At 45.0% G+C, this 142,600-nt stretch overlaps 5 protein-coding genes and 2 long non-coding RNA genes across 29 annotated transcripts in view; 4 read left to right on the top strand and 3 right to left on the bottom strand.

Annotated features, from left to right (window-relative positions):
- Window positions 1–29, top strand: part of LOC310669175 — a 1,005-nt gene extending 976 nt beyond the window's left edge. Inside the window, exon 2 of the long non-coding RNA XR_014507061.1 lies at window positions 1–29. This exon is cut by the window's left edge and continues 73 nt beyond it. This is a non-coding gene — a long non-coding RNA (uncharacterized lncRNA).
- Window positions 30–29,828: 29,799 nt separating this feature from the next.
- GAPVD1 (GTPase activating protein and VPS9 domains 1) lies at window positions 29,829–81,620 on the bottom strand. 22 transcript variants are annotated; one of them, XM_083423379.1, is made up of 28 exons: window positions 81,340–81,486; window positions 68,085–68,304; window positions 66,806–67,649; window positions 63,088–63,174; window positions 62,134–62,268; window positions 61,841–62,030; window positions 59,725–59,805; window positions 56,987–57,147; window positions 55,929–56,058; window positions 55,510–55,638; window positions 54,017–54,190; window positions 52,546–52,686; window positions 51,702–51,731; window positions 49,539–49,673; window positions 48,252–48,371; window positions 44,897–44,974; window positions 44,367–44,728; window positions 42,530–42,617; window positions 41,210–41,290; window positions 39,868–39,990; window positions 39,613–39,742; window positions 38,378–38,487; window positions 36,935–37,094; window positions 36,465–36,652; window positions 35,647–35,860; window positions 34,544–34,616; window positions 32,991–33,188; window positions 29,829–30,874 (listed from the first exon to the last, which is right to left on the bottom strand). In XM_083423379.1, the coding sequence occupies exons 2-28, from the start codon at window positions 68,267–68,269 to the stop codon at window positions 30,734–30,736; spliced, it is 4,488 nt and encodes a 1,495-aa protein (XP_083279505.1). In that variant the 5' UTR covers window positions 68,270–68,304; window positions 81,340–81,486; the 3' UTR covers window positions 29,829–30,733. The 22 variants fall into 22 exon arrangements, 16 of the variants coding, with proteins under 16 accessions (XP_083279505.1, XP_083279501.1, XP_083279500.1 ...); XM_083423375.1 differs by lacking the exon at window positions 51,702–51,731 and having other exon boundaries at window positions 44,367–44,725; window positions 81,340–81,487; XM_083423374.1 differs by lacking the exon at window positions 51,702–51,731 and having other exon boundaries at window positions 81,340–81,487.
- Window positions 81,621–99,607: 17,987 nt separating this feature from the next.
- Window positions 99,608–101,666, bottom strand: LOC310669699. Its single transcript, XR_014507275.1, has 2 exons — window positions 101,539–101,666; window positions 99,608–100,464 (listed from the first exon to the last, which is right to left on the bottom strand). It is a non-coding gene; the product is annotated as an uncharacterized lncRNA (long non-coding RNA).
- Window positions 100,456–106,046, top strand: HSPA5 (heat shock protein family A (Hsp70) member 5). Its single transcript, XM_083423647.1, has 8 exons — window positions 100,456–101,702; window positions 101,965–102,196; window positions 102,547–102,684; window positions 103,250–103,362; window positions 103,456–103,846; window positions 104,301–104,538; window positions 104,729–104,896; window positions 105,171–106,046. Exons 1-8 carry the CDS (start codon window positions 101,473–101,475, stop codon window positions 105,734–105,736), a joined length of 2,076 nt encoding a protein of 691 aa, XP_083279773.1. The 5' UTR covers window positions 100,456–101,472; the 3' UTR covers window positions 105,737–106,046.
- Window positions 106,047–107,183: 1,137 nt separating this feature from the next.
- Window positions 107,184–116,741, bottom strand: RABEPK (Rab9 effector protein with kelch motifs). Of its 2 annotated transcripts, none has more exons than XM_083423925.1 (7): window positions 116,440–116,741; window positions 113,619–113,779; window positions 112,017–112,169; window positions 110,595–110,756; window positions 109,786–109,935; window positions 108,957–109,106; window positions 107,184–107,462 (listed from the first exon to the last, which is right to left on the bottom strand). In XM_083423925.1, exons 1-7 carry the CDS (start codon window positions 116,511–116,513, stop codon window positions 107,215–107,217), a joined length of 1,098 nt encoding a protein of 365 aa, XP_083280051.1. In that variant the 5' UTR covers window positions 116,514–116,741; the 3' UTR covers window positions 107,184–107,214. The 2 variants fall into 2 exon arrangements, with proteins under 2 accessions (XP_083280051.1, XP_083280052.1); XM_083423926.1 differs by lacking the exon at window positions 116,440–116,741 and adding an exon at window positions 113,889–114,006.
- A 2,042-nt stretch (window positions 116,742–118,783) lies between these two features.
- PPP6C (protein phosphatase 6 catalytic subunit) lies at window positions 118,784–131,813 on the top strand. The gene is made up of 7 exons (XM_083423828.1): window positions 118,784–119,301; window positions 122,913–123,008; window positions 124,709–124,774; window positions 127,663–127,804; window positions 129,114–129,193; window positions 129,339–129,548; window positions 130,857–131,813. The coding sequence occupies exons 1-7, from the start codon at window positions 119,227–119,229 to the stop codon at window positions 131,103–131,105; spliced, it is 918 nt and encodes a 305-aa protein (XP_083279954.1). The 5' UTR covers window positions 118,784–119,226; the 3' UTR covers window positions 131,106–131,813.
- Window positions 131,814–139,265: 7,452 nt separating this feature from the next.
- The window catches only part of ARPC5L (actin related protein 2/3 complex subunit 5 like), a 9,501-nt gene continuing 6,166 nt past the window's right edge, over window positions 139,266–142,600 (top strand). Inside the window, exon 1 of the mRNA XM_083424138.1 lies at window positions 139,266–139,518. Within this exon, the coding sequence (XP_083280264.1) occupies window positions 139,355–139,518 (164 nt within the window). The 5' untranslated portion in view covers window positions 139,266–139,354. The remainder of the gene's footprint in view (window positions 139,519–142,600) is intronic.

Raw genomic sequence — 142,600 nt, forward strand, 5'->3', positions numbered from 1 at the left:
GCCGGATTGAAGCATTTTGCAAGACAACATCTGTTGTTGTTTAGTCGTGTCCGACTCTTTGTGACCCCATGGACCAGAGCACACCAGGCCCTCCTATCTTCCACTTCCTCCCACAGTTTGGTCAAACTCATGCTGGTAGCTTCTGAAAGACCTCAAGGAGCAGAATTGTGTGTGTGTGAACCTGTGAAGTTCACTTTTTGTACCAAAGGCTACTTTATACAGATACTGACACACCCATCTCCATCCGGACAAACAAGAGGCATTATCAGAGCTCAAGGACACATTCCAGCCAGGTAAACACACTGAAGGAAGGTGCAAAGCAGGCCTAGTGAGGGGCGTAGCCTAGGGAGAGGGTGTGTGGCCTGAAGACAGTTCTGAGGGCCAGACAGGGAGACCTGGAGGGCCACATTTGGCCCCTGTGCCTGAAGCTCCCTCTCCCTGCCTTAACGTATTTCCATTTAGGCTGCCTGGCCCTCTGCTATTGACTTCAAGATTACATCTTAGCTCTGACTGTTCCACATGGCAGCAGCAAAATATATCAGTTCATGGCCGGAGCCCATCTCTGAAAAGGAGACAGCAATTAAGCACCCAGAGTGTCAGCGAGCCTTCCCTATCCTGGTGCCCTCTTGCTGGCTTGGACTACAACTCCCATCAACCCTGGCCAGCAGCTGATAGGAGTTGTAGTCCAAATAAGCTGGAGGGCAGCAAGTTGGGAAAAGTTTATGAAATCCTAGCAAATAAGACAGGGTATGACATTAATTTTTGTGGTCCTTCCCCAAGCCCAGGAGTAAAGTAATGGCACTTCACAGCCTCTGGAGGGTTAGAGTGTGGTACAGTGGTTAGAGTGTTGGACTAAGTGAAATAGAGTCGAGAGTGGATTTCATTCTCTTTATTCAGCTCATGGTGGTGAGGAGGAATGAAAGTTCCCCCAGAATGTCTGCTTTATATACATTATTTACACAATGGACCCCATGTGATTGGCTAATCCTGTAGGCCAATCATGTTGCGGATTCACTTCCACCTGGAGCTGGATTGGGTGGCTCCTGTGGACCAATCAGACTGCCGCATTCTGAATCCTATTGTTCTAGGACCAATCAGACTGCTGCACTCTGAATCCTATTGTTCTAGGACCAATCAGACTGCTGCCTTTTGGATCCTATTCAACTCAGTACATAACACTAAGTAAGACCTGGGAGACAAGAGTTCAAATCCCAACTCAGCCATGAAGCTTACTGGGTAACCTCAAGCTAGTCACTCACTCTCACCTTAGCCTACTTCACAGGGTTATTGTGAGGATAAATCTGGGGAGAAAGAGAAAACATTGTACACCACCTGGAGCTCCTTAGAGGAAAGCTGGAGTATTAATGTAAAAATATATAAAATAAACAATGAAAGACCTCTGACCTACCCCACAACACACTCACCTTTGCCAGATCTGTGTCTTTTCCCAGCACATGCAGACTAATCTGCTGATCTATAGCAAGCGTTTAAGGGAAGTGCTTGACGTTTTAATGCCTATTTAAAAGGGAACATTAGATTCTAAACCCAGATTTACATGGAAATATGTAAATACATGCACACACACACACACACGCACATGCACACACACGCTTCAGAACTCAAGGGACCTACTTTTCCTAGAGAATGTATACAGACACTATTCTAGCATTTTCAAACAGAATTAGAGTTGAAATACTTCTTGTATATTCATGTCGAGCTAATGCATAAAGATGTAAAAACAGCCCCAGGCGTTTATGTAGATGATGTGGGAATTGCATCCGCCAAATTGTGCATCTCTTAGAAAGGGAAATTTGGGAGTTTGCAAAAGAACATACCCTCCAACATTCTTCGGCTGAAAATGAGGACGCGTGTCTTTAGGTGTGCGCTGCCATGTAAGTCAGCTGGCTGCCTCCCCTGCTGCCCCAGCCCAGCAGCTACTCTCTCCCTTACCTCCTCCCCTCACTGCCTCCACCTGTGCTGCACCTCATGCTGCCATCACAGCAGCAGCGGCTTTGGCGGCAGCAGAGAGGGGCTGGCAAGAGCGTTGTGTGCATCTGCCACCTCTGCTCCAGGGGGAACTGCCTCCCCTGCGCACAAGGGTCCTGCTTCATGAGGGTTCCACTCTAAGTGCAAGCACTGGCTGTAACTCTGGCTGCAAACACCAGCTCCTCCCCTCCTCCCTGTGCTTGGCAGCAGCAGCGCTAGAACACTGAAACAGGACATTCTGGGGTCAAATCAGAAGCCTGGATGGACTCTGTCATTTCAGGATGTGCTGGGAAAATTGTGTGTGTGTGTGTGTGTGTGTGTGTGTGTGTAAGATAGAGAAATAATTTTGATGTGACAGTGACATTGTGAAACTTTACAGTGAGTCAGCAAGTCTGGCACACCCAAAGTACCATAGCTTGGTGGTGCTTAGCATGCAGAGTGTCCCAGGTCCAGCCCTGGCATCTGGAAGCAGGCCCTGTGAAGGCCACTCTCTCAAACTGCTTAGGTAAAGGGACCCCTGACCATTAGGTCCAGTCGTGGCCGACTCTGGGATTGCGGCGCCCATTTCGCTTTATTAGCCAAGGGAGCCGGCGTACAGCTTCCGGGTCATGTGGCCAGCATGACTAAGCCGCTTCTGGCGAACCAGAGCAGTGCATGGAAACACCGTTTAACTTCCCGCCGGAGCAGTACCTATTTATCTACTTGCACTTTGAGCAGGGACCAAGCAATGGGAGCTCACCCCGTCACGGGGATTTGAACCGCCAACCTTCTGATCGGCAAGCCCTGTGGTTTAGACCACAGCGCCACTCGCATAGCATTCACTTAAAGAACATTTAAATCACTCCTTTCCCCACCCCACCTCCAAAGAATCTTGGGCACTGCAATTTACCCCGATCTGAGCTGCAGTTCTCAGCATCCTTAACCCGCTCCAGTACCCAGGGTTATTTGAGAGAGATAAACCTGAATGCTGGATTAGGTTTAGCAAGGTTCAGCAAGAGGCAGAGGTGGCCACCAACCTAAAGGTCCAGTCGTGGCCGACTCTGGTGTTGCAGCGCTCATCTCGCTTTACTGGCCGAAGGAGCCGGCGTACAGCTTCCGGGTCATGTGGCCGGCATGACTAAGCCGATTCTGGCGAACCAGAGCAGCGCACGGAAACGGCGTTTACCTTCCCACTGGAGCGGTACCTATTTATCTACTTGCACTTTGACATGCTTTTGAACTGCTAGGTTGGTGAACCACCAACCTTCTGATCGGCAAGTCCTAGGCTCTGTGGTTTAACCCACAGTGCCACCCATGTCCCTGGCCACCAACCTAGATGGCTTTGAAAGAGGATTAGACACATTTATGGAGGAGAGGGCTATAGATGGGGGCAATCCATGACTCTGCCTCCACAGCTGGAGGCAGGAATGCTTCCCGTTGATGGAAACCACAGGAGGGGAGAGCGCTCTTGTGCTCAGGTCCTGCTTGTGGGTTTCCTACAGGCATCTGGTTGGTCACAGTGAGAACGGGGTGCTGGACTAGATGGGACATTGGCCTGATCCAACAGTGCTCTTCTTATGTTCACATGTGGTTAAATTTTATTTTATTTTATGTAGTTTCCATGCTTTGGGATGAGACTAGTAAAAGAGCCCTGGATCTGAAAAAGTGGGAGCCTTGAGCGTTTGCATAATGCGTAACTTACAAACAGCCTGAGTATGGCTCATAATGTGGGACTGGTGAGCACAACATCACCTGTGAGCATGGCTGAAAAATCTGCTTAACACCCTGGAGAGCTGCTACCAGTCAGTGTAAACAATACAGAACTAGCCGGACCAATGGACTGATTTAGTAGAAGGCTGTTCCCTGTGTTCCTACCCTCTTATGTTCTGTGGCCCAATGAAGCTGAAGTCTGTGCTCTGCAGTTTTTGTCAAATAGGGAACAAGAAACCACAGTCATCCAGGGCTTTTTGGTGGAACTTTATTTCATATGCACAAAATAAATTAATATATTTTGCATGTGCAGTCCTACATGTCAGAAACAGCTAAGAATATCTGGGTGTCGTAAGGCTTGTCTTTATCTTTGTTTCATTGCGGGCCGACTTTCTCTTTTAGGAGCCTAGGAAGCTGCCTTATGCAGAGTCAGCCCGTGAGTCCATCTAGCTCAGCCCTGTCTACACTGAATCCAGGGATTCTGGCAAGGTTCTCTCCCACCTCTCCCTGGGGATGCCCTTGGTAAGATCTCGACCTCACGCCATTCCATCTTGGGGTTAAAATTTGTACTCTTTGCTCCATCAGTTGTATATATCGCTTTTCTCATTATTGCATGATTTGAAGTATAATTATTATTATTATTATTATTATTATTATTATTATTTCACTGTCAACGTCTTCCCCTCACCTCCAGCCCTGCCTCTTCCCCCCAGCCAGCTCAGGATGCAAATTTCCAATGCCATTACGAGGCCAAGAGTTTAAGAGGCAAGTGCTCTCTAGATGGGTCCAGGCCATTGCTGAGAACCGACAGCCGGTGTTATGGCTTGTACGGTACCATTTACAGGGCAGCTAAGCAGCTTGGTGATTGCCTTGGAGCCGGGGACACGAGCAGGTTGAACAAGCCGGCACGGCTGGGTTTTTATGGCGATGTGTCTGCCGGGGACGGCGCTTTGTGCGAGAAACAGACAGTGGCTTCATTAGAGTCCGTTTTCGGCTGGCTCAGGCTGCTGGCCTGGAAGCGATGGACGGGAGCCAAGGGTAGTTATGCAAGAGAGGGCTGGCAGCATCCTGATGCCTGCAGATAGGTCCTTTGGTCGTTGCATGCGTGCCTCTTGCAGGATGCAAGAGCATAGGAACCTAGAGCATAGGAGCGCTGTCACTGAGCTATGGTGTTCCTTGTTTAGAACAAAGTAAGATTCCAGTCCTCATGCTTCTAAAACACTGCCTTATACCAAGCCAGACCATTGGTCCATCTAGTTCAGCACCGTCTAACCTGATTGGCTCTCCAGGGTTTCAGGAAGGAGACATTCAGAGCCCTACGTGGGGATGCTGGGTGTTGAATCTGGGGGCTTCCTCATGAAGAGCATGTGCTGAGCCTGTCAGCAATGGCCGTTCCCCTAGAGATAAAGTAAGATTTTAGTCCTCACTGCCCTGAATAAAGAGCTGGTTTTAAATAGGAATCTGGGAAGCTTATCCAGAGTCACACCCTTGCTCCATCTGCTTCAGTGTTGTCCACACAGGCTGGCAGCAGCTCTCTAGGGTTTCAGGCAGGGAGCCTTGCCCAACCCTACCTGGAGATGCCAGGGACTGAGGCTGGGACCTTCTACATGCAACACAGGTGCTCCTCTGCTGAGCTATGGCATTTCCCACAAAAACAAAGTAAGTTTCCAGTCCTCATGATTCTAAATAAAGGGTTGATTCAAAATAAGAACATAAGAAATGCCAGGGATTGATCCTGGGCCCTTCTATGTTCACAGCAGGTGTTTGACCACTGAGTTGTGGCATTTCCTGTAAAAACAAAGTAAGGCTGTAGTCCTCATGTTTCTAAATCAAGGGCTGGCTGAAATAGTGACATAGGAAGCTGCCTCTCAATGAGACACAGACTGGCAGTGGTTCTCCAGGGTTCCAGACAAGGAGTCTTATCCCAGCCAGGGATTGCCAGGGTAGAGCCAGGAGGCTCTCCTGTCTGAAATGCTGGAGAGCTGCTGCCAGTCAGCGCAAACAATACTGAGCTAAATAGACCAATGAACTGACAGTATAAGGCAGCTTTCTATGTTCCTAGCTTGCAAGTTTTGCAGCATGTCCAAGCAATACATGACGTCCAGGGATTCACGGAAAGGGGGAGGTAGGACCCACACGTCAGTAACATCCTCTCTCTCTCTCTCTCTCTCTCTCTCTCTCTCACCATCCCCTTCTCCTGCAGACGCCTGGCCTCAGGTGGGTGCTCCTCTCTCCTTCCCAAGTGCTCCGACTGGCCCATGAACTGGAGACAGCTGGTTACCATATCGGCCTGTGATATGCTGTCATGTCCTATTTGCCGGCTTGCTCCCTTTCGCTGCCACCGTTGCTGGAGTCAGGCTGGTCTTTTCCAGGTCAAAGAGGATGCGTACAGTACAAAGCTGGGGGCTGGGAGCAGGGAGGAAGGAAGGGATTCAGAGAAACATTGGGTTTTGCTTGCATTTCAATGAGAAACTCTGTGGTTTCTCTCTGGCTGCCAGTTAGCTAATAGGCTAAGTTCAAGGTGCTAGTTCTAGTGGAGAAAACCCTATACAGCTTGGGACCAGCATGCCTGAAAGGTTGTCTCAGCTCCTGCACTTCTTACCAGGAAGTCCATTTGACACAATATTGGATTTTAGTGTTGTGGCGACTGCCCCTTGCAATGCCTTCTCTTTAAATATTAGACTGGCACAGCCTCTGTTGTCTTCTTGGCATCTACTGGAGTAGGATTCCAACTCCCATCAGCCCCAGCCACCAGGGCTAGTGGTCAGGAATGATGGGGCTTGAAGTTCAGCAACAGATCCCCTAGTCCGGCTTTAGGATTTGAGCGATAGCTCTGAGGCTAGGCAACAATGGCCTGTTTTGGGTGCCTCTGTAAACCTGTGTGCAGCCTGTGATCTGCTAGGGCTAATGGGTCACTGCCCCACAAACCTCAGCCTGCCTTCCTCCAGACCCTGACCTGTCTGCCTTCTTTTAGTCATACTTTTATTGATTAATTACATTTAAACCCCACCTTTTTCTCCAAGGAGCTTGAAGCAGCATACATGATTCTCTTCTTCTCGTTTAATGCCCAGAACCACCCTGCGGTCAGGCAGAGAGGCACTGGCTCAGAAATGCCCAGTAAGCTTCATGGCTGAGAGAGAATTTGAACCCTGTCCTCCCAGGTCTTAGACCAACACTCTAACCCAGGAGTCAGCAAACCTCTTCAGCAGGGGGCTGGTCCACTATCCCTCAGACCTTGTGGGGGGGGCAGACTATATTTGGGGGGGGGGGTGAACAAATTCCTATGCCCCACAAATAAACGAGAGATGCATTTTAAATAAAAGCACACATTCTACTCATGTAAAGACACCAGGCAGGCTCCACAAATAAACCAGAGGTGCATTTTAAATAAAAGGGCACATTCTACTCATGTAAAAACACACTGATTCCTGGATCATCCACAGGCCGGATTTAGAAGGCGATTTGGCCGGATTTGGCCCCCGGACCTTAGTTTGCCTACCGATGCTCTAACCACTATGCTGCACTGACTCAGCAGTGTGGCTTACCTACACCCAGCTCCACCTGTTATTGGCTCCCACTATTGTGGCGGTCCATGTTTTCTGCCTTACAAGTTCCACTGGGCACCTGCCACCAGCTTCTCCTTACAGGTGCTCCCCAAAACCCTGCCCAGTTGGCACTTGTCCCAAACAGAAGCCCAGCCTCAGGCAGCGCAGGGAGCAAGCATGACTCTGTTTACCCCTGTTAGCTATGGGAATCCCTTCAACCTCTCCTTGCATAATTCAGGCACTGTTTTTTTGATGCTCTACATTTTATTAAACATTTTTTTCCACATTATATTTTATAGCCCTCTCAGGAAGATCGTAACACTACAGAGAAATTTTTACATAGGCAGTAAGGAATCAATCCAGCTTACAATCACAATATGCAGAACATCGTGGTGAGGCAGTCTTCCCTGAATAACTGCACAATGAAGTTAGCAAATATGAGGATGGAAAAGAAGAACGGGGGGGGGGGAGGGAGGGAGGAGGCTTGAGGAAGCACACACAAATTAAAGGAAAATTGTAATTCTGCCAATTTTTATGGCCTGAGCGTTTCATCCCTTGATTTCTCCCGTAGAAAAAAGTTGAAATATGTTGACACAGTTTGCATGACGGCTGTGCAGGGGGGAAGTAAATTCCACACTAAGGATCGTTAGGAGCAGGATCAAAAATATAAATGCCAATATTGAAACACCTCTTAGTAAATCTGATGAGCAACCACACTTGGAATACTGCATGCAGGTCTGGTCACCCTCATCTTTTGAAAAAAGATATTGTAGAATTGGGAGTCAGTGTGTTGTAGTGGTTAGAGTACTGTGCTGTGATTTGGGAGACCAGGGTTCAAATGCTCACCCCACCATGAAACTATGCTGGGTGTGACTCTATGCCAGTTACTGTCTCTCAGTCTAACCAACCTCACATTGATCGCTCCAGTGGAAATCAGGCAGTCTGCCATGATTAACATAGCCCTGCTGCACTCGCGAACTCATCATACATTTAAAGCACATTATCACACCCCCCAAAAAATACTGGGAACTGTAGTTTTCCAGCACCCTTAAAAACTACAGTTCCCAGGAATCTTGGGAAGTGGAGCCTGTGTTTTAAATGTACGGTGTATGTGTGCAGTCTGTAACACACTACTAACATTCCTGGCCATCAAACTAAAGTAGAAGACGCAGCGTCATAGGCCCAGTGTGTAGTTCCGATGGACGAGGAGCAAAAATATGTTACTTTCTCGAGGCTCCGCAAACAGCTGGTCTGTGTTGCCTTCACTCTCCTTGCTGACAGGCTGGCAGTGCAGGTGGTTTTCTGCCTGGCTTGTGATCATCAGGACTTCTAATGAACCCAACGGCTGCTCTGCCCGGTGTCAGCCAATGGGAAGGGGCCGCGCTGAGCAGACTGGCGCAGGAATTATTAATATTCCAAAGAACGGACAGCAGGCTGGGTGGGTTAGCCTGAGGGAGGCAGCAAGTTGAAGGTATGGTTACCATGAGCAGTGATGAAAAATTGAAAAGCTGGTTAACGTCTTTGAAGCTGTCCTCAGCTTGGCCCAGCACATAGATGGGGGTGGGAGGCATTTGAGGGTGGAGCGAGAGTGAGGGAGAGAGGGAGACCAGGAGGGGATCAACTGCAGTGAGCTTAAGTCCACAGTCACTCCATACATTTAAAGCACTACAGTGCCGCTTTAAACAGTCATGGCTTCCGCCAAAGGATTCTGGGAGCTGCTGTTTGTTAAAGCACTGAGTGTTGATTGGAGGCACCTGTTCACCTCACTCAGATCCCATTCCCAGAGTGGTTTAACAATTGATCCCTCTTCCCAGGGAACTCTGCGGATTACTTTTAGCCCTGGGGCAGGAATCAGGATCTCCTAACAGCTCACTGCCCTTAATGAACGACTCTCCAAGAATTCTCCATGACTGTTCGAAGTGCTATCATAGGTGCTTTAAGTGTGGCTGTGGCCCAAAGCATCCCACTGCAATATGGGACATGGTAGGCCACACATGAGGTTGTAGGGAGAACCATGGCTGGTTTGTATTCTCCATACATGGTGCATGGGACAAGGAAATGACTTATGGAACCTTGCCCAGTGATAAGGATTCCCAAGGAGGCCACAATTTGAAATGCCTCACCAGCCTTCACCAACCTAGCACCTTCTAGAAATTTTGGACTACAAATCCCATCAACCCCAGCCAGCACTGGCTGAACTCAAGGCTCTTTTATACTCTCCCCCTTTATACCACTTTAAATAGTCATTGCTTCCCCCAGAATATCCTGGGAACTGTAGTTTGTTAAGGATGCTGAGCGGTGTCAGGCAACCATCATTTCCGCACACAGAGCTACAATTCTCAGAGTTCTCTGAGAAGAGGGATTTATAGTTAAAGTACCCTGGGATGCGGTTGGCGCTGTGGGTAAAACCTCAGCGCCTAGGACTTGCCGATCACGTGGTCGGCGGTTCGAATCCCCGCGGCGGGGTGCGCTCCCGTCGTTCGGTCCCAGCGCCTGCCAACCTAGCAGTTCGAAAGCACCCCCGGGTGCAAGTAGATAAATAGGGACTGCTTACCAGCGGGAAGGTAAATGGCGTTCCGTGTGCTGCGCTGGCTCGCCAGATGCAGCTTGTCACGCTGGCCACGTGACACGGAAGTGTCTGCGGACAGTGCTGGCTCCGGGCCTATAGAGTGAGATGAGCGCACAACCCTAGAGTCTGGCAAGACTGGCCCGTACGGGCAGGGGTACCTTTACCTTTACCTTTTACCCTGGGAACTGTAGATCTGGGAGGGGACTAAAGGTCTCCTAACAATATCTGGAACCCGTAACCAACTACAGTTCTGTCCGATCTAATTGGGAACATATTCTTAGTCAATTAAAGGGTTTGTTTTTGCTTTGTTTTGTTTTTAAATCATGAATCTAATCAACAAATTGATTAAAAGTCACAGTGCTACACATGGTCATTTTATTTATAATTTATCTCGCTTGCAGAGGGCACAGCTCTCCCCCCTTCGTCCCAAGTGTTGTCATCTAAGCCACATTTTTTTTAAAATTCCCAATTGTGAGCTCTTTCAATTAGGCAGCACAAACACTCAGGCGGCTTGATGTGTTCATTAGCGAGACACAGCCCCGTCACCGAGTGACAGGCCAGATGACAAACTGTCTAGAGGTTCTTCCAGGGGATGAGGAGAACCTCTCACACATCAATATGGAGACAATATGGGCAAAACGCAGGACTCAAGAGGACGTGCTTGAGGTGTAAATTTGTGAGCCAGTGCTGTTCACTAGAGCTTTGCACCTGAACCTGCTCAGACGGTCAAGGCACCCATCCAAATAATAAGCCTCACCTACTTGTGCAAAGTTTATTTTCTGCACCACTTATGAATGCATGTATCGTGTATGTGTGCATGTATGTATGTATTACTAGCTGCCTCATACCTGTTATTGCTCCAGAATTCAAAGAAACCCCCAAAATTAATGCAATCAGTTAATCAAGCTGGAGTTTTGAAATCTGCAATTAAAACCTGTGAAATTTTGAAAGCTTAGGTCTGCCATTTTGATTCAAAACCGTGTCCAAACATGGTAGAAAAACTGCTCGATCAGGAACCTTCATGCAAAATTTGGTAACGATATTGTAAGAAGTATCCAAACACACGGTGAACAAACAACTTATCCAAAATATATTGTTATGGGTTGTGGGGGGCAGTCTAGATTATACCTGTGGGTCCAGGTCCAGTGAGGTTTAGATGAATCTAGTAGAAAAGGCTGCTGAACTGGTTAGCCCAGTTTATAATGGTCTTGGCTGGCTAGTTAAGTACCACAATTTACAGGCACAAAGAGGTGGTCAAAGACGCAGATCGGTGGATCTTCTCCTTCCCCATCTGGCTAGATGCCACAGTCATCCTACAGCAGAGAACATGAGAGCAACTCAGGTACTTGTTCTTTCATAGATAGATAGATAGATAGATAGATAGATAGATAGATAGATAGATGATCATGGGTTGTCTCCAGCTAAGTTAAAGTAGACCCTTTGAAATGAATGTATCTAAGTTAGCCATGTTCAGTGTTTCCAATGGGTCTGCTCGGAATAGCTCTAGCACCGGATGCCATGCCTCATCCTTCATATTTTGTTGATGGTGGCAGTGCTTTTTTTCTGGGGGGACACAGGGGGACGCATACCCCTAAACATTTTGTGAATCTTTGTACTTTTGTCCATTTTCTGTATTTATTTTTCCCTATTTGAACAACAAAATGGTGATTTTCTTGAGTCAAAATAGAGTACCCCTAAACATTTTTAAAAGGAAAAAAAGCACTGGATGGTGGTATTTTTGAGTTTTAGCCAGTGCTGGTCCTACTCAGAGTAGGCCCACCAGAAATAACAGACATGGCTGCTTTGTATGCAGAGGCCCTAAGTTCAATACCAAATGGCATCTTCTGGTAGGGTTGTGACTGAGTGACTCCTGCCTGAGGCCCTGGAAAGCTGCTGCCAGTCAGTGACAACAATACTGAGCTAAATGGACCAATAGTCTGGCTCCATATAAGGCAGCTGCCTATGTTCCTACCGTAGATGCCATCCCCCCCCCCCCAACTTTTGCATTGTTTCAGTTTTATGAGAGAGAGAAAAGTGTGTCTCAGCGTTCAGGAAGTTTGGGGAACGATCCCCCTGGGGAGCAGGCCAGCCTTCCATCGCTGGACTCAGCACATTAGTCAAGAGGAGACACACGCTTGCGAAATGTATTCGGTGGAGTCTCCGGAGGCCGGCGCAAATGCTGAGCTTTTGAAATTCAACCTAGGCAGATGGCTGGCCGGCCACTTCGAGCCATCGGCTCTGGGAAGTGGAAGGACGCACACACTACTGCCAGAGACAGAGAGGGTGGGAGGCATTGTACACACAGTACATTTAAAGCACATATCCCTGCACCCCAAAAGAATCCTGTGAACTGCAGTTCACTCCTCGTAGAACTACAGTTCCCAGCACCCATTAATAAACTTTAGAGGTGTGTGTGTGCTTTATTTGTATGGTGTACAGTCATACCTCGTGTTGCATTTGCTTCAGGATGCACATTTTCAGGTTGCGTCCTCTGGCAACCCGGAAGTAATGGAAAGGGTTACTTCTGGCTTTCGCCGCTCACACATGCGCAGAAGCGCTAAATTGCGGTATGCGCACAAGCGCCAAATCGCGCCACGCACCTGCGCAGATACAGCACTTCAGGTTGTGGGCTTTTCATGTTGCAAACGGGTCTCCGGAATGGATCCCGTTCACAACAGAGGTACCACCGTATATGCAGTCTCTAGAGAGTGCAAGCAGCCTTGCATGTTTGTGCCTTAACTCATTGGCATCATCCTTAACTTACAGAATTATGGAATTGTAGAGATGGAAGTGTCCCAGAGGGCTGTCTAGTCCAACCTCCTCCAAAGCAGGCATAAATACTTACTTTCATGACTTAAAGTGACTTAAAATATTCTTACCCCACTTTGCAACTAAAAAGGCTCTCAGAAAGGTGCGCAAATAAAGGGGGAAAGCAATAAAGCCACAAATACATAACCACATTGTGATGCACACACAATAACAATAGCCTTCAGCATCTTTGAGTGCAGCGGCATTTGCTTGACACAAGTGCTCAATGCTACAGAATGCAGTGTTCTTGAGAATCTCAAGACTAGTGCTTTGTTTTGTTCCTTAGCTCAGATGTTCAGCCCTCAAGGCTGTGTGAGTAAGGTTCTAGTCCATATGGTCCTGAATACAGAGCTAGTTTTAAATAGGAGTATAGAAAGTTGCCTCATATGAGTCAGGACATTGCTTCACCAAGCTCAGTATTGTCCACACTGACTGGCAGCAGCACTCCAGGGTTTCAGAAAGCAGGTCTTCCCCAGGCCTAGCTGGAGATGCCAGAGATTGAACCTATGACCTTTGGCATGCAAAGCAGGTGCAGCCACTTCTGACACTACAAGGATCCTGATGGTTGCTTTCACTCAGTTTGCAGAAAGGAGCCTACCAGGAACAAACTGCCCATTTGTGGTAGACCAATAACTCTTGCTGCAGTGTGCAAGCCCAACCTAGATTAGAACTAAGTCTCGTGATTCACGTACATTGTCCCAGTAAGTTTCAGTGAGCCAGACATTTTTGGAATCTCACGCTTTTTGCTGCTCACGTGTTTCTCACCTCTTGCTGGCTAGCACAGTGCTAGAACAGGCATACACTTCTCCCAGGTCAGCAAATGTACGTCCGGTAACCCATGTCAGAAGTCTAGATTTTGGCCAATATATATATAAAAAAGCTCAACAACTTTTTCACTTCTGGGTTTTCACTTTTTGAAATATAGCAACCCTAAATTGCTTTATTTTCCTATGGTTGGTGCCCTGCAGAAGACTCCCCCTTTCCAAATCATCGTCTTCAAGTAGGATTAAAAATAGCTCGCTCGTGCCATCTAGAGGCCACAGAGTGCTAGCGGGCACAAGAAGGTATCCTCCTCACATAAGCACATAGTTAAACCATGGAATCCGCTCACAAAAGAGGCAGTGATGGCCAGCAAACATTTAAAGCACATTCAAAGCACGTTACTTCATGCAAAGAATCCTGGAACCTGTAGTTTACCCAGCACAGAGCTGAATTCCTAGCACCCTCAACAAACTACACAGGATTCTTTGCATGGAGTAATGTGCTTTAAAATATGCAGGGGACTCAGCCTTGGATTGCTTTAATAGCAGAACAGACAAATTCATGGGTTCTAAATACCAGTTGCTGGGAACCACAAGCAGAGAGAGCGCTCTTACGCTCAGGCCCTGCTTTTGAGCAGAGGCATCTAGTGGACCACTGTGAAAGCAGGCTTCTGGGCTAGACCTAGACTTTGGGGCATGACCTAGTTTCAGGGCTCTTTTAATGGTATTTTGAGTCAACTTACGTTGGGGAAAACATGGAGACCACCAGACGGTAAGCCCTCCACCCTAAACCAGAGGGGGCTTCTGCAATGTATTGCATTGCATTGTATAAAGCTAAAGCCGAAAAAGTTTCCAAGAGTGTCTTGCAAATATCAGTGATAGGATCACGCTGTCCTCAGGCTTGCAATAAAAATTAATGACACAAAAGGAAAAGGGGGGGTGAAGAAGGAGTGGGGGAAGGAGCTCAGTCGCTAAAAACTTTGAGTTTTTGTAACAGTCAGATGGTGTGGAATGGGTTCGAGGAGACAAAAGAGGCTGATCTGTTGGCTGTGGAGACCCCATGGTTTTGTCTCTCACTCTGCTTTAGCCTGATGGAATAGTTCAAAGGAATTTTCAAAGGAATTTCATTCATTCTTGTCTCCAGTACGGTATGCATTATATTTGTGTGTTACAGACTCCCATGTCTGCCTATGTGTACTGCTTCACTTGTGAATAGTCTTAAGAGACCTGTCATGCAAGTCCCTCTTCAGGTTTACATAAAACCATCCAGCTGCAACATCCGGGAAGAGTGGATACCAGGTTGTATAGTGGGACAACAATTTTAGTTAAAATTATAGCCCCAGAGGAAGGGATTGTTATAATAATTTTAACGTGCGCACACATAGCAGGCCACATTCCACAGAAAACCAATCCTCCACTCTTCAAAATTAGGAAATATTCCCTGAAAAAAATACATTTTGTTTTAGTACAGAGGGCAATTCCGAAGCCATCTTGACTCTCTTAATGACCCCAAATATTTCCTCTGCAGTAGAAGAAAGTATATTGGAAAAACCTTTCCCAATAATTCTTCTTTTCACTTGCAAAATCCTTCAAGGTCCTGTGCTCACAGGTCTGGGACAATGGCTTCAAGAACCAGAGTATTTCCCATTTTGAAAGACTGGCCAGGATAAGGCAATTAGCAAGCATTATCATGTATAGGCAAACAAGAGACAAGCCACACTCTCAAATTTTTGGGTGGTCTTTGGCTATGGGGTTGGGCAATTTTTAGAGCCTTTAAAAGCTATCACACAACTTTGTCCTCACTTCCTTGCAAGTGGTGGGTGGGGGGACGCTGTTACAACAGAAAATAAAGATCTTCCTTGTTTTTCTTCTACAGGTTCCTGCTTCCACCCAATTCTTCTCTGAACAATAATGGACTTAGGGGATACATTGTCCCTTCGAGGAGTTGGGCTGTAAAGGCCAACCCCAAATTTTCATATAACAGCCTCTTTCCTGCTCCAGGGGTAAACTAGGCCTCATATCAAGTCTACTTTCTTCAAAACTCCCTGAAGCATCTCAGAGCAGGTATAGTATTTTCACTAAGATAAGCATTATGATGCCTCCGCTCCCCTCACACACATTTCTTGTAAGTGTGATTTGGATGAAAATCTTCACTGCAAAATTAATAAATGTGTGGATTTTAAGCAAGAGGTATGTTTCGGGGACGCGGGTGGCACGGTGGTCTAAACCACTGAGCCTCTTGGGCTTGCTGATCAGAAAGTTGGCAGTTCGAATCCCCATGACGGGGTGAGCTCCTGTTGCTCGGTCCCAGCTCCTGCCAACCTAGCAGTTTGAAAGCACACCAAAAAAGTGCAAGTAGATAAATAGGTACCGCTCTGGCAGGAAGGTAAACGGCGTTTCCGTGAGCTGCTCTGGTTCGCCAGAAGCGGCTTAGTCATGCTGGCCACATGACCCAGAAGCTGTACGCTGGCTCCCTCGGCCAATAAAGCGAGATAAGTGCCGCAACACCAGAGTCGGTCACGATTGGACCTAATGGTCAGGGGTCCCTTTACCTTTACCTTTATGTAATGAATGGAAAAATTCCTAACTGTTATGAGAGATGTAGCTTTGCATGCAGAAGGTCCCATATTCAATCCCAGGCCACTGTGGATAGGACTGGGAATGTCCTATCCATCTGAAACTCTGGAGAGCCTGAAAAATATTGAACTGGAAGCACCAACAGCCTCACTCTGTTTAAAGCAGAATCCTATTTAAATCCACTCTTTTTTCAAAACAATGAGGACTAGAATCTTTCTTATTTATAGCAGACGGGACCATAGCTCAGTAGCAGAGCATCTCTGGGGGAGTGGGAAAAGTCTCACTGAGCTAGCAGGAGCCATTGCAATGTCTTCCACTAGCAAAAAAAAGGTAAAAGGACCCCTGGACGGTTAAGTCCAGTTGAATCTGACTATGGGATGCAGTGCTTGTCTCTGTTTTCAGGCCGAGGGAGCCAGCGTTTGTCCACAGACAGCTTTCCGGGGTCATGTGGCCAGCATGACTATACCACTTCTGGCGCAACAGGACACTGTGACGGAAGTCAGAGCACATGCTGGGCTGGTTGAGCCCAGCCTGTAGTCTTTGAAGATCACCGCCCTGACTGCTGGATTTCAGATACAGTGTCCGGAATGCTGCACACAGTTCTCTTCACCTCACATTGGAGAGGATATTGTAAAGTTGGAAGATGTTCAATAAAAGGCAACCCAAATGTTCAACCCAAATGAGCAGCTCCCCTGCGATGAAAGGTCACAGCATTTGGGACTTTTTAACTCGTGGAAAAGGCAAGTAAGAGGGGCACAAGTTTCTAAGACAATGCACTAGAACTTGGGGACATCCAATGATGGTATTGGAAGACTCAGAGTTGGGGGGGGGGAATTCTTCACAAAGTACTTACCGTAGTTAAGCTATGGAACTCCCTCCCACAATGTTCATCAATTTGGATGGCCTTTAAAGAGGATTAAACCAGGGGTCAGCAACCTTTTTCAGCTGTGGGCCAGTCCACCATCCCTCAGACCTTGTGGGGGGCTGGACTATATTTTTTTGTGGGGGGAGGGAATGAACAAATTCCTGTGCCCCACAAATAACCCAGAGATGCATTTTAAATTAAAGCGCACATTCTACTCATGTAAAAACACGCTGATTCCCAGACTGTCCGTGGGCCGGATTGAGAAGGTGATTGGGCCGCATCCAGCCCACAGGCCTTAGGTGGCCAGCCCCTGGATTAAACAAATTCATGGAGGACAAGGCTACCAATGGCTACTAGTCATGGCGACTATACTCTGCCTCCATAGTCAGAGGCAGTACTGTGTCTGAATGCCAGTTGCTGGATATTACAGGTGGGGTGAGAGCTCTTGTGCCCAGTCAATTGTGGGCTGCCCATTGGGACATCTGATTGGCCACTGTGAGAATATGATGCTGGACTAGATGGGCCATTTGGTCTCAGGCTCTTCTTAACATTCTTATGCTCCTTCCCACAACTGCACCCAAACCCAAGGCTGCACCTGTCCAACGCAGGTGTAGCTTGACAGATCCTTCTCGTCTTCCTTCTGCTTCTTCCCTGCCAGCCACGCAGCCACTTAACCAAATCGCATGCAGATTCATTGGGTTGGGGTTAATCAACATTCATTCATGTTTCCAAGTTTAAATGGAGCATTTGTTTAATTATGTGCAAGTAGCAATACATTCTGGCCATTATCTAAATCACTATTTTATTTCCTGGATGTGGTTTCATAATGCCCAGCTTTCACACTCCAGCCTCTGCATCATTAACAGAGAAGAGTTAATGAATATAAAAGCATAAAGGCTAATTACACTTTAATTTACAATCATGATCTCATTTTGGGACTGGAGAAAATCTGTTTTGAAAAACAGCTTCTTCCTTTTTTTTTTCTTTTTTTTAAAAAGAGAACGACCCAGTTTTAAAGACCTGGAGTTGAGGACAGGAAGATGTTTGGATCCCCACCAAATTAGAATGCAGGGAAGAGGCAAGAGCTTAGTGGTAGAGCACCTGCTTGGCATGCAGAAGGTCCCAGGTTTAATCCTCTGCATCTCCAGATAGGACTGGCATAAGATACTCTATCTAAAACCCCAGAGAGTCGCTGCCAGTCAGTGTAGACAATACTGAGCTAGGTGGACTAACATTGGTCCAAGTCAGTGTATGACAGCTTTCTATGTCCTCTACATTTCACAACTATGCAGACTACTATATTACTTTATTTTTAGGGAAAGGGGCTATAGCTCAGTGGTAGAACATCTGCTTTGCATGCAGAAGGTCCCAGGTTCAATCCCCAATGGTATCCCCAGATAGGGATGGGAGAGAACCCTGCCTGAAACCCTGGAGAGCTGCTGCCAGCCAGTGTAGAAAACTTAGCATAATAGAATTGTAGAATTGTTGGGGTGGACGGGACCCTGAGGATCATCTAGTCCAACCCCCTGCAATGCAGGAATATGTACCTTTCCTGGGCTGGCCTTAATATCTAATCACTTGGGTCCTGTTGAAAGGGTCTGGGCATGAGATGAGTGATACAAGGGTGAAAGCAGAGCTTTCCAGACTTTCCATGTTGGGGACACACTTTTTAGAGAGGCAGCCTTTCGCGACACAGTATTTCATTTTTACTAGCAAACCAGAGGTTAAACTAACCCCTTTCCAGGCCCAGGAGGAGGGTGGCAAGTGTTTGGGTGACACACCTACATGCTGCAGCCGACACACTAACGTGTCGCAAGAAACAGTTTGGAATGCTCTGAGGTAAAGTAAAGGTAAAGGTACCCCTGCCCATACGGGCCAGTCTTGACAGACTCTAGGGTTGTGCGCCCATCTCACTCAAGAGGCCGGGGGCCAGCGCTGTCCGGAGACACTTCCGGGTCACGTGGCCAGCGTGACATCGCTGCTCTGGCAAGCCAGAGCCACACACGGAAACGCCGTTTACCTTCCCGCTAGTAAGCGGTCCCTATTTATCTACTTGCACCCGGGAGTGCTTTTGAACTGCTAGGTTGGCAGGCGCTGGGACCGAACAACGGGAGCGCACCCCGCTGTGGGGATTCGAACCGCCAACCTTTTGATTGGCAAGCCCTAGGTGCTGAGGCTTTTACCCACAGCGCCACCCGTGTCCCCTGAGGTAAAGTAAGGTAACATTTATTTTCATGGAGTTTTTTAGTCAAAAGGCTGGTTGATGAAACAATGGGGCAGAAATATGTGCAGTTTCTCATTTTGCTGCACCATCAGAGCTTTTTAAGTCACGCTTCCTGGCCCTCCCGTCTGTTGACACTGGACTCCAGCTCCCATCAACCTCAGCCAGCATGGCCAATGGCCAGGGATGATGGGAGTCGTGGTCCTCATTTTTAACACCAAACTCCCTGAGAGAGCCAGTGTGGTATAGTGATGAGGATACCAGGGTTCAAATCCCTACTCAGCCATGAAGCTCACTGTGTGTGAACTTGGGCCAGTCACTGCCGCTGAAGCTAACCTACTTCACAGGGTTGTTGTTGTTGGGGTTAATTGAGGAGAGGGACAGCCATTCTATGTTTGCCACCTTGAGCTCCTTGGAGGAAAAAATGTGAGCTATAACTGCAATAAATAAATAAATTGTACTTTTTGCAACAATGTGCAAAGTGAAACATAAAAAGGTAAAGGACCCCTGACAGTTAAGTCCAGTTGCGGACAACTCTGGGGTTGCGCGCTCATCTCGCTCTATAGGCCAAGGGAGCCGACGTTTGTCCACAGACGTGCTTTCAAACTGCTAGGTGGGCAAGAGATTCATTACATACAAAGGTTTATATATCAACATCTAAAATAAACTGGGGTTTTTGGTTTTTTGCTTTTGCAATTAAAATAAAATGGGATTTGGACCTGAGCTCCAGCCCTCAGTGTTCTTAAGCTTTTCAAAATGAAAACTTTTTGCCATTCCAAAGAAGCAAAACCCTAGTCTGAAGAAGACCAGAGCCATTCAGCCTGTGATGCCAAGACTTCTGAAAAGTTGGGCCACGCTAAACACTTTGCTCATAGGCTGGTTTGGGATGAGGACTTTGAACATGTCTGTTTCCTCAAAGCCATTTCTACCCTCCTGGTTTTGGCTCTGGGCCCACATTCCTAGCAGCCCGTTGAACCCCAGGGCTCTGGAAGCTGTCCTGGGGTCAAGCTGTCCTGCCCTGAGTTTAGTCATTGGCCCAGCAAGGGCTCCGCCATTGTAGCTGCCTCAGCCATGGGGGGACGAGCCGTTAATGGCAGGTCTCATTATTAGGCCAATGGGGAGCTTTCGGCAGGGTGGCGGTGAATAATGGCCGACCTCGACACCGTTGCTCCCTCCCGCCGGCTCTGGAGCTGTCGCTGTCAATCAGAGCACCTGCCAAAGGCTGCAGGGCAGGGGCGGCGCAGCTTTTGTCAAGGAAGGGGGAACGGTCAGGCTGATCATCCGCCAAGGCCATTTGGCATGTTGTGGCCACATTCGCACCATGCATTCAAAGCACTATGATGCCACTTTAAACAGTCATGGCTTCCCACAAAGAATTAGGGGAAATGGGGTTTGTTAAGGATACTGCGAGTTGTTAGGGGACCCCTGTTCTCCTCACAAAGGTACAACTCCCAGAGTGGTTAACAATCAACCCTTCTTTCCAGGGAGCTCTCCTGGGCCGTTCATGGTGGTGGAACAGACAGGAATTCAACAAGTGAAGCTTTGTCACAATATTTAATAAACAAGGTTCAGGATTTTTATTTTATTTTTAATAATAAATCCCAGGCTGCATCTGTACTGGATTTTAAATGGTTTTTAATGACAAAATTGATTTGTTTTTAAATATGTAATCTGTATCTATAATTGCTGGTGTTTTTAATGTTAGATTGCTCCGAGATGTTTTGTAGGAAGTGATCCATAAATGGAATGAGATGAAATGAACAAATGATGGGGGGGGGGAGTATTTTTAAAGGGGAAAAATTAGGCTGCCATACTGGTCGCTTGCAACATAACGGAAACAAAATCTATAATAAAGTATGTTATGATATGATGATAAGATATGATATGTTCACACACACACACATACGTACAATAATTTACAAATAACCAAATGTCAAAAGCACATCAAGCAGTTACTTGCAATCATGTCACTTCAATGCAAGTAGTGGCTGCACCCGTTGAATACCAGCCTGGTTTGCTGCTTTTGAAGACACAGCAGTGCCATATAAAGCCACCTGTATTTTACTGTGTCCTTGAGAAGCTGGGATTATCCCCCTGCTCCCACATCCGGAGGCGGGGGGGGCTAGTCGAAACGTCTATTTCAGGGAATAGAGATTCTTGTTGAATATTTAACAAATTTGCTTTGTGTTGATTTCGGACCATTGGCGCATCTAGCCCAGCAATGCATTCTCTGACTGGCAGAGGTGCTTTGGGCAGAAAATGACTCTTTTCAAAGGACTCTTAAAATTCTTTTTTTTACCAGAGGTGGCATGTGGGGTGTGTAAGAATATAGAAAACTGCCTCGTACATAGCCAGACCATCAGTATCTTTAGCTTAGCACTGCATGGTAGCAGCTTTCAAGGGTTTCAGGCAGGGAGCCTTCCTAGCCCTACCTGGAGATGCCCTGGATTGAACCCAGAACCTCCTGCATGCAACACATTTGCTTTATCGCAGCCAGCAGATTTCCAAAGAGCTTGGACTCTACCAGTCTTCAAGCCTACCATCTTTTCTGTGCTCCGTTTCTGTGCTTAGTCAATAACACCTTTTTGGGATGGTTGGGTGGGGAGCACCTCTGCCATGATCAGAAAGACAGAATACTTTTAAAAGTAAGCAGCCAAGATTCCCTGCCACGCAGCATCATTTCCAAGCTAGAAAGTAACATAATCAGCCTAAGACCTTGGCAGCAAACTTCAAGGCACAGGAGCAGGACCTGTTTTAAAAAAACAGGTTGTCAACCCTGTGGCCCAGGGTCCTTATGGCAAAGCAACTTGAAGCCTGAACCCCCACTGCTCTCTCTTCTTAGGATCAATGAGAACGAGTGGAATGTCCAGCCTGCAAGAAATACTATGGGCTGCATCCAACATTAGTCCGACTCAGACTAGACCCATTGGAATGAATAGAGATGACTAATGCAAGTCCATTGATTTCAATGGGTCTGAGTACAAGTTAGGTGGATACAAACCTGGTAGGTGGAGCGAAGCAGATGAGAGAAAGCTGGGGTGGGCACAACACAGATAAATCTGGAAGCTTGTCGGCAGAGGCTGACTAAAACTAGAAGGTCTTGTGTGGAGGGAGCATGGCAAAATCTCAAGTGTCGTGGAACCAAACTTCACAACAGACTTATGGACACTTTAGACTGGGGATGTTTTTGCTACATAGTGCGTTTATGGTGGATTCATGTTGGACCATCAATGCATCATTCCACTTTATCAGTAGTTCTGCAGTGCTCTGCCAATGTTACTGTAAGGTAAAAGGTAAAGGACCCCTGGACGGTTAAGTCCAGTCAAAGGCGACTATGGGGTTGCGGTGCTCATCTCGCTTTCAGGCCAAAGGAGCCGGCGTTTGTTCACAGACAGCTTTCCGGGTCATGTGACCAGCATGACTAAACTGCTTCTGACACAACGGAACACCGTGACGGAATCCAGAGCACATGGAAACGCCGTTTACCTTCCCGCCGGAGTAGTACCTATTTATTTACATGCACTGGGGTGCTTTCAAACTGCTAGGCTGACAGGAACTGGGACAGAGCAATGGGAACTCACTCCATCACGAGGATTCAAACTTCAGACCGGCAAGTCCAAGAGCAATTTCAAAAGTGGGATCGTTCTACGAGCACAAATCATCATGAATGCACAATGAAAAGGATGTCTGGAAGGGCTCTTATGACTTTTATTACACTTGAATGTTCAGCAGTCCTCAGCAGAGCTGGTCCCAGACATTGTGCGGCCTGAGGCAAAGGACAATATGGTGCCCACCCTCTCCCTCTCCCATTTTCAGATGGTGACTCTACTGAGAGCTGACTCAAGCTTCATTGCTGGCATCAGGATAGCAATAGCAGAATCCCCCAGCCCACACGAGGGCTGCTGACACAGGGCACTCCAGCTCCTGTCCTCCTACAGAGGGAACAGTCAAGGAGGAGCTGCTGCTGCTGCTACCCCCTCAACTTCTGCCACCTGAGGCAGTTGCCTCCCTATGCCCAATGGACTTGCTGGCCCTGGCCCTCGAATACGTAAACAGAGGTAGTTTACGTATGTAACGGTTCTTAAACCGTTAAGGAATGGATCCCAGAGAATCCACTAGTGCTCTGTGGGAATGCCCCTCTGTGCAGACCCCCACCCACCCAAAACACCTGGAGCAGTGTGTACATATGTGTGTTTGTAGGCCTTCCCAGGGGCCTGTTGGCTCAAGAACACCCCTCCTCCTGTTCACGCTTCCAGGTATATGATTTAATGAAAGGCACAATAAGAAGTGAGACAATTAGAATTTCTGCCTCATTATCATGGTAATCTTATCTGTGGGATAATGAGGTATTAATGGAGATTTAATGTGCCTCTCATAACACAATCCCTTGGAGAAAACACATAAGGAAATTGCTGTAAATCCACTTAATGATGGAAAGGTCCCCAAACGCCATCTTCCAGGGGATGAAAAATGCCGGCAGCGAGCGAATGAGATTCAAGGTCAATCACACGGCAGGGACTTTACGGCAGGAGTGGAGGCAGTGGGGAGAGCTGCCATGGCGGAGGAGATTGGCACGACTCAGGCCCAGCATTTTGCAAAATGCTTTGCCAGGTGCAGTAAGGTCAGCTGCCCGGGATTGGCTGAAATGACAAATCATACACCACACACACACACACACACACAACCCCAGCAGTTTTGAACAACCAAAAATAAGGATGATAGCCATGTTCAAATATATAAAAGGATGTCATATAGAGGAGGGAGAAAGGTTGTTTTCTACTGCTCCAGAGAAGCGGACACGGAGCAATGGATCCAAACTGCAAGAAAGAAGATTCCACCTAAACATTAGGAAGAACTTCCTGACAGTAAGAGCTGTTTGACAGTGGAATTTGCTGCCAAGGAGTGTGGTGGAGTCTCCTTCTTTGGAGGTCTTTAAGCAGAGGCTTGACAACCATATGTCAGGAGTGCTGTGATGGTGTTTCCTGCTTGGCAGGGGGTTGGACTCGATGGCCCTTGTGATCTCTTCCAACTCTATGATTCTATTATTCTAAGGAAAATACTCAGTATGGAGCTCTTTCACAGATCACCAGTGAATGTAGAAACATTGGAGGCTGAACTGGCAAACTGATCAGGAACGAGACCTTAGGATTGTAGTCAATAGCTTGATGAAACTGTTGGCCCAGTGTGCAGCAACTGTGAAAAAGGCAAACTCCATGCTAGACACCGTTAGAAGAGGACTTGAAGATATAGCTCCCAATATCATAATGTTGATATACAGTGGTACCTCGGGTTACAGACGCTTCAGGTTACAGACTCCGCTAACCCATAACCTCGGGTTAAGAACTTTGCTTCAGGATGAGAACAAAAATCGCGTGGTGGTGGCGTAGTGGCAGCAGGAGGCCCCATTAGCTAAAGTGGTACCTCAGGTTAAGAACAGTTTCAGGTTAAGAATGGACCTCCAGAACGAATTAAGTTCTTAACCCAAGGTACCACTGTATACAACTGCAAAACTGCATTTGGAATACTGGGTATTCTGCCTGCCTCACTCCAAAAGCATCTTGCAGAGTTGGGAAAGGTTCAGAAAAGGAAAACCAAAATGATCGGGGGTGGGGGGGTGGAGAGTGGCTCTCCTAGGAGGAAAAGTTGCAGCATTGGGGACTTTTTAGTTTAGCAAAGAAAAGAAAAAAAGGCAAGGAAGAGGGGACATGATAGAAGTTCATACAATGATGCATAACTTGGAGGAAGTGAATAGGAGAAATTTTTATTCCTCCCTCTCATAATGCTAGAACTCAGGAACATCCAATGTTGAAAGATTCAGACTTATTCATAGAATCATAGAGTTGGAAGAGACCATAAGGGCCATCGAGTCCAACCCCCTGCCAAGCAGGAAACACCATCAGAGCACTCCTGACATATTCAAGCAGGGCACAATTAAATTATGAAACTCAGACCCACAGGAGGCAGTGATGTATAAGTAACCAACATCAGCAGGAACAGCCACAAATTTGGAAGGCCTTAAAAGCAGGCTGGACAAATTCATGGAGGATAACACTTTAAATGGCTACTAGCCACAATGGCTATCCTCTGCCTCCACGGTTGGAGGCTCTATGCATCTGAATACTATTTTCAGGAGGGGAGAGTCTCATTTGCTTGGTTCCAGCTTGTGGGCTTCCCATTAGGAACTCTGGCTGGCCCCTGTGAGAACAGGATGCTGGACAGATGGGCCATTGGCCTAATCCAGCAGATTCTATTATGCTCTTAAGCAGCGCCTAAGGTCACAGAGGTCAAGCCATCATACTAAATGGGGGGCCCTAGGGTAGTACAGAAACTTGGCCACTAGATGTCACTCAAGGCATGCACAGGTAATATGCCCAGGTCTTTGCCAAGGTTAAGGCTTTCAGAAAAACACCTCCCTTTTCTCTTGTAGTCCAGTGTAAGTTTCAATACTGCTGGAGCCCTGAGATCATAGAAAGTGTCCCACGGCAGTGTCAGCAGCTGAGGTATGTGTGTTGTAGAGAGGTGTGTGAGAGTGTTCAGGGAACATCATTGATACAACCCTAAGAGAGGGAGGGTGCCTCCAGATTACTGTATATGCTTATCAAGTGTTTGCAGGTAAATTAAATGACATTAGCCATTTAAATTAGCATTTAGTCTGATTGGTCTGTGGAGAGGTTAGATGATGTGGAATCAAAGCAAGGGTCCCACATTTTACTATGCATTTTCCAATCAGGTAGGTAGCCGTGTTGGTTTGACGCAGTTGAAATATATATATATATAAATTGTCCAGTAGCACCTTAGAGACTTAGTTGGTCTCTAAGGTGCTACTGGACAATTTTATTATTAGATTATATATTTTCCAATCACTTCTTCCTTATTGCAGAAAGTCAAATCTTCGCTGAGAAAAAGAAGTGGGTCATGCAAGACTTCTTGCACAATCTGGAGTTTGCAGTACGAGTCTGCAAGTGACTGAAGAAGGGGGAAATCCCCCAAGAGGCAGCTGCTTTCCTAAGCTGATCGGCAGGAATTGAGGAGGGGGAACTGTATGCATTGCAAGCGTGTGGGTGTGAGACTACTCCCACCCACTTCTGGCCAAGGGTGAATCTGGCTCTTGTGCAAAGATGTTAAGCATTGCTCCCTCCCCTTCCAAAGATTAGGGACAGAAATGTGACATTTTATACAGATGTAATATTCTAATAACCAAACGGAGCCACTGAGGAAAAGAAAAGTGAAGTACAGTGGTGCCTCGCAAGACGAAATTAATTCGTTCTGCGAGTTTTTTCGTTCTACGAGTTTTTTCGTCTTGCGAAGCACCACTGTGTATTGACGGTTTCCCATAGGAATGCATTGGTGGTTTTAAAAAAAAGGCGCAAGACGTTTCGTCTTGCGAAGCAAGCCCATAGGGAAATCCGTCTTGCGAAGCAACTCAGAAAACGAAAAACTCTTTCGTCTTGCGAGTTTTTCGTCTTCCGAGGCATTCATCTTGCGAGGTACCACTCTATCTGCAAGGTCTGTAGAAGACAAATAGTTCCTTAAAATAAAAAGGACACCCCCCAAACAAAGCAGCCCAATAAGAACTGAGCATGCTCAGTAGCAATAGAATGTTGAGTGACACCTGGAAAAGAAAAGTAGGAAACAAGAGCCTAGGGAACATGCTGGAAAGAGAGGTGCCTGGCTGAACAGAAACATTTATTGAGGATATGTTGCAACATTTTCTTACCAGTACCATGCAGACAAACACACATTCTGACTCTACTGTAGGATTCCCCTCTGCATGGTACCACTCATTAAGCAGGCAGCTGACAAAGATGATGACTGAAGCAGGCATACAAACTCATCTTCAAATATTTGGTGAGAGCAAGCTCTATTTTTCCATTGTAAGGGCTAGAAACTTGTTTGTTGTTTTTTTTAAAAGGTTTTTGGTATGTCCAGTTCTGTGCCAGACACCAGTGATTTAACTGCACAGCCTCCCTGAGGGCTCTTGTGGAACGCAGCAAACGTTTTGCATTCTGAGCAACAGTTGCAGTCACCATCCCAAAAACGAGGTTGGATCAAATTCAAATGTGCCTATCTTTCTGTCCACGCTCTAATAAAAGAATACAAAGCCCTAATAACCCACCAAAAATATGCCTACAGCAGAAAACGCTGGTCGAACCTAATTAGCGCGGCAAAGGGGAAACATCAGTAACTATTTTGGAAATTGGTTACCTTCGGCTCCCCCAAGGCTGTTTCCCCTCTGTCCACACAAATTCCACCTGACCACTGGGTCTCCTATTTCCAAGCTATGTATGAGGTTGTTGAATATCCCATTCAGGAACATGAAATAGAGCAGCTGGCTAAATGGCCGACAGTCTCAGAAACAGAAGTGAAATGTGCCGATTGAAAAAGACATCAATGCTTTTGCCTTTTAAGCCTTCATCGTCCATGCTTCTGTTTTTAAAGCGGAAATGAAACACTGGCTCTCCAGAAACTAACCCAACATACATTTATCCACAAGAGTTGAAGGACCTGTTAAGAATTTTGTTCCCAGAAAACAAGGTATGGGTGGCAATTGGGCCATCACACACAAAGCAACCCTGCTCTCTGCCTCTGGGTGCAGCAAAGTGGAAAACTCCTGGTCCTCCTACTGTTAGATGCCAACTCCCATCAGTCCCAGTTGGTATGGCTAAGGATCAGGGATGATGGGAGTTGGGAGTCAAACAGCATTGGAAGAGCAGCAGGTTCGTCAACCCTCTCCTATACTGTCCAAAAAGAGAAAGGGGGAGTCAGATAATGACAAAGACCTCTGCTTGAAAGCCTGGACAGGTGCTGCTACTCAGTATACATGAAACTGAGAATCCCTTCGGTCCATCTAGCTCAGTATTGCCTACACTGACTGGAAGCAACCATACTGTTTTGGAGGCAGGAGTCTCTCCAGCCCTACCTGGATGCCATTGGGGTTTGAACCTGGGAGCTCCTGCGTGCAAAATGGATACTCTACCACTGAGAGACAACCCCTTGATTGTACAATCCATCACATTTTAACTTGTAAAACTCAAAAGGAAAACAACACTTTAGCCCTTTCCCCCAACATGCGCAGCAACAAGTTTGATCAAACCCACAGGCAGAAGTGTCGTGGTGAGAGTGCCAAAGGCAGGGTCCGAGCTGAGCTTGCTATGTCAAAGAAAACACAGCTGTAAACTCTGGGGCCTGTTTGCATGTTCGCTTGTGACCCTCCAGCTGTTGCTAGACTCTTGACTCCCATCATCCTTAGTTGACCCATCCTTGGCCATCCTTGCCTGGGGCCAATGGGAGTTGGGAGTCCTAACATCTGGAAAATCACAGGCTCCCCAGGCTTATGAGGAACGGCTAAGGGAGCTGGGCATGTTTAGCCTGGAGAAGAGGAGGTTAAGGGGTGATATGATAGCCATGTTCAAATATATAAAAGGATGTCATATAGACTCTATGATTCTATGAAGCTTACACTGGGGAAGGGTGGGGTTATCATAGTCCATTTATAATTATGTAATGTACAAGCAGGGACGCGGGTGGCGCTGTGGGTAAAAGCCTCAGTGCCTAGGGCTTGCCGATCGAAAGGTCGGCGGTTCGAATCCCCGTGGCGGGGTGCGCTCCCGCTGTTCGGTCCCAGCGCCTGCCAACCTAGCAGTTCGAAAGCACCCCTGGGTGCAAGTAGATAAATAGGGACCGCTTACTAGCGGGAAGGTAAACGGCGTTTCCGTGTGCGGCTCTGGCTCGCCAGAGCAGCGATGTCACGCTGGCCACGTGACCTGGAAGTGTCTTCGGACAGCGCTGGCCCCCGGCCTCTTTGAGTGAGATGGGCGCACAGCCCTAGAGTCTGTCAAGACTGGCCCGTACGGGCAGGGGTACCTTTACCTTTACCTTTACCTTTAATGTACAAGCAAAACACAGAGAGTTACTTATTTTTCTCTCTGATTAGGAACACTTCCTCTCTTATATCCCTTTGTATCTATGTTTAAATTGTAAGCTCCTTGGGACGGGGACACGCCCTGTCATTGTAGAAAGATAGCACTATATAAATAATAAATGGTCTGTGGAGTCCTGTTGTACAGGGAGCCAGCCAGCCAGCCTGGCCTTCATCCTGGATACTCCATTCCACCTCCCCCCAACCCCAATTCCCCATTTTATTCTCTGCTTCCCCCCACCCCACATCTCCAAGATAGCCAGAGACTATGCCTAGTCCTCTACCAACTGCTTTTACACACACACAAAAGCAGCCCCATAATTTGTATAATAAGCCCCTATACAGTGGTGCCTCGCAAGACGAAAAGAATCCGTTCCGCCAGTCTCTTCGTCTTGCGGTTTTTTTCGTCTTGCGAAGCAAGCCCATTAGCGGATTCGCGCTATTAGCGGTTTAGCGGCTATTAGAGGTTTAAGGGATTAGCGGATTAGCTGCTAAAAGGCTATTAGCGGCTTAGATCAGCTGATAAGCGGCTTAGATCATCTGTTAGGCGGCTTAGCCATCAGCTGTCAAGCGGCTTAGCTAACAGCTGTTAAGCAGCTTAGGGGCTGGGGGGAAAGGGGGGGAGGGGAAAAAACCCTGCAGAACTCACAAGACATTTTCGTCTTGCGAAGCAAGCCCATAGCAAATTCGTTTTGCGAAGCACCTCCAAAACAGAAAACCCTTTCATCTAGCGGGTTTTCCGTCTTGCAAGGCATTCGTCTTGTGGGGCACCACTGTATATTTGTTTTTCTTATTGAAAAAAGAGTGTTATCCTAGAGACACCCAGTTTAAAAATACAAACAGCAAAGAGAATGACAAGCCAAAAGACACAAAAGATTTTCACCCAAATGCTTGATGTATGCTTTTAATACGAATAATCAAAATATATATTACAGATTCTGGTTTCATAGGGGGAAAGTTCCATTTCGGGTTTGTACAGTATACACAGTATTTCCGAAGGAAAACAAAAACAAAACAAACGTAAGGTTATTGATGTTTCTTTCTTTCGCTTATATTTTTAAATTCTCTTCAAGCAATCCCGCTTCCCCCTATAAACCCTTAAACATCACCTCTTTTGTGCAACAGATGAATAACTCTAATGCCCTGTCCAAAATTAGGAAGAATGTGCTAATTATGATAAAGGCCATATGAATATCTTCCAGTTTTAGTATACCATTTGGTGAGCATTTACAATTTAATAAATACATTGCTCTTTCATGATTCAAGTTTGACCCCTTCACTTGCTGCAAAAGCTCCTCTGTGACTGGTGCATTCCACCTCAACAAGACAAATGAATTCTTGTAAATAAAAATCATTAGAAAGTGCTTACCTTTATTCTCTCCACTCACCAAGCTTTTAAAAAGTTCTAACTAAACTGTTAAGGAAAAGGTTTTTTTGACATGGAGGTCGTGGCAGCAGAAAAAATGCCTGGAGATTCCAGGATACTTTAACAAGTGGTCCCTTTTATTTTTATTATGATTTGACACAGTGCTAGTTTCTATGGGAAAGAGGATTCAAAAAGAAAAGGAAGCACACACAACCAAAGTAATACCTCAAACCACCCTGCTGGAATTAGTCCAATTAGTAAAGGTTTGTTTGAAAATGCTTGGAACTCCTTTACAGTATTTACACATGGAGGTCTTCTCTCTTTGTTTTCCTGCAGCCTGATGGGCAGAGACCAGGCGTCATACATTCATAAAGGTCCTCCTCTGTGAGCCATTTGGTTCTCAGCAGAGATGCTGGCTGGGCTGGGTTTACTTGCGCTCGTCTATCGTTTTAATGAACTCAACTGCCGCTGTGAACTGCATCCACCAGTAGGATTCTTCTCCAGTTAAACAGTTGGCGTAGAAACTGCTGATGTACTGGACAGTGGACAACAAGCAGGGCGGATTGGCCTGCAGAGAGGAGGAGATGTATGTCACGGTTGGAAGGCCTGTTGTCTCCAGAGGTCATTGGACTCCAACTCCTATCAGCCCTAGCCAGCATAATTTTTTCCCCACCATGGTGCCTATGTTATGGAATGCCCACCCGGCTGAAATATGAGAGGTCCCCATCTGCATGGGCATCCCGTCTGCTTTTGAAGGCACACCTGTTTACACAGGCAATTCCTTTGCTGTCTCAAACTGAGACTCCTGTTTTAATTACTGTGTTGTTCTAATAGTATTGTTTTGTTGCATATTTTAAGTAAGAGTATTTATATTTTAACGCTCGTGCAATGGGTTTTTATTCTTGTAAGCTGCTTAGAAGCCTATTTTGGCATCAAGCAGTTAATCATCATCATATGATGGGAGCTCAAGTCCAACAACATATTGAGGGCACCATGCCAGCCCCCCCCCCCCTTTATAACAGCTTGGAAAGCAGGCAAAAATACCATTTGCAAATACAACAGAACTCTGCAGATACATCTGAAGAAGTAATGGGGAAGGTACCTGCCTTCTGAGGAGGAAGATGGTGGCACTTGGTTCCTTGGCAGCAGCAGCAAAGTGCAGGTGGCCGGAAGGATCGGGGTGGGGTCCCCATGAACAAGGATACCTTAAGGGGCTGAGGCATTTAGCCCCCTTCCAACCACCCTACTACAGGGAGGAGGCAGTAGCTAGGGTACACCCTCCCCCTCAAAATGCAGGAAGATTCCCCACCCCAAATCGCTCCCTCCTCCACCTCCAATTTTATTTTTCTTGCAACCTAGATTATAATCTCATTTCTTCCCCACCACTCAAAAAAATAATATGTAGGGTAGGATATGCTAGGAGGGAGGGAGGAACTGTGTCCCTCTCTCCCAGAAGATAATGTTGGCCAAAGGGGAAAGAAGGGGCACTGAAAGGGCTGATCACCGCCCCCCTGCACCCCTTCTCTCTCCCTCTTAGAAAGAGAAAGAGATATGGTTTGTCGGGGTTTAGCTCAGAGCCAAAGGATGGAGACGGACCACAAACCCGCAGCGCAGGAGGGGCAGAGCCTTCCAGAGAAAGACACTGAACACCCCCTAATTGAACCCTCTCATGAGAAAAGGGTACAGAGGAGTCACACCTCTGGCGTGGAAGAAGTCAAAGGACCGTAAGCCATACACGCCAGTTTGTGGCCCCTGCCAAGGCAGGATTAAGTGAAGCAGCAGGTGGAGGCACTGTGCTTGTTGGAGACTCTTTTCACCAATGACACACACACACCCCTCCCAAGGCCTGGTCCAGCCACTGGATAACAGCTGCCACAGCAGTTGAACCAGCCAGAAGCAGGTAAGGCACAGCATACATGTAAAGCAGGCTCCCCAAACTCGGCCCTCCAGCTGTTTTGGAACTACAGTTCCCATCATCCCTGACCACTGGTCCTGTTAGCTAGGGATGATGGGAGTTGTAGTCCCAAAACAGCTGGACGGCAAAGTTTGGGGGTGCCTGATGTAAAGCATCTTCCACAACCAAGAATAACAGGAACAATAGTTTGCGCTGGGAATTGTAAGGTTTTTTGGGGGGTAGCTTTAAAAGTCGAGATTCCTGCATTGCAGAGGGTTGGACTAGATGACTCTTGAGAGTCCCTTCCAAAAATACAATTCTATTATTATAGCCATCTGGACTGGACTGGAGACTAGCCCAAAACAGTATATCCTGCTCCATACCTGCTAGATATTTTCTTCTAAGGAGCACCCAATAGCTCCCATGACCTGTGTATGGTTCTTGGGTGTGGAAAGCCATCTATCTTGTGCACAGACCTGCACCTTGCAGTTGGGAGAACAAGTGTCCCTTTTTGTCACAGGCTTGAAGCCTAGCCCACAGGAGCATCAAAATGGCAGATGGGAGAGAGGGGCAGGAGAATGGACTGTGTTACTCGCAGCCATGTCTCTTGAATACTCCCAAGTGCAAACAAAGAGCAGAGCAGGCAGGAACCAGGCTGGTTCACTTTTAAAAAATTACGACACCTGCAGAGAATGTTTCATGTAGGGAAATACTAAAAAGCGGTCTGCAGTCTGAGTTGTTTTATGAGCGAGAGAGGCCCAAGGCTCTTGTGTGGGGACATCACCCTTACCTTTATGAGAACAAAGACGAGAACAGGGACAAAGTCGTCTGCCCCAGGAACAGAATCTTCGTTTGCCAGGCTCAGCAGGTTCATGATTGTGGAGCACATCCGCAAGACACACTGCAGCTTGTCCCGGGGGGTCTTGTAGGCGCTGATGGTGCGGATCTCAGACTGTGCTGATGGCCATGGTGCTTCGCGGAGGTAGACCTGCAAGGAAAGGAGAAGACTTGCTTCTAGCCCAATACAGTACAGTGTTTAGAAAAGGGAGGGTGAGAAAATGTCTACATACAAACACGATTAACCCCTTGCATCCAGCAATGTGTACATATACTGCACATGGTAAACATGCAAGCTTATTAAAATACCTGTGATTGGTGTAGCATAATGGTTAAAAGGCCAAGCTATGAATCAGAGTATCCCCAGTTCAAATCTCACCTCGGCTGTGAACTCAGTAGGAGGCTTCAAACAAGGCACACTCGCTCTCCCTTGGAGCCTCGGTCTGCAATTTGGGAAATACTAACACTGACTTATCTTACTGGGTTGCTGGAAATATTACAACTAGAACCTGCGTGTGATGTGCTCTGAATGCTTGAGACCTCTACGCAAATGTTATGCGATATTATAACTAGCACCTAGTACGTATTTTGAAAAATTTCCTGCTTGCTTTGTATTTGGATCGTAAACAAATTCTGCATGATCATTCCTGAGATCCAGGAGCAAGTGTTCACCCACGGTTGGAAACAACCAGAGCCCCATTTTGAATCAAGATGGCAGACTGAAACTTTCAAAAATGCACTGATTCTAACCACTGATCTTTTTGGTTTTTTGGTACAAAACAATGAAGATTTGTAGGGAGCCACCACACAAAAGGCAAGGAAGCTCCCACATGCTACCAAATAAGAATGGGACATATGGACTTGTTGGGACTACTTATCCATTGAGCCTAAAAGGACTGGATGCACTTAGAAAAGCTAGAGCCACAGGATGGTTACTACTACGTCCAGACCTCACTGTGGCGAGGAGAAAAACTTGTACCAGCAAATATTAAGTGATGCAAACCCTGTCTTGTACTTACCAATTCAGTCAGAACTAAGACTGAGTTATTGGGTGCTTTTCAGCCTAATCTGATCCCCAAGCCCAGCATGGCCTCTAGCTTAGTACTGTCTACACTGACTGGCAGCAGTATCTCTCTAGTGCTTCAGACAAGAAGTCTCTCTCAGCCCTTCCTGGAGATGCTAAGCATTGAACCTGGGACCTTCTGAATGCAAAGCAGATGCTCTGCCATTGAGCTACAGCCACATGCCAAACTTTCAACCATACAGGAGAATCACTTCCACACAATCTGAATGTTTAGGGAGAAAAGTTCTTCCTTCTCCCAACTCCAGCATATCCAAACTGGCTGTGTGGGTGGGTGGGTGGGTGGGTGTGCGTGCGTGCAAAATTAAACCCCCCACCCCCATACTACAGTGGCAGTCCACATCATGAACTGCCATCTTCAGTCACAAGTGGTATAGTTCAGACAAAGTCTTACTCTCAGGTGCCAGGCACCACCAAGGACTTACCTCAGGAATCTGGAGTGCTTTATGGTTCGCAGTCACTACTTTAGATAACCTCTGTATGTGATCGTAAAGAAGCCTAGAAACAAAGGGGGGAGGGGGGAGAACCAAACAATTTAAGTAATATAGATGGCACAATCTGGGATTCTGCATAGCGAGCACCGTTAGGTAACAGGGGGCTTCCTTACGCAACCTTCAGTTCCTTGCAGCAGCACCCCTTACAAAAATCTGTCCTACAAAGGAGTCTGGGCTGTCAACCCAATAACTTGTATGGCTTAAGCGACTAATTGTATTTAAATATAATGCCTCAGTGAAAGTAACATTTTCAGGTTACTGAAGAAGGACGCAAGAACTTGCAATTAAAAAACCAATCAGCTAGCTTCAGAGACAGATCAGAATATCCATGTTTATCCTGTCTTATTTTGGCACAGAAGAGACCAAGCATTGGCAAGGCTGCCACTTTTCCAGAATCTCAAGCCCTCATTTTCTCTCTTGTTGCCTCTAAGGACAGGCTATATATACAGGGGGGGGGGGGGAGAGAGGTAGATTGGGCCCAATACAGAAGGGGTGGGGAACCTCAGGCTTGAGGGCCCAGTGCAACCCTTCAGGCCTCTTAATCTGCCCCTTGGAACTCTTCCCAAGCCACACCCCTTCTTCCCAAGCCACACCCTCCACTCACCCCCTGAGTGGTTTTGCCTGACTGAAATGTGTCCTTGAACTCTGATAATGCCTCTAAAATGGGTAACTAAAAAAGGATCTATTGTACAAAGGTAGGATTTACACCTATTGTTCTGCCCACTTGCTCCACCCACCATTTGCATGCAGCCTCGGAAAGGTTTCCCAGACTAAATGTGGCCCTCAGGCTGGCAAATGAAAGCCCTAGCAAAATCCCCGAGTTCAGAACAAATGTAAAAACTGAACACTCATTTCTTGCAAAGGAAGCAATGCACCAGAATGGAACAGAATTAGGGTATTTGAAAAAGCTACAACCAGAAGGAAACTTGGGCCTGCACAGAAGTAGAGGAAGCACACAAGGAAAGGTGGCTGTGGCTTGCCCTCTGCTGCCATTATTGCTCAAGCCTGAAGAAAACCAGCCACATCCCACTCACTGGTCACGCAGGATATCTCCATCCTGGTTAGGGTAGAAGGCCAGTTTGAAGATGCGGTTCATGACGCTGCGCTCAATTGCCAGCTGGGCATCCTGGAGCTGCTCCTCGCTGGCGTTCTGCCAGATGACATCCTGGGCCATTACACCGTAGAGAAACTGGAGGAAGTCCTCAACCTGGGCAGTTTTATCATCCGCTGCAGTCAGCTTCTGGAAGTCTTTGGCAACAAAGCACAAGGGAGGAAATCACAGGACTGGGGAGGGAGAAGCACACCCTCTCTCCTCACACACAATATAGGAATTAGAAGCTGCTCCAAAATTACAATCCCCATGTGTTATCCAGGAAAGCCATAACATGTGCACTACTATTCCCTATGCAAAGAACCTGCACCCGTTGCAAAGGTGAGCTGGCCAAGAGCACTTCCAAGGGAGAAATGTTTAACTGGATCTGATCTGCAGAAGAACCAAGACCAGCAATACATACCACATGGGCCTGCTGCTTCCAATTCCATGACTGGTTCCTGCCTTCTCTGCCTACCTTAGAACGTCAAGTGGCTTGATGTCACAGAGTGGGACTAGAAGCCCCTTCTGTGAGATCACAGCAGCTCAACCAACTGCAGCCAAGGTTTCCCCAATGGCAGACTAAAACTCCAATTATGAGTCTTCCCCTCACCCCTTTTATCTTAATATGTCTTGGGCCATTCACTAGGGTACAGCCAATGGCCCAACGTCACCCAGTAAATCTTTGAACCAAAGTGTGCCTGGCCCTACACTGCATACATCCCACTTCATCTCTTGTGCACAATGCCAGGAGTGGCTTACCTTGAATGAATGCCCTTATCTTTGACTCTTTGCTCTCCAGCAACAGCCGCACACACACTGTGGTGAAGTATCGGTTTGCCACTTCTTTGTCTCGCAGGACTCTCTGCAACAGCCTTTCCAGATGGGCCTGGGTGGTCTGTAGACCCTGGCGGCACTGTGTCAGGTAGGCAATATAGGGAGCCCTTTTCCTGGGATTTGGGGGTGGGTGGGGAGAAAAGAGTTGTACAACTCAATGACATCTGGAAAGTGCAAGTTTGGGGGAGGTGCTCCAAGCTGTTTAGGGTGGCTTCAAAGCACCTGCCCCATGAGAAGTGACAGCCTAATTCTACTCCCAAATTTATATGAGCGAGATGCAGACAAAATGCTGCCCTTGTTGACTTCCTGGGGGCATCTGACTAGCCACTGCTGTATTAGATGGGCCTGATCCAGCAGGGTTCTTCTTGTGTTCTTATGGAAGGTAAGGGATTTACCTGTAATCCTCAGCAATTGAGGCCAGCAGCTTGCGGCAGGTCCTGTTGTCAAAGCGGCCAACACAACGCATGGTCTCCTGGATCTGAGCCATCAGGTTCTTGTCCTGAAGGTTGATGGCTTCGGCTAGCTGGACTTTTAGGAAGCATACAATTTCATTGTCTGTTCAATGGAAAGGGGGAGTGGAAACAGAGTGAGTAAAGGAGAGTTGTGGTAATACCCCCCCCCCCCCGAGTTGTGGCCCTGTGGGATCGCCCCCTGCTGTCCTCCCTACCATCTTCCGGGGCACAAGAGATAGACTATATTTGGCAACACTTTGCTTTCTCTCATACTCTTCCTAGTCTACGTTTCACACTAACACACACAAACACACTATATCAGCCTTCCCCAACCTGTTTCTGGATTAAAACTCCCATTATCCCCAACTGATTACGCTTGCTGGGGCTGATGGCAGTTGTAGTCCAAAATTTCTGAGGGGCACCAGGTTGGAGAAGAATGCTCTGCCTAGTTACCAGCAGGTGACTTGGTCATGGTTGCTGGTGGGACATCTGGTCCAGTAATACCTTAAGGCCCACTATGGAAAACTCATGTTACCAACCCCTGTTCTAAGTGACAAACTGTGTGTCAAAGAAGTAAAATAAGTTTGACTTTGATATGAGTTATACAGTGGTGCCTCGCAAGACGAAATTAATCCGTTCCGCGAGTCTCTTCGTCTTGCCGTTTTTTCGTCTTGCGAAGCAAGCCCATTAGCGGCTTAGCGGCTATTAACGGCTTAGAGGCTATTAATGGCTTAGCGGCTTTAAGAAAAAGGAAACAAACTCGCAAGATGTTTCGTCTTGCGAAGCAAGCCCATAGGGAAATTCGTCTTGCGGAACGACTCAAAAAACAGAAAACTCTTTCGTCTAGCGAGTTTTTCGTCTTGCGAGGCATTCGTCTTGCGGGGCACCACTGTATATCCAATGTTAGTCCTACTCAGAGCAGACACGCTGAAGTCAAAGGATTTATGTTAGTTATGTCCTTACTGCTGGATAAGTGTTTAATAGTTATTGTATCTGTATTCATTTAAGAAGCATTAAAAATTTGTTTTTAAAAAAGTTATGCCCTTTTGTTTCAATGAGTCTACTCCGAGTAGGACTAGCATTAGAGAAGACTGGTTCATTGACCACAGTAAAGAGATTAACACTAAAATATAGCCGTAAGCATTGTATAACTTATGCCCTGAGGCTTTATGATGAAGGGTGGGTAAGGTATCCCATAAACAGAATAAATTCTCAAATTTTCCACTTTTCCTCCGGTGGGGACAGGGACAACACCACCCTGTCCCTGCTTCAAAATTTCCAGCAATTTTACATATTTCTGAGTGGTGTCATGTGTCAAGTGTGCCTCTTGCTTTAAGTGTGGTTGTAGCTATACTAGAAGTCTGAAAGTCAAAAGAGGTCTTTTACCTTCAGGGTCCGTATGATCCGGAAGGCCGTTCCGCGTTGAGTGGGACAACATAGGGAAGGCTACAGAATCTGCTGAACAGAGGGCAAGCCGCAGTTTCTTCTTTGCATCTCTGGGAGGAAGGGGCAGAGGGGGAGAGAGAAAATATTCATTTCTGCCTTGAATTTTCATATAAACACCAAAAGCAATATATTTTATTTCAGTGGCTCCCAAAAAAAGAGAGAGGTGGTGGTGGACTCTAGCACCTCATGTGAAAATGCATATTGTCTAATACGAATCTGCTCTCCTCCCTTTTCCAACAGGAAGGAAGTTTATACAGTGGTACTTCAGGTTACAAACACTTTGGGTTACAGACTCCGCTAACCCGGAAGTAGTACCTCAGGGGTTACAGTCTCCAAAAACCCGGAAGTAGTACCTTGGGTTAAGAACTTTACCTCAGGATGAGAACAGAAATCACATGGCAGCAGCGAGAGGCCCCATTAGCTAAAGTGGTTCCTCAAGTTAAGAACGATTTCAGGTTAAGAACGGACCTCTGGAACGAATTACGTTCGTAACCAGAGGTACCACTGTATTGTGAGCCATTTGTTGGAATCCATTTTTGTAAGGTCTAACCCCAAATCCCCTGGAAGAACACACCAGGAGAGGAGGATAGATGCCACAGGGCCTCTCCCATCCCCCAAAAGAGCAATTCAAGTCACTTGCCTTCATAGTGATGGAAGAGAATAGAAAACCAGTAGGCAGTTTCCACTCTCAAGTTACACACTGGAGAATTTCTAAGCAGAGCTTCCAAAAGCAGGGAATGTTATTCAGCATAGAGCTAAATGCCCGCCGTGTCTGCCTCTATACATCGAACAGCCTTAGTGTTTGGGCTCATTTATTAATATTCCTACATTTATACCTCACCTTTGCTTTGAGTAGAGTACGTGGTTCACCCTCCCATTTTATCCTCCCAACCACCCTGTGGGATATGTATGGGCGAGAGTGTGCCGCTGTTCCCCAAGGCTCGGCCATGGCAGAGTTGGAGGATTCAAACTGGTGTTTCTCTGAGTCCTGGTCCACCATTCTAACCGCCACACTAGAGGCAGAGGATTTCCGCCAAACACAGAATCCTAGGCAGTATTTGGATCTAGCCTTCTTCCCAAAGTCCCTTTGTCTACTGCAGTGAACATCTCTCTCTCTCTCTCTCTCTCTCTCTCTCTCTCTCACACACACACACACACACACAGAGTCAAGCTACCTGTAAGAGAAAGCCGAATCCTGTGGCTGGGCTGCTTGGCTGGCAGAATCCGGAAGATCATCTGCGGATATGTTCTGCAAGTTGTCGTCCCGCACAGAGTCATGGATGCTCTCGCCATCTCCAATGGCATCTAAACCCAGCCCACCAAATGAGCATAGAAAAGTTAGCCTTCTCACATCATCAGCAGGTAGCAGCCACCCTCTTCCCCTCATTGCTTGAAAACCATGACGGCTGGGGGCAAGAACAGACTCTCACCTGCATTGTCATAGGTCACTACAGCCCCCTCATTGGGGCTGGTTCGCTTAATCGCATTCCTGTACTTGTCCAGGATGTCCTCCGCTGCCTGGGCCTGAGCGCTCAGTCTAGGGCCAGAGTCATCTAAAATGTAAAAAAAAAAGGGGGGGGGAGAAGCAGCAAGGAATTAACATAGGGGTGGGTGTTGGTCTCGAGTAGGCAGTCTAAATACCAAAGGCATCCTGTGGTGGGTGAAGTCATGCAGCCACTACAGACATGATTGAATGTGAGAATACAGAGATTTGTCATTGGGGGTTTCTCCCAGCCATTTTGCTTTCCCCATTAAATCAAATGTGTGGGAAAGATGGCTGCAGAAACACAGGTTTTTGTTTTTTTAAAAAAATTATTTTTATTAAAGATTGTCTTGGTTTACAAAAGTATGTGCATTCTCTCTTTTTTCAAGTTGTAAAGTCTTTTCTACAGACCAGTTACATTTGATATGAGACATTGGTGTTGTATACAGTATAAGTTTGAGGAAGACGACAGGGGTGGGATGGTGAAACTTACATGCCAAAACACAGATTTGAGGAAAGAACTTTTTTTTTAACTGGTTCAGAAGGTTTAGACTCCCGCTACAGACATTCAATATGGTTATAGCAATGAAATAACTAAAGTACAACATTTTCTGGTTCAAACACACACTTAAAAACTCTTCATATTATCTGTGGTGTCCTGTTTATTAGTTTCCCCTTGTGTTTATTTTTAGATTATAAGCCTGCAGGTAGGGACTACTGTCTTGTGCTGATTGTATGTTGGCTGCTCTGGAAGCCTTTTTGGTTGAAAAGTGGGGTACATAAACACTAAATAAAAAGAAAGATGTGAGTTGCAGTTCAACGTTATCTGGACAGCCACAGGTTCCACACCCCTGGTTTAATACAAGCCATCTGTGTGCAGAGAAACACAAAAACACACACATATACAGACTGGCCCCAAAATGAGTGTTCTCATGTAGTAAGTACAGTGGTACCTCGCCAGACGAATGCCTCGGAAGATGAAAAACTCGCAAGACAAAAGAGTTTTCCGTTTTCTGAGTTGCTTCGCAAGACGGATTTCCTTATGGGCTTACTTTGCAAGACGGAACGTCTTGCGCCTTTTTTTTAAGCCGCCAATGCATTCCTATGAGAAACCGTCAATACGCAGCGGTGCTTCGCAAGACGAAAAAACTCGCAGAACGAATTAATTTCGTCTTGCGAGGCACCACTGCATAGGTAAATCCTATCTGAATCCCTAGACCAGGATTAAGAGTCCTTGAGATCTTTATTTAAAGTCAACCATGTTATAAAATTCAGCAGCAACTACTAACCTTGAAGAGCGTTGTATCTATCAGGCACAAAATCCTCTTTGTCCTTATCCTGCTTCTCTTTTTTCCTAAATGGGATGGGAGCTGGGGATGTGGGGAAGGCGGAAGGCAGAAGAATTTTAATTTGAAATAGGAACTTCTATGACAGCTCAGTTTGCACAAGATTATCCCCAAAAAACATTTCACCCCATGGTAATGAGAGAAAGGATCTGAAAAGTGAGAGGGAGAGAAATTCTGTGAACTGCCCAGAGACCACCGGGTATAGGACAGTATATAAATTCAATAAATAAAATTAAAATTAAAATACCACAGGTGCAAAAATCCCATTAGAGAGAGCTTCTTCTAGGCATCTTTTGAGTGATATTGCCACAAGTCCAGGTGATAGGTAAACAGGTACATATATATATATATAAAGTAACCCACCAGTCTTCCTGCAACAACACTTGAAGCTGAAACAAGGCATCAGCAGGCAAAGAAGCGAACAAGCTGTTTTCGGGGCAAGACAATCAGGTTTTTTTGTTTTGTTTTGTTTTGTAACTAAAAGGAACTTTCAACAAAAGCCAACTGCCAGTATCTCTACAGCACAATAGAAATTGCTTAAAAAATGACTATATCCATTATGTTATAAAAAACCTTCAGAATTTAGTAGGTGCATAAGAAGTAACACATAATTTACAGGTATCTACGGGGCAGGAAGACTGAGTATGGTGGGATTTTATTTCATATACTTCAGTTTAAGATATACAAGTATCTCTCCCTGTGCCATTTGGAAAAATATGATTGCCATTTAATATATTCAGGTTTTGCATGCCCTTCCTTTAGTTGAATATATCATTGGGTTTTTGGAATTGCTTATTTGCCTCTGTCAACCAGGCAGTAAAAACATTGCTCACATCAATAAGTCAGCACAGTTATTGCAACCCCCTACAACACATGTATGTCGATGGAGAGGACTACCTCACCCAGCTAACTAATCAGGGAACTTACTATGCATGTACCTGTTACTTTTTGTAACCGACAAGCCAATAATATGTACTCCATTTGTTGTTCTTGTTTTTATGATATGCTTATGGTATTACTGCTGAAAATCGTTGGGTTTTTTTATATTTTTTTAAAAAGAAAACTTGCCCAAGTCCAGCTTTTGAACAAATAACCAAACCTGATTTTTTGCTACCTATTTAGGGTGATATGTTAGGACACTGGTCTTCAACCCACAGCTGAGTTGTGGCCACAGGAACTGCACTGCCACTAGAAAAATGCACAGTAGAAGAAATAAGGCATTATACACATAACTTATCTAAGAAGTGAGATATAAAACCACACCTCTGGGCATAGCCGAAACAAAACGTTTCCTCCACCATGGTTTGTTCCGGTCAGATTTCTCATCGTCGCTGTCTTTGCGATCCTCAACCTGTTTGAGGAGAGATGTGTTGGGTCAGGTCTAGACTTAAGTTAGTTGAAATCAATGGAACTTAAGTCACGAGTATCTTTTCCTGTTGATTTTTCAGCAGAAAAGTTGAAATAACTACTAGATCCAACCTGCTGTTTTCATTCTGCCTTATCCGATTCTGTTGAATGTTAATAAATGTTAAACTCTGGTTGGAGGCTTGGAAGAAGCAGGATTTTTTTTTTAAAAAACCATAGGGTTTTAAAACCAAGTAATCAATTCAAACATGAATTGAATATTAGCATATTTAAATTCAATACTTGAAATCGGGGGGGACCTGGGACCCTCTAGATGTCGCTGGACTTCCACCAGCCCCAGCAGCCAGCACAGCCAGTGGCCAGAGAAAATGGGAACTGTAATCCAACCATGCAGGGTCATGTAGCAGTAGCAGCCACCACTGAAACTCTGCCCTCTGCATGAACCACAGTCCAACCCTTTTGAATCATACAAAGAGGCTGTTGACACACGGACCTATATCTGATAAGAAGAACCTGTCTCCTTTGATCAACCAAGAGCACTAGAGCGTTCAGTTCTTTGCTCCGTGTGCAGGAGAGGGAGGGGGCATAGTAGACTCTTCTGCCCCTGCATAGACTAAAAGGGATGTTGGTGACTTTCCCCCCACTTGCTCAACCACAAAAGCTAATGGGTGTGTGGGGGACACTCCTCTGAGGTCAAGGGTGACTGACTGTTTAGCCTCTCACAGCCTCATCAGCTTTCCACAGGAGAAAACTGGCAGATTAAAAGACAGGGCAGTATGGCCTCTATGCTACAAAATCAAAAACACTGAATTCTGTGACTTATGTAAAAATTGCCAACCAGTTTCTGCCTGGTGCATTCTGCTTTGAGCTACTTATGAAAAGTAGAAAGAATCTATACAAGAGACTGAAATCCCATATTAGTCACACACTTTCAAACATATATTCATAAGGGCTAGAAGCTTGCTTCTTAAACCTTTGAAAGGACTAAAAACTTAATTGAAGAAATACATACTACTCTACACTTAATAATAATAATAATAATAATTTATTATTTATACCCCACCCATCTGGCTGGGTTTCCCCAGCCACTTTGGCGGCTTCCAACAAAGTATTAAAAATACAGTGGTCTTGCTTCAACTTGCTTCAAAGGGGGAAAAAACCCTTGGGGTTCTTAGGAATTCTGCTGCCAACACCACATTTTGTGGCTTTTCAGTACTCCCACCAAACTCTAATATGCATGGGGGTTAAGAACAAAGGACTGTAAACTTAAGTCTGTGGGATCAGGCCAAGGCCCAACTAGTTCAGCATCTTGTTCTCACAGTGGCCGAGCAGATGCCTGCGGGAAGCAAGCTGGATAGGAGTGCCACAGCACTTTGCCCACCTGGGATTCCCAGAAACTGGTATTCAGAGAAACCATGCCTCTGACAGTGGAGGCAAAACATAGCCATCATGGCTAGTAACTACTGATATCCTTTGCCCTCCGTGAATTAAGCTAATCCTCTTTTAAAGCCATCCAAATTGGGGGCCATCACTGCCTCCTGTGGAAGCAAGTTTCATAGTTTAACTATGCTCCAGTTCAAGGGAGTTCTAGCTTAAGAAAAAATTGAGGTAGCAACCAAGCTAACACATAATACACACAAAATGCTTTTAGATAGAGGTAAAACTTAATGCATTACTTAGCTATAAAGCCTTGATTCGAGAAAGCCATTGAGAGGCTTCGTTTGTCTTCTCTTACCTCTCCTCTGCAGGAATCTCTGCTAGGAGATGAGGAAGAAGACTGAGAGGCTGTCAGCAAAGGAGTTCCCCCTACACAGCCAAGCACAGAAAGCTCCCTCTCCTCGTTGCCGGCTCGCCTGTTCCAACCAGGGTCACTCATTGGCCTCCGGGCAGATGACACTATATCAGAGCTCCTGCTCCGCACGAGCCTCTCAGGATAGGAATACCGCTGCCTGAACACTTCGGAGTCAATGATTATAGCAGTGTGGGAGCTGAAATTGGGCAGCCTTGCCTCGTTGCCTCCTAGGGTCCCTTCCAGGATCGGGGGGTCTGGCGGGGGGTGTGAAGGTCTTGCATAGTGCACTTTGGGCCTCACCACTGCTGGAAAAAACACCAGCGTCAGACCAAGCAAAGCATTACACCATCGCTGTTCTTTCACATCCCTTTACAGTTACAGGTAACACATGGAAGTTTTGCAGCAATGGAAAGAGGACCAAATGCAGTAACACTACTGTTAACATGCCTGTGGCCCACACGCTGCAGGATTACCTTCGTTGGAAGACAAGGGATCGAACATGGCAAGCAAGGATTCTGCATGAGACAAGGTAGAGGCCCCCTGGCTGGTTCCTAAAAGATGGAGAAGTGCGTTTAAGAAAGTACCAGGAGGATCTTCACTAACAGGCTGCATAGACCCTAAGAAGCCAGAGATATCACCTGAGGTCACCTACTCCAGCATGCCTACAGCACTCTGACATACAAAAGGATTTGCCTTTCACTATGGATACTTTTAAGGGACGCGGGTGGCGCTGTGGTCTAAACCACTGAGCCTAGGTCTTGCCAATCAGAAGGTTGGCAGTTCGAATCCCCGTGAAAGGGTGAGCTCCTGTTGTTTGGTCCCTGCTCCTGCCAACCTAGCAGTTCGAAACATGTCAAAGTGCAAGTAGATAAATAGATCTACCTCCAGTGGGAAGGTGAATAATGTTTCTGTGCACTGCTCTGGTTTCGCCAGAAGCGGCTTAGTCATTCTGGCCATATGACCCGGAAGCTGTACGCCGGCTCTCTCGGCCAGTAAAGCGAGATGAGTGCCGCAACCCCAGACTTGTTTGCGACTGGAGTTAACTGTCAGGGGTCCTTTACCTTTATGGATACTTTAAATCAATGTTACCAGACATTATTCATCTCTCAAGTACTTGGGACAAGTTGCAATCTTTTCCGCATTCCTGGTGGGGATAATCTTGCCAGATTCAATAATCACCTTCATTGGCTCCTGCTCTGAAAGCCCTAATGCAAGGATGGGCTATCAGCAGCCCTTGGCTGGGCTTCAAGAAGTCCTCCCTACAAGTAATCTGCTCAGACCTCTGGGTAAGAGTGACATCCCCCTCCTTTGGCTTCTCCTCCCATGCCCACAACCTGAATGCATATCACCCACCCTCAACAGAGAAATGCCACCATTACTCATCAGGGAATTTTGGGTTTCTACTTCAGCACATGGCCCAAGGGAGAATCCCCCCCCCCTTACAATGAATTTCAGTTTACAGATTTGGGTGCAGGAGGATAACATTCCTGATAGGGATGACTCCCCCTGCTGGGTCTCGTGTCCACTTCAGGTGGAGTCATCCTGTCTCTCCAGACTGAGTGTCAGAGCAGAAGAACACCTCAACCCCCAAGAAGTTAAGGAGAACCCAACAGGTACTCAGCACTAGGAATGAAAACACTCATACAAACCACAAGACGTTAGGCAGAAACTCAAAGGTAACCCCCGCCAAACACCTTCCCATACAGAACTGCAACTGATTGTACCGTATTTTTCGCCCTATAGGACGCACTTTTTCCCCTCCAAAAATGAAGGAGAAATGTGTGTGCGTCCTATGGGGCGAATGCAGGCTTTCGCTGAAGCCTGGAGAGCGAGAGGGGTCGGTGCGCACCGACCCCTCTCGCTCTCCAGGCTTCAGGAGAGCCCCAGCGCCAGCCCCGCAAGCTCCGGGGACAGTGGGGAGGCGCAGCGCGCCTTCCCGCTGTCCCCGGACCTGATCTGAAGGCGGTCGGCGGGGAGAAGAGCGCTTCTCCCCGCCTCCGGCCCCACAAGCGCCTGGGGGGGAAATAATTTTTTTTTCTTTATTTCCCCCCCAAAAAACATGGTGCGTCCAATGGGCCAGTGCGTCCTGTGGGGCGAAAAATACGGTAACCTCTGGGTGTTCCCTCTTTCCATTTTCCACCTCAATCCTCTGGCTCATTTTCTTCATCTTCATCAAACATTGATCTGATCATTTTTAATAGTTCAGTCATCAACTGTTTAACAATACCAACAGTCACTGTTTGAAACAAAACTACCTTTTCCATACTGGAAGCTTTTAATCTTATGGATATTATCAGCTACTCAATCCACCTTAATGTTTTCCCTTTAAAATCACAGTTTTGTGACTATGCCATCTCAAAGCAAATTCCTTTCTCACAGCTAATTATGGCCATTTGACTTTCACCAGTTCTTTAATGGCAAGAAACAAAAAAAGCATTAAATGTTTTTCAAATACGAGTTCCTATCGTCCATTTTAATCTTTCTTGCCCACCATAAATCAAGCCTTTCTGCTTTGCTTTAGACTTTAACAATTAGTTTCCTTTCTGTTTCATTAACAACAGAAGGTGTCTACCCCATCTGTTCTGAAAGGAAGAGGAAGGTTGTGATTTAAGAATTGCAAGGTACCTGAAAAAACTGGGTCAAATCCCCTACTACACACTCCCCTTTATGAGAACAGCAGGTGGGGGGACACACAACGAAAAACTAAAGGTGTGTGTTAGGGCTGGGCGATGTATCGATACATCGTCCAACACTGGTTTGTGGATCACATCATGAGAACCATTACAGAATGATTGAGCTGGCAATGTTTTGCAAAGCACAGCCTTCAAAACTACAAGGGGCAGAATAACTGAGTCCTCTGGTGGCTGGCTGCCTACCTGCCCTTTCGGCTCACTTTCCCCTCCAATGGCAGAACACTCACTCCCAGCCTCGGTGCCCCCCTATAACCATGGTGTCTCTACCCGATGCAGAAATCACAGGTGGGCTGGATAGTTCTGTTGGTTAAAGCGTGATGCTGATAACACGAAGGCTGCAGGTTCAATCCCCATATGGGGCAGCTGCATATTCCTGCATAGCTGCATATTGCTGCATTGCGGGGGGTTGGACTAGATGATCCTCAGGGTCCCTTCCAACTCTACAATTCTCTGATTCTCTGATTCTTCCTTCTCCCTCTGTCTAGGGAGGTGTAGAAAGAGTTCACCCTCCAAACACGAGGGCTCGCCTGCCTCTGGGAGGAGGAATCCGTAGTGCACATAGCACACACCTATTAATCTCCATGACTGCTGCTCTGCCTAATCTCCCCTGCTCCACCCTACATGGTTCCATGTTTCAGACATTGTGATATATCACTAAACTGCAATGTTTAGCTGGTGATATACCGCAATGTTGAAAACCAGATAGTGTGTATAATGGAAAACAAAATGGAAGGTGTGATGGTGCTGGAGGGTGGGGGAGGCAGGCAGGGGGAAACATGCAAGACTCATTCAGAAACAACCAAGGAAGAGCAGAAAGTAAAGAGAGGACTGAGATTGTACACAGAAAGAAAAATCCACAGAAAACAAGTACTCAGGCAAGTGTTTCTCTCCATACATAGGGAGAGACGTGAAGACCCAACCATCCCTAGCAACATGAAGGGTCAGTCTGGAGAGACAGGATGACTCCTCTCCCTTGGATAGGACACAATAATCTGAAGACCTCGACTGCCTCCAGCAGGGGGGTCATCCCTATGAGGAATGTCATCACCCTCCATCTGGTAAGTTCAAATGCTTTCAGGATTGACGTTTAAGCTGCCAGGAAAATCACTGCAGGGTGGCCCATGCTTCCCCTTACCATGAGCTGTTTCATCCATGTCGGGGCTGGTTACTGAATCCTTCCCACCAAAGTCAGAGCTACACTCGGATCGGAGGTCCTCAATTTTGTTTGGGATGTCTTCAGAGGTTGCACTAATGCCTTAGGAGAGAACAAGAGACCTCGCTGAAAGGGAAGCCACCATGTCTGAAGACATTCAGCACAACAGTAACTTACTAGACCATTACAGTGGATATCTGTTCCAGCAATGAATGCATGGGATTTATAGGCCAAGAGCCTCCTCCTACTCTCCACATCTAGAACCCTGTCCAGCAAGACCAAACCCTGTAACCTTGGGGAAGCAATCCAAGCCATGCAATTTCCCCTCCTTTATTTTACAGCTGGATTATGAGCTCCTCCTGCTTCAATTATTCTATGGGAATTTGACTAGTCCAGAAAGCAGAATGAGGACAATGAATGCTTTGGGCTTAACTCTTTAATTCTCATCACCAATTAAATCTCTGAGGAGGAATATATAATTGCGTTTCCCTGCCTTTATGCCATGTTATCAACCTCCACACCCCTTTCTGCCAACTCTCACAACTTAGAGCAGGAGCTCTCCTCCTCTTTTCAGCAAGAAACACACACGAAGACCACCCTCCTGCAGTGCTTACTGACTTTTCCTTTACCCAGGCACTAACCCCGTCAGGAATCTTAGACCAGCTAAAATTCTTCCGAGGCTGGTGAGTGTATGTCTGGCTTTGAAAGGCTGCCATTCGTGGGGAGGCAGCAAAACAACTCTCACAAGAGCCATCTTAGCATGGAGCCAAGAGGAGAGAAACAATTTTAAGCTAGACCACCCACTGAAAATGGACTTGGCCTTCTTATGGATGACAATCCCATATACAAGTTTCACAAAGAGGCCAGAAACACATAAGAGACACACAATTAGGAACACAGGAAAGTGCTTTTCATGCCAGATCAGAATGATCCATCTCTGACTTGCAGTGGCTCTCCAGTCTCACAGGCCAAGAATGCTTCCTTCCTTTTCACCTGCTCCCTGATCCTTTTGTCTAGAGATACTATTGGTTGAACCTGGGATCTTTTCACATGCAAAATGCATGCTCTGCCCATATGAGCTAAGGTCACTTCCCCAGTTCTCAAATCCCTGGCATCTCCAGCAGCAGGGCTAAGGAAGTCGAATGCCTGAGATCTTGGACTGCTGCTGCCATTCAAGGTAGACAATACCAGGTTAGACGGACAAGCAGTCTTATTAGACATAGCACAGCTTCAACTGTTCACATAATGTGTTGTTTTCTGAGGTCTCACCTGATACGACGCTGAGGCCTGGTGTGCTGGGGCGGGAACTGACCTCCCTCACATCTGTGTCGTCAGAGGTGCTCCCCACCCCAGAGCAGCTCTCAAGCTCCTGCAGCCTCTCCTCTTGCTTTAGATCTGGGGCCTCTAAATTGTGGGTGGGGAGAAATACAACACACAGGTCACCTTCTAGATACAGTAGTCTGGTAATTTTACATTCAGTTTTCACAAATTTCCTACCTTCCGTGAACGCTTCCTAAACATTGAAACCCCAGTGCAGATGCCACAGAGTCATGTTCAATTCACATGGTACATTAACCTGGATCCCTTGGCCTTATTGTCACCCCCACATGAACCCCCTAGAACAGGGAAGGTGAATTTGTGGCCCTCCAGGTGTTTTGGGGCATCAGCTCCAAACAGCATAGTCAAGAGTCCAGGGTATCCAACAACATCTGGAGAGCATCAGCTTGGGGAAGGGCTGCCCCAAAATGTACTCATCACCCTTCCTTGCAGATGCATGCTGGAGATCTAAGTATCAGGCAATGCTGGAGATCTAAGTATCAGGCAAGGTGCCTTTCAGAGAAGCTCCCCTGGCGTTAATAATCTCCCCATTGTGGAAAATCTCATTGAAGAACCTCAGAATTCCCCAAAGCAAGGATTCCCAAATTTTGGTATGTGCTTTGCCAGTGGTCCACAAGCTTCATTCAGGTGGTCCATAGCATGTCTACATTAAATATTCATACAGATTTTTAACAGTATGCTTATTGCTACTTTTATTTCTTCTGTATTGGTCTTTTACTGTATGACAATTTGATTCTATGGAATTCAAAATACCTAAGAACAAAAGAAGCAATACAAATGCACTTAAAAATCACGTGGCATCTACCATGTGCATTACCACAGTGCATTACAATCGCTACAACAGGAATAAAAATCAACAAGAAAAATCACTAAGACTCCCAGCAGTTTTCAAGTGGTCCATAAGGAAAATAGTTTGGGATCAATCCACGGCCCCAGAATACAAGGTTTGTGTAGAGAATTAAGGAAACATTTGCATGGGAGAGTAGACAGAATGGAAGACCAGGGGAGGTTAATCTCTCATGGGAGGCTTCTAGGTTGCCTCATTTGAATAGCCCCACTGTCTGGAGTGAGAGTAGCAACCCAACAAAGGATACCTTCCTCCACCATAAAGAAACAGAAAGTGTGTGCATGGGTGAGTTAACTGTTGAGAAAAGGCAACAGTTGTACTAGCTGACTACAGTTGTCCATACATTGGTAACCTCACGGTTGAGGCACTGCAATGTACTCTCTTTGTGGCTACTCCTTGGAGGCTACAGCCAATGCAGAACAAGGAGGCTAGTGTGTTTGTGGGGGCAAACTATCAACAGCATACAGTACCTTGTTTGTGGGATACATACTGGCTGTCTATTTGCTACTAGGCCAAGTTCAGGCGTTGGTACTAACACATCCATCCCTATACAGCTTGAGACCAGGTTACTTAAAACACTGCCTTATCCCTTATACACCCGCAGACCACTGCAGTCCGCAGGAGAATCTCTCCTGCAAGTTACAAAGGTCTCAAAAGCTCACTCCACAGTAACGCAGAGCAGGGCATTTAGTGTGGCTGCCCCATTCCGTGGAATAAAAAGCACCCACATTCTGCCCTTTCTGGAAATAACGGAAGTTATTTTTGTTCTGATGGGCTTCCCCAGGTGAATAAATGATCGTTTACTATGAGTGTCCACTTGTCATGGTTTTAGCCTTGTTTTAAATGTATTTGTTTTTTTGTTTTTTTTTATGTTGTGTGCAAATCACCTTTGGGCAGAGTTTTCGTAGGAGATTAATAAATATACAGCTATTTATTAATATAGCGCCCTCAGCAAAAAGCACATTACAGAATTTCATAGGCAGCAGACAGGTCCCTGGCCTGGAAAGAGCTTACAGATCTAATAGGGGTGGAGGGGGGGGGGGAGAAGATGGATAGAGGCACCTGCAGCTCCATGTGCTTATTGTACTTAACAAAATTTATAATCCTCCTTACTAGAACAATAGACCTCTAAGCAGAGTATATGACAGTCTCAAGTGTTAATTAAAAATTTCAATAAAAGCAAATATCAACAGGCTACATAAATTTTTTAAAAAATACAATAAAAAATCAGTAATTTTGAAGCATACCTACTAAAGTCACGTGTCTGGGCAGGATTGCTGGAACAAAAAAGGTTTTAGCAGGCACCGAAAACAGTACAATGAAGGTATGCCTGCCTAATGTGCATGAAGGTATGCCTGCATAATGTCCAAAGCACAGGTGCCGCCACCCTTGAAGCTTAAGGTTTAAATTAATTAAAGTAGGTTTAAAGGAATGAAGACAAAGAGAAACGGTTCTGTGTCCACCTCTGGGAAAGAGTTCCAGGCACAAAGGAGAGAGCACAGAAATATTTAAGGAAGCAAAAGACCTCCAGCAGCTAAGGGTGGTAAGAGTCAAAAGAACAGAGGCCATGGGCAAGAATGTAATTGGAAAGAAGAGATGGAGAAAATCACGGAGAGCATTTAAAGTTAATGACAAGGGACCATGTCCAACACTATTCCTGCTCAGAGTAGACCCATTGAAACAGCTGGGTGTGACCATCTTAGCTTTGTTAATCTCTATGGGTCTACTCTAAGTAGAACTTAGCTGGACAGAATCCAGAGATTCTGCCAGATATGAAAGGGATTGGAAGGTAGGGAAGGATTATTTATTTTATTTTGTATACTGTTTTGGCACAGTTGTCCCCAAGCAGTGTATAGGAGACCCACAATAAGACTAAAAATGCGTTAAAACTATAATATCAATTTAAAAGCCGGCTGAATTTTTTTTAAGTCTCCAGTAAGAAGTTCAACAGAGAAGGGAAGTTCAATATGGAAATGAAGTTCAAGTTTCCTTAACCAAAGAAACCAGAAGGTAGCATTCCTTCATAATTGCAGCCCTGCTTGTGTGGGACATACAGACAAATCAGTTATCTTTAAAGCTGAGGAGTCCAACCTGAATCACTTGGTAGCACTTCAACGCTCCAAGCTTCACTGGTGGTTTCCGAGATGGTTGAGCCTGTGCAGGGGTCAAAAAGCACCGATCCTGAACCAGGCAAACACAGCAAGCTTCCCAGCATATTCTCAGCTGCAGCACCTGAGGAAGCAACCCACAATTTGTTAACGGCAGGGAGCTACCCAAAGGCAATTACATCTACCCTTTATCCCTCATGTTAGCTCTGAAAGGATCCATTTTCTGGCTGTCCAGTAGCGACTGTGCAAGAGGCAAAAACCTTATCCACCTGGAAAACATTAAGTTGCCCCTATTCTCACTAAACAATATGGGCCACCACCCATGAGAAGCTTACAATCTTTTAAGAATGTAAGAAGTGCCCTGCTGGATCAGGCAAATGGCCCATCTAGCACAGCATTCCGGTCTCACAGTGGCAAGCCAGATGCCTGTCGGAAATTTGCAAGGAGGATCCAAGCACAAGAGCACTCTCTCCTCCTGCTGTTTCCAGCTAACAGGAATTCAGAAGGATTACTGCCTCCAACTGTGGAGGCAGAATATAGCCATCACGGCTAGCAGCCATTTACAGCCCTCTCCTCCATGGATTTGTCTAATCCTCTTTAACGTCATCCAAGTTGGTGGCCTCCACTGCTTCTGTGAGAATTAGTTCCAAAGTTTAACTCTGCAGTGCATGAGGAAATACTTTCTTTTATCCGTCCTGATTCTTCAACATTCAGCTTTACTGGATGTCCACATGAGTTACCCAGATTTCATGTATTACTCGAACTGCATGGCTCCTTCCCACATCATCATCTGTGGGGTGGAAGTGGGCCACTGGCAATGGAAGTAACCATACAATGAGCTCCTGCCTATTACACTTACACCCTGCTCTTCCTATAGAATGCTAAGGGAAATGTCTATGCAGCTCTCTATTGGTTCTTCCATCCAAGCAAATTCTGTCTAAACCTGAGTAGCTGTATCCATGTTACTATATCAGGTACTGTCAAGACCATGCATCATACATTTAGCACTGCGAGGCAAAACAACCTTCTGGGGAACTGTGGTAAAGCACTCCATGCAGAGAATCCTTTATAAATTGCATGAATATGCTTTAAATGGGCTCCTCTGCTCCCTGTTAGCGCTGGGAGGAAAGAAAGTGCAACCCGTAAACTGATGTTATATCTAGACAAGATCATAGTTTTGCATTGCCCCCCAGAAGCCATGATCTGTAGCCAAGATTTGTTCTCAACTTGCTGATCATGATTTGTTAAAAGGTGTTTCCTACCTTTGAACAGTTGCAAGATATTTCCTGACTTCAGTAAATGTATAGTTTCAACCTTAAAGCATGGCAACAATTGTGCAGTGCGCTCTTTTTGGGTACCTGCTTCAAAACACACATCCAAATACAGAGTGCAGGCACCTCACTGCTTTGCAGAAGGACCAGTGTTTTTCTTGCATCAAACAGCAGACCGGTTACCTGCAATTTCCTGCAAGCGGTCCTCGTCAATATTTGGATCGAAGTCGCTCCCTAGAACATCAGTGCTCCAGGTCTCGCTCACAGTCTCAGAGATGTCCCTGTCATCTGTTAACCCCATCATGTCACGGATCTCAAATTTACGGAGCTTATCATCAAGGTTATCCTGAGTGGTTGCTATTGTAAAAAGATCAGAGTTTGGTTAAAACGCTTTGCATCCCTACACAATTATTTCATAGCTTGTGTTTTTAAAGGTGGGGAACTGAGGTAAACATGAGGCAGGATGACCACATAAAAAGAAGACAGAAGGCTTATTGAACCTTTAACAGAAGCAGGAACTTTGGCAGGCATAGCTTATCAAACAGGGATGAGGGTGGAAATCATCTGCCAGAATTCCCCCTTCCACTCAACGGTTACAGATACAAGATCAGTGCCCTTCTTTGTATTTGATCACCCCTGGAAAGAGAAGGACAATGCATAGGTAAAGAAGAAATCCAGAGAAAGTGAGTTGTACCCAGTGCTGCTGTTACTCCAAGTTAAACACACTGAAATTAATGTATACAGCTCACTTAGGAGCATCAATTTCAATGGGTCTAGGTTCAAGTAGAACTTGGTTGGAGACAACCCATTTTAGCATCTAAACCATCTTTCACCACACTTGAGTAGACCACAGTTGAGGCAGCCAACTCTAAGCTTCCATCCATGGCATGCATCAAAACCATTAGCTCGCAAGGTATTAGGAAGGGCACAAGTAGCACACTCTGTTTACAAACATGAAGTAAGCACCCACACGTGGACTGGTCTGCATGTCAGAATATGGTTTACTGCAACCATGCAGTCTTCTGAAGACAAGCTTGCACCTGCTTTACTTCCTGGGCTTTTCAGGTCAGTGCAGGTTGTCCAAATACTGAAACTGTGCTTTAAGTTTTCCTCTTTAATCATGACCTGCAACTTGGGGGGGTGGGGAGGAGGACAAGCCCTAGGCTTCTTATAGAGTAAAAGCGGGAATAGGTTCCATTTTCCTAATGCTTTCCCACCCCCTTTTATTTTGCACTGTGTCTTTTTAGATACAGTGGAACCTCGGTTTTTGAATGTAATCCGTTCCGTTTGACTTCCAAAATGTTCAAAAACCGAGGATCAAAGGGCTGTCAGCAAGTTCAGTGGGGAAAATTGAGAAACGTGCCTTGGAAGCCATTTGACGTCCGAGGCGCGTTCAAAAATGGAAGCATTTACTTCCGGGTTTTCAGAAGCCAAGACGTTCAGCAGCCGAGATGTTTGAAAACCAAGGTTTGACTATAATAAATTTGAGAGCAGGGACTGATCACTGGTATTAGCAAGTCACTTTGTGGCCATTGGCATTTGTAAGACCTTTTGTGTGCATGAAGAGTGGGATTAAAAAAATCTTTTAAACTAACTAAATAGGCATAAACCAAAAAAGGCAGTGAGTTCAGCATCTGCGAGCTACGCCTTGGGCTGTGCTCATTGTCAGCACTAACCTTGCTCATGCTCCAGCAGTTGCAGGGCTTCCACCCCATTGCTCCCTGATGGGCCGCCTGCACCAAGTTCGGACACAGATTCCCCCTCCAAGTCCAACGATGACACAGAATTGGAGCGATTTGAAGGGCCTGTTGGAAAGAGATGGTGCTATTTAGCCTGATCTCCCTGCACCCAGTAAGAGGAAATATACACCCAACTAAATGCAACCAGGAACCAAACAGAAGTCATTAGACAAGGTGATCAAAAAGAAAACTGCACCAAAAAGTTATATATAAAAAAAACACACCAAAACATTTTTGGCCAATGGAATGAGCAGCTATCACAGCATTTGCAACAGTGGCTGAGATACAAAGCACACACCAGCTACAATGAACAGAAGCTCCTATTAAATATTGCCTGACAGACAAGAGGCCATCACCTTCAGATATTCCTTCCAGATTATCACTGCAGAGGGAAAAGCGCAAGGTTTTATCAGGTTTACCGTGGAGTTTGGTTTCATCAACAGGGACATCTCCTTGCCCTCCGTCAGCAAGCTGCATGTTTAAAACCTAGGAAAAGGGGGGTGGGGGTGGTCAGCATTTTGGTCATGGATTGACAGTCAAGAAAAAATTATTCTTTGCCAAATACCTTTAAGCCAGAATTTTTAACTTAGAGTCTCTCTGGCTTCTAGTGCCATCAAACTTTTGGAGTGTAGCGATTTGGTATCAGAACTGCTTCTCCAATTTGTTTGGAGTCATTGGAACATAGCAGAAATCACATACTAAATTAAACTATCTATATTTAAGAAATAATGGATATATATTCACTAAACATGGCAAATATAGAGCTATCATTGTTTTTGCCAAGTGCTTGTGAAGCCCATAATAAATCTAACATTTACATCACAGGATCCATTATATCTTCTTCACCTTCACATTGGGGGTGGGGAGATGAGGTGGTGAATTATCAAGTTGCCATGAGTCTGTCTTAACATTTATTGTCCTGAATACAGAAGTGATAGGCACCTCACCCAGAAAGCCCACATCCAACAACTGTTCAGATGTCACATGAAATCATGGTTTACTGTGACATGAATGAGCCCTATCAAATGACTGAGGGAAAGAGCTCATAAGCTTTTGCTTCTGGTTATCCACAGCTTGTTGTGTTTAACCCAAAACTTATTTTGGGTTCAAATAACAAGTTATTATGAACTTTTTTTAAAAAAAAAAAAGTCAACTTCAAAGTGCAATTTCTGAAACTGGCTTGCTTAAACTAAACATTGTTAATGCTGACCATGGTTTGTGGGTCCAGACAATATATACTAACTGCAGTTAACCAAACCCATATGTGAAGGAAGTACTACTTCATGTTTGCTGAAAGCTGGATCAAGGAGGGACAGATACTTGTTTGCTGTTGGAAAACAACAGTTAATGTTTTCATAGTTCCACAGCACCTACTTCCACCTATACATATCTCAAAGCTTCGCTGGGTCAATACCTCGTTTTCTGACATCATTCCTGGAGTTATTTGGGGCCCAGTCCCGAGAGAAATAACCAATACTTCTTCTGGTTGAACTTCCTGTATCGTCTCCTGGGAGAATCCATCATGGTCTGCATGCTGGTCCACTTGAATATTCGATCGGCTCCGGCTTCGAGTAGCTGGAACATTTTAGGAGAATTGTTTTATAAAGGATTTTTGACTGGCAAAAATGCAAGATCCATACAATAGGGTGATGCTTAATACAAGCATGCTGAACAAAAGGCAAAAATGGCTTTGAAAGACGGGCACGAAGTGGTGCTATATGATGCCACCCTCCAGCTGTTAAGAAAAGTATGTGCAAGCATCAAGCCAGGACACTGAGCCTTCAGGAAGGGTCAAGGAAAACCTTGCATGTACACCTGCCCTCTGGCTACCAGGCATTAACCACAGTAGTTTAAATGTCTCATAGATCTTCCAACAGTCCTGTGGACAGAAGCTTTATACATTAATTGTGCAGAAGATTCTTTACTGGCAGGTGGGTTTTGCCACATCTGAGTGCTGCAGGGAGCAAAAGGAAAAATCCCTGCCGAAATCCCTGCTTCTGTGTAATAACTCAAGGCACAGGGACATCTTGTCCAACCATCCAAAGGGGGAACAAAGCTCTTCTTGCATTGTTTACTACTCCCTTTTGTAAAATCACTAGGGAGGCCTAAGTAGGATTTCAGTTACTCCTACTTCTCTGGTTTTTGTTCATGCTTTATTCTCAGGAAAGTGTCTATCGTTACATCTCCTCTGCCCCAATGCAACACAATCTCTGGTAAAATGTCCAGAGGGCACCAGGTTAGTGGAAAAATAGCTGTCTTGCAGTGGTTAAAGAAGAAATACCCCGCCCCCAGTGTTTGGACTGCTGGTAGGGAGAAAATAGTCAGGATCCCCCATAAAAATGGGAGGGTTAAATATCTTTAATGGCGTTACCTCAATGAGAGATAATTAGTTCCTAGATACAAGTAATGAAATAGCCAGTGTCTCTTCACAACTTGAAGCAAATGTATGAGAAGGGAAAGGGCCTTCCTCTCACAGCAAGGGGGAAAAGTCACGCTGGCAGCACTCAGATCCTGCTATTTAGACAGCTGCTCGAAGAACTCCATGCCAAAAACCACAGTATTACCAAGAATGAGGGCCCCATATCTTGGGTAATATCTAAAGACATAGCACCAGAAAGAGTCCCAAACAGCCAAGCATAAACTGGGGGGGTTGCAGAAAAAATCTTACGTTTCCTCGGCCCCCGTCCAAAAAAAAGAAATCAAGCTCTTTTCAGAAAATAAAATGCATAACATTGGAATAAAGCATAAAATGCTTCAAACAGAAACACAGAAACTTTCAAAACTTTTACTACATCAAGACAGACTTCGACGTACACAACACAGAACAAAATACATGATGGAATTTCAAGTCTACATCCCTGCTGGAGTTCCGTTCCAGACAAGGATGACTCTCTAATTCTTGCAAGATGGCAAGTTTACACAGACCAGCAAAAGTAAGTGGTGTTCTTTTTGCTTTAACGGAACCATTTCAAGCAGCAAGAGAGTTATATGTTTGAAAATTCCCCAGGTTTTTTTTAAGTCTCTATCTGTAGAAAGGTAATACATCTGCAAGGTTAGACTCAACTCTTCCACCTAACATGCCAATTTTCAAGGTACAAGGTGCTTGGGTTTTTTTTTACAAGGTGACATGTAAACATGAAGAAAAAACACCACCCCATTCCATCTGCAACATTAACACTTGAATTTGCCAACTGCATAAACTATCCCAAAGGGTAGCTGGTCATCACAACCGAGAAGTTAAACCATTTTTGTCAAAGCACTCTGCCTTGAGGATGTTTTTGAAAGCTGGGGATAATACATTTTTCAATAATAATAAAATAATAATAATAATAATAATAATAATAATAATAATGGAAAGGCATCTAGAGAATAGATTGCTGTTATTTAGAAAGACTTAAAAGGAAAAAATGCACATGATGATTCAAAACCAGCTAGGCATAAATGGAGTTTACATGAAAGAAGGTTGTCACCAGGAGTGTTGGGTCTTGGAAAATTATGAGGATGATAGACCACAAGAATTCAACAGCCCAGGGAGTGTTTGAACTCTTCTTCGGGTTGTGGACAAAGGTTTACGGTGTGGTGGATTTCTTCAATATACACACAATTGTGATGTTTGAGGCAGCTTCACTTGATCAGCTGCTACTAGGGGACCTACATGCCTAGAAATTAAGCCATGTTTTCAGAGGGAAAGCATGTCTCCATTATCAGAGGTGGATGCCTAATTCAGCGAGAAGAACAGGGTGCCTATTCGCTAGCAAACTATCTGAACACTGCACAAACATTTTTGACACGTTTTTACATCTCTTCACGTGTAGACTATCAAAGCATATAATATAATTACCACCACAAAAGGTCCATGCAGGATTCTGGCCCAATATTCAGAACCAGCGGACTCCTTTCCACCGCCCCCTTGCACAAATCTTAAAAGTCAAGATCCTAAGTCAGAGTTTCATTCATGCACAAAGTCTGACCCAACCTTTCCAACACTTTTTCTAGATATAAAAAGCTTTAAAAATAGAAAGCAAGCTTCTGAACAGAACAATAGGAAGATGCCTTTCTTTTAAAAAAAGCAGCTGGTGTGGACACAGACGTGCAAGGCAACAGCATGGCTTTGCAGAAACACTGAGAAAGAGGAAGGATTCAGTTACCCACCAAATGGGGTTACAAGGTTTATGTGAGCTGTCAGGTTGGTGGCAGACGTATCCCAGGCAGTGATGGCTGCCAACTGTTGTCCTTGAGTGGACAGCATTAAAAAAGAAACACAGGTCAAACCATTGGGAGGAGATAAAACATGATTCAGTTGTAAAATAAGCACATAATACAAATGCCTCATTTGGAGTGAGGTGGAGGAGTCAATAATTATTTGAGACTATGAGGTTATGGCTTTACAACAATTCAAGTGCAGCTTTGTGTAAGGCTGTGTGTCAACTGCAATTTGGCATGGATGCAGAAAATCCAAAGAATGCAATACTGGGAGCAGAAGTCATCGTATTGAGTATATACAGAGATATTTTTAGGGAAAGTTACTATACTTCTTGATTGTGAAGTCATACTTGCAAACATGTCTGAAGAGATCTCAGAAGCCAGAAGAGATGCTAAATGTCTAGCAGACATAACAAGTGGAATCCAGCTCCCCTTTTAGTTATTTGCCCTTCTCCTTGACCATTATTATTTAAAGTTGTAAGTTGCTTTTTGTACAAAAGTAACTCAAACAACTTACAACAATGGAATAAATCATATAAAAGTTGTGCAAGTACACAATTCTGAACTTTACCCCTACCCTCCTGTCAACTGCACAATGTACACAGACCTGAACTTATAGCAGGAACAATAGCAGCCCACCACAAAAAATGCTTAATTTCCTATTTAAAAATGGGTCACTTACTATGACAGGCTGTGCCATCAATGAGCTAAAGAGAGGCATTTTTTAAGTAAGCAAATCAACAGGAATAGAGAGTTGGGATAATGTGCATTTGCTGCTTAGGCCTTTGAACGAAACAGGTACATATACAAGCCTTCCACAACCTGCTTTCCTCCAGATGTTTTAGACTACAACTCCCATCAGCCCCCGACAGTGCAATTCTCTTACACTAAAGAAAGGTATCACCCTGTTTGTCTTGTTGGCATTTATTGAAGGCCTCCCTTTTTCAACAAGTATTTTAGGTGGATCTTTACCCCAGTCTGTATCCCTATTAGATTTGAAAATGGGTATTTTACATATGAAATAGTTCTTTGGTGCCCAGTTAAAACATTGATACTCACCCAGGTATTTGGAGTTTAATTCTCTGCATATATATTTTTAGTGGGGCTGTGCTGGATGTGCTCCTGAATACATATTATTGAATTTTAGGTTGCCTTTTATTCATGTTTTATATCTACTTCTAACATTTGCTTTTGTAGGTTGCTTTGAGCTCAGTTTTTTGAAGAAAGTTGATAATATAATGAATAACAATTTTAATTTTGTCAACATGTGGGTCTTGTGTTATATAAATTTTTTTTCTTAAAATTATTTTTATTGCTGACATCACTTTGAGATATTTTGTGTGAAGGAATTGATAAATGGATTTTGCCCTTTTTGCTTTGGTGGCCAAAAAGATCAGAAAGAAGACCCTGGACAATATAGCAGTGAACTGTAAGAGAGATGAAGAGATCTAAATAGAGATCAATTAAATAGAGATTTATTTGTGGGGCAGCATCCCTTTTGCTTGTATTTATTTCTGATTCAGATTTGTCATGGCCAATGGCAAGTACAATAAAGCTATTTTGATTGGATACACTAAGAAAGGATTGGATAAATGAAGTTTTAAAAAAACTTTAAGAAATAAATCCTATTGGTCAGGGAAGAAGGGTGTTATAGTTCAACACATCAGGAGGGCTCTGGGTTAGAAAAGGTTGGTGTATACAGTGGTACCTCAGGTTACAAACGCTTCAGTTTACAAACATTTTGGGTTGCGAACTCCACTAACCTGGAAGCAGTACCTTGGGTTGAGAACTTGCCCCAGGATGAGAACAGAAATCGCGGCGCAGCGGCAGTGGGAGGCCCCATTAGTGAAAGTGCGCCTCAAGTTAAGAACAGTTTCAGGTTAATAACAGACCTCCGGAACAAATTAAGTTTGTAACTCGAGGTACCACTGTACCTTAAAACCCAAGTGACTGACACTAGTCAAGGGGACTCCACTGTCCTAAAGCAAAAGAGGCAGAGGAAAGCATCCGAAAACAGAGCTGGGAAAAGATATCATGCAAAAGCCTGACCCTTGACCTTCCTCACCTATAGGCAGCCGGTTTTTCTTGTTTGCTGGTGTGGTGGCAGGGGAAAGCTGTGGGGTGTTGTATGGGGTCATCTCCAGGCTGCTGCTTTTCCCTGGCTTGTTCTGGGGCAAGTTTAACAACAGGTTTTCCAGAGCCATGCGGTCCTCCTTCAGCTGGTCGCCTGACATGACGTTCCGCATAAAGCCGACCTAAAAAAAGTGTGCGATGTTAAAAGAAGGCAGCAAAGCAGACCCCCAGCACAGACACTTTGACTTGTCTCCTCCTGCAGCCCAAAAGGAGTTGGATATTTACCAGGCCAGTGAGCTGGCTATGGGTCATGTAAACCACAGTTCTACTCAGCCCTTCCAAAAGGTTCACCGAGGACATGGGGGGAGTCTCTACTGCCCGTCCGCCAATGACAACATCCAAGAAGGCAGCCACACAACCCTGCAAGGAAAAAATTGGAGGGGGGGACAGACAAGTCAGCTGTTTCAATACAAGCACTTCAACAAGAGACCTGTACATACCTACAAAGTGGGTAGACGATATAGAGAAAGATAGAGAAAGAATTTAGGACCTTTTGTTTGTATTTGTTTTAAACTGATTTTAATATTGTATTTTAAATTGCTGTAACCCACACTGGGACCTTTGTTTATTTTATTTTGTTGTTATATTTATTTCATTTATATCCCACCTTTTTCTCCAAGGAACTTAAGGTGGCATACATAGTTCTACATCTCCACATTTAATCCCCAAAGCAACCCAGAGATGTAGGTTGGGCTGAGAAGTAGTGACTGGCCCAAGATCACACCCAGTCAGCTACATGGCTGTGTGGGAATTTAAACCCAAGTTTCCCAGGTCCTAGTCCAACATTCTTGATCCCTACACTACACTGCTTCTTCACTTATGGTGAAAGGCAGGTAAGAAATTGAAATTGTTATATTATTATTTTAAACATGCAGCAAGAATAGAAGCAGGTCTACGTTTTTAATAGTTAAGAAAAAAAACCACCAATATATGCCAAAGCACACTTCTTCATACAGGTTCCTTGAAACTCGTTTACATTTAATAGTGGCTCTTGCACACTACTGATTCTATTGAGGGGAAGTGCCATTTGCTACTTCCTCTTAAGGTTGCAATTTCCTCACTTGAATCTCTTCACAGTCATAACAAAAGTCTATTTGCAGGTGCCTTTTCCAAAATTATACAGAATGAGAAAAACACTGGCATGCACAGAGATACAAGTTCAATAGCTTTGGCTCTTACTTTGTCGAATTTACCCAGGTAACTCTTTGTGCGGGGGTCTCCTTCTTCAGAACTGGTCATGGCCAGCTGCTGCAAAAGTCTCCCAACCTAAGAATGGGAAACAAGTTAAAGACAGGATTGCAATACTACCACAAAGAAAGCCGCCGCCACACTCTATGTTGAAACTGGATGAAAAATAACTATTCATACTCAGCTTGCACAAAGTCTGAGACTTTACAACCATATTTTCTTTCCAAAAATTAAAAACAATTACATGGAAAAGTTCCACAGCAAAATACCTGTACAGAACTTCAATTTCCCTTACAAAAACTTTGGCTACCTCTTATCAGCTTTGCTTCATCTCAGGTGGAACCAACACACATATAAAAACTGTTCTGAAAATGCTTTTTTAAAAGCGTTTTTAAAAATGCATTGAATTTCCCATAAAGCTCACCATCACCATCTAGTGTCACACTGTATATTCCACTTAAAACGTTTTATTTGCAGCTATATAGCTGAGTCCTCAGTGGCAAGAAGTGTTGAAGGAACCTGGAATGTTTGCAAACTAATTTATCTGCTAAGCCACAGTTCCCAGCCTGAATTAAACTTGCTCATTCTATTTCCATCCATACTTAACAGGTGCCAAAAGATGGTTTTCACATAAACACGGAATAATCATCTAGCAATAAATATGACATCCATGAAAACCTCAGCTTTTATCATCTAGAGTTGGGATGAACCGAAAGTCCATCAAAACCAACCAAGCATCTATCCATCAACCTGCACTGAACCCATAAACATGTTTATATAAACACACAAAATCCCAGTTTGTCTTTTGTGTCTTGCTGAACTGCAGGGTGTCAGCTTCTCCTGCAGAGGGCATTCACAGACAGGAAACCTAGTATGACAAGGACCTTGCAGGAGCAGGAAGATAACAGGTCAATATCAAAAAGTGTCAATTTGTGTGCCTACAGGAGGCATTGAATTCTACAGTACAAAGCAGAAGGCTGTAATTGAAGCAGGTGTAAAGATTGTACCACAATTCATTTTTCAACTGCAGCCCTTTTCATGAGTAAAGAAGCAAGAAATTCTTGGTGGAGGGAGAAAACACACACACACAGTTATACCAATGGGCATCCAGCTATTCCAAAAATAAAGGACAGGCCTCTGACAGCTGCAGGGATCAGACTGCTTATCTAGTGAATGCTTAGAAACTAGTGGGCCAGCTACAGCAGGTTGGCATCGCTCTGTACACAAGTCCCTCCTTCTTCCATTCCTGCTCTTCTCTGAATACTAGACAAGACCTGAGCACCAAAATCTGATCTTACGCCTTCATGCATTCTACACTGCAACACCCATGCTAATTCCCTCCCCCACAAAAGCAGGTTGGGTAATGCAAAAGTAACACACGCTTATATGTTGTGTGATGTGTGCTCTGTAGAACCAGGACTACCCTGAATATCCATGAAGTTTCTTAAACAGCACAAGGTGTTGTGTGCTAGGTATAACAAAACAAAAAAGTTCTTACCTCCAGAAACTATCTCAAATATGGCCAGGGTCACAAAACAAATAAGCAAATAGATCACTAACCTAGTTGCCAGCTAAAGGAGAAATGTCTATGTGTCTTTCAATTGTGCCCAGTCTTCACATGCCTAGAACTACCACTCTAAACGTATAACATACACCACCTCTCCCTCTTAACATCATTCAGAACTGTAACAAAGCTTTAGGCACTTGTAACTTTCCCCTTCACAGCTCCGCTCTGTCTCTCATTCCGCTCTGTCTCTCATTTCCACCTTGGGAGCAGAGATCTATGCTGTCCAAGGAACTCTCCACAAAGTGTTGTCTACATTGATGGTGCTGTATGAACACCAGCATTTTATAGCTGGTCAGCATGGCACAAATTAGACTGGCACACTAACTGTCCTTGGAAGGCAAGGAACAACCCAGAAAATGTAAATTTCGCTGAAGGGTAGTCCAAGTAGCAGGGCTATTGGTGGATCTCTTGATTTTGCCCAAAGGGTACGATGAAGTTGTTCTCTCCTAGCTTACAATAACATCAAAACAACAAATGCTTTTCAGTCCTCAGCCGTGTATTTAAAAGTATCCTCCTTGTAAAGTATATTGTCTTTTAAACACAGACCTATCACTTCTACTGTATACACACACTTTCCTTGTAATGGATACTGTAAAACCACATCCCTCTTAAAAATTCAAGCTTTTTACAATAAAGTGGTTATTTGAGCTCAATTGCTCAGGGGTAGGTGGCACTGGGAGAAATAACAGTCAACATCACCTTATCTCAACAAATGAAAAATACTCTGGTAGCACAACTGGAAATAAAATAAAGCAACTTGGATGCTGTCCCAGTTCTTTTAAGCAAAGAAGAAAGACGCACACTATGACAGTTGAGCTATCTGCAATATAAGCAGGGCTGGAAAGGCCACTTCAAGCACCTGGGCCCCTAAAAAAAATTATAATGGCAGCTAGAAATTTTATTTTACTTTTGTCCTAGTCTATATAGGGCTGATGAATAACAACCTAACTGTAGGAATCTGAAAACAGCCTAGGGCATGGGGAGGCAAACTAAGACCGAGGGCCGGATCCAGCCCAATCACCTTCTAAATCCAGCCTGCGGAAGGTCTGGGAATCAGCGGGTTTTTACACAAGTCGAATGTGTCTTTTTATTTAAAATGCATCTCTGGGTTATCTGTGGGGGCATAGGAATTTGTTCGTATTTTTTTTTCTAAAATATAATCCGGCCCACTACAAGGTCTGAGGGACAGTGGACCGGCCCCTGCTGAAAAAGTTTGCTGACCCCTGGCCTAGGGTAAGGGTTTGTAAGCATTCATTCTTGCAACAAATGAGGACAGCCATTCTTCACACTTCTGGCGTGGCTTTAAGCAGTGGGAGTTCCCCTCCAGCCTTGCCATTCGTATGAAAAGTTAGAAACCCATCTGCTTGTACAGTAAAGTACTGCACAAGAAACTTTTTACTTTATTGGAAATATTGCAAGATTTTGGCCTTATGTTTTATTTCTGTATTATATTGTTGTATTTATGTTGTACGTGAATGTGATTGTTAAATAAGGAATTACACTGCAAAATAAAGTTATTTCCTCAAGTTTGTGTAGCATTTGCTTCTCTGGCTCCTAGTCATCTGACATAGCTTTTCCTCTAGACAAAGTCCAGAACAGCTAACAGGTCACAAAATAACATTTGGCCAGAGAAAACTATGAACCACCAGCTAACAGGAAGGCTGAAGAGGCTGCCTGCAAACAACTGGTCTCACCACTAGCAGGCAGAAAAGGGGGACGCAGCACCAAGAATGGAAAAGGATGGATTAAAAAGGTATGCAGGGCAGCTTTCCCCAACCCTGTGCCCTACAGGTGTTCTAAATTACAATTTATATCAGCACAACTGTGCTGAGGGAAGGTATAGTCCAAAAAACCTGCAAAAGCACCAGGTTGGTACAGGGGGGTTTTTTTTGGGGGGGGGGGCAAAGTTTCTGGATTACCCTGGCATTTTTACTGCACTATTCCTCTTGACAACATTCATCCACAAGTCTGCTTTCTGAGCTAAAGAGGATCAAGAATGCCTAACCTGCCCCCCAAAAAAACTTAAAGTACACTTTGTTTCTTAGACACAACACCTTTCTCTATTTTCTTCTTGGTACTACAGGCTAATATAGCAACACTATGAGAGAGAGAGAATATATATTTTTGAAGGCCTGCTTCTACCTGCATTAGGTTGAACCTTGCCACTTCATTGATTGGGGCATCAGAAATAATCCCATACTGCTCTGGGTTGACCACGGCAGGACAAATGAAGCAAGTCAAGAGAAGGTCCGTGCACATGGCTCTCACTTCTCCGACATCAAGCCTGTCCACACACGAGAGCGTTTTGTACATCTGGGATACAATCCACCGTAAGCTGTGTGGGAAGCAGTAGGTGTTTTGCTTGAGGTAGCCAATGAACTTATTCACCAGGGCCACCAGCTTGGCCTCATTGGATTCTACCATCTCCTGAACTTTCTGCCTGAACTTTTCAGTGCCCTTTTCCCCAAAGAGCTTCTCCTGCTGGGTGGGCGAGAAACGGTCAATCAATTTGCTGGGGTCGGTTTCCAGGTGGTCTTCATCTTCAACCAACAGCTGCATAATGGGCTCGTGCAAAGTGGCAGTGAGGAAGAGCTTGGCTGAAAAGAGCCCCTCAGAAAAGAGTTTGAACAGAATGCTGAATGCGCAGGTGCCTCTCCTTAGGAGCCGTCTGGGATTATCACTTTCCTTGAGTTCAAATTCAATCAAGTAGCGCAAGACTTGGAGGAGGTAGCTTTCGTCTTCTGGCATAATGCAGTTGCCATAGATGGAGGTGAAGACGGTGTGAATGACACTCTGTGTGTTGTCCTGGTTGAGCTTCTCTCCAGCAACCAGGCACGATGCAATAAGGCGAGGGTTTTCACGCAGCCTGTTAAGGAATTCTCCATAGGCTGTCTCTTGAAAGCCCAACTGCTTGTACCCATCTACGAACAGTGTATCCTCCAAGACCTTGGCATGCTGGCAGCATTCAGCAGGTGAAGCTTCCGCGCTAGGAAAACATAAATATATATAGAAACCATTTAGATCACCCAAAATCTTAATTTCTCAAAGTCACAAAAAATCAATGGAAAGAGAAACATCCTAATTTTGCTGAGTATATCCCCCCCCCCCCCACACACACACACACACACTTAGAGAGAAACTCCTAAATCTTAAGATCTCAAAGTCCCATCTATGAAGAGACGGCCACCAACGCAAGACACAGGTAAGTCTTCTCAGTGGTTGCAAGAGGGCTATAAAATACACGCCCAATTACATCCCTTTGACTCAGCTCAAAGCTATGTTTTCTTTAGGCTTGCTCAAAGGTTCTGTGCAACTTTAAAGCTTACATTTGCAATGTGTGATTTCTGCAGTGTTTCAGTGCACAAAGCACTGTCCAATTTCAAATATTAGCATTTCTATTTCTGTATGTACCAGCAGTTACCTTGTTATGATTAGCCGGTCCAAGTTAATCCTCTGCTGCTTCGAAATCCATGCCGTGCGATACAGCTTTTCAGCAGTCTTCAGCACCTCAGCATTCAATCTCTGAATCAGCTGCTTTTCGGAGTTCACATAGAGCCGTTCCTGCTTGAGGTGATGGGCCAACGTGTGAATGTCCAGCTTCACCATCTTTGCAAGAGGGCAGCAAGACGTTGGGTGACTTGCTGTGAAGGAGAAACAGAATGAGATCCATGGACAAGGAAGTGTTACACTGTGTTCAGTCAATCCATGGTACACTGATTGAATGAACCTGGAGCCACCACAGTGGCTAGCATGATTTGGCAGAATTAGCTGGGATATGCCAACCCCAAGCACCCTCTTACCCTTTAACTCAGAAGCTAGGGAGCCTGTCAGGTTCAGTTTATCAAATCTAGGCAGCAATAGCAACATAATGATTCAATACCTGGCTTCTCCAGAAATTAAAAAGTGAAGAGAATAAAAAGGTAATTCTGAAGCAGCCCAAGTATCAAGTTGGGTGTGAAAGATATGGAATGAAGCAGCAGTTTTTGCAAGTATAATTGCATCAGGGAACACAGCTGCAAAACTGAACACACCTCAAAAATAATTGTACATGAATTAGGCAGTTCAGCGTTTTCTTCAAGGGAGAGCAGAAAGAAAAAAAATGGGCTCAATGCTGCCATGGCTTGCTGGCTTTCAGGTAATTACATTATCCTCATGGAAGCGTTAACCTTTAAGAAAAGTAAGACACTGTGCACGCTCCACTGTCTCAACCAAGACCACCCCACCCACCCCACCCCACCCCACCCCACCCCCCAAAGAAGTCCAACAAATCAACCAGCCACATAAAACATTTCAAGTTGACCAGGAGGTCAAATGTTTTACCACATTTTTACCACATGTTTTACCGCATCAGATTTTCTATCCAACTAAGTTGTACTAAGAGACGACCCTCTAAAGTTAATGAGTCTAAGATAGTAAAATGTCCATTTTTTTCAATGGGTAGGTAGAGAGTAGTGGGTACAACAGGGGTACAAACATGTGTGATCCTGGGGGGCCCAGCTAGCTCAAAATGCCTGGCTGCTTGAAGCTGAAAATCCAAAATCTGCCTAGCCCCACTCCACCAATTAATATACAGGATAATATACTGGGAAGACCACAGCAGGTTCTCCACTGAAATGGTGTGGGAACTGTGCTAAAGCTCTACTGTGCCACTATTCATTTCAAAGGATACTGTCTTCCTGTTCAAGCCCGCTGAGACTTATGGGAGCAAGGATTTATTTTTCTACCCCAGATGAGTTTGGAGTCTTTCACTCCAAAACCCTTCAAAGTGCTCAAAACTCACCATCTGCCTTGCCTCACTGTAAGGCCACTTCTGGTGGGGCCTCAGCATTTGAAAGACAAAAAAACTGAGCCCTGGCTCCATAAGCTAAGCGTTCTCCCACTCCCCAGCTTTTTTAAAAAAATCCCCATCTCCCATGTTCACCTGTACGTCTGCCCGTTACAGTCCAGAACCACAAGACACCAATCCTGTGTTGCTTTGAAAGTGTTTAAAAGTTGGCTGCGTGAATAAAAGCGATACTTGAATTCAGTGAAATGGGAAGCCCAAGGGGAATTAAAAAAAAAAAAAATACTGTCAAGATGACTGTGTGCCTTGGTCTCACTTTCACTGTTGCCTAAGTAGATATTGAGAGAACAGTCTGCTCTGGAAAATCCTCTCACTAAGTAAGAATAATCGCTCTAGTCCAGATATGGCAGTCCATGGCAGTTCCTTCTGTCATCAGGTTTCCAAAACAAACATTACAAATGGTTTTACATGCTGCACTTGTGTTATGCTAGAAAAATAGTTGACTATACACTTGTTTTTAAACAGAGAGTGGCATGAAATGTGTTGGCAGATTCTTTTTTTAAAAAAGAACATAGTACAACCACAGTATCAGTTAAGGAGATCAACTAAAAAGGGGGAAATATCTATTTGGGAATTTTGCATGAAAATCTGTAATAATTTGCTTTTGCATTGTTCATATTTTGCATTGAAAAGCCGAAAACAACAACCACCTCGCACTATAGTACTGTCAGACGACCTCAGCACCAAAAAGACAACCCAAGATTAGTTTTTTTAATGCACACGATCCAGAAGGCCGTAAGTACATTAGGCCGCATGCATAAAGAGCTTTTGCTCTTCGCAACTGACAGTGTAATGGATTTCTACCACTTGAGATTCTCAACTAGTTTTCTTCAGAATTGCCTCACTAAAGTCTTCTTGACTAGAGTATGGGAGACTAACATTTCAAGCACAATTATGTGACGCACTAGGACAATACATTCAAAGCCTTCAACCTCCAGGGAGGTTCCTCTTCAATAAGCTCAAAGAATCGCACCATGTTCCTGAAGAACAGTTTGAAAACCACTACATTGTGCAAATAAATCTGTACTTAAGATAAGGTGCCTGATGCATGTCCCAAACGTAAGAATCAGAGACTACATTCTAACAATATGTTAAGCACTACAGATTACTTTCTAAAGTGATCCCAAAGGCATAAAAAGGATGGCCAATATGATGCCCTATAGCAGGCATGTCCAACAGGTAGATCATGTTCTACTGGTAGATCACTGGACATCTGTGGTAGATCACTGGCTCCCCCCAAGAAGCTGAACAACTGCGGCTCTCCTTAAAAAAGCTCAACGTTTTACCTCCTCCCTGAAAAAACTCAACAACTTTGACCCAAACTCCTCAAAAATGGGCCTTCCTCCTTCCTAAAAAAAGCTAAACAACTTTGACCTGAACTCCCCCCCAAAAAGGGGTTAGATCACTGCCAGTTTTTAACTCTGAGTAGATTGCAGTCTCTTGGGAGCTGGCCACCCCTGCCCTATAGCAATGGGTAGGCAAACTAAGGCCCGGGGGCCACATCCAGCCCAATCACCTTCTAAATCCGGCCTGTGCAAAGTCCAGGAATGAGCGTGTTTTTATATGAGTAGAATGTGTCCTTTTATTTAAAATGCATCTCTGGGTTATTTCTGGGGCATAGGAATTTGTTCATTTTTTCTCTCCAAAATATAGTCTGGGCCCCCACAAGGTGTGAGGGACAGTGAACCGGCCCCCTGCTGAAAAAGTTTGCTGACCCCTGCCTTATAGATCTTGTTGAAGACCAAGCATGGCCAATGGCAGTGCTTTATTTCTATCCCATACCACTGCTGTTTGCCCACCCCCACCTCTCCCAATTGCACCCTTGCCTGTTGTGGCCACCATTTTCCGCAGCAGCAGGCACAGCCTCCCGGTGTGGCCCTTTTATGATCACCAAAGCATCTTCCAGGAAGGCGCTTGACAATTGTAAAAGGGTCACGTCAAACCTTGGGGTCTGCCGCAACCTTTTTACGATCGGCAAGCACCTGCTTGGAAGATGCTATGGGCAATCATTAAAGGACTGCGCCAAAGCACTTCCAGGAGGTTGTGCCTGCTGCCATGAAGAAAGCGGCGACAGCAGGCAAAGGAAAAAATAGGTGGTGGTATGGCGTACCGGTGTGTACAGCCTCAAAACAAGCACTGGCCAATGGACCAGGATGATAAGAGTTGTAGTCCAACAATATCTAGAAGGTATCACATTGGCTACCTTTGGCAGATTCACAGTAAGTTACCAAAAAAATTTTGCAGATTGTATTTCTCTTGGGGATAAGCCCTAGAGCTGTCATCTATTAGGAACCTAGGATCTCATTCGCAGTATCATCCTGGTAAAAAAAATAAATCATTTGAACCTGCCATTCTGATGTGTTTTCCACATGCGGGGTCACTTTAAGAAAGTCACTCTGCAACAGCTAAGCTAACATTCCACTGGGACTGAACTCTTGGCACAGATTTATTAAGATTTATGTCCCACTTCCAGTAGAAAACCACTGAAGCAGCTATGAATAACTTCAAGCATTTATTTATACATTTTACTGCACATTGTAATGCTGGTTTTGCAGGGGCATCACAGCTGCTCATGCAAGAAGATATGAACCAGCACAACTATTTTGGATTCACTATAATCAACAGTTTAAATTCTATGCAGACATAAGAAACTATAGAACGTCAGCAGCCACTGGCATTTAGGCACATGGATTCCGATAAGCTCCCAAGTACCAGTTCTGATATTCCACTCCAGTTATCACCTTAAACACGCAAGTACAGATTCTGGATTTAAAATAGTCAAAGGCATGAGCCTTCCTCACCACATCAGAAAGGTCACATGAGTATTGGAACTGCAAGTATCTCACCAAACTCAAACTGGCCCCAAACACCAGTGGACGAAGGATTTTTTTTAAAAAATCAGGAGATGCCCTCCTTGCAATATGACAAAACCAAAGAAATGTGGAGCTTGGCAAATGTTGAAAACAGAGAACAATACAGCACTGGTGGCACCTCAAAGCACTCAAAATCTATTCATTTTGACAGCTTGGTACAAAATGACATCAAAAGAGGAGGGAAAGGGCTTTTCTGCATTTACAGATCAAATATCACTAAAAAAAGAGAGCTAAATGAGATAATTCAAGCCTGCCAGGCTTTCTCAGCCTCTAGAGCCTAGGCTGTATGAGGCATGCTGGACATACAATGGAGCAGCCCACACAGGACTTGGTTGATCCTGCAGTCCAAGAGGAGCTGCTTTTATAAGCCTGTGTTAATTGATATAAAAATTTCAGCAAAAAAAATTCAGCCATTATTGTGACAGGTGGGCATGTGGAAAGAGAGGGTGCTTATTACTTATAATATATTCAGTGTCACCTACATATATGGTACCTTACAAACTTTCATAGGCAAAAAAATAGTCCCTGCCCATCTTATAAGGGGACAATGGGGAAAGAAGGAGTGGGGTGGGAGAATATAGGTAGGGAGGATATGAGCAAATGCATTTAAAACTTGGCTACAGTCAGGGATGAGGATTAAAGGGATATACTGCAGGACTTGGAAGAAAAAAAGCTGGTAGTGAGGGCTAAACCTCCTATCCTGAGGGGATGGGGGGCGGGGAGGCGCAAGTGTCTTCAAAGCTCAGTGCTTCACTGAAGGAATGAATGGCAGCTACTCCCTTACATATGATAAACTAAAGGGTCCAATAAGGCACACTATAGAGGGGAGGCTAACTCTGCTCTGCCCTTGGTAATGACCACCCAATCAAACTTGATTCTCTCTATCACCCCATTCTAGCGTTCTAATTTATTGGTCCCTCCACAGAGGGAGTGAATTTTCAGAACTGTGACAGATATAGGCTTAGACAAAAATGCTTCTGAATCCCATTTGCTCGAAACCACAGAAGGGGAGAGTGCTCTTATAATTGGGTCCTACTTGCAACTGATTTGCCACTTGAGAACAGGATGCTGGACTAGATGGGCCACTGGCCTGATCCAGCAGGCTGTTATAATTATTACTCTTCCTCCCACCCTTTCCCCTTAAGAAAACCCTCCAAAAGCTATGTTCCCCCAACTCCTGGAAAGCCTTCTGTTTTGTGTTAACATGGCCATAGCAGTCAATACTGTATAAGATTTACTTACCAATGTAGAAATGGTCACATCAAATACAAGGCAGACCAAGGCAAAGCAGTGTCAATACTAATCTGTCTATACCAAAATATATTTAAGACGAACCTGAAACAATCCCCCATTACTGTGTTACAGCTGAAATGAAAAATAGCCTCTACTTCCTACGGTGCTAATTCCATGTTAGTTCTACTCCACTGAAGTCAATGGACAGGACTGATTTAGGTTCATTAGAACTTTGTTGGATAAGCTTAATATCCATAGTAACTAAAAACACTTTAAACATGTTTTTTTTAAAGATTAATTTGGGATTGGGTCCTAGCCAAAGCAGTCACCTTTCTGAGTAAAAGACAGCTTCCTTATTAAACCAGCACTACCAAAATACTAGCCTGTTAAATACATTAGGCTTAAAAATCAGGTGGCCACCTGGCTACCTGCATCATCAAGGAACTGCCATGAGAAAAACAAGGTAAGGAAAACACTGGCAAACAGGAATGGAGTTGGTGCTTTTATACTGTAAACTTGTACCAATGACTAATACAGGTATATGGTAGCAGGCTGACTAGTAAGTTGTGAAGACTTATTTGCAAGGGTGAAATACATGGATGAACTGACATTTATAAACACCCAGATTGATGAAGGTCAGTGGGCTTGCTTTTGTAGGGTGGTTGTCAGGGCTGGACAGAATCTCACAGGCACCCAATCTGCATAGTTCACCTTGAACTTTGATGCTGGCTCCTATGAACCCCATTTCCCCCTCCATTAGCCCTGTTGGCAATTTGCCCATTGGCAAGGTTTACTATTTCTATACAGAGCCACTTGTAATTGTCCAGTACTAAAGTGCAGATGATGTCTGGCTAATGCAGTCAGAATCCTGAGCAGGGATAGTATGATTAATCCTTTAAAAGAGGATTAGCCATGATGGCTATGTTCTACCTCCACTATCAGAGGCATCATGACTCTGAGTACCAGTTACTGGATGAGCAGAAGGTTTCCCACAGGAATCTGTTGAGCCACTGTGAAAACAGGATGCTGCACTGGATAGGCCACTGGCCTGATCCAGCAGATTCTTCTTATTTTCTGGTATTAGTAGTATATTGACATATAAAGTATCTCCAAGTGACTTACCAAGTTATAAAGCAAAGCATGGAACACACACACAAAAACCAGGTTGCATCCAGTATACTAACAATAATCACTCAGTTGGTAAAGCATGAGACTCTAAATCTCAGGGCTGTGGGTTTTAGCCCCACAATGGGCAAAGATTCCTGCACAGCAGAGAGCTGAATTAGATTACCCTCAAGGTCCATTCCAACTCTACAATTCTATGGTTCTGATGTTGGATCTACTTAGAGCAGACACACTGAAATTAATATACTGATAAACTAATGTAGGTATATTAATTTCAATGCATCTACTGTGAGTAGAACTTAATTGGATACAACTTCAACTGCCAAATAATAACCCATAAAACAGCAACAAAAACATACCATCAATAGATAGCATAATCATAGTAAAATGCTAGTGTCCACTATGCAGGGCCAAGAAAATCCTGGGCATCTAGATTCTTTGCCAGCAGCACTCAAGAAAACAGATATCCATCTTTCAGCAAAGAAGATGTCTAAATATTTTCTTCTGACACCATGCAAAGGAACCTGAAAATATTTTCCCAGGCCTGCAGTTCCGAGCTCAGGATTCTGTACATTTCCGTATGGTTGGAGTAAGAATGAAAGCAGAAAAACACTTAAAAACAGGATGCGATAACAGGGTGTAATACAGTCAAATTAAAGTCCACTGAATTCAACTGAATAATTTAAGCTCATCCTAGACAGAGAGAGAATACAGTAAAAGTATTAAGTGTAAACAATACAAATGCATGCAGAATTTTTTTTAAAAAAGAGATACAGTGGTACCTAGGTTCTAGAACTTAATCTGTTCCAGGAGTCTGTTCGACCCCTGAAACCGTTCGAAAACCAAGGCATGGATTCCGATAGACTGCAGGAGCTTCCTGCACTCAAGTAGAAGCAGCGGAAGCCGCGTCAGAGGTTCGGCTTCCGAAAAACATTCACAAACCAGAACATTCACTTCCAGGTTTGCAGCGTTCGGGAGCCAATTTGTTCAGGAGCCAAGCCATTTGAGTACCAAGGTACCACTGTACACTGAGGAGGAAAAACTGAAAGCAACTGAGAATACAATACAGCATTCAACTATCGCATATTTTTAAAAGGGGGTGAGTCAATTCAGTTCACAATAAAGTCTCTCCACATGTTTCTCCATAAAACAGGGGGTTTAGTGGGCTGTTTGATTAACATAGGAGAAAAACCATGTCAAATAAAAAATATCTTTTTAATGAACAGTTAAAGACTCTCCACTTAGCTCCACAGTGCAAGGTCCCATACTTTCACTAGCAACTTCCCTTGGGAAGTTGGACTTCCAGTGGGAGGCCACTAACAATGTGGCTGTGGCAAGAAGCATAAACCCATGAGGTTTTTGCATGATGGGAGAGTTGGTACCATGCTCCAAGGAAAGGAGCTCCAGACTGGGTCTGATGATATTGAGGTGATAATGGAGATAGCATCAAAAGTAGGTTCCCTTTCCCCTTTTAGTCACACATGGCTTTCATAGTTCTGCCTGGCAGGCGATGTAAATTTTTAAGGCTGCAATTCTGTACCTAGAGGTGAATCCCACTGAACTCAAGTGGGACTTAGTTCTAAGTAAACATGTTTAGTGTTGCATTTTTAGGTTAATAACTGAGGATATATTTGTAAAGCTAGTGTGAAGGTGGGAATGTTCAATATACTGGTTAGTTGTGAAATTATGTTCTGTTTCCTCCACACATATCTAAGTTTTAAACGGACAACTGTTTATGCTGCTGCAATGAAAAGGTTTCATGTAAAGTTTGTTCAGTTGTTTCTGGCTCAACTGCATGTAAAAGCAAAGGAAGAAAATGTGAAACAAGTTTCTGAGGGAAAGTAAAGTGATTTGTTTATTTCATTTTATATCCTTCTGTTCTAGCAATGAACTTCCGAGTATTAAGAGTGCCTTTGTGGGCAGCAAGAGCAGCATCCCTTGGAATGTTTCAGCAGAAAATATTTTTTTGTGCTGCACAGGCACCATGGATTTAATCCAGGTGAAACTCAATGCTTTGATTTAAATGAAAACATATGGGTCCAGAAGCTCTGAACTATGCAGCAATCCCACCACATATGAAGCAGTGTTCCAGGCAACAGAACAAATATTCCATACCTTGTAACCTGCATGAGTTGTTACTATATGAGACCAAGCAAGTAAGTGGCTAGTTACAACCTGTCTTCAACCATCAACAGACAGAAAAAGGCCACATTGCTACAAATATACCTAATACGATTTTTACAGGATGAAAATCATAAATCCACAGTGAATAGTATCACTTCCATTGTATTCAAAGAGGACAAGGTATGTAACTAGAGGATAGTAGCATAATCATAAATTTGTTCTCTCTCAAATTTTATGTGAGAGCAGATAAAGGATGGCTAATCAGCCTCTGGGAGAGATGGTGCAGTAATTTTGCAATATGTAGTAAATTCTCATCACCTAGAACACAGTAATGGTTAGTATAAATTTAAAACCTCCTTTGTGGCCTGCACCAGCTCCTCCAAATAAGGCAGAAGATCATCATCCATGCTACCCTTCTCTGCATCATCTCTACTACACAACTTGACACATTACTAAACAGAGTAATGAACAAAAAACAACAACAAATCTTAACATGAATCTTATAAGTAGAAAGACAGCTATATTCCAATTTAAGATCACTCAGACCCAGGTGTTCACCTTTCTCCTAAAGTCCCTGGGGCTGTGTCTGAAGGCATATAAAGCAACCACCTTGCTGAAGCAAAGTTGAAGTTCAGTGCTAGGATGAGAGACAGGAAATCCTACATAAGCAGAATTTGCCAACCTGGCACTCTCCAGAGGGGCTGTGGCTCAGTGGCAGAACATCTGCTTTGCATGCAGAGGGTCTCGGGTTCAATCCCTAGCATCTTCAGGTAGGTCTGGGAGAGAACCCGCCCTGAATTCTTGGGAGAGCTGCTGCCAGTCAGTATAAACAATGCTAGATGGCAGCTTATGTTACCTTCTGACATCATCTCCCATGTCTAACAATGTTTGTATGTCATGGATGAATTCTCAAAATCACTTTCATATGAACAAACTAGTTGCCACTTTAAAACCCCACTACCTCCTTTGTCTGATAAGCACACACGTGAGGTTTGCCCCTTTCTGCTTGGAGAGCAATAATTTTGTTCCCTGCTTAGCATACCAGAAATATGCAAAACAAACCTCTGTAACACTTTTGTGGAACTGTGGAACATAGAATATGTTTTATCTGATAATTTTCCTGTTTGCTTTCTCCCACAAAAAGAACCATTTTGACACCTAAAATAGAGCTTCTTCCAACAGACTTTGCTACCCACCACCACCAATACCCTGAAACAATGCTGCACCCAGGGTAATGTGGGGATTGCAAAATGATGGCTAGTCTGCCAACAGAGCTGGACTCCCTCAGGTGGAAGGTTGAGATAGAAACAGATTAAATAAAATGAATTTGCAAATAAATAAAAAAAAAGCCATGATGCTTCAAATGAGAACAAATGCCCACAATAAACTGGGATAATTTCTCCTCCCCACACCTCATAATTTTTGGCAAAATGGTTCCGCCTCATTTTACTGCCTGCAAACAGGAAGGGATAATTTCACTATTGGGATGGGATAATTAGCTTATATGCCTGAGTGTCTAACACTGCTTCCAACTTGTAGCCACCTAAGACACATCCATCTAGTATTTATGGACCCACTGCCTTTGAACATGGAGGCTCCAGGGGGTTATAATGGCTTTGATCATTTGAAGCTACCTTAAAACAGAGTCTGGTCATTGGCCCATCAAGCATAATATTACCTGCTCTGACTGGCAGCAGCTCTTGAACATCTCAGCCAGCATGTCCCATTTCTCCCCCCGTGCCCAATATGATCTGCTGGAGATTGAACTGGGATGCCCTGCATTCAAACATAGTGTTTGCCACTGAACTACAGCACCTGCCTCATCCACAGATTTATCTTCCATAATTTTAGAAATAAAGCTATCTAAGCCAGAGGTTGCCAATCACCCACCACATGCTGTGGCCCTGAATTCCTTACATTAATTACACACAGTGTGAAGCAGTGCTTCCTTCTGTCCACTCTGAACCTACCAGAGATTGACTTTGTGAACCTGCCTGATTCTGAGCCAGACCATGACCCCATCTATGCCAAACTACTGTCATCTCAGATGGGAAGAAACTCTAGTACAGTGGTACCTCGGGATGCGAACAGGATCCATTCTGGAGCCCCATTCGCATCCTGAATAGAACTTAAAACGCGACAGCGGATTGGCGAGTCTATGCGTGCGGCGTTTTGCTGCTTCCACACATGTGCATGACGTCATTTTGAGCGTCTGCACATGCACGAGCGCTGAAACCCGGAAGTAACACGCTCCGTTACTTCCGGGTTGCAGCGGAGTCCAACCTGAAAGCGCTCAACCTGAAGCACATTCAAGCCAAGGTATGACTGTATCTCAGACAGAATTTTCTCTTTTGGGGGGAAGTGCTTCGAGCTTTATTACCTAGAAATTAAGAACTAGAAATTAAGAACACATTCGCTCCCTCTCTCCAGCAGCCCCCATCACTACCACCACCCTCCAATTTGGAGGACTCTTCTACCCCACACTTTTTCTTCAGAGCCTTACAAGTTTGAAGATTGGAGGAAAATTCCTTTTCTGCAACAAGAAGAGGGAAATATGTCATAGAACAACACAGCAGGGGACAATCCTAACTGGCAAAGAGAAAATAAAGATTCTGACTTTAGACTAAAGTGGGGGTAGATGCACAAAGAGTAGAATAAGTTAGTTGAAATATAGATGAAAACTATTAACACATAAGGGAGGGAAGGAATGCTCTGACCCGAGAATTAAACTGAGGGAGGACACTGAAAACAGGATGCTGGGACTAGACTGTGTGATGGCCTGAAGCAGATTCTTCACACAGCAGGGATGAGGAACCTATGGCCCTCCAGGTGTTCTTGGACTACAACTCTCATCATCACTCACCACCAGTACAGTTGGCTAGGGGTTGATGGGAACTGGAGTTCAACAACAAGAGGACCACAAGGTATGGTGTTGGTTGTAGGGCCTGAGAGGGAAAGGAGGGGATGTCAATGCAAAATATGGAGGAGGGACGCCTAATTCGTGACAGAGGAAGGACATATAAGAGCTAAATTACTTCTGAGATAAATGCATATAGGTCAAGGTGTAACCTGATCAGAAGTTGAAAGGATGGGGTAAGCAAATGCAAAATGTAAGGAAAGCAGGTTGTATGTGTGTCAGTGCAACAGTGGCAATAATTGACAAAGTGAGGAAAAAATAGCCTGCCTTTAGCCTGTAGGGACGCGGGTGGCGCTAGGGACGCGGGTGGCGCTATGGGTAAAACCTCAGCGCCTAGGACTTGCCGATCACATGGTCGGCGGTTCGAATCCCCGCGGCGGGGTGCGCTCCCATCGTTCGGTCCCAGCGCCTGCCAACCTAGCAGTTCAAAAGCACCTCCGGGTGCAAGTAGATAAATAGGTACCGCTCTGGCGGGAAGGTAAACGGCGTTCCGTGTGCTGCGCTGGCTCACCAGATGCAGCTTGTCACGCTGGCCACGTGATCCGGAAGTGTCTACGGACAGCGCTGGCTCCCCGCCTATAGAGTGAGATGAGCGCACAACCCTAGAGTCTGGCAAGACTGGCCCATACGGGCAGGGGTACCTTTACCTTTACCTTTAAGCTAAAGGGGCTGTAGACTAGGGGGTGGGGTGGTAGGATGCAATGTCAATGGTGTGAATAGTCTGACCAGACACTGAAAGGGTAAGGAATAAGACCTGCATGGCTTTATAAAAAAAAAAAAAAGAAGGAAGCAAGGCCAGGTGGCTGCTATCTTTGCAAAATTGGGGGCGGGGTGGGGAAGCTGACAATCACGAGGTGGGATAGGAACACCTTGATTTTCGGCTGAAAGGGGAGAGGGCGTAGTCTAGGTAAGAGGACGGGAAGCCAATGCAAAATATGGAGAGGGGAGATAAAATAGGCGGTCACGTGCAAGCTGTAAAGAAGGCAATGCAAAAAAAAAAAAAAAAAGCCTGGGGTGGGGTTGGGGACAGAAGTATCTTGAATTTAGGCTGAAGGGAGGAGTGTAGGGAGGCGGGGGGGGGGGGAGAGAGAGAGAACGTAAAGGGATGCCAAAGCGAAATATGGGGCGTGCGGGACAGCGGAGAGGAAAACGACACGGCGGGGCTTTAGGGGCCGTTCGCTTAGTAGCAGAGCACCCTCCCCGCCGCCCCCCCGCGCGCAGAAGGTCCCGGGTTCAACCCCCAGCGGCGTCTCCGAAACCCCGCAGAGCTACTGCCAGCCAGTGTCGACAACACTGGGCTCGGTGTAAGACTGAGATAAAGCGGGGCGGGGTGGGCTGCTGCCGCCGTCGCCGCAAACTAGCCCAGGTCCGCCCCTTCTTTTGCCCAGGCCGGACTCTACACCCATTGTGTGCCTCTTATCCCACCCCACCCCCCCAACTTCACCAGCCCCACCTCGGGCAGCCCCCTCACGGCAGGGCCCGGCGCTGCGAGGGCGGGCAGGACTACTGAGAGGAGGGGGGACGGCCTGGTACGGGCCTTACCCAGCCTAAGGGCACCAACCTGTGAGGCGAGGACGCCGCTGCCTGGGTCTCTCCGGGTCCGCCGCCCTGCGCGAGCTCCTTCCAGCAGGGCCGCCGCCGCCGCCGCCGCCACACCAAGACGCTCCTTCACTCTCCCTCTCGCTTCCCAAACCAGACACTGCGCATGCGGGATAGAGGGGAGCGCCCTGGAGCGGCTGGTATAAATACTGTCGTCCTGGGAAGGAAGGGTGCGCGCCACCTGCGTAGCCAGCAGGGGGCAGTGGCGGCGGCAGCTGCAGCAAGGGCGTTGAATTGCTTTGCAAGTGCAGTCACTCAAAGGAGAAGGGGCGGGACGCCACGCCCCGAAGGCGGGGAAACTGTTTCGTCCTCCGGAGTTCTTGCTACGTTCGTTCATTGTTTTCATTCATTTATACGTACCCCGCTTTTCTCCCTGAAAGGGACCGGAGGCGACTTACAGTTAAAACAGGAACAGCTGAAAACATTGGGAAGGGAAGGAAACAATAACAGAATTTAAATTCTCTGTATGTATAACAGCTAAATTTTAATTGAATTTTAAAACACATGCTATAAATAAGGGGGTTAGTTAGAGGGGGCTGTACCATATTTAGGATGGGGGGGAATGCTGTGATTTCACATTGTGCTACTATTTTAGTGTTCTGTGTGTTTCAATGTTGTACTCGCCCGCCCTGGGGCCTATGGGGTGGAAAGATGGACAATAAATTATAATGACATAACTTTTTTTTTTAACTCACTGGAGCATTTTTCTATACTTTCTTTGCTCCTTCCCCCATCCTTCCCCCCCTTTAAAAATCATGTCAAATTAAGACAGAGACTACATTAGCTTTTAATACTCTGATCATTTGTACAGTTGTTGTTTTTTTAAGTCCTCACTACATCTGTATCCAAGGGATGCGGGTGGCGCTGTGGGTTAAACCACAAAGCCTAGTACTTGCCGATCAGAAGGTCGGCTGTTTGAATCCCCACGACAGGGTTGCTCGGTCCCTGCTCCTGCCAACCTACCAGTTCAAAAGCACGTCAAAGTGGAAGTAGATAAATAGGTACCGCTCTGGCAGGAAGGTAAACGGTGTTTCCGTGCGCTGCTCTGGTTCGCCAGAAGCGGCTTAGTCATGCTGGCCACATGACCTGGAAGCTGTACGCCGGCTCCCTCGGCCAATAAAGCAAGATGAGCGGCGCAACCCCAGAGTCGGTCACAACTGGACCTAATGGTTAGGGGTCCCTTTACCTTTACCTTGCATCTGTATCCATACCTTTCCTTCTTGTGGTCCCCCCCCCCCAAAAAAAACACCACTCTGTCTTCACAACAGGTCTGTGACATAGGTTAGTGCTGAAAGAGTGTGACTAGTTCAAAATGAGTTTCCTGGCTGAACCATGATTTGAACCATGGTCTCCCAGGTCTTAATCCAACACCATAAGCACAACACCACACTGGCTGTCATACACCATTGCTGCTTGTCATGCAATCTACATTCCTAGGGGAGCTGAAGGAAGCGGTGGTATGTCCGCTCTTAAAGAAAACTTCATTAGATCCTTTAGATCTGTCCAATTACCGCCCAGTTTCGAATCTTCCGTATCTGGGTAGGGTAATTGAGAAAGCGGTTGCTGAACAGCTTGGCAGGTTTCTGGAGGAAACATCGGCTTTAGATCCATTTCAGTCAGGTTTCCGTCCTGGTTTCGGGACTGAGACGGCTCTGGTCGCCCTAACAGATGATCTCCATAGACAACTGGATCAAGGCGGGTCGGGACTGCTGATTCTCTTAGATCTGTCAGCAGCCTTTGATATGATCGATCATGTTCTTCTGGACCACCAACTTGCTGACATGGGGATACAGGGCACAGCCCGACAATGGCTGTGCTCTTTTATCTCTGGTTGCAGACAGTGGGTGGCACTAGGGAGGGAGGTGTCCTCGTGCCACTCCTTGGTGTGTGGAGTGCTGCAGGGCACAATCCTCTCCCCAATGCTTTTTAACATATTTATGCGCCCCCTTGCCCAGATTGTCCGGAGCTTTGGGCTGGGTTGTCACCAATATGCTGATGACACTCAGCTCTATCTGCTGATGGATGGCCACACCAACTCAGCCCCAAAGACACTGACCAAATGCTTGGAGGCTGTGGTGGGTGGTTTCATGGGAGCCGATTGAAACTAAATCCTTCAAAGACAGAGGTCCTCTGGCTGGGTCGGGATGGCATGGGGATGAGGGACCAACTCCCTTCTCTTGCGGGGGCCCAATTAGTGCCATTGCCTTCCGTTAAGAGTTTGGGTGTAATCCTTGACACCTCCCTTTCCATGGAGGCGCAGGTTACGACAACAGCCAAGGCGACATTTTTCCACCTTCGCTGCATCAAGCAGTTGGTCCCTTACCTTTCCCGCCCCGATCTGGCCACAGTGATCCATGCGACGGTCATCTCCAGGCTTGACTACTGTAATTCGCTCTACACGGGACTGCCTTTGAAACTGTCCCACAAACTCCAGTGGGTGCAGAATACTGCAGCGAGGCTCCTCGTGGGGTCCCTGCCATGGGAGCATATTCACCCAGTGCTTTACCAGTTGCACTGGCTCCCGGTGGAGTATAGGGTCAGGTTCAAGGTGCTGGTCTTGACCTTTAAAGCCCTTTCTGGTTTAGGGCCCTCGTATCTATGGGACCGCCTCTCCTGGTATGCCCCGCAGAGGACCTTAAGGTCCATGAATAACTATAGTTTAGAGGTCCCGGGCCCTAAGGAAGTCAGACTATCCTCCACCAGGGCCAGGGCCTTTTCAGTGATGGCTCCGACCTGGTGGAATGCTCTGTCCCATGAGACTAGGGCCCTTCAGGATTTAACCTCCTTCCGTTGGGCCTGTAAGACAGAGCTATTCTGCCTGGCCTTTAATTTGAATTCAGCCTGATCTTTTATTTCCCTTCTCTTCCCTCCCCCTCCCCTTTTATGAAGATCACCCGCTCTGAGACCCCACAGTTAATTCTCCCCTGGCCTCCTCGCTGGCCCAAGTCTGACCAATTCAGCCAGCTAGCCCTGGGGATTATCTAATTGATTTTTGATTTTTATTGTTATTCATGTTTTTATACTGTATTTTATGCTGCTTTTATAATTAAGGGTTTTAAAGTGTTTTAAATTTGTTGTTAGCTGCCCTGAGCCCAGTTTTTGAACTGGGAAGGACGGGGTATAAATAAATTATTATTATTATTATTATTATTATTATTATTATTATTATTATTACATCTGCTGAAATTCCCTCTTCTACATAACTGTTAAAGCTCTGTCCTCTTTTCCATCTGACCAGTCTAGTTACATTTCATTCTGACCTTATCAAAAGGCAAGCAGGGTTCCTGGGGATGATCTTAAAGTTCAGCTACGCCCATGTGAGTGCAATCTGTCTTTCAAATAACCAGGTGTGAAATTCCTCCACTATAGGTAACACCTGCTTCAAACATGACAACATTCCCTGAAAGGAAAAATCCAGCACTTCAGGGAGAAAAGTGCTAGCACTTTTTAGGGTGCTAGATTGTAGTTAATGCATGCATTTTATTCTGTGAACCACCCTAAGACCCCCAGGCATAGGGCAGTATACTACTACTACTACTAACAATAATAATAATAATAATAATGTGTTACAGTCATACCTCGGGTTACAGACGCTTCAGGTTGTGTTTTTTTCGGGTTACGGACGCACCAAAACCCAGAAGTCCCGGAACAGGTTACTTCTGGGTTCCGGCGGTTGCGCATGCGCAGAAGCGCCAAATCACAACCTGCATGTGCGCAGACGTGCTGCTGCGGGTTGCGAACATGCATCCCTCATGGATCACATTTGCAACCCGAGCATCCACTGTACTTTAAAGGTGCCTGAATGAGGACACTTTTTGTCTAATGATCTAGCCAACCTCTGCTTGTACAGTGGTACCTCGGGATGCAAACGGGACCCGTTCTGGAGCCCCGTTCACATCCCAAACAGAATGTAAGATGCGACAGCGCGTCTGCGCGTACGCGGGTTGCGTTTCACCACTTCTGCACATGCGTGTGACGTCATTTTTACCATCTGCGCATGCGTGAGCGGCGGAACCCGGAAGTAGCATGTTCCGTTACTTTTGGGTCGCCGTGGAGCGCAACCTGAAAGCACTCAACCTGAAGCGTATTTATCCTGAGGTATGACTGTAGTCTCTATCTCTTAAATCGGTTCCTCCCCTAAAACCTGAGCCATTTTGTTGTTCTCCCCAACTTGTTGATACAAGATGTCTGCTATTTCTCTCATTCTCTGTAACTGTAACTTGTTTATGCATTAATAAAGCCTTTGAACTCCATAAACTTGTAACTGATTGTTTCGATCTAATTCACTCAAGGTCTGCTAACAATGGTGAAGAATTACGGTATATTTTGAGATTTTAACATTCCTACTTGAGATTTCCACTGGCCTAAGGACAATGATTATCTCAATAGGTATCAGGCAGGTGTGTTTTAAAACTTCAAATGGAAACCGTGAGTCTGCCAAAAAGGCAACACCCATCACAGCACAACTACAAATGATGGCTCTCTCGCTAAGATGCATCCAAAAATAATTTGGTATGTATTCAACTTTGGTTCTTCCACAGTATACAGGGTTAGGGGCGAGGGAGCACACAATTGTGGTGTTTGTTTGTTTGTTTGTTTGTTTGCTTGCTTGCTTGCTTGCTTGCTTTTTGGTGCCAGTTTTGCGGACAAGGAAATAAGAGCAGAGTTGGAACAGATCTAAAAGATCTAGTCCAACCCCATCGACGCAGGAAATCTGCTGATACAGTTGGTAGCCATCCAGCATCTACCTAAAGAACTCTTAACAAAAGAGAGTTTGACACCTTCCAAAGCAATCTGTTCCACTGCTGAACCATTAGTAACATCTGGAAAATACCTTTTAATGTCTGGCCAAAATCACAGCCCCAGATGCATACGTCAGAACAAGTTCTCTTTTTTCCTCACATCACAATAAGCCAGACTTTCTGGCTCATTGTGGTTTATTGTGAATAAGCAGTGTGCTGAAACATGCAGCTCACTTCACTTCTCCCCTGGTACAAATAAGGTAAATGCACCCAGATGCCTTGGCATTTAGCTACATCCAAACCAGGAATCAGAGCTTCTTGCTCCCAGGAAAGTAATGATCTCTAGCTATGGTTTGCTGTTGGCTTCCTGATCGTGGTTTGTGAAGGGGCAGCAGACCATTCTTCATGGTTTGGATGTACAGTGGTTCCTTGGTTTTCGAACATAATCTATTCCAGAAGACCGTTCTATTCCAGAAGACCGAAATGTTTGATAACCAAAAACTCAATATGGAAAACTGAATACGGAAGCCACATGACATGTTTGACTTCCGAAAAGTGATCAAAAACCAAAGCACTTACTTCCGGGTTTACAGTGTTCAAAAACCGAAACGTTCATCAACAGAGACATTCGAAAACCAAGATACCACTGTAACAGGGAGTCAGAGCACGGCCAGAGGCAAAAGCAAGTAGAATAACCGGCGTGTGCAAAAGTGGAAAATTTCTACACACACACACACACTTCCATCCAGACAAGAAAGAGGCAATATCATAGTTCAATGACATATTCCAGCCAGACAAAAACATTAAAGGGTAGTGGAGACAGGAAGGGCCTGGAAGGAAGTTATTAAGACCAGCAAAATATGTGTGGAGACTGTATTTGGCTCCTGACCCTGAGGCTCCCCACCCTGACTTTAGGACTAATCATAATTATATCTCACATCTGAACAGTAGGTAGAAATGAAGTCATAGAAGCTGGGTGTGAGTTGTACATTCTCTGACTCCAGTGCGTTCCACTTCTGAAATCAGTGAGCTGCTCTGTGCACATTTCCACACCCATTTGTCCTCTCCCCAAAATTATAAAAGATCCCCCTGTGGGGTCTCAGGAAAAGCCACAGAGGTCTGTTCTTGTCCTGGTGTTTTGTTTTGTTTTGGCCTAACTGATGCCATTTTGCTTCTGTGAAAAACTGCCTGCTTTAGAATTTAGGAGGATGAGCCACAAATATGTGAAGACCAGTTAACGTTGCTAGGTGATTTTCAGGAAAACCTCCCTCTGCCAGGCAACTCTCCCCTTCAAGGTATCCAGGAAGGGTGTCCTGTTTTGATTAGCGCAAGGAACCTCAAAATGTAATGCCCTAAGAGAAAATCTAATGAAAATGATTTATAGGTGGTACATGACACCAGTCAAGCTTGCAAAAATTTACCATTTGCCCGATAATAAATGTTGGAAATGTAATGAGACTGAAGGTACATTCTTTCACCTTTGGTGGACATGCCCAAGGATTAAGACTTTCTGGGAGATGATATATAATGAAATGAAAAAGGTATTCAAATATACCTTCCTGAAGAAACCAGAGGCCTTTCTCCTGGGCATGGTCGGCCAATTGGTGCCAAAGAAGGATAGAACTTTTTTTATGTATACAACAACAGCAGCAAGAATACTCATCGAAGTATTGGAAGACACAAGATTTACCCACCCGGGAAGAATGGCAGATGAAGTTGATGGACTATATGGAACTGGCGGAAATGACTGGCAGAATCCGAGACCAGGGAGAAGAGTCGGTGGAAGAAGACTGGAAAAAGTTTAAAGACTATCTACAGAAATACTGTAAAATTAATGAATGTTAGAACAAAGTTGGAATGAAGTTATATGGCTTTAGTAGAAATGTTATAAGGAATTAAGTATAAACAGATTAATAGAGTGTTAAAGGAAAAAATAAGGTTAGAATGTCTTAAGATAACTATAGGATAGAAAACAGAGGAAGATGGAAAGGAATTGCTGAAATAATTAATAGAAGTAGAATACAAAAAGGGAGGTGTGAGGAGGTCGTTAAAATAAGTGAATGGAAGATAAGATATTGAAATTGTTTGATGTGTTTTAAATTGTTTTTGTTTTGTTTTGTTAGTTTAATGTGTTAGTGTTAGGGGTTAGTGTTAGTGTTATGTAGTGTTTTTGTATTGTATTGTCCATTTTTATTTCTTCTATGTAGTGTTTTAATTGTTGGAAAAGTAATAAATATTATTTATTTTTAAAAAAACAAAAGGGGGGAAAGAAGGGGGGATGCCTATAAAAAGTAAGAAGAAAAGCTGTTTGGTGCGGCTTCATCATCACACTAGTGAGTGTGGCTCCCCTGCTGTTTTACTCAGCTGAATAAATGAGTGATTATGGGAATCTCCTCTGTCTATGGCATTTATTGGCTTTTCAGTGACCAAGGCAGCTTGGGCCCAATTAGTTGATACTCAACACCCATCCCTCAACAGCTCCAATCTTGATGCTTGCTTTATATAGTATTTTATGAGTGCCTGCTAAGGTAGAGTTACCAGACGTCCCCGGTTCCCGGGGACAGTCCTCGGATTTGCAAATCTGTCCCCGGACAAATTCCGTCCCCAGAATGTCCCCAGATTTGCAGATCTGTCCCCGGGAAACGTGGCAGTGGCAGCCTCAGCAGCCTGGTAACGCATTTGGTTCTGGCTGGCTTCAGGAGCTGCTCACTGCTGTGGCGCTCGCCATTTTTCCTCTCCAGAAGTCCCCACATGACATGTCTTCTGCACAACACACCATATGGGGACTTCCAGAGAGGACAAATGGCAGGCACCATGGCCACGAGCAGCTCCTGAAGCCAGCCAGAGGCAAATGAGCTACCAGGCTGGCTCCAGGCTACTGACTGCCTCTGCCGCCACCACTGCCAAAGGGGAACCGGGGACGTCTAGCGGTACAGATCTCCTGCCCACTTCCCCCTTTGTTTTGACTGATCTGGGAAGGCTCAGGAGTCGTGGGTGGGTGGTGTGCCATTGCCCAGGAGGGGTGCAACGCGTGTGGTTTCTCTGCCAGGCAAGGTGCAGAGTTTTTTTAAATACTGGGCAATGGCACACCATGTGCCTGTGACTCCCAAGCCTCCCCCAATCTCCTGCCCCCTTCCCCCTCTGACTAATTGAGGGAGACTTGGGGGTTGTGGCCGGCCAGCCGTTGCCCAGTTTTTAAAAAACTCTGTGCATTTATGTTTCACAGGGTGCGAAATAAGGGCTTTGCACCTTTATACAATATGCATGTCTGCTTGGCCCCAGGGTCTTTTGCCTCACCATCCCCACTACTGACTCCCTGTTGCTTCTCAGATTAAACAAAAAAAAAAAGTGTCCCTGGATTCATTGAAAAAAATCTGGTAACCATATGCTAAGGCACATTTTCTCTCTTGGATTCAGTCTTGGCTTTTGAATATGTTGGGCTGGTAGGAGAGGCTAGCACCTTGAAAGACAACTGGCAGAAAAAAGAAGCATATCTGCATCCTCGGCTCTGAGGCTCAGCACCACATGCTTGGGTGAAAAATAATCATTTTGTGATGTATTCACAGAGTTCTGCACACATCAAACAGGTAGTTTAAAGTGTGTGTAGAAAGCAGTTTTCTTTCTAGGCAAAGAAGAGCCAAGCACATTAATCTGAATTGGTTCTGCAGTTATTGTGTTTGTAGCACCATTAAGGCCTTTCGGTGGCACTTGCAAAAAGGCTGGAGATATAACGTGGTGTGTTAGAGAGGGATTGTGTACTGCAAGGAGCAGGACACACAACCCTTCTCCCATTTGGGGCTGTAATCTACACAGCTGGCAATAGTGGTGGGTGGGACAAGAGCAGATGGTAACCAGAACCTCCCATCCCATTCTCTCTTTCTTACCCCAAATCAGCTTTCCCCTTGCCCAAAATAATTACCCAGCCAGGTTATCTGACTGGGCATTCTTAAAGTAGGCTTTGACCACCAGGTGGCTTCCCCAAGGTTTTGTTGGACAACTGGCTGCCATACTGTCTGAGGCTAATGGGAGTTGTAGTTCAGAGCGTCTGGAAGGCATCAAATTGGCAAGGCTCCTTTGAAAGTTTAAAGCAAGGATTCAGATACGCATCTGAATACCTTGCTGGAAAACAACACGAATATGTGGTGCTCATATTTGCCTTCAGGGCTCCCCATAGATATCTGGGTAGCCACTGTGGGAATGCAGGATGCTAGACTAAGGGGGACTTTGCTCTGGATACCATGGTTTGTCTCATGCGTTTTTATTGTTAAGCAACAAATCAGTTCACAGAAGGAATGACTGAAGGCTGTTTACTTTCCACATGGCACATTTCACAACAGCCAGTAGTTTGATGTTAAATTGTTGCTGTAACTTCCAGCTGTTGTTTGCCTCCCTTATTTCCCCTTGAATGAGAAGTAGTGTGTGGGTCCCCAGAATAGAGCGTAACTCTCGTATCCTGTTGAGCAGAAGTAATTTGTATGAGGACTGCATAGTGACACAACAAGCTTATCAAAGTTTTAACTGTCATGCTTTCTTCCATCAAATTATGGGAATTCTAGTTTGTGAGAAGACTGATACATCTCCATTAAAGATCCCCGGCACTGCAGAACTATAGCTCTCAGGATTCCTTGGGCTTGGGCACATCCAGGAGGGGGAAGGGGGCAGCTGCCCCCACAGATCAAGTAAAACAATAAAAATGCTTAATTAACTGAGGTTCTGCCCCCCCCCCCATAAATTCAGGCTACACCTATGCCTTAGGAAGATGGAATGACTGTTAATCCTATTTAATTATGTGGCATAGATATATATATGTATATAACACTGCTTTTTTTCAAAGGTAGAATTACCTCTGTTTTATCCTCCAGAGGGTTAACAACAACAGCTAGGAGGAAGATGTGCACATTAGTGGCATTAAGCCAAATTTAACTTCTCTTAGAATCATAGAATTATAGAATCTTAGTGTTATGTACTGAAGTTCTCACCCTGGGCCAGCAGGGGGATACTGTAGATAGTTTTCACTCAGGTCCACGTCAGTTATTTTAGGCGAGAAACCCTGGGTTGTTGTTGCTACAATGTTGACAGCCGGCTCCTATAAAAGCAGGCCGGCTGAGCTGTTTGCTGTTCAGTTCTGTTCCAGCTTACAAAATAAAGAGCTGCTTTGGAGAAATCGCTGTGTCGTCTGCCATGTCTACCCACTATTTAACACTGGCGACGAGGATGGGATCGGTGGACATCAGAGCATAGCCAGATGCGGCCATCCTCTGAACTGAGCTGAATCACAGAGCGAAATCACTAAGCGAAATCACTGGACAGAACCAATTCAGAGCTGACTGTTCTGGCTAGAGCACTGTGTTCCATCCATCGCCCTTCACGCCGGCATCGGAATCATGGCTTCACTTGTGCCTCTACTGCCGTTTGCGCCAGCCTCTGAATCATGGGACTCCTACCTCGCTCAGTTCGATTGCTATTTCCAAGCCAACGAGCTGACAGCAGTATCAAATGAACGGAAGCGGGGCCTATTCCTCAGCCTCTGTGGGCCTGAGGTGTTTGAGATGGCCCGAGCATTGGTTGCGCCTGAAGCAGTCCAGGCAACACCATGGGACACGATCCAAGAGAAGCTCCACAACCACTACGCGCCAAAGCCGTCCAAGATTGCTGCCCGCCATGCGTTTTACTACCGGAACCAGGCAGAGGGGGAGTCAATCAGCAACTACACCACTGCCCTCAGACAGGCTGCAATGCACTGCGAGTTCCGAGACTTAGACGATGCCCTGATGGATCGAATCGTCTGTGGGGTCCGGGACACCCATCTGCAACGGCGTCTCCTTGCCAAGCCAGACCTCACGCTACAGAAAGCCATTGAGGAGGCTGTGGCCTCGAAAGCTGCTGAACGCTCCGCCCAGGAGATCCGCAAGTCCAGCAGTCCGCGTCTTGCTAGGAAGCCAGTTCCAGTGCATCATGAAAAGGCCAGCAGTGATGAGGCATCCTCCAGTGAAGACGATGACGTGCACCAGACAAAGCGGGAGCGCAGGAAGTTCCAACAGAAGTCCAAGGGCCAACCGGAATGTGCCGGCTGCAGAGGCAACCATTCCCGTGCCAAGTGTTGATTCAGAGACGCCATCTGTAGGAAGTGTTCCAGAAGGGGCCACATCGCTAAGGTCTGCCGATCGGTTCCGTCTGACACCCGCCCTTCACCGACTCGCAAGTCCAGTCTGCCAAGGGAAGCTGTTTCGCTCTCACCAACTGCCACTGCCCGTCTGGAACCACGATTGGCCAAACCGACTCGCCTACGCGACGCAAGCTGAACGTCACGGTGCTCATTGAAGGAGCTCCATGTGACATGGAGATCAACACTGGGTCTGCCCTGTCCATCGTGTCTTGGAGCACCATCAAAAGACTGGTACCCAGAGTGTCCAAAAGGCAACTCGACTCTCACCGCGTACACCTGAGAGACTACCAGGGAAAGGACATTCCCGTGGTAGGCGTTGGCCGGTTCCGGATCACCTTCAAGGATTTTTCGGGCCTGCTCCGGTTGGTGGTGGTCGAAGGTCAGCGGCCAAGCCTCCTAGGGCTATACTGGTTTGATGCCCTCGGCCCGGAAGTCACCGGCATCAACTGCATCTCTAACGCAGAGACTGAGGGTCTGGTCAAAGACTTTGCCGAGGTTTTGACGGCACTTTGGGGCAATATACAGGTACGCCCATCTCCTTTAGCCTTGATCCACAAGTCGCCCCCATCAAGCTAAAGCCACGCCGGGTTCCCTTTGCTCTCAAGGCTAAGGTGGACAAACAACTGGACAAGCTGATCGCCCAAGGAGTTTTGGAGCCGGTTGACCACGCCAAGTGGGAAACCCCCATCGTCACGCCTGTCAAACCAGACGGGTCAGTGAGAATCTGCGCTGACTACAAGTGCACGATCAACAAGGCACTTCAGCAGCATGCTTATCCGGTTCCTGTTGTCCAACACCTGCTGCATTCCCTGGGTGAGGGTGAGGTCTTCGCTAAGCTGGACCTTGCCCAAGCCTATCAACAACTGCCTGTCAATGATGCCACTGCTGAAGCCCAGATGATCGTCACCCACCGAGGGGCATTCCGTTGCTGCAGCTTGCAGTTCAGGGTGAGTGTGGCTCCTGGCATCTTCCAAAGCCTTATGGAGCGTCTCCTGCAAGGGCTTCTGGGTGTGGTACCATATTTTGATGATGTCTTGGTGTCCGCAGACTCACATCAGCAGCTGTTCGAGCGCCTCCGTGCCATGCTGACCAGGTTCCAAGAGGCCGGGCTCAAGGTAAAGAGGGAGAAGTGCCAGATCGCCGTTCCACAGGTAGAGTTCCTGGGCTATCTTATCAACGCCTCTGGCCTTCACCCGACCTCATCCAAGATCCGCGCTATCCAGCAGGCCCCCATCCCAAAGAACAAGACGGAGTTGCAGGCGTTCCTGGGGCTGCTGAACTTTTATAACATGTTCCTGCCCCACAAAGCCACGGTGGCTGAGCCTCTTCACTGACTCCTCAGCACAAAGACGCCTTGGTCCTGGGGTCATCGGGAGATGGCGGCCTTCAACGTGGTCAAGGCTCTCCTTTCATCGGACAGTGTGCTGGTACAGTACAGTGAATCCAGGCCGCTGGTCCTTGCCTGTGATGCCTCACCTTTTGGCATCGGCGCTGTCCTTAGTCACCGTTTTCCAGACGGAAGAGAAGCACCACTTGCCTACTTTTCCAGGACGCTATCTCCGACAGAACGGAATTAGAGCCAGCTCGACAAGGAGGCACTGGCACTTGTGGTTGGAGTGAAGAGGTTCCATGAATACCTCTATGGCAGGACTTTTGACCTCATCACTGACCACAAGCCGCTCCTGGGCCTCCTCGCCAGTGATCGTCCAACTCCACCGGTCCTCTCGCCGCGCATGCTACGATGGACTGTTTTCCTGGCTGCCTACCACTACCGGCTCATCCATCGCCCGGGGAAATTGATGGGCCATGCTGGCGCCCTCAGCCGTTGCCCTCTTCCAGCGTTTGTGGAAGACCCGGCTGCAGCTTCATCGCTCCTCTTGATTGAGGATCTTCCGACAGCGCCTGTATCGGCTGCCACTGTGGCCTCTGCATCTGCCCAGGATCACACCATCAGCCGTGTGCTCAACTGGGTGTGGAGGGGGTGGCCACAAGGGCCTTTTGCATCGGAGTTCCAGCCCTTCGCAACCAGACAACATGAACTCTCAGCTCATCGCGGCTGTCTGCTGTGGGGAGACCACGTCGTGATTCCCCAAAGACTCCGTCAACACGTCCTGGAGGTTCTGCACGTTGGCCACCCGGGAATTGTCAAAATGAAGGCGTTGGCTCGGTGTTATGCCTGGTGGCCTAACATGGACGATGCCATCACTGCCTGGGTGTCCGCCTGGCAAGCGTGCCAAGAATCAAGGCCTGCACCACCGGCAGCTAAGGGACACACCTGGGAGAAGCCAAAAACACCCTGGTCAAGGGTGCACATCGATCTGGCTGGCCCCTTTCACGGCCGGACCTTTATGGTAGTGGTAGACGCCTATTCCAAATGGCTGGAGGGGGCCTCTTTGCGACGCATGGGTGTCCTGATGTCCTTGTCTCCGACAACGGACCGCAGTTCACGTCAGGCATTTTTGAGTGGTATCTTTTGGGCCTGGGCATCCACCATGCCCTAACGGCACCATTTCATCCATCCAGCAACGGGCAAGCGGAGAGAATGGTGTGCTCGGCAAAAGAGGCACTAGCTCGCCTGGACCAGGGAGACTGGCACGAGCGGGTCACCGAATACTTGTTCGTGCAACACATCACCCCTCATGCGGCCACAGGGCGGAGTCCTGCTGAGCTGCTTATGGGCCGCTGCCTCAGGTCACCGCTCGACCGGCTGCACCCGGACTTTGCCATGGCTGAACCCCCAGGCTGTGCCAACGCGCCACGGTCATTTGTTCCAGGAAACCAGGTCTTTGCCCGGAACTATGTGGGGGACATTCCTTGGGTGCCAGCCACAGTAGTGGGAGTCACTGGACCTCGCTCGTACCAGGTGGCACTCGAAGACGGACGCTTGTGGCGCCGGTACATAGACCAGCTTAGGCGCAGGGTTGGGGACTTGGACACTACCATGGTGCCCCCAACTGCGCTCGTGGCTCCAGAAGAGACACTTACAGATGGCAAGGCTCCACCTACACCTCCCTTGCAAACTGCCAGTGTGGAGCCGAACCAAGCCGCTTCAGAGTGTCTGCCAGACTTACCACAGACTCAGACCACTCCACTTGCGGAGGCTCCACCCACAGCAGCGGATCCAGGGGATTTGGTTTCAACGCCACCTAGGGTCACACCACAGCCTCAGCAAGAATTGGGTGGCCCCCCGGACTTGGCTACCAGTCCCCAGCGGTCTGGCATAGTTTCCAAGCGCCCAACTTATTTAATTATGTTGTTGGACATGTATCACTGTTGGTCTAAGTATGGGAAATGTAACCGATATGCTTTTGTGCCTAATTGAACCATTACGTGTAGTGCTGTATATAAGGAAACCATTACGATTGTAACTAATGCCTTATCTCGGTGGGGTGGGGTGTTATGTACTGAAGTTCTCACCCTGGGCCAGCAGGGGGATACTGTAGGTCCACGTCAGTTATTTTAGGCGGGAAACCCTGGGTTGTTGTTGCTACAATGTTGACAGCCGGCTCCTATAAAAGCAGGCCGGCTGAGCTGTTTGCTGTTCAGTTCTGTTCCAGCTTACAAATTAAAGAGCTGCTTTGGAGAAATCGCTGTGTCGTCTGCCATGTCTACCCACTATTTAACACTTAGAGTCATATAATCTTCATTTATTGTTATATTTTATAGGTATACAGGCTTCACAGGTTCTTCCTGAAGGCAGCTGAGCAAGTTGAGGAAGTCTGTGCTCAAGTAACCCTAGGACAGCTCTCTCATCTTCTGCCTGGATGAATGCTAGGAAGTTGAATGGCAGGATATGGTGCAATACTATGAAACTGTGGGGTGACTCATACTATGTACATTTATTCAGATATTAGTCCCACTGGGTGGTATCTGACTTAAGTCAGAAAAGACCAATTGAAATAAACATCTGCTTACTTCTGTAGGTTTACTCTGAGCATGGCTTAGGCTTCCAGACGGTTGTTTTCAGGTGGGATGCAATCAGATACTGGCAAATTTATGTATTTATTTATTTGATTTATATCCTACTTTTCCTTCAAGGAGCTCAAAGTGGCATACATGGTTTCCCCGCTCCTGGTTCTATTCTCGCAACAACGCTGTGAGGTAGATTAAGCTAAGAGACAGTGAATGGCCCAATCATCCAGTGAGCTTCATAGATGAAGGGGATTTGAACCCTGGTCTAAGTAAAGGTAAAGGTACCCCTGATCATTAGGTCCAGTCGTGACTGACTCTGGGGTTGTGCGCTCATCTCACTCTATAGGCCGAGGGAGCCGGCGTTTGTCTGCAGACAGCTTCCGGGTCATGTGGCCAGCATGACAAAGCCACTTCTGGTGAACCAAAGCAGCACACAGAAACGCCATTTACTTGGTCTACCAGGTCCTAATTCAACACTAACCACTGCACCACACTAGCTTTAAATCCAGGTTGTGCAACTGAAGTTGATTTGGTGCTTTTGCACAACAAACCTGCTTCCCCAATCCCATCAGAATTTTTATAATAAGTGACAGGAAAATGCACTGGAAAGTGATGGATAATAATTGCTTGATGAAGTATCTCTGCAAACAATCAGAATATAAGTTCTAGAAAAGATGGTGTGACTGTTGTCTACCCTCCCCACAAATTTTGTGCAAATAAAAAAAGAGCAAAGCAAGCCTAATTGGATACCACCCATAGTGTGCAAAACTACCGTAAGTGTATTTAAGATTCAAAAGCACAACCTAAACAATATCCCTTCAGTGGATGGTTATGTCTGTTTTTTTCAATGGGGACTCTCAGTTGGACATTCTATGCCAGGGATGCCCAAACTTTTTTCAAAGAGGGCCAGATTTGATGAAGTGAACATGCGTGAAGGATGACTTTTTTTCGATTTTACCCCAAAGTTGCTGAGCTTTTTAAAGGATTTGACCCCAATGAATAAATTGCCACAGGGGCCGGATAAAAACAGACTTTGGACGTTCCTGTGAATACTTCATGTAAAAAATCATGTGTGACTACTGCATGTGTGTGTGTGGAGGATCTTCCTTGTCTTATCTGCCTCTATGCAGTGACATAAAGAAGAAAGATTATCTTACCCATAAAAACAGTTTATTTGTTGCCAGCAAATATGGACCCTGGCAAGCTAGTACTTGATATAATGGTTTGAAAAGAGTTTTTCCTTTGCATTAATTACTGTCAGAAGCAGGGGCACGCCTACAACTGGAGTTGCTACACCTGTGACTAAGGGGGAAATTGCAAGTTGATTTTTTCCCTAGTCACGAAAGCTTATGCAATTTTGAATATTTCCCAACACCTTATACCTTCAAGTTATTGCACTGTTTTTACGAGGCTGCCATTCTCATGAACAGTTATGCCACTTTCAGACAACCTGTTAATTGAGCACTCACATTGAGTTGGAAGTTTGCAGGCCAGGCATAGGCAATCTTGGCCCTCCAGATGTTTTGGGACTACAATTCTCGCCATCCCTGACCACTGGTTCTGTTAACTAGGGATGATGGGAGTTGTATTCCCAAAACATCTGGAGGGCCAAGTTTGCCTATGCCTGACATAGGCTATTTATTGAACATGCATTTCGATTTATTTGCAGGGACATTAAGCAACACTGAGTCAAGCAAGTGTAAGCCCACACTTTCCATTTAAGTTTGCTGTCACTTTTCTTATTGCAACAAATCCATTTTGGGTGGGATGGGGAACAGGTTTGTTTGCAGTATTCTGGTGAAAAGTAAGAACATAAGAAGAGCTTGCTAGATCAGGCAAGTGGCTAATTTAGTCCAGCCAGTGGCGTAGCGTGGGGGGTGCAGGGGGGCCGGCCGCACCGGGCGCAGCATCTGTGGTGGGGGGCACGCTTGCACTCGCAGCTCTCTGCCCCTACCTGGCTCACTCAGGGTTAGGGGGCGCAAATTACTTGCCTTGCCCCGGGTGCTGGCAACCCACGCTACGCCACTGAGTCCAGCACCCTCTTCTCACAGTGGCCAACCATATGCCTCAATGGCAAACCTGCAAGCAGGACCTGAGCACAGGAGCACTCTCCCCTTCTGCAGTTTCCAGCAACTGGAATTAAGATCTAGAGGCAGAGAATGTCTATCATGGCTAGTAGCCATGGATAGCCTTTTCCTCCATGAAATTGTCTAATAAGCCATCTAAGTTGGTGGCTATCACTGCCGCATGTGGGAGTGAGTTTCATAAGAAAGAAGTCAATTTCTTTTATTTCCTGAATCTTCCAACATTCAGCTTCAGCGGATGCCCACAAATTCTGGCATTACAAGAAACAGAGAAAAGCACTCTCTATTCACTTTCTACATGCCATGCGTAATGTTATAAACTGTCAGTTTGCATTTCTTAGTGCAGAAAGTATAGATCTGATGTATAGAGATCCTTCCTATTCTCCTTAATACACGAGGATTCTGGAAGCTACTCTATGTGAGAGAAGCAAGCAGAAGGGTTAATGATTGGGTTATACCTTCTGGGAAGCTGGTTTGAACTAGTTCTCTTATCTCTTCCAATTAAGGGCATGCTGACTATAGAATGCTTAGTGTTAAGGTTTAGTCTTAAGTTTATAAGTTTTTGTAAGTGCTGCAACTGGATTTTTATGGACTGTGCCAATCCTGAATGTACAGTATTTGGACTTGTGACCATTATGCTCATTTCATAGAATCATAGAATCATAGAATCATAGAGTTGGAAGAGACCACAAGGGTCATCGAGTCCAACCCCCTGCCAAGCAGGAAACACCATCAGAGCACTCCTGACATATTTACCTTCAGCACAAGTAAAGCTCTACAGTGGTACCTTGTGTTTAAGTACTTAATTCGGAGGTCTGTTCTTAACCTGAAACTATTCTTAACCTGAAGCACCACTTTAGCTAATGGGGCCTCCCGCTGCCGCCGTGCCGCTGCCGCACGATTTCTGTTTTCATCCTGAAGCAAAGTTCTTAACCTGAAGCACTATTTTTGGATTAGCGGAGTCTGTAACCTGAAGCATATGTAACCCAAGGTACCACTGTACTGGATAAAATATTGCCTCTGGTCTATTTTTGGAAACTCTGCTACTACGAGTTTAAGTTTTTCCTTCACATGTACAACATAAATGTGTCACCTCTTCCTGGCCTTTTCCCTAATCAGAAAGTCCCAAATACTGCAACTGTTGCTGGAGGGCTCCCATCACTGTTGATTGTGGAACCTGAATTTACAGTCACGTGGCTGGATCCCACCAAAAAACAGCAGCAGCAGTCTGTTGGTGTACCCTTACGTTACAAGGGGATGGTGCTAGTATTGTTGTAGGGCAAATCTGCTGTCTCTCTAGCACCATTAACTACTCATGAGTTGGGCTGAAGAAAGAGTCTGTATTTAGGCTCCCCATTTTCTCCTACATGGAATGAACTGTGTTATGACACCATATAACACAGTATGTCTGCTTAATTATATACGCCATATTTTGTCTGGGAAACTCAAGGGAAGAAAACGAGGTTCCAACGTTTTACCCTCACAATAACCCTGCGAGGTAGGCTAGGCTGAAGCAGAATGACAGGTCAACCAGTGAGCTGCGTGGCCTACAGAATATAGCAGCTGGCATCTCCCCCAGTCCTAGTCCGACACTTTAACCAGTGCAAAGCAGCCTTCAGTACTGCCTACGGAGACATTGTGGCAGCCATAGGCACAGCAACCCATGCCTTTTTCTGCCCCCGCCTATAACAGGCTGCTAGGCCTCGTAACCATAGAAACTTCCAGAAAGAGCCAACCCTTCCTGCCTAGAGATTTTTTTAACATGACGCCCAATTCCAGCCAATGAGCTCGCTCCGCTTGGCTCATCCAGCAACCCTTGATTGGACTGCAACACCGGTAGGACGGCCCAATGAGGCTCGAGGACGGCCGAGAGGAAAGAGAAGGGGTGGGGAAGGAAAGCGACACAACCAAGCCTGACGGAGCGGTGCGCGACGGGGGCCTGACGTCACGAACGGAGCGGACCTATCGGTTCCGGCCAGCTTGGTGGCAAGCGACCAATCGGGAGGCTCCAGCGAGAGAAAATGGGCCAATAGTACCACTCCACGCAAGGCCACGGGAAGGTATATAAGAGCCGAGGGGGCCATATGGGCCAGACCGTGATCTTTGAGTGAGAAAATCACAATTCAGATCGTTGCGTTCGTCGGATAGAGCGTGAGGCGACCGCGAGGTCCTGTTAGGTAAGGCTCGGGGTGGCCTAGTGCTTGAGCGGAGGAGGGGGCGGAGGCCGGGGCCTAACGAGAAGGGGAGGTCGGCGTCTCCAAATCTATCGGGCCTTGTGGGGTCCCCCTTGCCCTTAAAATGCTACTTCGTTCTCAGTTATCCAGGTTCCCATTGAGAAAAATCCTATTGCGGCTCACGGTCCAAAGCGCGCCATTTTTATTCCCATTTCCTGCCAGTTCCATATTCCCCTTGGTGGTGGTGGGGTGGGGATTGCAATGGTTACAGTATTTGGCATGCATGCATGAATAAAAGGGGTTTATATCGCAGAATAGGAACAGAGGTTTGTGCGGGGTATTCCTTTTCGTTCCCCTTGCTCATTATCGGGGAGAGGGGATTTATGCAAAACGCAGAACTTGGTAGACGTCTCTGTTTGGTGTTTGTTTTGTATATTGATAACCTTTACCGGTTTGGGGTAAATGGTAATAGCTGGGTTTCTGGTGGTGAGTAGAGCGACTACTCCCTTCTCCCACTTTTTACGATGGTTTTCTTATGAGAATGCGTGAAGGCAAAACAGCTGTGGTTGGCGTGAACAATGTTAATTTGAGGCTGCTACTCGTTTTACAGTGGCTCCGTATACCAAAAAATGGGAGGGGGGAGCAGGCTATCTCTGGCACTGGATTACCAATTTACTCTTTGCCTTTAATGTTGGGATTGTCTGAACTAAAGTTAAGAGGTTGGTAGCCCTTTTTTGATGTGTTACGTTTTGCAGCTTTTACACACTGCCTTTCCACATGATTTTTCTCAATGAATGTCTGTAGAATTTAGCACATTGTGTGGGTTCACATTCATGTTTAAGTATCACAACAGCTACATATTTTCTTAACCCCTTGGCTGCCTTTTCCTTGAACAGAAAAGTTTCCTTTGTATAGGATTTAGGGTGTTTTCTTTGAGCTGCCTGCCCTCCCAGCCTTTGCTAATGATATGTGGGACCAGTAATACTTACTCTGTAAATCTGCCCCCATTTCTGTTAAATGGGCATCATGGTATTGTATTTTTTGCTCATAGTATTGCCACTGATGATTGATTTTACTTATTACAGGGTTTTTTTCTCCCTGATTATGAATACTTGGTACAAGGGCAAAATGAAGTATGCACTTGTCTGCCTGTTGCTCATTGGCAGTGTATTTGCTGCTGATGACGACGACAAAAAGGAAGACGTGGGGACTGTGGTTGGCATTGACCTGGGAACCACATATTCCTGGTAAGTAAAAGAAGGGTGCCTATTTGATTGAGTGGCTTCTGGGTGTCTTGAATAGCTTATGGCCACTGCACCAAAATATGGCCAAGATTTGATGCAGTGTTGTGAACCGTCATTCTGCACTAGTGTATGCAAATTAATTGTACTGTACTACTATTTTAATGCACTTGGTACAAGTCAGGAGAGTAACAATACGATAGCTATTCAGTTCAAACTATTTTGATTCAGTGTAGTCTTACAAAGTAACTTCCATTCTCTTTTACAGTGTTGGTGTTTTCAAGAATGGGCGTGTGGAGATAATTGCTAATGACCAGGGTAACAGAATCACACCCTCCTATGTGGCCTTCACACCAGAGGGGGAACGTCTTATAGGTGATGCAGCAAAGAACCAGCTGACTTCAAACCCTGAGAATACTGTATTTGATGCCAAACGCCTCATTGGTAGAACATGGAATGATCCTTCTGTGCAGCAGGATATAAAATATCTACCTTTCAAGGTACTCATTTTGTGCCTTTTATGTTATGGTATATATAAAGTACATTGAACACCTTTTGGTGTGAAATTTGAACCCAGCGTGTCCCCAATCATAGCACTGTCTTAGAGACACTAGGTTACTAAGCAATGTATGAAGTGTTTTTCCAGTCCACACAATGTATGGCACTGCTTTCACTCTGCTTAAGATACCAGCATCCAAGCATGGGTCATTCTGCATCTGGCAACCCGATGGGCAGGTTGTTCGGTCCTGCCGCTTCTTCAATGGAACCTCTTTAAGTCCACCACAATATTAATATTGTAGATGGTGTGCTTTTGGTTTGTAACCATGTGCACTTGTACTTGTCTTTACAGGTCATTGAAAAGAAGTCCAAGCCCCATATTCAGGTTGATATTGGAGGTGGCCAAATGAAGACCTTTGCCCCAGAAGAAATTTCAGCAATGGTTCTGACTAAAATGAAGGAGACTGCTGAGGCCTACTTGGGAAAGAAGGTAAGATGATGTTTCCACTGGAGCACACTAACGAAAAGAATAGGCACTGAGGGGAGCCTTTGTGAATCTACCGTGTATGGAGATTGGCCAGTGGTTGGTCTAATCTTTTACTGCTTACTCTAGTTAGCAGCAGGTCTCGATGCCTTTCTGGTCTAGAGATCATTCTAAATTAGCTTGAACATGTAATATTCTACTTACAATGTAAGTGCTCTGCCACTGAGCTTTGATGCCTCCTGGCCTGGCTGCTTGTACACGAAGAGTCCCTGCTTTTTTGGTTCCCCAGGACATAAAATGGATGGGGGTGGTAGAATTGTTCTCCAAGCTGAGAAGGCCAATCTGTAGCCTTCTGGATGTGTTTTAATTCCAATTTCCAATATCCCTGACAGTTGACAATGCTGGATGGGGCTGATGAGAGCCTTGCAGCATCTAGAGGGCAACAGGAAGTCCACTCCTCTAAATAGTCTTGAAAGGTGCATTATAGACAATCGGGCTCCCCTCCCCCCCAAACCCTTTATTAGAAGTTAATTTGGAAACAGCAATCAGAATTACTCTCATTCTTCTCCAGGTCACCCATGCTGTTGTCACTGTGCCAGCTTACTTCAACGATGCCCAGCGTCAGGCTACAAAGGATGCTGGTACTATTGCAGGGCTGAATGTCATGAGAATAATCAATGAGCCGTAAGTAGGGTTTTAATAGTCTTCTGCCAGTATTTGGAGTTTGTGTGGGCTTTTCTCACATTTACCAAACTAACAAGTTGCTCTTTCTTACAGGACTGCTGCTGCTATTGCTTATGGCCTAGACAAGAGGGAGGGCGAGAAGAACATCCTTGTCTTTGATTTGGGTGGTGGAACCTTTGATGTCTCCCTCCTCACAATTGATAATGGTGTCTTTGAAGTTGTGGCAACCAATGGAGACACTCACCTGGGTGGGGAAGACTTTGACCAGCGTGTAATGGAACATTTCATCAAGCTCTACAAGAAGAAAACTGGAAAGGATGTTCGGAAGGACAACAGAGCTGTTCAGAAGCTTCGTCGAGAAGTTGAAAAGGCCAAAAGAGCGCTTTCTTCTCAACACCAATCTAGAATTGAGATTGAATCCTTCTTTGAAGGAGAAGACTTCTCTGAAACCTTGACAAGAGCAAAATTTGAAGAACTGAACATGGTAGGTATCTTGAATTTTAAAATAGGTTGTTTCTAATAAAATGGCTCCACTATTTGGAGCAATTGCTGTACACAAAACATAAAATTGGGAGAGAAGTAAGATTATAGTAACGTAATAACATGTAGTACGTGCACGTCATGGGAAAAATAAGGTGGTGCCACTCCCAAGACACTTTGCTGGTCAAACTGCACCAACAGCAGAGAATAATTGGTTCCCTAATGGCTTGAGTCAAAATTGCTTGCCCTCTAAAAGATAGCAATGACTGATCTTTGTAGATTCTCCTGTTAAAGAAAAATGAGATATTAAGAGTAGGCCCATCTGATCTCAAATAGCATCATACATGGGCATATTGGGAGCGGGATGTATCTGATAATTTGGTGACTGTATCATCTTGTGGCCTTGTTCTGTGATTGCCTTTCCACATCAATTAAGTGATTTTAAATTCTGCTTGTAGGATCTCTTCCGTTCCACCATGAAACCTGTCCAGAAAGTCCTAGAGGATGCAGACCTAAAGAAGTCTGACATTGATGAAATTGTGCTTGTTGGTGGCTCTACTCGCATCCCCAAGATACAGCAGCTTGTGAAAGAATTTTTCAATGGCAAGGAACCCTCTCGTGGAATCAATCCTGATGAAGCTGTGGCTTATGGTGCTGCTGTGCAGGCTGGTGTACTCTCTGGGGATCAAGATACTGGTAAGTCTGAGTGACTTAAATGCTGCATGAGGTGTTGGGCAGAGTAGCCTGTACAAGTGAAAAGCTTCCAGTCAGCCTCATAACTGTTTGGAATGGAAGATCTTTGTCTTTGCTGGCTGTCAGGTTTGTCACTACAGCTAGATAAATTATGGTGATGCTTCATCACTTAAAACCTCCTTTTCATTCTTAGGGGATCTGGTGCTGCTTGATGTGTGTCCTCTGACCTTGGGCATTGAGACTGTTGGTGGAGTAATGACCAAACTTATCCCAAGGAACACTGTTGTCCCCACCAAGAAATCACAGATCTTCTCCACAGCTTCAGATAACCAGCCAACTGTGACAATTAAGGTTTATGAAGGTAAGTGGCCAACCAACATCATTTGGTTTGGAAACTTTTAGAGTTTTTTGTCTTCTGGGCAGTAAAGAGTAAAAGGTGACTCCAACACAGCTGAATTTTGCAATGCATGTTTCCACATATGTGAGGTTACTTAACATGCTTTGAGTATCACTAGCTGTTGATTATTAATAGAAACACAAGTGAGATGCCATTAAAAAATGATAATATTGTACTTGCATGATTACCAGAGTATAATCTGAGTGATTTCATGTGAAATGAAATTTCCCCCCTGTAGGAGAACGTCCTCTTACAAAGGATAATCATCTCTTGGGAACTTTCGATCTGACTGGAATCCCTCCTGCTCCCCGTGGCGTCCCTCAGATTGAAGTTACCTTTGAAATAGATGTGAACGGAATCCTTCGTGTTACGGCTGAGGACAAGGGCACAGGCAACAAAAATAAGATCACCATCACCAATGACCAGAATCGTCTTACTCCAGAAGAAATTGAGAGGATGGTCAATGATGCAGAGAAGTTTGCTGAGGAAGACAAAAAGCTGAAAGAGCGGATTGATGCTAGGAATGAGCTGGAAAGTTATGCCTACTCACTGAAAAACCAGATTGGAGATAAGGAGAAGCTCGGTGGCAAGTTGTCATCTGAAGACAAAGAAACAATAGAGAAGGCTGTAGAGGAAAAGATTGAGTGGCTAGAGAGTCACCAAGATAGTGACATCGAGGAATTCAAAGCCCAAAAGAAGGAACTGGAAGAGGTGGTGCAACCAATTGTGGGCAAGTTGTATGGTAGCGCAGGCCCACCCCCTACCGAGGAAGAAGCAGCAGGAGGAGATAAGGATGAATTGTAGACATCAGTTTCCTAGATGTTGATGCTGTAAATATTGGACTTTGAACTTTTTGTTTAAACTATTTGAACTCTAGATTTGGAATGTGATCTGAATCTTCACATTGGGTGGAGTTGGAAATGCTAGCCTAAAAGTGGCTGTATACTGCTTTTCATTAGCAGTTGATAAATGTCCAGCAGGGGGGTGGGCAACCTGACACGGGGAGCGGGTGAAGTATTGAAACCATTCTATTTAACAAGTTGGGTTGTGTGTGTTATGTGGAGAAGTTTTCTACCCTCCAGGTGACAACAATAAATTTGTTACTTACACTGGATCTGGGTCTATTTGATCTTTGTAACACAAATGCTTATAGGAACTAAGAACACACCAGGACCAGAGCTATGGTTCGGTCTGCATGCTTCTTGGGTCTGACCCCCTCAGACACCACCTTCCTCAGAGCAGAATACAATTGGGCAAAGAATTATTCCCATGCATGTCTGCTAGGTGGTAACAGGCCATTGGGTGATGACTTGGCATATGTGGACAAGCCACAGAAACATTAGAATCAGAATTGTTAGTTGCAAGATACCCTCAGGGTCATCTAGTGGTCCTTAATGTTTATATGTTTTGTTTCTAGATGAAAAGTGATTTGTAAATGAGCTCAGAGTACGTATGCATTATTGTGCCAGGTCAGAATACCTCAAGTTGGATCTCTGAATAATTTTAAGTAATTTCAGGCCCAGAAATATACAAGAGATAAGCTAAGGGCTGGACCAAGCGCACAAAGGAGATGATTTTGGATAACTTAATCCCTGGCTTTATCAGCTGCTCAACTCTGCAGTTTGTTTGCTTGATCACACAAGAAGCAGCCCATCTACTATTTTAGTTAACCATAACTAACTCTGAGAGCCATGATGTGTTGCTTATTTAATATTCAAGCTGTCTGGCTCTTTAATCAACATAAGCTAATGCAATGAAAGCACTTGGCCAATAACCTGTGTTAATTACAATCTGCTGCCCATTGTTGGCAAAGGCTGTGTGCCCTTAGGAGTTAATGGTATTCCTATCTGTACTGAACTGTTTCAGTGCAGTAAATCTGTTATATGGGAAATTGTCCAATCCTGAACCCTCCAGCACTAATTCTTACTAGCTTCTTCTAACACATCCTGATTCATCCCATTGTTGGCAAGAGAGCACCATTTGGGGTTCAGTGCCTGTAGAAACTACACATTTCATTTTCTGAGGGTCTTATTTCACTTCCATGGTAGTAATATGAAGCAGTCAACCACCCAAATTTGATTAAAGGAGGGCAACTCACTTGTATTTTATTAAACGCTCCCCTTCCTTTCCCAGCCATTCCAGCCACTGGACACGCTGAAACTTTCAAGAGGCAGAAATATGCGCAGACACTTAATTTGTAGTCCTCCGGCACAAAATGTGGATTGTCTTGCATTACAAGGAGGGAGGCAGATTTAGATTATTAAACATTTATTTAAAACATTTTACTTAAGAAGAGTTACAGCACTGTCTTTGTAGATTTCCCCTTTAATATCCATTCCACCAAACACTAAGCACAAGTGTTCATCTGGGCAGCCTTGAGATAGATTGTCTCCATTAGAGCCTCCAGCTCCTTCCTTCCTGTTGCTGTCCTCACTGGAAGACACTTTCCATGGAACAACACACATAGACTGGTCCAGACGAGCAGAAGGCACAGGAGTTTTAAACTCCAACTTTGTCCAATGTCCCTTTTCTGCAGTTAAAAATAAATAAATAGAAAACCATGCAAAAAAAGAGGCGGGGGGAGCAGCAGCTTCTTGTAAATTAAAACATTATTTGTCAATCTTGAAGAGAGCTGGAAAATTAGACCTGAAGCTTCTACAGGGAGTGGAAATATTGGGGATCTCTTTTCCCTCTTAACATTTTAAGTGACACATGTGAATAGTGACGGCTGCCAGCTGTATGGTTTTAAAAGAAAGATTCTTGGAGGATATGGCAAACCAGTTGTTTGGAATCAAAAAGGGGAGACTGCAGTTTCGCACAATTCCTGCTTACAGGCTCCTGACTGAGAACAGTATGTGGGGCTATTTAGACCAGAAGGGCTCTTGTGGGTGTTATGGAACACTGAAACACTGAGCGGCTCTTAGGCACTTTCAAACTATTCCCATCTAGACCAGGAGTAAGAAACTCCTAGTCTGCCAGATGCTGTTGGATTCCTAACTTCCATCAGCTCCAACCAGCATGGCCAAGGGCGGGGGTTCAGCAACATATTGCAGAGTCACAAGTTCAGATGGGTTGGGTAAAAATAATAAATTATGTACTATTATTCCTGATCTAGCCCACTGCTGGCTAATACAGTGGTACCTCGGGTTAAGTACTTAATTCGTTCCGGAGGGCCGTACTTAACCTGAAACTGTTCTTAACCTGAAGCACCACTTTAGATGATGGGGCCTCCTGCTGCTGCCGCGCCGCTGGAGCACGATTTCTATTCTCATCCTGAAGCAAAGTTCTTAACCTGAAGCACTATTTCTGGGTTAGCAGAGTCTGTAACCTGAAGCGCATGTAACCTGAAGTGTATGTAACCCAAGGTACCACTGTACTGAGAGCAGCTCCTCAAGGTTTCCACTAGTGAGTGGGGAGAGAGAGAAGCCCCTTTCCTATCACCTGTTGCAAAAGATCCTTTTAACTGGAGAATATTTGGGATTAAGCCCGGGACCTTTCTGCATGAAAAACACCTGCTCTTTCACTGAGCTATAGATGCTTTTGATAAACATGAATCTGCCTTTTTCCACATCAGATTTCTTTTGCACACGTAGCCCAGGTGTGCCTACTCTGAAATGACCACAACTTTCCAGGGTTGCAAGCAGATCTGTTTCAATATCCCTTGTTCCCTGATGCTCCTCTTTCTCCATCTTGTTAAAAACTGCAGACTCAAGGGACTAAGCCTGGGACCTTTTTCATGCAACAGGTGAGCTCTACTCCCTTTAGTATGTGGTGACAGTGTTTATAATCCGGGGCGGGGGGAGTCACACTACATAATCAGAGGCCACATAAGTACTCTCTGTTTTGGATTACAGCTCCCATCAGCTTCAGCCACTACTAGCTTCAGATAAGGTTGTCATGTGGGGAGGTTACATGGCTGGGGCTGCCATCTCAAAATTGCTGGCAATGGCACATACACAAAGAGGACTCCCCAGTATAATGTTCCCAAGGGAAGCTAAGCAAAGATATCGTAAGAAACACCCACCTATGTGATATTTATACATTGTGTCCAGTGCTCCTGTTGGGTCCATTCCACCAAATATATACAAATGGCCCTGAAACACAACTGCTGAGTGGGCTGCCCGCCCTGCTGGTACAGATCCAGTAGCTGACAGGGTCTCCCACTTCATTTCAGCTGCAAGCACATTAAACCAATCCACATCAGTGCTCATCAGGTGCAAAGCTTATGCAAATTGAGCTTGAAACACACATAACAGGGCTGCATGCACATTCTGCGATTCTGCAACAGGAAAATGAATTTGGTAAAGAGTTTGGGACAGTTACTTCAATGTTAAGTTTCTAGCTGTTAATGACAGCAAAGATTATTGGGGGCGGTGGCTTAAACAGATGGGAAATGCCTGTAAAATAGGAATCAAAGGAAGGCTAAATGGTATTTATAATTTATTTTTCACATTAATGTCTGCCTTTCCATAAAGGAACTTATGGCAGCATACACGGTTATCCTCCCCTTTCCTCTCTTGTATCCTCACAACCTGCACGGTAGGTTAGACCGAGAGATTATGCCTAACCTAAGGTCACCCAGAGAGACCTGAGTGGGGATCTGATTCCTCGTCTTCCTGGATCTTGTCAAATATTACCCACTACCCCACACCACCTCTTAAGGCTGTACCACAATTCTGTAGTAACACAGCCTGCAGGTGGAAACTGTAATCAGGATCCTACAGTATTTCTTACATCCTTAGCCTTTAAGGCTTTATAATGTGTGGCTTCTAAAGATCTATGGGTTATTTTTTTAAGGCAAGGTGGGAAGATAATAATCCCTTTTCATAAAGTTTGCACCACTGAGTACTTACTTGTATCAAAGCAGAAGAGATCATCAAAAAAGGTATCACCAGCCAATCCGCCATGTATGTAGAGCCTGTTCTCGACAGCCACCACGGCATGGCCATGTCGAGGAGCAGGAGGGTCGCCCCGAACTTCTGGTTGCAGCCATGTCAGAGTGGCTACAGGTGGCAAGAGAGAAATGTATTAAGATGAAGCAACAGCTACCTCAAGGGCCTTGCTCCCTGCTTCCCACACTTAGGGTTAAAAGGCCTACATTAGTCATGTTTATCCATTTCTTTTTTCTTTTTTAATAATATTTTATTAAGGTTTTCCATAACATCACACAAAAAAAAGAAAAATACAAAAATAATAAAAGAAAAACAATTAAAAACAATTCAATTTTTCATAACATATCTTGCATTTGCTTGTTTCCCGGACCTCCCCACACCTCCCCTCTTTGTATTCCAATTCAATTTATTTGTTCAGCAAATCCTTTCCCTCTTTACTTTGTCCTTATCTTGATCTTAATATATTATACCTTTGAATTTTCACCTGTTAACATTCCATTTTTACACATTCCTTCATACCATTATTACTAAAAACCCCTTAACCTCAATCCAACATCCTTCTAACATTCATTGATTTTATAATATTTCTGTAGATAGTCTTTAAATTTCTTCCAATCTTCTTCCACCCATGTTTATCCATTTCAACGGGTTTTCTCTAAGTAGGACTAACAGGATTCAACTCCTACTTTGCTCCATCTGCTGCCAGGCCCAGGGGAGTCAGCTAAACATTTGGTTTGGGAAATATCTGCACAGGAGCAGAGGAAGCTTACCAGAGTCAAAGATGTGAAGCTGCTGGTCTTTGACTGGATCCACCCCTTTATCGCCTCCTCCAAATACATATAAACGGTCCCCAATCACTGCTGAGGATGTATGATAAGTCCGAGGGGATGGTGGAGTGCCGCTCACCTTAGGGCTCATCCACGTTCCAGCTTCTAACATGGAAAACAAAAATATTTGTAAGCTAAGCTACAATATTGAAAAATTGGGGATTGCACACAAGTAAGTTATAGGCACAGAAAATGAGGGTGGGTGCAAATTACATGTCACATGTGGAAGAAAGAAATGGAATTCCTAGTCCCCTTTGGTTACCAGGCAAGTGCTTAAATGCAAGGCTAATTTAATGGTACTTTGATTCAAAGGAATGTCAAAGAGAAACTAGAACTTGAAACTACTGAACTGTAGTTCCTCAAGAGATTTAGTGCTATACGTTAGGGACTGAATTGAAATATTTTGCGGCTTTTAAATCAAATTACATGTGCCAGTTTGCTGACCAACGGCTTGGATGTTAGGATGTTGTAAACCAACTATTTTGTGTGTATGTCAATGGCAACTGTTAAAACACAATTAACACCATCTCTACATATTATTTCCTTCTGATCTCACAACTCCACCTTCTGACCCACCAGTGCAGTAACTCAGGATAATACTTCATGCATCTAAAGAAGCAAAAGCTGATGCCATAATAAATTTATTAGATATAGAAGGTGACACAATATACTGTTGTTTTTGCTGCAGTACGATAACCCAGCTACCACTCTGAAATAAGTTTTATTGTTATTTTCATCATCTAACAGATAGCCAGTGTGGTGTAGTGGTAAGATTGTTGGACTAAGTCCTGAGAAACTAGAGTTCAACCCCCTGACTAAGGCCAAGTGAACTTGGACCAATCACTCACTCCTAGCTTAACCTACCTCAATGGGTTGTTGTGAGGATAACCATTCTCAGGAGAGCTATATTTGCTGCTCTGAGCTCCTTGGTGGGATAGTGGGATGCAAATATTGGATATGAATAAATTTAGAAATTGGACAGCTGCATGTTTGCACATAGAGGAGGGAGAAAGGTTGTTTTCTGCTGCTCCAGAGAAGCGGACACGGAGCAATGGATCCAAACTACAAGAAATAAGATTCCACCTAAACATTAGGAAGAACTTCCTGACAGTAAGAGCTGTTCGACAGTGGAATTTGCTGCCAAGGAGTGTGGTGGAGTCTCCTTCTTTGGAGGTCTTTAAGCAGAGGCTTGACAACCATATGTCAGGAGTGCTCAGATGGTGTTTCCTGCTTGGCAGGGGGTTGGACTCGATGGCCCTTGTGGTCTCTTCCAACTCTATGATTCTATGATTCTATGTTTGAAATCTTAAAAAAAAAAAATACTCCAAGAAGTAATAAAATGAAAAGGAAATAACTAATACTCACGGAGATCCAGAACTTGCACACAATTCCTGTTCCCAGTTTCACTGGCTCCTCCAAACACCCAGAGGCTCGTGGGCCAGCTTGTGGGAATGAAGGTGGCATGCTCATACCGCGGCAAGAGACCCCGCCAGGCAGGTGCTGTCCAGCAGTGTGCATCTGGGAGCCAGAAAGACACATAAGAGCCTGGTAGTGGGATCAGGCCAAAGGGGGCTCATCTAGTTCAGCATCACAGCAGCACCTGATTTTGGGCAGTGTGGGTGCTTCCCATACATAGGGCGCCAAAAGAGGGAGAGCAAAATTGAAATGGTGCATTTCGGTGTGCCAAATTTTGTCATAACAGCGCACCATATTACCAAAGATTACCAAAGTCTGCCTCTGCTCAGAGTCCAGCCAGATGTCCCAATGCAAAGCCCACAAGCAGGAACTAAAAGCAGCAGCACTCTCTGCAATTGCTGTCAGGTAAAGGGTGGGACGTGGGTGGCGCTGTGGGTTAAACTACAGAGCCTAGGACTTGCCAATCAGAAGGTTGGCGGTTCGAATCCCCACGACGGGGTGAGCTCCCATTGCTTGGTCCCTGCTCCTGCCAACCTAGCAGTTCGAAAGCACGTCAAAGTGCAAGTAGATAAATAGGTACCGCTCTGGCGGGAAGGTAAACGGTGTTTCCGTGCGCTGCTCTGGTTCGCCAGAAGCGACTTAGTCATGCTGGCCATATGACCCGGAAGCTGTACGCCAGCTCCCTTGGCCAATAAAGCGAGATGAGCGCTGCAACCCCTGAGTCGGTCATGGCTGGACCTAATGGTCAGGGGTCCCTTTACCTTTAACCTAAAGGGTGGATGGGCAGGACTTTCCCAAAATAGCCTGGTGGGCCAAATGGAGTGGACTGGTGAGCCAAGTTTGGCCCCTATGGCAATGGCACCATCAGGGCAGAGCTTTTTGGAACCAAAATGCCACAGGACTCCTTTGAGCGTCGAGACCCTGCACCCACCTCCTTGTTGGAAAATAACTCACACAAGGACACAGATATTAAGTTTATGTTATTGGGCAAATTTGGCCACAACGTTATTGAATTACAGAATGTGAGAGGTATTGGCTTAGGCATTGGTGGGACCTGACTATATCTGACTCCTGCCGGCTGTGCAGGAAGTCCAGTAAGGGTAAACCACCAGAAGGGGGAGCCCTGTCCATGCAAGAGGAAGTCCTCCAGCTCACTCCTTAATTTAAACTGTCCCCGGCCACGCCCCACCGGCCAGTGGATTGGCTGGCCGGGCTCTGACGTGGCCGGGATCCCCCAGGCTATGGGGGACAAAGTCCCCCGCCCCCGTGGGGAGTGTGTGGCCACATGGTCCACCGCAACTCCTCCCCACTGGGAAGTGGAGCAGATTTACCACATTTGGAAACCTGGTGAAGAAATACAGATCATCACCTAAAGAGGGAGAAAGAACCCCATGAATCCAGGGTCTAAAATTACTGCATTGCAGCCATGAGGACCAGGAACTTGCTTTTTTTTTTTTACAAAAAACAAAACAAAAGCAGTTTGCTTGAGAAGCTGAATTCTGCTACATATCATATGCTTCCTTCCTGCTCTAATGACACTCTAGCCCTTACCAAGATCCATGACGTAGGAGTCGGCAAAACTGCCACTGGGGTCTGCTCCCCCGACAAGGACGACTTTCCCTTTCCTGCAGCCTGGCTCTGCAGGAGGTAGGTACAAGGAGTTCTGCCCCACACGGGCACAGGGACTGTCCCCAGGTAGGAGAAGGGCATACCTGGCATGGAGAAATAAGCAAAAGGGATCTCAGCAAGGCTGCTGTGCCATGTGGAGCAGAAGATGGAGCGTGTCTCTTCAAGCCTGCAATGCTATCTATGCACACTTACCCAGGAGTAAACACCACCGAACAAACATGCATAAATGGTGTAGCAGCTACTAGGATGAGCGGGGAACCCTGGGCTATGAACTAAGTCAGAGAGTCTCAGGGAAGTCACTTTCAGCCTCTCCATCTACAACATGGGGATAAAACAAGGCTGGGTAACCTTGCTGAGCTGTTCTATGGGTTATTGAGGGCGTATGTGCAAAATACTGTGAATACCCCAATCTTATTATTCATACAAGAGTGAAACAAAATGCTGCAGTATGGACTCTGCCAGACAGCCTCTCTTCCAGGATACTACATTCCACCACCAAATTTTCTCTTCCCTGCTTCTCGGAAGCCAGTCATTATTCCTTGCTCAGTGTGTACATTTCACCCTAAGTGAGCTGTTTTGCCCTCTCTGGGTCCAATCACTTGCCCCACCAAAAAATTTTGTTTTAAACTTTTGAAAAACTTCAAGTTCTTCCAAGCCTGTTGTGGGTGGATGGTACTCTTTTACCTACATGAGATCACATACCAGAAGATGCTATGCAGTGTTTGCCAAATGGATGCCCTCTAGGTATTTGGGACCACAACTCCCATCAGCTCCAGCCAACATGGTTGTTGTCATCCAAAAGATCTGAAATGCACCTTCTTGGCAGAGACTGTCTTCTCTCTGCCCCATCAACACCAGAAACCCATTAGGTGGTGACAGGAGAGAGAGCCCCTTCTGTGGCTGCTCCCCTAGGTAGGATTTCCTCCCAAGAGAGCTTAGATGAGCTCCCTCCTTGTTATCCTTCCACCAGCAGGCTAAGGCCTTCCTGTTCAGACAGGCCTTTGGGAACTTAAGGTACAGGCAATGCTGACCACTGGGCTGCTGTCAAGACAAACAAGATTTCAATTACTGGTTCCAAATGTGTTCTGATGTATTTTAAACTATTGTTCCTAACTAGTTTGTTTTTATTACTTTGTATTTTACAATGCGGGACGCGGGTGGCGCTGTGGGTAAAACCTCAGTGCCTAGGATTTGCCGATCGTATGGTTGGCGGTTCGAATCCCCGCGGTGGGGTGAGCTCCCATCTTTCGGTCCCAGCTCCTGCCCACCTAGCAGTTTGAAAGCACCCCCGGGGGCAAGTAGATAAATAGGTACCACTTTCTAGTGGGAAGGTAAACGGCATTTCCGTGTGCTGCGCTGGCTCGCCAGAGCAGCTTCATCACGCTGGCCACGTGACCCGGAAGTGTCTCTGGACAGCGCTGGCCCCCGGCCTCTTAAGTGAGATGGGCGCACAACCCTAGAGTCGGACACGACTGGCCCGTACGGGCAGGGGTACCTTTACCTTTACTATTTTACAATGCTGCTTCAAAATGTTGAATCCCAACTTGGGAGAAAGCTGGGATATAAATATAATAGGCAAACGAATAAATAATGCACAGTAATATACAGGATAGCATCCTCACCCCCTGTTACACCAGATTTCTGCAACCTGATGTACAGCCATGTTCTTTTGAGGATAACGAGAATTGTTCTTTAAACCATCTGGAGGGCACCAGGGTTGGGGAAGGCTGATGTGCACAACATTTTAAAAATTTAGTTCTTAACTGAGGTTTGCATATTTCAAAAGAAAGAGCCACAACACAATCATAAGGTAATACTACCGATAAATAAATTACCAGAGTCGCCACCGCCTACAGCGATAAACAAGATCCATACCCCACACTACAATTCAAAATGTAAGTGTGGTGTTGTGGTTAGAGTGTTGGACTAGGGGTCTGTGAAACCAAATTCCAAATCTGCACTTAGCCATGCTGCCCACTGGGTGTCCTTGAGTCAGTCACTTCTCTCTCAGCCTAACCTACCTCACAGGGTTGTTTTGAGCATAAAGTGGGAAGAAGGAGAACAAGATAAGGGCCATCTTGAGCAGCTTGGAATAAAAGATGGGATATAAAATAAACATGGCAACACAATTAATATAAAAACCTGTCAAAAGCAGCATTAGAACATTGTAGGTGTTGTCTTCCCCCTTTTATTGGATTTTTCTTTACAAAACACAATACTGTAATTCTTTCTTTAAGTATTTACTTATGCATTTTCATTAGTACAATAATGCAATAATTCTCTTTGATGCGTGCAGACCATTTGACAGGGCTGCAGGAGATCAGGGCCCTGCCTCGCGGAGCGTACTGTCTAAAATTCAACCTAGAAAAGCAACAGCAGAAATGAATGGCGTGCAAGAAATCCTCCATAAAATTGGAGGCAGGAGTAAATATCGGAGGCAGAATCTTGTAAAGGAAGGACTATTATTAATTTAAGCCTCTGGCCGCAAGCAGAGTTTGACTGCATATTGCATGTCATCTTCCGCAAGTTAATACTCCCTTTGAAAGGCTATTCCCCTCTGCTGGAGGGCACAGGAGAGAGAAAGCTCCCTGATCGATGGCTGCCCCTTCCAGGTAGGCTGAAGCGGATCCAGGGGGCCCACGCCTCAGCTCAGAGCCGACCTCCCCGCACCCTGTTTCTCTTTGCACGTCAACTCCCTCAAATTGCATCCCACGTGCACTGATGCCCCGCCTCGAGAACGCACCAGTTGCCTTCCTCCGGGTTTCCTCCCGGCTTCAGCTCCAGCAGCGCCGTCCGCGAGCCCGGCTCCGGCCCCATGGATGCAGGCCGAGGGAAAGGGGTGAGATAAAAAAAACCGACGCCCCGCCCCCGGGTCCGTTGCTAGACGACCAGCAGCTCCGCCCTCAGCGTGGCTACTGTGCAAGCGGACAGCGCTTCACGATAAAACCACCCCGCGGCTGCACACTTTTAAATTGCATATCCTTTCTCCTCAGTTCATTCCAAGATGCAGCATACTTTTCTCCCCGCTTATTTTTTTTTAAAGAAAGAAGGCCACGTGAGAACGTTTCTGAGCATGTGCAGATCTCTTCCCATTTCATCACACAAGCCATTACTTCCTCTTGCTTCAGATATGTGGGATTGCTGGTGGCCAGGCTGCTATTAATATGTTTATAAGGTGTATCATGTATATTTATATAAAATATTTCTTATTTATATCTGTTACAACAAAAACAACAGAATTCCAAACAAAAGCAGCACAAATACAGATTAATCCAAAGAGAGGAGTCAACTACAGTGGTACCCCGGGTTGAGAACTTAATTTGTTCTGGAGGTCCATTCTTAACCTGAAACTGTTCTTAACCTGAAGCACCACTTTAGCTAATGGGGCCTCCTCCTGCTGCTGCGCCGCTCCCCTGCAATTTCTGTTCTCATCCTGAAGCAAAGTTCTTAACTTGAGGTAATATTTATGGGTTAGCGGAGTCTGTAACCTGAAGCGTCTGTAACCCAAGGTACCACTGTAAAAGATACTTTAATGACTGCAGTTTCTGGATGAAACATGAGGGAAGCCCCATATAGAGTGCATTGTAGTTATCTGGTCTTGACAGAATTGGTTGACAGCTCTCAGGATCTATTGGGTTACAAATGATTTGTGGCACATCAGCCACCATCCCTTGTTTAAAAATACTTGTTTCTTTCATTCAGTTAAGTCCTCTTTGCTGCAGTCTAGGAAAAGCCTCACTTTTTCCTCTCAGTACCTATAAGTTAGTTTAGCCCATCCTCAGATATGATTAATCTGTGGCATAGCCAGTTCTGGAACACTGCACTTACAAAAAGCAATAACACAAAAGATTAGAAGAATAGGAACACCAGTTGCCAAGAACAGTTTTATTTCATATCTTATTCTTTGGTGATCACTCGTAGCCGAGTAATATTGTTTTCCATGAACATGATTTTAACAGTGAGTCCGTAAGTGACTATGGAGGCCAGTTCTGGATCCACACATCCTTCCACAGTGGGGACATAGGTTTCCGGGCGGGAGTTGATCACAGTGAGGGTTTGCCAAGCATTCCTTCCTCTTAGCACGTTTCTCCCTTTCATCCTGAGTCTGAGTCTCTTCAAAGCCCATGACACCTTTGGTAAAGGCTGTTCTCCAATTGCAGCACTTGCAGGCTAGTGTTTCCCAGTTGTTGGTGTCTATACTACATTTTTAAAGATTTGCCTTGAGAGAGTCTTTAAAACTTTTTTGTTGACCACCAGCATTCCTCTTTCCATTTTAAAGTTCAGAATAGAGTGGTTGCTTTGGAAGACAATAATCAGGCGTCAGAACAACATGAGCTGTCCAACGAAGTTGATGCTGAAGAATCATTGCTTCGGCACTGGTGCTCTTTGCTTCTTCCACTACACTGGCATTAGTTCACCTGTCTTCCCAAGTGATGTGTAGTTCATCCCCGGACATATGGTTGATGGAATCTTTCAAGGAGTTGGAGATGGCGTTTCTAAGTGGTCCATGTTTCACAAGCATACAGTAAGGTTGGTAGTACAGTAGCTTTGTAAACAAGCATTTTGGTTTCCCTGCAAATTTCCGGGTCCTCAAACACTGCACTTCAATCAGTAGAAAGCTGGACTCGCAGAGCTCAAGCGATGCTGGATTTTGGCATCTATGTTGGCTCTAGTAAGGGATAACTGCCCATATACACCCCAGAGAAAACATGACTGGAACCTGCTCACAACACACATGTAACCCTGTGGAGGTTATTACCTGGCGTAAACTGCATTTTATGTACAATATTCATATATGCACACAAACACATACATACTGCAGATCTCATTTAACTAATGTACTAGGCACATTTTTATATAATTGGACTGATGAAATGTGAATCAACCTTTAGATGAATTTGCATGTGTCTCCTGTATTGTGTTCTTGTATTCTGGTTTTTTTTATAAATATAACAAAGAATTGCTGGGTGGGGGAGGTAAACAAAGGCAAAAGATCACCGTCTGGCACCCACTTTACATCCCGACCTCCCTGTGACGTTGAGCTATTGGTTTTGCGCCAGACTACGAATCCCAGAATGCAATGGGGTTGGGATTCACCTCAGAGCGCTGTAGGAGGAAGAAGCCGGTAGTCGTCTTCAATCTTATCGGAAATCAGTCTCCCGACGTCGAGTTTCGAACCTCCAGCGGAAGTGGGTCCCCTCGTTTCCGGTCTGGCTTCCCTCCCGCCGTGGGAGGGGAGGGAGCGAGAGGAAGAGAGAGGGAGGCGTTCTTGCGTCCTCCTTGCTTTTTGCTTTCGCTTATTTATTTATTTATTTTAAGGGACATTCGCCCTTTTTTCATCCGGAAATTCGAGGGAGTGGGTTTCCCGCTTCGCCATCAGGAATTGCCGTGTCCTCGCTTTCAGTCATCTCTCTCTTCTTACCTCGCACCTCTTCCTCCTCCTCCTCCTCCTCTTCTTCTCTCTCTATCTCTCTTTTCCCCCTCTTTTCCTACCTCCCACCTTCTCCCCCGAGAAAGCTGCCCTCCCAAAATGGCGCCTTTGGACTTGGACAAGTATGTTGAGATTGCGCGGCTTTGCAAGTACCTGCCCGAGAATGATCTCAAGGTAAGAGGAGATGGGGAGGCTGGGTCTTAGGAGGGGCAGGGGGCGAGTGGGGACCCCTTCCCCCCTCTCTTTCCACGTAGGGCTCTACTTGAGCTTCCGCTTTCACGGAAGCCGCCCCAGCGCGTAGCGGCAACACGGGCACCCGCTGAAACGCTTTGATCAGTGGCCCCACAGTTAGCTAATTACTGGGCACCCCTATTTTTACAAAGCCAAGCCATGGACCCCCTACTTTTGAATCCCTAATAAGCAAATCATTTTAGGTATACTTAAAAATAACTGTAAAATTTGTAATATTACAACAAAAAATGGCAAAGACTTAGTTGGGGGGGGACAAATTTAATTTTATTCATGTATAGTACAAGTAAACAAATTATGACATGTCTAGCAGCTACTAAACCTTAATTTTATATATTTGTTTGCTTGCTTGCTTCCTTGCGGTTCATCTGGTTTGCCCCAGTCACTTGGGGCGGCTCCCAACAAAACACTAAACCTAAATGTGATGGGAGAAATCATGTCTCTCTTGGCCCCCCCCAAATTTCCTTCCACGTTCAGTTCAATATTGCCTACTTTTATTCTCAAATCTGGTTCAACATCAAGCCAATTTCTAGATATTTCAAAGCTTCTTCAACTAACTTCTTATAATTAGCAAAAACCTTCACCCAGAATTGGTCCAGTCTACATTATTTGAAAAATGATTGTAATGAATCATCACTAGTCACGTCAACAAGTGCATCTTGCTCTTCTGCTGATACAGCCTAGGACTTGCCGATCAGAAGGTCGGTGGTTCAAATCCCCACTACGGGGTGAGCTCCCATTGCTCGGTCCCTATTCGTGCCAGCCTAGCAATTCGAAAGCACGTCAGAGTGCAAGTAGATATATAGATACCGCTCCAGCATGAAGGTAAATGGCGTTTCTGTGCGCTGCTCTGGTTTGCCAGAAGCAGCTTAGTCATGCTGGCCACATGATCTGGAAGCTGTACTCTGGCTCCCTCGGCCAGATGAGCGCCGCAACCCCAGAGTTGGCCACGACTGGACCTAATGGTCAGGGGTCCCTTTACCTATACTTGTAATGCCTAATAAAGATTTGGTGAAAACGTAGTAGGTGTACATCACATTCAAAAGGATTCTATAGCCATGACTTTTCAGAATTTAATACAGAGAAGTAATCTCTGAAGCTAGTCACTAAATCATGCAGGTGCTCAGTGGTGTAATATTTACTTCTGGTATCAATTTTTCGTCGGTAGCCTCCAGAAATGTCTCCAGTGTTGGAATATTAGTGAGGCTACCATCTTCTCAGCTTACCCATAACCATAATTTTTAAATCATTGCCTCAATCTTATCTTCAACGTAAAAAATATTCACATCACTACCTTGGAAGCTTGTGTTGAGAGTGTTTACGTGAAACCGTCTGCTAAGTAGTCTACCATACACAACTGCGCAAAGTTGTTAAACTGATCACATGGAAATTTTGAGTCCGTCAGAAAAAGTTATACTGCACCACGTAATCGCTGTACGTCTGGACCCTTCAAATGAGAGTCTGTTTTATGTAATCAGAGATATCATATATGCTTCATTTCACAGTGTTGTTCAAAAGAGGTACAGTGATACCTCGGTTTAAGAACAGTCCTGTTTACGAACAATTCGGTATACAAAACTCCGCAAAACCGGAAGTAGTGTCCCGGTTTGCAAACTTTACCTCGGTCTAAGAATGGAATCTGAATGGTGGAAGGGCACCGGTGGCGGGAGGCCTCATTAGGGAAAGCGCGCCTCTGTTTAAGAACGGTTTTGGTTTAAGAACGGACTTCCCGAACGGACTAAGTTTGTAAACTGAGATACCACTGTACTGTGTTGATTTCCTTAGCTGCAGACTCACCAAGTACTCATTTGCATATAGCTGGCCCTATAGTATGAGCCTTTCCTGCTTTGGCAATGATTCTTGTCATATCAAGAAGCTAAGGTTGATTCTCCTGAGTGGTCACACCAGAGTTTTTCCTATGGCTTTTTGCCCCTTCTTCAACTGCAAGTTTGATCTTGAAAAAATCTATTGGTTTGTTTTTTGTAGTGGTTATGTTTTGTCTCCAAATGGCATTGAAGCGTAGCAGGCGTCATAGATTCATTAGCCAGAAGATCGTCATCATTGTACTTACGGATTTTTGTTTTTTCCTGTGATTGAGATATGAGATATAACACTAGTAGACGCGCTGGCACTAAGCATACTAGGAAGTATCCACAGAATTAACAGTTTGCTGACCCCTGTTCCAACTCTTCAATCTAATCAATATTTTGTGGTACAGTCCTATATCTCTTTGCTCAGTGAGGTTTATTCAGATGTAAGTGACTTTAGAAAGACCCAAAGCTTAGTGGAGAGCAGTAAGAGGCTCTTGCTCCTTTCATCAATTGATAAAAGGATTTTGCAGCAGTTGAAGCTTTTATTTTCTCTGTGTAGAAAGTATCACGAGTCCACATTACCTCTTCAAAAAAATTTCCTCTTGGGATTAGCTGAGAAGCTGCAAACTGTCCCCCTCCCCATCTTCAGAGTATCAAGGCAGTGTCTGATAGGGACGTATGGGTTCCTTTTTCTTTGAGTGGGAGTTTGGTGGCAGATTTCCTGGCAGCCAACTCCGGGAAATGGGCTTGTAGTTAATGCTGTGTTGTATGTTTGGTGCTTGGGATTAGGTTTTGTGTGTGTGTGTGTGTGTGTGTGTTTTAAGTCTTTGCATGATCCCTTTGTGTTGAGTACTTTGAGCAGGGTGTATTTTTTCTTTCTTTCGTGATACCTTCTCTTATCCACTTTATGGTAGCAAAAAAGCTATGCTAACATACAGTCATACCTCATGTTATTTTTGCTTCAGGTTGAACATTTTCAGGTTGCGTCCCGTGGCAGCCCGGAAGTACCGGAAAGGGTTACTTCTGGGTTTTGCCGCATGCACAAACGCGCAAAATGACATCATGCGCAGAAGCGGCGAATCATGACCCGCACACATTGTGAACCCTCATTGTGAAGCCATTGTTTTCGAGAGGTCAATTTATGTTTGATCTACTGTTATCTTCCTTTTGGCACCTATTGAAATTTGAGAGTTCTGAGAAAAGTAGATAAAATCTGGGATAACTGGCTCTTCTCAGAACAGAAGCCTTTAATTAACAGGAAATAAAATCACAGTTGGATTAACTGCTGAGATGCGTTACCTAATTTCCTAGAGGAAGTAAAAGTTTCCACCAGGTAAACTGGAAGGACAGTTTTGTAGAGGATTTTTATTTACAAACTACAGTTGTCTAGATGGTTGGACAGTGTTCTACAAGCTACTAACATGAGTTTGACCAAACTGAGGGAGGCAGTGGAAGACAGGAGTGCCTGGTGTGCACTGGTCCATGGGGTCATGAAGAGTCGGACATGACTAAACAACAACAACAACAACAACACAGTTGTCTATAGACAGCTCCTTAAAGTTCCTGTGGGTTAGTAACTTCAATGTACATGTTTACAAAGCTGACCCTTTCACAAGTTTCTGGTTTGACATGTTCATAACCTTGTTAGCTGGCTATGTGCTATTGTGATGACCATAATGCAGAGAAATCTTGTATTAATGACCAAAATGCACTCTCTCTTTGTAGCGCTTGTGTGACTACGTCTGTGACCTTCTTCTAGAAGAATCTAATGTGCAGCCAGTGTCTACACCAGTTACAGTCTGCGGTGACATACATGGACAGGTGGAGTTTTATATGGATTGTTCCTTTGATGCTATACCCTCCAATAATAAAGGATTGACACTTGCAAACAATCTTTTGCATTGTAAAAGAATGTGCAAGTATTCACTAGGGGGACATGGAAACAGCAATGCAACATAATATCCCTCCCTTTTTTATACCTTGAAAGAAAATGTTTTTGTTGTCATTTGTTCATAATGATAATACTATACGTTCCACAAAATTCAGAAGTGACAGTTGCTTGAGGGTACTCAAGAGCAAGGTGTGTTAATTTTCTGGAAGCAAGCATGATCTATTCATTTCTTTCCCCCTCCAAACAAGTAATCCAGCTTGCAGAATGGGGACTCAGCTGCATAGCTGCAAATGAAATATTTTAAGTGTGTTGTAAAGACATTAGATGGCAACGGGTGAGCTATGGCAAATTCAATATATTTTTCAAAACTTTTTTTTTTAAATGCATTTTCACAGTGTTTTTTTATATGTGTGTAGATTCCACCTGAGTTGACTCATTGAATCATTTTCTGAATAACCAGGCTACATAGTTTCATTGGTTTTGGTTCTTGGCCTTTAGACTGCAGTTAATTGAACTGCTTAACATTAACAGGAGTATTATCCCTGAAGCCTCTAATACAGAAGTAATTCTGTTCAAAGGTTATAGATACTGTGCCCAGAGGAAGCTTGCAGGATTAAATCAAAGGCTTCCTTTAGATCAGCACTCTTGCAGTAAAACCAATGGTGCTGCTTATGATTTGTATTGCAAGATTAAAAAAATAGAGAAACAGAGTTCTTGCAGTGATGCCATGCTACAAAGTTATGGCAGTATTTCGTTGTGGGTGGTGCATTTGCAGTGCTTTAGAAGTGATAGTCTAGGTGTACTTTGCAAGAACTAAATGTTGGTCAAGAGGTTGGGCGTGGTAGAGAGAGCATCACTTAGTGATGCGTGGAATACTTATTTCCTCCCAATGCACCATTGAAACCATAAAACAAATATTAACATTAGTTTTTGAAAGGAGTACCGAGGCCCATAATTGAACACAGAATATTTATCAGGAATAGTTCAGATGTTGTCTGCCTTGCATTGATTCAGCATCAAACAGTTTAGGTAAACCCAGGATCAAGCTAGTAGTAGCATTTTAGCTGTTTGAATGTGGGATTCTAACACTTCAACATCCCCTAATACACCTATGTCTGTCCAGTCTGTGCCTTTTCTTCAGATGCCTTTCAGAGCCACCTGTTTTTTAAAAAAACGAAAGTTCATAACTTTTGGGGCGTTTAAAGTCATTTGGGTTTAACACATAATGTTTTTTTTAAAAAAAAAAAATTTCAGAGTTTCAAAAAAACAATTTTTTTACACACACACTTATTTACATTAAACCATAATCCATATCACTACCTTTATGGGGTTCCCTGAACCCCCTGATTTCCCCCCACCCCTCTCTTGGCTTCCAAAATTTATCTTCTTTTTTAAACTGCATCTAATTACATTTATCCAAATTATTATACTGTACTTCATTTTTATCCTTTGTCATTTTAAATTACAAGTGCTATATCAATCCTGCTAGAGTTTTTACAATTTTTCCAGTGTTCTTTAATATACTGTATTCTATAAAGTTATGCCATTCTTTGTTGAATTTGTTATCCTCTTGGTTTATCACAGAATGTTAATGATACAAGCCTTCCCTCCTTTTGTTTTTGTGTTCCAGTTTTATGATTTATGTGAATTGTTCAGAACTGGAGGTCAGGTTCCTGACACAAACTATATATTTATGGTATGTACAAATTAAATTCTAAAATTCTAAAAATAACTAGCAGGTTTTTAATGTAGTACATCCATGACTTGGTCCTGTTTCCTTGCTTGCTGTGTCTTGCCTCTGCTTTTTTCTCTCTTTACCATCTCAGAAAATATAATCTAATTAATGAAGGCTTGGACTGAAGTGCTTGATTGCTCACGTTCCTGAAATTTCAAACCTTTGCTCAGCACTGTGCAAAACTGGTAGAAGTAGAAAATAGTTCAAATTCTTTTCAGGGCAATGAGGAAGAGGTTTGTTTCTTTGTGAGGGGGTATCTTATTATTATTGATGCAGCTTTCATTATTGTGGGAATTCCTACTTTGCATGAATCAGTTACTTGGGATAGGAGAGGTTCTGAATCTAAACAGAACATTTGAAATGTATTTTATATGAGGCATAGTAGAAGGGCAGAGGTTGTGGCTTTCTGCAAGTACAGTTTTTTTAAAACAGTTGTGCTCCTAGAACTTGTGAGGGGCCATAACTCAGTGTTAGAGCACATGCTTAATACATCAAAGGTCCTACATCAGAATTAAAATTTGCTCATGCCACACAGATCTTTTTTATTGATAAGAAATATATTGGAAAACAAAAAGAAATAACTCCTAGCAGTGCCAGGTTTATAACATAGAACACAACTGCTTTATAATATGATCACAGGATATCCAAAAAGTATAAAACAACACAGCTACATAAGAACATGAATCATTCCCAAAATATAATGATAAATGAGCCTCGTAGTACCTTAAGTATGTATACAAACTCCTCAGTATGAGCTTTCTTTTGTTGGGTAATCTTATTTATATTAGGCCTAATTTGAGGCACACTCGTCTTATCAGCAGTGTGGTGTAGTGGTTAGGAGTGTTAGACTCGTAATCAGGTGTCCGTCTCCGCTCCTCCACATGCGGTTTCTGGGTGACCTTGGGCTAGTCTCACTTCTTTGGAGTCTCAGTCTCACAGAGTGTTTGTTGTGGAAGAGGAAGGGAAAGGAGAATGTTAGCCTCTTTGAGACTCCACTTCGGGTAGTAATAACGTGAGATATCAAATCCAAACTCCTCTTCTTCTTCTTAACAGCACAGAGAATCCTTTCTCTTTTATGATCTTTCGTATTTGTCAGAGTTGAAAATCCCTGTTCCCAACAATATGTCAAGGAGAACTGTAAAAGAATAGTCAATACTATTCTCCAGCACAATTATGGATCTCAGTTAGGATTGTCCTCAGTATCACTTGATGCTCTTGCTTTGAAAAGATATCTTTCCATATCCTGCAACTAAAATAAAATATTTTCATACTATACTATGCTGCACAACACTGAAATGTTTAGGTGTTTCTTTGATTGTCCTTTAGTCTACCTAAAGGTAGACTACACCCTTTGAGAACTACTGTCCTAGATTCAATCATTGTCATCCCCTGTTATCATTCATTATTTAAATTCATTGCCCACCCTTCACCAGCAGGTCCCAGGACAGCAAGTTAAAATTCAGAATTAAAAATAGTTAAAGCAGATTGGGGTCACAGAAATAGAACAAGTCCCCAAAATGCACATTTCAGATGTCAAACACCAAGGTAAAGAAGTGTTCAGCACTCACTGAAAACTGTATGGTGAAGAAGCCAAATGCATTTCTCTGCAGAATAGGCCTGGGTGATTTTGTGATAGATAGTTGAAAACCAGTTTGATGACAACTGGTTCAAAATATTTGCCCTGATGATAAACCTTATGAAGCCAAGCCAGAATGCTTTTGTCTGTTGTTCTGACGGATTAGCTCTCCCCTGCCTCCTGCAGGGGGCAGCAAACCACAGAGCAGCGGTAGACTGGGAACTTTTAGGCAGGCTGGCAGGTGCTGGGATCGGCATTCTGCCATGGGGTTATTCAGAGTTTAGAAAATAAATAAATAAGCCTTGCACCACTTAAACCTCTTTTTCCCCAAGTTTCCTGCTACAGTGGTACCTCGGGTTACATACGCTTCAGGTTACATACACTTCAGGTTACAGACTCGGCTGACCCAGAAATAGTGCTTCAGGTTAAGAACTTTGCTTCAGGATGAGAACAGAAATCGTGCTCTGGCGGTGTGGCAGCAACAGGAGGCCCCATTAGCTAAAGTGGTGCTTCAGGTTAAGAACAGTTTCAGGTTAAGTACAGACCTCCGGAACGAATTAAGTACTTAACCTGAGGAACTACTGTATTTTTCTTTTTCCACACGCCACCCATGTGTGTCTGCTTTCCCTTTCTCTCTTTCTCTGTGTGCTTGCTTGTGTCTCCCCCCCTTGTTCTGCCTGCCTGCGTGTGCCTTCAAGGAAGCCCCTACGCCCCACATGAGCTGAAGTGGTATGGCTCATCTGTAGGGCTGGGCAAGGTATCTCAGCTGCTTCTTCCTTGCCTAAGGTGGGAAGAAGCAGCCAAGATACATTTCAGATATTATGATATATTATTATATCGCAGTATTTAGCTGCTGATGCATCACAATGCTGAAAACCAAATATTGCCCAGCCCTATTGGGGAGGAAATTCCACAATTTGGGGGCTGCCCCGGTTAAAAAAAAGTACCTGGTCTACTGACTCGTCTGAAGGGGATTGCTTGTTTTTATAATAGTATGTAAGCTGTTTTACTATCCCTCCTTTTCTTTTTTCTTTAATTGTATCATTATGTGTTGTGCCCTGTGACCTTAAAGGCAAAGTGCAGATAAACAGTCTTATAAATAAATAAGCAAGCAAGCAAGCAGGCATACATATACTTCTGGAAGCAGAGGCTAGCAGCCCAGTCCTATGCATATTTAGTCTGATACAAGTGCCTCAGAGTTCAAGCACTTGTAACATTGCAGCCTGAGTGTCTCATGTCATGCAGTATAGTAAAACGTTGTTTAACTTTTCAGGGTGACTTTGTAGACCGAGGCTATTATAGCCTTGAGACGTTTACCTATCTTCTTGCCCTAAAAGCAAAATGGCCTGATCGCATCACACTTTTACGTGGGAATCATGAGAGCAGACAGATAACTCAAGTGTATGGATTTTATGGTAAGTTCTCTTCCTACCCTACCTTCAGTTTCATAGTTATAATCAACATAAGCACGTGATGAGTTGGCTTGTCCTCTTAGAAGCTGTAGAACAAGGGTGCTGAGCCTCTGGCTCAGGGGCCAGATGTGGCCTCCAAGCCTCTCATGTTTGGACCTTAAGACTCACCCCGAGCCATCCAGCTCACCTTCCCTTCTTCACATCCTTATTGAGCCTTCTTGCCTGTCCTTTAACACTAACAATAACTCTTGCTTGTCTGGATGGAGGATAGAGAGGGATGTGTTAATGTGTGCAGAAACTAGCCTCCTGTACAAAAGTAAACAAACAAACGAACTCTAATTGCTCTAACTTCTTTTGCCTCTGATTCCACCCATCACTGGCTGTGGCTCCTGCAACTTTGCCAGACGTGAAAAAGTCCTTGGGCTGAAAAAGTCCTTGACTCTTGGGCTGAAAAAGTCCCATGCCCTTCCTGTAGAGTTTGGAACATTTTTAGAAGGATTGTGAACAAGGGGTTTGTTGTTAAAACAAGCATAAGCTTCTGCTTTATAATGTAGGAAGCTGTCCTTAGAATCTTACAGTGATGCATAGTGCTAAGATCTAGAAATAGAGATTCTGTGTTAATTTCCCTCACAATATATTTTGAAGTGCACCCACCCACCCAAAGAATCCTGGGAACTGTTGTTTGTTGAGGCTGCTGGGAATTGCTTTTCTGAGGAGTAAACTATAGTTCCCAGGATTCTGGCGGGGACACGACGGAATGAACAGTGCTTTAAAAATATGTTGTAATATGGACAACTGATTGGACCTGTATCTGCAACTGTGTGTGAAGGAAGAATATGGCTTAATTAGATTTGTCTAATGGAGTATTGGACTTGAAATGGAGCAGGTTGTTTGTGGGCATGCTGAGTGATGCTGGGCATGCAATTATATTTAATTTACTTTTTGAAAAAGACATATTTTCAAAGTCTCACAATTGATGTAAAAATCATGTTCATCTGCTCATTGAGCATTTCTTTCTTCATGATAGATTTAAATGATTACACATTTTTTCAAGTTATTCAAGAAATGTGAACCAGTTAGGATAAAACTTTTTAAGTAGTTAAATCTGTTTTGTTGTTGTGATTATAATGAATTTTGGATGCAACCCAAATTAAATGAGTGATTAGGTGAACAGATAATGCTGAGTTTTCAGTCAACATGGGAGCTCCTATCTCCGCTGTTGTTCCTACAACCCGCCTAGTTTAGTCTGAGAAATTATGATCACTAAAACATTATTCTCTTCACCTCTTTCCCCTGCTTCTTTCTCCAATAGATGAATGCCAAACCAAATATGGTAATGCTAATGCCTGGAGATACTGCACCAAAGTTTTTGACATGCTCACAGTAGCAGCGGTAAGGGTTTCTTTTAAGTGAATAACAAGTGACTTTCTGTCTCTGTTTCTCTAATTATACATTTACCAAAGGGTTTATTTTATTTTATTTTTTTATTTCATCTTTTTTAATAACATCTTCGCCTTCTGTCTTTTTCCCTTTCAAGTTAATAGATGAGCAGATCCTCTGTGTCCATGGGGGCCTGTCTCCAGACATAAAAACACTGGACCAGATTCGGACTATCGAGCGCAACCAAGAGATCCCACACAAAGGAGCTTTTTGTGACCTCGTTTGGTCTGACCCAGAAGATGTGGATACCTGGGCCATAAGTCCCCGAGGTGCAGGCTGGCTGTTTGGGGCAAAAGTTACAAATGAGGTAAGAAAACCCAGTTTCCCAGCCATGTCTCTGGCAATGACTCTGGCCTGCAATCAGAAAGTATTGCCTGAGAAAGAGAAATGATGGGGAGTTTAAGACGGTGTTTGCCTCAGAAAACAGGTTTGCATTTTGGGAACAGTTTCGTTTTATGATTCTGTTTTTGCTTCACACAACTGTTGCATTTGATATCCTGTTACTTGCACGAGGCAAGTTAAGACTGGGTGTGCCCATTCCATCTTATTCATGTTGCTGGGGGTGCAAGTGCTAATAGTACTATTATTTTTATTATATCCCACCTGTTCTCCAAAGAGGTCAAGGTTACTAACATATGTGGTTCTCTCCCTCCTGATTTAATCCCCACCACAGCCCTATAAAGGGATGCAGGTGGCGCTGTGATTTAAACCACAAGAGCCTAGGGCTTGCCGATCAGAAGGTCAGCAGTTCAAATCCCCGTGACGGGGTGAGCTCCCGTTGCTCAGTCCCTGCTCCTGCCAACCTAGCAGTTCGAAAGACGTCAAAGTGCAAGTAGATAAATAGGTACCACTCCGGTGGGAAGGTAAACGGCGTTTCCATGCGCTGCTCTGATTCACCAGAAGTGGCTTAGTCTGTTGGCCACATGACCCAGAACTCCTTCGGCCAATAAAGTGAGATGAGTGCCTCATCCCCAGAGTCAGCCACGACTGGACCTAATGGTCAGCGGTCCCTTTACCCTTTACCTTTACAGCCCTATCAGGTAGGTTAAGGTGAGAGGCTGTGACCCACCCAAAGGCACCCAGTGAGCTTCATGGCTGAGTGGATATTCAAACTCCCATCTTCTAGGTTCTTTTCCAACACACTGCTATATAGTATAAATCTTGTGCTTGGGGATATTTTATTGGAAAATACGACACTGGTGTAGGATGTCTGGATACAGTAATCAAAATGGTTGCACTTCATGTTACTTCATATTGAAAGTGCCTTAGTGCTGTGTCACTGCTGCCTAGTTTGGTTAACATATTCTTAAAGATTGCATTCAGCTTTCAGGATCATATTTTAAAAGCATCAACTCTTAAGGAGAAACTGAGAGTTTAAGGGGAGAGAACAGGAGAGTATTTGAAAGGAGACTTTAGTATGAGAGAAAGAACATCGCTGCCTCCTGCTCTGTGTCTTTGTGCTGGGCTTCTGAAGTGTTGCCATGGCTCCTTGTCAGTGGAATAGAATGCGTGTGCGTCCGTGCATGTGTGTGTGTGCGCTCGCGCACTACCTCCAACATTTTTACTGTAAATATTTTCCTTAACTTCCTTCCTTATTTTTTTGTTTACACCTTAGTTTGTCCATATCAACAACTTAAAGCTCATCTGCCGAGCCCACCAGCTGGTGCACGAAGGTTATAAATTTATGTTTGATGAGAAGTTGGTCACAGTGTGGTCTGCTCCGAACTACTGCTATCGCTGTGGAAATATTGCCTCAATCATGGTATTCAAAGATGTAAATACAAGGGAACCAAAGCTCTTCCGTGCAGTTCCAGACTCAGAACGTGTGATTCCCCCAAGAACAACCACACCGTATTTCCTCTGAGATGTGGCTTTGCCCTTTTCTTTTGTGACATACCCTTTTAGCACTTTGCTGCTGAAATGCTGCCTCTTGCCTTTTATATACTTAAATTATCTAAACGTGTTGTATATTGTCAATAGGGGTGCATATTTAAATCTATCTCCCTCCTCTTATCCCTACCTTACCTTTCTTGCCAGCTTTTGAAACGTCTCTCAGCACCCACCTACCTACCTACCTACCTACCTACCTACCTGTTTTGTAGTACTTTCCCCCCAAAAAAACATAGGAACATGAATTTTCCCTTTAATAAATCTGAACAGCAAAACATCAGAACTAGTCTGATCTTTCATTCAGGGGGTTGACTTTGGGGAGGCTACTGTTTTTAATAAGCTCTTTAAAAATTTCAGCAGCAAAGTTGTATTTGGTGTGCATGATGGGACTGTCCGAGCCCTGCTAGTGAGTACATTTCCAAGATGTAAAAAAAATGTCCTGGTTTGTATTTTGCTTTGTCAGCATAAATAAATGGTGTTAATGGCTGCCCCTGATCTCCCTCCACCCGTTGCTTTATATTTTTAGGATTTAAACTAAAATGCAAAACCTCGTACAGGTAAACGAATTTGTACAACGAAATAATTGTTCTGATTTTTCTCAGATACTTTGTCTTTTTAATAAAGTCATAACTCAGTCTCTAGGTTAAGCATTCAAAATAAAGCCCTACATTGTTGATGTGAATTCATGTCTTTTCATTCTCCCCACCCTCTTTTCACAAAGAAATTTCACATGTGTGGTTATGGTTTGATTGATAGAATGTTTGGATTCTGCTAATACAGGACTTCCTTTTCCTTAGCTAAATTTCCACATAGCAGCCCCTGATTTTCAGGTGTGTCAGAGCTATCAGTTGTACAAGGAAGTAAACAACTTTTAATAAGAAAAAGTGATACCCAGGCATTTGTGTCCCTAGATGTTTTAAATTATATGGCCCACAGAAGGATCTGACTTGGTTGCTTAATATGTAACAGTAGTAATATTATGCAACCAAGTCAGACCCTTCTGTGGGCCATATAATTTAAAACATTTAGGGGTTATAAAACTGCAAGTTGTGATATAGTTGAATGAGTTGAACTTCTGAAAGGCAATGAGACTTGCACCATGCGTGCTTAATACAAGCATTAGATGCATTAATCTCAGTTCACCTGTCCCATCTAAATGCAGGGCCTTCTTGTCACCTGATGTAAATTACAGCTTTGGAGTGTGGCTGGTACTGTTATCTAGTACATAAACTGTTCCCTTGACACTGCCTTTTAATCAGGTATTTCTGATACACTGAAATGTTTGCTTCCAGGCACCAGAATACAGCTGGGTTGCTTTCATTTGGAGAGCTTGTCTAAAACATTTGGTAGAAATACTTGTATGCCGGAGTTTGCTTTTGTTTCAATCATGTGCTTTTTGCTCTCACTGGAGAATGCCCACACTTTCGGTTTCCAAGTTCCTCCTTGTTAATAGCCCTTCCTGGTATCACATCAGTAGATGTTCAAATTCAACCAAGATACAAGTATTCAAGCACACAGTATAAATATTCACTTTATATCGCTTTTACAAATATTTTTCAAATGACGAAAGTTACCTTAGCTACACCAAATCCACTAATTCTACAAATGTGGTCAAGCTGTTTTTGCGGCTGGACCAACTCCTCTCTCACAAGTCGGTTTTTATGGTTGCCTTGACCACTGCCTCCTATTTATGTGTGTGACCTTTTGCTTCTCTGCTGTACTTCGCTGCTTGCCTCTCATTAACACTGATGAGCTAACAGCTGTGGAAAATATCTATGACTTCTGCTTAAGTGAACAATTCGGTATATGAGACAGTGATGAGATATTGATCGTGGTAACAAGGATGCATGGCTATGTGTTTACAGGACCTATGCATAGCTTCTTTTTTTAAAAAAAATTAAATTAATTTTCTTTTTTCTCATTACAAATATATTTATAACATACAGTTTACATAACGTCTCTCCCTTCCTCCCTTTGGACTTACCCCAACTTCTATTTCTGATTTATTATCCTCATTATTGTATTCTGCTATTTTCTACAAATATCATATTTTTCCTTTTATTAGAGTATTTGTTCCCTATCCATAAAATTGTGTTTTATTTAAGTCCTACCATCAAGTCAATATTCTTTCTTTGTTTCTGCAAATATAAAGGGTTCCCACTCTTTTTCAAAATCTTTATTGTCCTTTTCCCGAAGTCAGTCTGTCAGCTTTGCCAACTCCACATAATATACGTGGCTTCTTAATAGTAGAGCCCTGCTCTGCATTGTGGACTGCTGTTTTAATCTTATTCCCTGTGTCAGTATATTTTAAAATTTATTTAAAAGCCTTTCTTTAACTGCTAAATATTTACACATCTCTTTAAGTGGTATACAAAAATACAACAATAAAACAGTATCCTAAAAACAGATGTATCCAAAGTTAGCACTCTTAATCAATGTGGGTTCCTTAATTTCAATGCGTCTTAGAATCATTAAATTGTAGAATCAGAATAGAAGGGACCCTGATGGTCATCTAGTCCAACTCTCTGCAATGCAGGAATCTCCGCTGGATTATACTTGGCCGATCACCATCCAAACTCTTAGAAACCTTTAAGGAAGGAGAGTTCACCACTTCTCATGGGAGTCTGTTCCACTGTTCATTAGCTCTTACTCTCAGAAAGTTCTTCCTGATGTTCAGTTGAAATCTCCTTTCTTGCAACTTGAATCCATTGGTTCATGCCCTAGACACGAGCAGGATAAAACAAGCTTCTTCTATATGACAGTCCTTCAGCTATTTGAAGATGGCTATCATATCTCCTCTCAGTTTCCTCTTTACCAGGCAAAACATACCCAATTCTCTCATCTATTCCTCATAAGGTTTGGTTCATCGTCCTCCACACACGCTCAGATTGTTAATATCCTTTTTTAATTGTGGTTCCCAGAACTGGTCACAGTACTGCAGGTGTGGTCTGATTTCTGTTGATTGGGACACTACTGTTGATGCAGCCTAGAATCGCATTAGCTTGATTTGCTGCTGCATCACACTGCTGTCTGGTGTTAACTTGTGGTCTACTAAGACCCCTAGATCCTATTCACAGATACTGCTAGTAAGCCAGGTGTCCTCCATCTTATATTTGTGCAGTTGGTTCTTCCTGCCTAAGTTTAGAACCTTACATTTGTTCCTATTGAAACTGATTTGTTAATTTGGGCCCAGTTCTCCAGTTTGTTAAGGTTGTTTATACAGCCATACCTCGGGTTGCGAACGTGATCCGTGCGGGAGGCGTGTTTGCAACCCACAGCACCGCATCTGCGAGTCATGTGCTTCTGCGCATGCACGTGATGTCATTTTGCACTTCTGCGTGAGCGCCGAAACCTGGAAGTAACCCGTTCCGGTACTTTTGGGTTTGACGTGGTTAGCAACCTGAAAATGCGCAACCCGCAGCATTCGTAACCCGAAGTATGACTGTAACGATGTTGAAAAAGAATGGGCCCAGGACAGAACCCTGCAGTACCCCATTTAACATTTTTTTCCAGGATGATGAGGAAATGTCAGTGAGCATTCTTTGGTTTCCATCAATCAAACAGCTACAAATACACCTAACAGTTACCTTGTACAGTCCACATTTTACCAGCTTCACAAGAATATCATGGGGGACTTTGTCAAAACACTTACTGAAATCAAGATAAACTATGTTCACAACATCCCCATGAACCACCAAGCTTATAACTACAGTGGACCCTCCAGATACGAATTAAATTTGATTCAGGGGTCCGTCCGCAACCCGAAAAGTCTGTAGGCAGAGGCACGCTTCTGCACGCAGCATGACTGAGTGCTTATGCACACGTGCGGCGCGCAGAGTGCTTCTGCGCATGTGCGCGGGGTGAAACCCGGAAGTATACACTTCCAGTTTTGCCATGTTCGTACCCGAAAATTACGTATCCAGAGCGGTATGGAACTAGAGGGTCCACTGTATATATATAAAACAGATTTGTATTGCATCAGTTGTTTTGAGAAACTCATGCTGGGTCTTAGTAATCACAGCACCCTTTTCTAGGTGCTCACAGATTGACCATACAGTCATACCTCCACGAACGTCCACCCCGTCTATCATCCATTTTAGCAGACATCTGATGCAAACCCAGAAGTACCGGAACGGGTTACTTCTGGGTTTGCCGCTTTGCGCATGTACAGAAGCGCTAAACCGATAGACACGCAGAGTGAGCTGTCAAGTGTCTCTTGTTGAGCTTCCGGGGCTCCGGAATGGATCCTGGACACTTGATGAGGTACCACTAATTATCTCTTGTAGGACCTTTCCTGGTATTGACGTCAAGCTGACCGGTTGGCAGTTACAGTACCTGGGGCTTATTTCTCCCCCTTTTTGAAGATTGAGACAACATTTGCCCTCTAGTCTGCAGGGACCTCACCAAGAGTTGTCCAAGAGTTCTCAAAGATTATACACCAGGGGTCAGTAACCTTTTTCAGCCATGGGCCGGTCCAGCATCCCTCAGACCATGTGGTGGGCTGGGCTATATGGGGGGGGGGGATGAACGAATTCCTATGCCCCACAAATAACCCAGAGATTTAAATAAAAGGACACATTCTAATATTGTAAAAACACCAGGCAGGCCCCACAAATAACCCAGAGATGCATTTTAAATAAAAGCACACAATCTACTCATGTAAAAACACCAAGCAGGACCCACAAATAACCCAGAGATGCATTTTCATAGAATCATAGAGTTGGAAGAGACCACAAGGGCCATTGAGTCCAATCCCCTGCCAAGCAGGAAACACCATCAGAGCACTCCTGACATATGGTTGTCAAGCCTCTGCTTAAAGACCTCCAAAGAAGGAGACTCCACCACACTCCTTGGCAGCAAATTCCACTGTCGAACAGCTCTTACTGTCAGGAAGTTCTTCCTAATGTTTAGGTGGAATCTTCTTTCTTGTAGTTTGGATCCATTGCTCCGTGTCCGCTTCTCTGGAGCAGCAGAAAACAACCTTTCTCCCTCCTCTATGTGACATCCTTTTATATATTTGAACATGACTATCATATCACCCCTTAACCTCCTCTTCTCCAGGCTAAATAAAAAGGCGCATTCTACTCATGTAAAAATACGCTGATTCCCGGACTGTCCATGGGCCAGATTGAGAAGGCGATTGGTTCGCATCCGGCCCCCAGGCCCCTGTTATAGACACTGAGATTACATCCGCAAGCTCTTTTAGTACCCTTGGATGCAGCTCCTCAAACCCTGAAGATCGGAATTCATTTAAATTAGGTGTTCCCTTACCACATTTCCTCCTATATTGGGCTGCAGCTCTCTCCTTGCATTGTTTATTTTTTTATCACCAGGTTGGGCACTGTTTTCCTTTTGGGTGAAGAAGATGGAGGCAAAGTAAGTGTTGAGTAGTTCCACCTTCTCTCTGTCACCCAAAGAATTTTCCATCTCCACGCAATGGTCCTACTACTTGCTGCTTCTACTCTAAGTAGAACTTAGTTGGATATAAACAGTATTATGAAAACAGAAATTCAGTAATAAGAGTGAGCTTATGGTTCAAGGAAAGCCTGTGCAGATAGAATATAGAATAAAATATGTTGGTGTTTGGGGTAGGTTGGAGTACTTTCCGGGGCTTTCTGAACTGAAAATTACTAACTTCCACTAACTTTTCACTTGTACAATACTGCAAATGATTTATGTTGCTGTATATCTGCTGTGACGCTTGTAATGTCCTTTATAATTGTGGTGTTCGTACAGAGCCCCTGGTCATCTCACGGACTGTTGACCCATAAACTACTAATCCGCTGCCACCAACCAGGTCCTCCCCGGTAAATCACCTAGTCTCAGTCGGGTTCTTAAGTTAACAAAGAAGAGTGTAGTTTATTTCAAACACAAATAAACTTTAACTGCATTCAAACGTTGTTACTCTTTACCTTCTTAGTCTTATTTTATCCTGTCTCTAACTCTTCTACCTCCCCTCACACAAGAACCAACTGCACTGTCTATTTCCAACGGTCTGCCAACTGCTTTCCCAACTGCCTTTCCCAACCAACCAAAACTAACCCAAACCTCAGGCTGAGCCCTTTTATAAGCAGATGGGCTCCGCCTCTCACTTTTCTATTGGTCTACCTGTTAACCCTTTCTCTTCCCCCGTACAGACATTTTCAAACGAACGGGCAAACACCACAATAATATTTTTTTTAAATTGTAGCTACCGAGTTATTGTCATTAGGATCCTATGGACAACCCAGTTTGAAGCAGCTGTTTTCTCAAGATCTTCAGTATAAATGTGTGTGGGTGTACACAAGAAACTGTAATTACAGTACATAATGACTAATGTGTGTGTTTTTTAATAGGGAGGTTTTGCACAATCTTTATGATAATTTAAGTATTTTATCACTGTTTTGTTGATTGTTTTAAAGGTATGGGGTGGAATCTGAGGTTGTACTTTAATGGAAGCCTACAGCTTCTTAATATTTTTTGATATTGCAATCTATGCCCACTAAGCAGCATATTGAGAGCACTCTTGTTCAAGACCTGAATATTTCTTTTGAAAAACACAGTGGAAATGGATATTGCCCTCACACTGCTTACAAAAAAATATGCCTTAATTCCCCCCCATTCTGAAACATAACTATGGACTAGCAATGTTTGCTCTTCTTCCTGTGGATTTTTTAAAAAGAGTGTGCGCACACACAGAGCCGTAATACCTGCCCATGCTCCAAGAATGGAAAAATATAGCGGAGGAGTGATTAAGATGGGAAGTATTCCCAAACAGCATGAATATATTCTGTCAAGCTCTTGCTACTGGTGTGGATGCCAAATGGCAGAATAGCAATGAATATGAATGACTTAGAAACTGGAATGTGAGGACATTTGTGTCCCAGTCACCTGCACACAAAAATAGGATCCAAACAATCCATTTCTGCAATAACTCCCCTTGTCTGGAAGCAACCATAATCTGGCATTTGTTGTAAATAATTTGCCAAGCTTGATTATAATTTTTTAAAATGTAGATGTACACTGAGTGATTTGAGAGACTGACGTGTAACAGTACAGTCATACCTCAAGTTACAGACGCTTCAGGTTGTGCGTTTTCAGGTTACGGACGTGCCAAACCCCGGAAGTACCGGAATGGGTTACATCCAGTTTTCGGCGCTCACCCATGTGCAGGAACACTAAATCACACTTTGCGCATAAACGCCAAATCGCAACCTGCGCGTGCACAGATGTTGTGCTGCGGGTTGTGAACATGCCTCCCGCACGGATCAAGTTCGCCACCCGAGCGTCCACTGTACTTGTTTTGCAGGCCCCTTGAAATGAAACTGGCTTGACCAGCTTCCTAGACCTGCAGTGATTCCCCTTCCTCCTGCCTAGGGATTTGCAATATGATGCATTGAAAACAAAGCAGACTGGCTGGATTTATTTTTAAAAATGAATCTGATTGGAGAGAAATTGAAACAAGCAAAATGTGAAATGAATTGAAGTTGAATTGGACCGAGATAAATTGACCTGGGTGTTTGCCATTTTGAAAAGGGCCAAAGTTCAACAGAGAAACCGGAGTGAATTGAGGTGAAAGTGAATCAAGTTCTCGCAGCTGTTTATATCAAGAGATTAGGCAGATTAACAAAACCGCATTGTGGTATATGAATTGAGGCCGCGGACACGCATATGCATCTTTATTTAAAAGGTGCACTTTTAATTCGAATCCCAAATCGAAGTGGCACCGAAGGGAAGGGGGCATAGCTGTCAACTTTCGGATTTGAAAATAAGGGATCAGTAGCTTCACCTGTCCCGGGGACAGTCTACGGGATATCCAACAATCCGGGATAGCAGCGGGAAACGGCGCTGGAATAAGGGAATTTTCCGCAAAAAAAGGGGAAGGTTGACAGCTATGGAAGGGGGCGAGAGCGATAAAAAAGCTGCTCCGAGCGGGGAAGGTGGTTGCGTTTTGAGATCACGTGGGTAGGACCGGCTCGAGGCGGAGTGACGCAGAGCGAACGAGAGCTTCTCCTCTTCGCTCTTTCTCGCCCTCCGCCCTCGCCGCAGGCCAGGCCCCGCCCAGGGGGTGTGTTGGCCGCGCCTGTCAGTCAGCCCCGCCCTCGCCCTGGCAGGCGGGCGGGCGGGGTTTCCTTTTCCGAGCAGTGCTGTCCTGAGGAGGGAAGTGTAGCCTCGGCGGCGGCGGCGTGCTTGGCTGTGGCGGCGGCGCCTCGGGAGAGCGCCCGGCTGCCGTCCGGCTCAGCTATGGCGCGGAGCTCGCTCTCCTCGCGCTTCCGCCGCCTCGACATCGATCAGTTCGACGAGAACCGCTTCGTGGAAGAGCCCGACGGCGCCGATGCGGGGAGCGGGGCCGGCGCGGCGGAGGCGGAGGGAGGAGCCGGCCCGGAGGTGGAGGCGGCGCTGCGGCAATATCCTTTCTCGGCCCGAGCGAGCGACCCCGGAGGCCCCTCGATGTCGCCCACCCTTGACTGGCAAGGCGCCCTTCCAGGGTTTCAGGCAGCGGGGTGGGGTGTGGGTGTCTGTCTGTCTGTCTTCCAACCATCCCTAGAAATGCCGTTGGGGATTGAACTGGAGACCTTTCGCGTGCAAAGCATGTGGTGTGCCACTCAGCTGTGGTCCACCCCCATTAGAGATAAAGTGAAATGCTAGTCCTGAATAAAGATGTGCTTTTAAATACAGAGTCAGACCGTCGGTCCGCCTAGTTCAGTGTTGTCCGCACGGACTGGCAGCAGCTCTCTAATAGGGTTTGAGGCAGGGGGATCTCTCCCATCCTTACCTGGGGATGCTGTTGAGGATCCAGCTAGGGCCCTTCTGCATGCAAAGCTAATGTTCTGTTGTTTGAGCAAGGACTGCTAAATAAAAAGGAACGTAGGAAGCTTCCTTATTCCTTTTTTCCTGTGTGCCTTGGGCATTGCTTCTCTTCAGCCTCCCCCTATTTCCCCCCCCCCCACCCGTACTCTTTGGGAGATCCCTTTGTTTTTGCCCACTTTTGTCTCTGTGTGCCTCAATGCCTTCATTTCCTGCTACTCTCCCCAGTGTGCTTTGGGGCATTTCTCTACTGCCCACCTTTCTCCCTCTTCTCCCATATGGGCGATTACTTCTCATCTCTATTCTCTTCCCTGCTCTGTTTCATGGGGCATTCTTTTTGAACCCTTTTCTCCCCATGTGCCTGGGTGCTTTCATCTTTCCCACTTCTTCTCTTCCTCCTTCCCATTGTCTTTGTATTAATCTGTGAAAAAACATTAATTTTATCCAGAACAGGGATTCTCCTTTAAGCGCAATGTGAATTGAGGGGGCACCTCATAATGTTTTTTACCATATAGGGGAAGGACTGTAGCTCAGTGGTAGTCTTTGGTTTGCATGCAAAGTGTCTGATATTTCCCCTCTGACATCTCTAGGTAGGACTAGGACGGAACCCAGTTTGAAATCCTGGATATGTGCTGCAAGTCAGTGTGGACAGTACAGAGAATAATGGACTCAGTAATGGGTACTGACTGTTTGAAGGCCACTGTGCTAGATTGTCCTCCTCTGCCTGATCTTTCCTTCCCTGATAGATTCTAAGGAGTTGGTTGTATCTCTTGTAGCTGCTTTTATGGAGAAGGCACCATTCTTTTATTTCTCCCCCCTCCCTGGAATATTTCTGTCCACTTCACTGCTTATCATTCTCTCTCTTCGAGCAACTGTCACTGAGGAGGAATGTAGACTTTGCAAGATCAGGCAAGTGCGTAGTTAGCCATTTACCCTACTGTGAAACTCTGGAAAGCCTTGAGAATATATTCATTCTCCTAAACACCTCATCTCTGACTTCCCCCTTTTGGAATTGGCCTATCCTGTCAGAATTTGCTTCACATCAAAACACTGTCTCTCCTTTTGTCCAGTAAGATATATAGAGTTTCTATCCAGTGTTAGTGCTACACCCATTGAAATTAATGTGCATGTCACTCTCGGTTCATTCATTTCAGTGGGTCTGCTCTGAGCAGAACTTAGTTGTGCACAACCCTTAGCTTCCTATGATTTCATTTAGTGGGGGGAGGGAGTCCTTCTTTACCTAGTACAATGGTACCTCAGGTTACAGATACTTCAGGTTACAGACTCTGCCAAGCCAGAAATAATCCCTGGGGGTAATAACTTTGCTTCAGGATGAGAACAGAAATCGCGTGGTGGTGGCAGCAGGAGGCTCCATTAGCTAAAGTGGTACCTCAGGTTAAGAACAGTTTCAGGTTAAGAACGGACCTCCAGAACGAATTAAGTTCTTAAACCGAGGTAACACGGTAATGGACTTCATAATAACCATGCTTTTCTTCCATCAGAGGGTAGTCTTCAGGGGTGCTCATCCTTTTTTAAGAAGGCAGAGGTTGAAAAGGGAGGGGTATGGATGGAGCTGGCATTTGAAAATTGCCAAGGGTAGGATGAAGCAGCCTCTAGTGAAGGAACTGTCTTAAGGGTTGGTCCTTAGTGCCTGTAGCCTTCTGGAAGTTGTTTTACTTGTAGTGGTTGCTGATTGTAGCCATTCGTGTCTAGGAGGAGAGGCAGCTTGGGTCTGGAAAATTGTGTGAATGATCTGAGGAGCTTCAGATACCTGCAGAAACACTGTCTGAAAAATGGGTGTGTGGGCATCTGAACAGGCTCTGTTGGGGAAGGGTTATGAGTGTGTAGAGAGGCCAGGTGATGTTGCAGGGCAGGTCACCCTGGTATGAGGTTAGCCCTACCCCGCGGCTTTCCACAGTGTGTAAGCAATTAAAAACATGCGTAAGGGTCGTGAGCCATGCTTCCGTCATGCATGGAATCAGGTTTGGCAAGAAGGCACTTGCCTTACTGGATCTCTGAAGGGTGCTGGTGACAGGGGCGGGCTTGTTCGTGCCAGCCGGAATTGGCAAATGTGGCCCTGCCTGTGCCTGATGGTGAAATGGGAGCCTGTGCTTTCTGGAATGAGGAGCAGAAAGTCCAGTTCAGAGACCAACAGGTCAGGAAGCTATTGCTTCTGTCATTTCCAGGAGAGAAAGAAAGATGTTAAAATATGAGTGTGTGCTTTTGTTCCAAAAAAAGATGTTGAAATGTAACCAGAGCTGAATTGATGCAGCTCTGTCTTGGACAGTGCTTGCTGAGAGACTGAAATAATGTATTTAAAGTGTGACCTTGTACCGTCTGTAATATTCCAAGGAGGCCAGTGACAGCTGACGCACTACAAAAGACAGGAAAGGCCAGCATGTTACAGAATCAATAGTATTATCAGCTCTTTCGTGGGTTCAAGCAGTATATTTGCTGCTGGGTTTGTCCTAGCTGCATGCTTGCTTTCTCACTCTCAGTAGTTGGCATGTGTATCTTTCCAGTAAGAATAACCCCATAGATTCAGAAGTATAAGCTTTATGAGATGAAGGGGATGTGACTCACAGTGGCAGAATTATGAACAGAAGTGTTAAATGCTTTGAGATTCTCAAGATGAGATGCTTTGAAACAGTATTGTTCATGCTTCTAATGATGACTCTCCCA

Source organism: Podarcis tiliguerta (assembly GCF_965153285.1).
Source record: "Podarcis tiliguerta genome assembly, chromosome: Z".
Taxonomy (NCBI): Eukaryota; Metazoa; Chordata; class Lepidosauria; order Squamata; family Lacertidae; genus Podarcis; species Podarcis tiliguerta.

Excerpts from the sequence above, each read along its gene's own strand:
- GAPVD1 (XM_083423379.1), bottom strand. The coding sequence starts at position 68,269 with ATGGTGAAGCTGGACATTCACACGTTGGCCCATCACCTCAAGCAGGAA. Across the intron at positions 41,291-42,529 it reads TGTTTCGGCTATGCCCAGAG|CTCCCATCCCATTTAGGAAA; the intron begins GTGTGGTTTTAT and ends CCACATCCCCAG. Across the intron at positions 33,189-34,543 it reads AAGCACTCCAGATTCCTGAG|GTCTACCTCCGCGAAGCACC; the intron begins GTAAGTCCTTGG and ends CTTTCCTTGCAG.
- HSPA5 (XM_083423647.1), top strand. The coding sequence starts at position 101,473 with ATGGGCATCATGGTATTGTATTTTTTGCTCATAGTATTGCCACTGATG. Across the intron at positions 101,703-101,964 it reads CTGGGAACCACATATTCCTG|TGTTGGTGTTTTCAAGAATG; the intron begins GTAAGTAAAAGA and ends TCTCTTTTACAG. Across the intron at positions 104,539-104,728 it reads CTCTGGGGATCAAGATACTG|GGGATCTGGTGCTGCTTGAT; the intron begins GTAAGTCTGAGT and ends TTTCATTCTTAG.
- RABEPK (XM_083423925.1), bottom strand. The coding sequence starts at position 116,513 with ATGGGGCCGGAGCCGGGCTCGCGGACGGCGCTGCTGGAGCTGAAGCCG. Across the intron at positions 113,780-116,439 it reads AACCCGGAGGAAGGCAACTG|GTATGCCCTTCTCCTACCTG; the intron begins GTGCGTTCTCGA and ends TCTCCATGCCAG. Across the intron at positions 109,936-110,594 it reads GCTTCACATCTTTGACTCTG|CCACTCTGACATGGCTGCAA; the intron begins GTAAGCTTCCTC and ends TGCCACCTGTAG.
- PPP6C (XM_083423828.1), top strand. The coding sequence starts at position 119,227 with ATGGCGCCTTTGGACTTGGACAAGTATGTTGAGATTGCGCGGCTTTGC. Across the intron at positions 123,009-124,708 it reads GCGGTGACATACATGGACAG|TTTTATGATTTATGTGAATT; the intron begins GTGGAGTTTTAT and ends TTTGTGTTCCAG. Across the intron at positions 127,805-129,113 it reads TCAAGTGTATGGATTTTATG|ATGAATGCCAAACCAAATAT; the intron begins GTAAGTTCTCTT and ends TTTCTCCAATAG.